General features: G+C 33.9%; 5 protein-coding genes across 6 annotated transcripts; 3 read left to right on the top strand and 2 right to left on the bottom strand.

The window, feature by feature from the left end:
* Positions 1-24,916: 24,916 nt before the first annotated feature.
* LOC128207739 (calmodulin-A-like) lies at positions 24,917-32,353 on the bottom strand. Its single transcript, XM_052910854.1, has 6 exons — positions 32,232-32,353; positions 31,569-31,761; positions 29,478-29,621; positions 28,073-28,216; positions 25,632-25,730; positions 24,917-25,205 (listed from the first exon to the last, which is right to left on the bottom strand). Exons 1-6 carry the CDS (start codon positions 32,235-32,237, stop codon positions 25,078-25,080), a joined length of 714 nt encoding a protein of 237 aa, XP_052766814.1. The 5' UTR covers positions 32,238-32,353; the 3' UTR covers positions 24,917-25,077.
* A 7,980-nt stretch (positions 32,354-40,333) lies between these two features.
* Positions 40,334-53,959, top strand: LOC128209464 (acid-sensing ion channel 4-B-like). 2 transcript variants are annotated; one of them, XM_052913494.1, is made up of 10 exons: positions 40,334-40,447; positions 48,131-48,298; positions 48,855-49,019; positions 49,453-49,568; positions 50,000-50,181; positions 50,451-50,604; positions 50,784-50,840; positions 50,935-52,453; positions 52,735-52,826; positions 53,464-53,959. In XM_052913494.1, exons 1-10 carry the CDS (start codon positions 40,341-40,343, stop codon positions 53,598-53,600), a joined length of 2,697 nt encoding a protein of 898 aa, XP_052769454.1. In that variant the 5' UTR covers positions 40,334-40,340; the 3' UTR covers positions 53,601-53,959. The 2 variants fall into 2 exon arrangements, with proteins under 2 accessions (XP_052769454.1, XP_052769455.1); XM_052913495.1 differs by lacking the exon at positions 40,334-40,447 and adding an exon at positions 44,832-44,985.
* A 7,475-nt stretch (positions 53,960-61,434) lies between these two features.
* LOC128209670 (uncharacterized) lies at positions 61,435-64,812 on the top strand. The gene is made up of 4 exons (XM_052913808.1): positions 61,435-61,561; positions 61,713-61,871; positions 62,200-62,310; positions 63,277-64,812. Exons 1-4 carry the CDS (start codon positions 61,515-61,517, stop codon positions 63,476-63,478), a joined length of 519 nt encoding a protein of 172 aa, XP_052769768.1. The 5' UTR covers positions 61,435-61,514; the 3' UTR covers positions 63,479-64,812.
* A 2,228-nt stretch (positions 64,813-67,040) lies between these two features.
* LOC128209313 (3'(2'),5'-bisphosphate nucleotidase 1-like) lies at positions 67,041-76,806 on the bottom strand. The gene is made up of 8 exons (XM_052913297.1): positions 76,679-76,806; positions 76,014-76,118; positions 74,144-74,254; positions 73,598-73,646; positions 72,415-72,558; positions 71,356-71,498; positions 70,684-71,055; positions 67,041-67,889 (listed from the first exon to the last, which is right to left on the bottom strand). The coding sequence occupies exons 1-8, from the start codon at positions 76,802-76,804 to the stop codon at positions 67,812-67,814; spliced, it is 1,128 nt and encodes a 375-aa protein (XP_052769257.1). The 5' UTR covers positions 76,805-76,806; the 3' UTR covers positions 67,041-67,811.
* Positions 76,807-80,271: 3,465 nt separating this feature from the next.
* Positions 80,272-98,924, top strand: LOC128209505 (N-terminal kinase-like protein). The gene is made up of 20 exons (XM_052913552.1): positions 80,272-80,469; positions 82,016-82,075; positions 82,488-82,568; positions 82,922-83,044; positions 84,110-84,336; positions 84,746-84,836; positions 86,012-86,167; positions 87,042-87,200; positions 87,802-87,909; positions 89,419-89,532; positions 89,951-90,043; positions 90,566-90,628; positions 91,021-91,209; positions 92,155-92,230; positions 93,308-93,436; positions 94,091-94,272; positions 94,938-95,072; positions 95,699-96,064; positions 96,635-96,887; positions 97,176-98,924. Exons 1-20 carry the CDS (start codon positions 80,356-80,358, stop codon positions 97,313-97,315), a joined length of 2,859 nt encoding a protein of 952 aa, XP_052769512.1. The 5' UTR covers positions 80,272-80,355; the 3' UTR covers positions 97,316-98,924.
* Positions 98,925-144,179: the final 45,255 nt, after the last annotated feature.

Below are 144,179 nucleotides of genomic sequence, written 5' to 3'. Positions count from 1 at the left end.
TTGATAACCTTGACTCCGAAAATTCTACATGTAGTAAATTGCCTAAAATTCCTTATTAAAGACCTTTTTGAAACTTTTTTGGTCAATGAACAAGTTGTTTTTCCTTCTAATTAACTGTTCCTATCTGTCTTTCATATACATCCGTTTCTGAGAGATGAAGTAGACAAGTGCAATTTATTATGTCAACGATTTCGACATCTTGGCTCTAAATGTGAGCACGCTGGATTAGTAGCCGTTGAGGTTTGCGATTTCCAAAACCTAATAATTGTCACAATATGGAGATAGAGTTCTTCGAACCCGTGTTTTAACTGTCTCGTCATACACGCTTTTTGTCTCAGTGTGTTGTTGCAGAAGAGGAAAGATCTAGGCATTTTATTCAAAAAACGTTCGAGAAAGATAACAGCTCATCATTGCTATCTGAAACAGTAATAAAATAGTGTGGTGGGTATAAGTATTATCTTATGTATGTCATAGTGCGGTCATTAAGTGTTGTTTATGGCGAAATATAGATAAGCTTACCCACAAATTAACTTTCCTGTGTACTGATAAAGTTACGTTAGATTAGTCTCGACTAGTTTTTTCACATACAAGCAATGTGATTGGTCAACGTTAACCATTGAATACATCTTGACCAAGCAATAACGAATTCGGCTAATTTTAACCAAACTAAAGAAATGACCAATTGTATACAAACGATCGCAGGTGGCTCCGTTTACCAATACAAGATACAAGATACAAGAATCTTTATTTAAAGTCGTTTATACGATAGCAAGAAACATTACCTCAATGAGCTATTTTACGACATGGTGAAATGCTAAATGTTGATGCCTATAGAGCCCATATCATATACAATCATTTGAAATGACATAACTTGCTAATTAATAACATGTGAGGTAAACGACTGAAAATACATAATAGATACAGTTATTGGAGTTGATATTTTGTTCTTTATTCTAAGTGAACCGACCTTATTTGCAGTATTTAATGTGCTACTTTCTACAGCCGCCACATAACATTTTTTGATAACCTTGACTCCGAAAATTCTACATGTAGTGGATTGCCTAAAGTTCCTTATTAAAGACCTTTTTGAAACTTTTTTGGTCAATGAACAAGTTGTGTTTCCTTCTAATTAACTGTTCCTATCTGTCTTTCATATACATCCGTTTCTGAGAGATGAAGTAGACAAGTGCAATTTATTATGTCAACGGTTTCGACATCTTGGCTCTAAATGTGAGCACGCTGGATTAGTAGCCGTTGAGGTTTGCGATTTCCAAAACCTAATAATTGTCACAATATGGAGATAGAGTTCTTCGAACCCGTGTTTTAACTGTCTCGTCACACACGCTTTTTGTGTCAGTGTGTTGTTGCAGAAGAGGAAAGATCTAGGCATTTTATTCAAAAAACGTTCGAGAAAGATAACAGCTCATCATTGCTATCTGAAACAGTAATAAAATAGTGTGGTGGGTATAAGTATTATCTTATGTATGTCATAGTGCGGTCATTAAGTGTTGTTTATGGCGAAATATAGATAAGCTTACCCACAAATTAACTTTCCTGTGTACTGATAAAGTTACGTTAGATTAGTCTCGACTAGTTTTTTCACATACAAGCAATGTGATTGGTCAACAATAACCATTGAATACATCTTGACCAAGCAATAACGAATTCGGCTAATTTTAACCAAACTAAAGAAATGACCAATTGTATACAAACGATCGCAGGTGGCTCCGTTTACCAATACAAGATACAAGATACAAGAATCTTTATTGAAAGTCGTTTATACGATAGCAAGAAACATTACCTCAATGAGCTATTTTACGACATGGTGAAATGCTAAATGTTGATGCCTATAGAGCCCATATCATATACAATCATTTGAAATGACATAACTTGCTAATTAATAACATGTGAGGTAAACGACTGAAAATACATAATAGATACAGTTATTGGAGTTGATATTTTGTTCTTTATTCTAAGTGAACCGACCTTATTTGCAGTATTTAATGTGCTACTTTCTACAGCCGCCACATAACATTTTTTGATAACCTTGACTCCGAAAATTCTACATGTAGTGGATTGCCTAAAGTTCCTTATTAAAGACCTTTTTGAAACTTGTTTGGTCAATGAACAAGTTGTGCTTCCTTCTAATTAACTGTTCCTATCTGTTTTTCATATACATCCGTTTCTGAGATATGAAGTAGACAAGTGCAATTTATTATGTCAACGGTTTCGACATCTTGGCTCTAAATGTGAGCACGCTGGATTAGTAGCCGTTGAGGTTTGCGATTTCCAAAACCTAATAATTGTCACAATATGGAGATAGAGTTCTTCGAACCCGTGTTTTAACTGTCTCGTCACACACGCTTTTTGTGTCAGTGTGTTGTTGCAGAAGAGGAAAGATCTAGGCATTTTATTCAAAAAACGTTCGAGAAAGATAACAGCTCATCATTGCTATCTGAAACAGTAATAAAATAGTGTGGTGGGTATAAGTATTATCTTATGTATGTCATAGTGCGGTCATTAAGTGTTGTTTATGGCGAAATATAGATAAGCTTACCCACAAATTAACTTTCCTGTGTACTGATAAAGTTACGTTAGATTAGTCTCGGCTAGTTTTTTCACATACAAGCAATGTGATTGGTCAACAATAACCATTGAATACATATTGACCAATCAATAACGAATTCGGCTAATTTTAACCAAACTAAAGAAATGACCAAGTGTATACAAACGATCGCAGGTGGCTCCGTTAACCAATACAAGATACAAGATACAAGAATCTTTATTTAAAGTCGTTTATACGACAGCAAGAAACATTACTTCAATGAGCTATTTTACGACATGGTAAAATGCTAAATGTTGATGCATATAGAGCCCATATCATATACAATCATTTGAAATGACATAACTTGCTAATTAATAACATGTGAAGTAAACGACTGAAAATACATAATAGATACAGTTATTGGAGTTGATATTTTGTTCTTTATTCTAAGTGAACCGACCTTATTTGCAGTATTTAAAGGCACGATTAAAATACTTGTTAAGGTATAAATTTCGGAATTACTTTTGCAAATTCCTTTTCTGCAAGAAAACATCTTTTTAATTGATATATAAATAGTATGACAAAACAGGGGAAGCCAGTCATAAATAATGACATATTAGAGACTCTATTGGCATAACCTTGATTATATAAAGAAGTTGCAAATGCCAGAAGTAATTGCCCTTTTAAGATAATAATAGAGACGTTCTATCTATTATACACACAATTGATAAACTTACTTAGAACTAGAACTTATGTTTGTTTTGCAGAATTTTACCTTTAAGTCTTATGCATCGGATGCTAATATTGTAAATTATAAAAATGCATTTTCTCTACCTCAGATAAGTAGATCCAAACATTCGGTCATGCTGGAAATCCTTATCTTGCCCACAGGAAGAGATGAAAAAGTACCCGTATGTGAAAAAATAAATTAAAACACATTTTGTTGTCTGAGGTGAGAAAAAAACATCGACCATGCTCACTCGTGTAAGATAGATTCATCTCAACCCTAGCGCGTTGTGTTTTGCGGAAACTTGGTAAAATTCGTTTAAACTCAACGCACCGTACACCCCCAAAAATATATCTTCAAAACTATTCCACATCATATGCCGATCGACTATAATTTTATTCTCAGCATAATATTACTAAGAAATCAAGAAACGTTGCTAGTAATCAAGCCATTGAGAAGCATTAGTTTTTCTTAATAAAATTCAAAATATAGTTTTTAAGTAGAAAAAATGTTGATTTCCTTTCCAAAAATAGCATGTACTTTTATCCCACTTGCGTGCTAGATATATCCGAACTTGGGTACCATAATTTTAATGGTTTGATTTTTTTATCATTTGAATATTACCCATATGTGTATGCTTTTATCATTTTCTGCCCATTCCCCTCATGTGTTGATTAAATGGAAAATGCATTTTGGTGTCCATCTATGAGATGCAAATGATTATCAAAGTGCTGATAACACTTCGGCAACAGGGCTAACAGCTACCATTTGAGGTCAAGGGCGTGGCTATACACCTTACAAAAACATGCGATGGAGCTGGGGCCGCAGGTCGCGGTCCCAATATTCTGGCTACCAACGGCAATGGGTTCTCGAACACTTTTTACCGTGTTCTTTTGTATTTGTAAACAAACTACGCATTTTACTCCATTTATACTTCAATGCAAAATATAGGGACAACTCAAGTAGTCAAATATTAGAGAATAAACACTGTTTATAGGCACTAGGCAAGGGCACAAACGACAATAAACTGAAGACACTAACACCGCAAACAGACCACACATGCCCAAACGACAATGAACTGAAGACACTAACACCGCAAACAGACCACACATGCCCAAACGACAATGAACTGAAGACACTAACGCAACAAACAGACCACACATGCCCAAACGACAATGAACTAAAGACACGCCACAAACAGACCACACATTCATTCCCAAACGACAATGAACTGATGACACTAACACCACAAACAGCCCACACATGCCCCGACGACAATGAACTGAAGACACTAACACCACAAACAGCCCACACATGCCCAAACGACAATGAACTGAAGACACTAACACCACAAACAGCCCACACATGCCCAAACGACAATGAACTAAAGACACTAACACCACAAACAGACCACACATGCCCAAACGACAATGAACTGAAGACGCTAACGCAACAAACAGACCACACATGCCCAAACGACAATGAACTGAAGACACTAACGCAACAAACAGACCACACATGCCCAAATGATAATGAACTGAAGACACTAACACCACAAACAGACCACACATGCCCAAACGACAATGAACTGAAGACGCTAACGCAACAAACAGACCACACATGCCCAAACGACAATGAACTGAAGACACTAACGCAACAAACAGACCACACATGCCCAAATGATAATGAACTGAAGACACTTACACCACAAACAGACCACACATGCCCAAACGACAATGAACTGAAGACACTAACACCACAAACAGACCACACATGCCCAAACGACAATGAACTCAAGACACTAGCACCACATACAGCCCACATATGCCCAAACGACAATGAACTGAAGACACTTACATCACAAACAGCTCACACATGCCCAAACGACAATGAACTGAAGACACTTACACCACAAACAGACCACACATGCCCAAACGACAATGAACTGAAGACACTTACACCACAAACAGACCACACATGCCCAAACGACAATGAACTGAAGACACTAACACCACAAACAGACCACACATGCCCAAACGACAATGAACTGAAGACACTAACACCACAAACAGACCACACATGCCCAAACGACAATGAACTCAAGACACTAGCACCACATACAGCCCACATATGCCCAAACGACAATGAACTGAAGACACTTACATCACAAACAGCTCACACATGCCCAAACGACAATGAACTGAAGACACTTACACCACAAACAGACCACACATGCCCAAACGACAATGAACTGAAGAAACTAACACCACAAACAGACCACACATGCCCAAACGACAATGAATTGAAGACACTAACACCACAAACAGACCACAAATGTCCAAACGACAATGAACTAAAGAAACTAACACCACAAACAGACCACACATGCCTAAACGACAATGAACTCAAGACACTAGCACCACAAACAGACCACACATGCCCAAACGACAATGAACTCAAGACACTTATATCACAAACAGCCCACACATGCCCAAAAGACAATGAACTGAAGACACTAACACCACAAATAGACCACACGTGCCCAGACGACAATGAACTGAATACACTAACACCACTAACAGACCACACATGCCCAAACGACAATGAACTGAAGACACTAACACCACAAACAGACCATACATGCCCAAACGACAATGAACTGAAGACACTAACACCACAAACAGACCACACATGCATTCAAATAGCTTCACTGAGTGTGCAATGGAACTGGGATCCACTCGAGACTTAAAGTAGTTTGTATGACCATAACATAAAATATGTCCCAACAGTTAACAATAATCACAAAATTAAAAACATAAGCTTTATCAAAGCCATCCTCTATAAATAAGGTAAATATAAAATATTAACTGATGGAGTCATTTCTAGTACTCAAAGACTGGATACAAACATCACATGCAAACAAATGAATCGAGCCAGAGCAACAGTGTTAGATCTTTAAAGGTCGCATACCGATGGCACTGTGTCATAATCAACAACAGACAACACTGGTTTCCTTTCATCGAGCTTTGGCCAGCATTCGCGTGAACATTAATGTTGATTATTAACAAAATGTTGTAAATATATTTTGAAGATTCTTTATTATTTTAAGGCTAAATGATTCGAAGCACTGTACGAATGGTTTACTCGCTATCAATAGTGAATATTGCACGCATGTCTTCATGAAAGGTAATACTAGTCGATTATTGTTGAAAAAAACATATTGAAATGAGTTTCCCAAACTATCCTTGATATTTCAAGTTTTCTCACACCGAACCAAGAGCATTCAACGCACTCTACTGGGACAAGATAAATTGCAGAGCACAACAACAATATCAGACGGATGTTATGAGCGGAATAAAATGCACACCGCATTTTTGTGCTAATATACCCACAGTGCTCGGCTTGGGACTGGAACGTCTTTTTAGCATTGGCAGTGAAAGGGTTAACGTTTCATGGTCATTGAAATAATAAATACACCAAAATATAAGACTTCACCGACGTCAAACGGCGGGGCGCGATAATCCTGTGCGTTCCGTTTGGAGCTTAACATCATCCACGTTATTATCCTTTCCTTCCTTTCCACTACAAGATTCACAAATATAGGTCCCGGTTATTAATGTTTCGAAATAAAAAGGTCCGTATATTTGCGTTTTTATTTCATGCATCCATAAACGCCCAATTTGGTTAAGTTTGATCAAAGATTAAGTGATTCAACAAACACTGACCGTCAAATATTTCTTTATGTTTCTTTTATCGCGTTTTTAAGTGTAAATCAAGAATTATCTTTCCAGCGCAGTTATCCGCCCGAACTTGTTAAATTTTAGTAAAGAAAAGTTCGTAGCGACAAAATTGCGACCGGCGCTAAACAGGGATTTCCGTGCTGTTAAGAACATTTTAATTTGTTTAAAACGGATTGATTAGTATGCATTCGGAAGCATGCTGGTTTTTATTTTAGGGTCATTAAGGGATTTTTATCATTTAGGGTATAAAACTCACGAGCAATACGTGCACTTCTTTGAATACTTCACAAGTGTTAATTATGATAATCTATGCTTTTTAAGTATTATTAAGAAAATATCGATATAAGATTGCACTTTACGAAAATACATGAAAACTCTATTTTTATTTTACGGTACCAAACTTTTGAATGAGTACACAATTGTAAACAGCCCTTCTCGAAGAATGTTATCCAAGTATTTGTTCCCTTAGACATAAACAATCTTCGGAGTTGTACTTAAAAACAATTGTGCATCTACCCAGATATACATTTCTCCTATGTATCTAATAACACCTACAAGCACAAAAACATGTGAAAGTCACCCATATCAAATTATAAAATGACCAATGAATAACTCAACTGATATTAAATAACTTACTTGCGTAAAATCACCGTTGACCCTGCGATATATCTACAACCGTGAAGTGTGGTCTTTAACATGAACTCTTTGCAGACCTCGCGAACTCTCTTCCACGTCCCGTGCATTGTGTCAATGTTCACATGCACGTCGGGTTTATCCAACGCGATAATCTTTCCAAGCTCAATATGCTCACGGTCGTCTGTAAATGCCGAGACAACACTATGATAGTGATAGCTGTTGTCAATAGCTCGTGACATTTTGATAGAATGGTCACCTTGCTTTTCTCGTTCACCGTATTATCCGTTTTTATAATCGATTTTCAGTGATGTTTCAAATCACATGCATATTGATTAACCATAGGTTAACAAGACGTCAGATGCATGAAGGCAGAAGTTTTGAGAATGTAAGTAGATATTGCTTTTCGTAACCAGTTGTTTACACTAATGGAGTTTATTTCATCAATTTATTTTAACACAAAACCATCGACATTGAATATTTAAATATAAAGGTTCTTTTGTTTTGTTGTCAAATCATCTCAAAGCCGTTTATTCAACAGCTTTCCCCTGATAGCCATGCTTTTTACTTAACTTTCGAACTATTGCTTAGCCATTACCGCACTTTCTATAGCAGTACAACTTAATATAAAAAAGCTATTTTCCTGAACCAAATGTAATTTAGATACGGTATCAAAGCTTTTCTGCAAGAGCTAAATGGTTTTATGAAAGATAAAATGATTGTAGTGTTTTAAGAACAAATCTGTGAATGATGTTCAAGACTAATGTCTGAATATTTGTATTACGGATAATAGACAAATATAACATAGCTTATGTAGTACCCATAGAAACATGCAATAAATAACATAATGTTAATATTAATCGTTTTTGTTTTATTATTTAAATTTTATAAAGCTATTTGTTTTATTTAATGTTATTGTGTATTGTTAAGCCGGAGAAATCAGTTTCATTAGTTTAAGTACCCTCAATGATTGTGTTTCATTTAACAATACTAGTGTCCGTTAATAGCATTCTATTAGGAATTCTGTAATTACATCCCATTCATAAACAAAGTGCTTTTCAATGCTAGTTTGTGCTGACAACGATACTTTTCATTATATTTGTAACTTTACCTCCTGCGTCAAAAGGATGACTAAACTTAATTAATTTATATTTTACTTGCACGAACTTTAATGTTGGTATGTATTTGAATAGTGCTTACAGTTAGGTTTGTTAAAAGTTACTTTAAAAACTACGTCTTGCATTTTTTTCATCTTTTGCATCCATGTCCGGGAGAGTCCCACAACTGAAGAATGTCCAAATGGACAATTGGCATGTTTAAGTAAATAATTAGGGCCAGACAGGGGCGTTGCGTGGCCAAATTACCATTACTCGCTTGGGGATGGTGCTCAAGTGAGTGTCCTCCTCATGTAACACTAGGACACGAGTGTCCATCCCCGAGATAATTAATTATAAAAACGGACAGCAACCAACATCTTCTAGAGAATTTCAATATTAATTTTTAACGAATTGTTGGAGGTTTATTTCTAGTTGTAATTAACAAAACTTTGAGCAACAAGAGCATGATTCAATAGTTCATAATTAACTTACAATTGAGCGAAACAACCGAGAAAATATCGAGCGAAAAAATGTATCTAGCAAAGAATGAGAAAACAAAACAACATACCAATAAGTTCTACTCATATAAGGAATTCAGGGAATATGTCAGATCTGCATGCATGTGCGCAGGGATTTCTCAATATAAACATGCATGTGCAATAAATGTTTGGACGGGCTTGGGGGAGTGTGTAGGGACCATATTAATGTTTTAAAACTGTAACTGGTGTGTTCAAACACTTTCTAAATCTATCAAAATGGATTTTTTTTAAAAGACACTTTGTTTCATTATGTTTTCCTGTTAAAAATATATTCGCAAAACTCTTATACCTAATTTTGTTAGTCAAAAACGTGTCATAACCTGTAATTTCTGATGAGCTTGAAAACATTGGTAATTTAGCGTTTCAACTGAATTGACATGAGCAGTAGTCCAAACCTGCCAAAAACTTTAAACCATTTTAAAGCAAATCAATTAGGGCCCGAAACATGCATTGCTGATCATATAGAATTGTGTTAATTGTCTAATGGCAATAAACACGTGTTAAGAATGCGTTATTCCAAATGTAACGATTCTTTAAAATCCTGAACTGTTTCGAATTTCGAAGGAGGTATATCTGCATTTTTTTAAAGGTACACTTAAATATGTATACTATAAAATCGATATGTTAGTTATCTGAACATTTAAATGGTAATTACTGTAACAAGTTATATTTCCATGATTAAGTAGAACTATTCAAAATGTATTTTGATAACTACAATCAAGAGACATAATAAGTCATCTCCTTTAACATGGCTAATGGAGTTACGTCACTCGGCGCTGATTTTTGCTTCAATACTCTGAAAGATTTCATTTTATCCTCATTATATTCGATACCTTTGTATAGTTGATGTCACACAGAACTGTAATGCAATCAATGTCGTTGATCAAGTCCTCGGCATCTCCCGTGAATCACGCGTGGATCAATAGATACACCAAATGTTTTGCTCGTTATGTAGTTATACACCGATTGTTCTCTGTGGTGTAATTTTGAATAAGTTGGGCCTTATAAACTAGAGCTTTTTCAACCAAATAAGTGAAATTATGATCATACAAATGCCACAAATCGTGAGTTAATAATGCGATCTGACTTTTTTTTAACTTGATCAAGTCCAATTACAAAACCGTTATTAATAAAACTGGGTAAATCTGGACAAACACAGCTAACTTTCGACACAGAGAACAATGGCAATTAAGTCAGCCTTGGCAATATTTCTATATGTTTCTCATGCACAACGTCTCGACGACGTTCAAACAGGTGTTATGCATTTACAATAAGATTGTTCACAAAAGTTGTCCAATATGTCTGCATCATTATATGCATGTACTTTTGAAAGTTTGTGTGACTAGTGAAATATTGTTTCGTTTTGCATTCCGTTCAAATGTCTGTCGGAATTTTTGTCCGTCTATCGATTAGTTGACCATACGTAAATTTTCTTCACCTCTACACACTGGATTACTATTTCTGTATGTTGCACAGGTGTATAAACAAGAGAAGGCCAAATTGCTTCTAAGAAATCAAGAAACGTTGCTAGTAATCAAGCCATTGAGAAGCACTAGTTTTTCTTAATAAAATTCAAATTATAGTTTTTAAGTAGAAAAAAAATGCTGATTTCCTTTCCAATAATAGCATGTACTTTTATTCCACTTGCGTGCTAGATATATCCGAACTTGGGTACCATAATTATTTCTTCGGCAACAGGGCTTACAGCTACTATTTGAGGTCAATGGCGTGGCTATACACCTTACAAAAACATGCGCAGGAGCTTGGGCCGCAGGTCGCGGTCCCAATATTCTGGCTACCAACGGCAATGGGTTCTCGAACACTTTTTACCGTGTTCTTTTGTTTTTGTAAACAAACTACACATTTAAGTACATTTATTCTTCAATGAAAAGATAGGGACAACTCAAGTAGTAGTAGTAGTAGAAGACACTAACACCACAAACAGACCACACATGCCCAAACGACAATGAACTGAAGACACTAACGCCACAAACAGACCACACATGCCCAAACGACAATGAACTGAAGAAACTAAAACCACAATCAGACCACACATGCCCAAACGACAATGTAATAAATACACTTACATCACAAACAGACCACATATTCCCAAACGACAATGAACTGAAGACACTAACACCACAAACAGACCACACATGCCCAAACGACAATGAACTGAAGACACTAACACCACAAACAGCCCACACATACCCAGACGACAATGAACTGAAGACACTAACACCACAAACAGCCCACACATGCCCAAACGACAATGAACTGAAGAAACTAACAACACAAACAGACCACACATGGCCAAACGACAATGACCTGGAAACACTAACACCACAAACAGACCACACATGCCCAAACGACAATGAACTGAAGACACTAACACCACAAACAGCCCACACATGCCCAGACGACAATGAACTGAAGACACTAACACCACAAACAGCCCACACATGCCCAAACGACAATGAACTGAAGACACTTAACAACACAAACAGACCACACATGGCCAAACGACAATGAACTGGAAACACTAACACCACAAACAGACCACACATGCCCAAACGCCAATGAACTGAAGAAACTAACACCACAAACAGAACACACATGCCCAAACGACAATGAACTCAAGACACTAACACCACAAACAGACCACACATGCCCAAACGACAATGAACTAAAGAAACAAACACCACAAACAGACCAAACATGCCCAGACGACAATGAACTGAAGACACTAGCACCACAAACAGAACACACATACCCAAACGACAATGAACTGAAGACACTTACACCACAAACAGCCCACATATGCCCAAACGACAATGACCACACGTGCCCAAACGACAATGAACTGATGAAACTAACACCACAATCAGACCACACATGCCCAAACGACAATGAACTGAAGACACTAACACCACAAACTGCCCACACATGCCCAAACGACAATGAACTGAAGACACTAACACCACAAATAAACCACATATGCCCAAACGACAATGAACTGAAGACACTAACACCACAAATAGACCACATATGCCCAAACGACAATGAACTGAGGACACTAACACCACAAATAGACCACACATGCCCAAACGACAATGAACTGAAGACACTAACACCACAAACAGACCACACCTGCTCAAACGTCAATGAACTGAAGATGCTAACACCAAAAATAGACCACACATGCCCAAACGACAATGAACTGAAGACACTAACACCATAAATAGACCACACATGCCAAAACGACAATGAACTGAAGACACTAACACCACAAATAGACCACATATGCCCAAACGACAATGAACTGATGACACTAACACCACAAATAGACCACATATGCCCAAACGACAATGAACTGAAGACACTAACACCACAAACAGCCCACACATTCCCAAAAGACAAAGAACTGAAGACACTAACACCACAAACAGACCACACGTGCTCAAACGACAATGAACTGAAGATACTAACAACACAAACAGACCACACGTGCTCAAACGACAATGAACTGAAGACACTAACACCACAAATAGACCACATATGCCCAAACGAGAATGAACTGAAGACACTAACACCACAAATAGACCACATATGCCCAAACGACAATGAACTGAAGATACTAACACCACAAATAGACCACACATGCCCAAACGACAATGAACTGAAGACACTAACACAACAAACAGACCACAAATGCATTAAAATAGTTATATTGATAGTTCACTGGAACTGGGATCTACTCGGGACTTAAAGCAGTGTGTTTGACCGTAACGTAAAATATGTCCAAACACTTATCAATAATCAAAAAACTAAAAACATAAGCCTTATCAGAGCCATCCTCTATGAATAAGGAAAAGATTACATATTAACTAATGGAATCATTTCCAGTACTCAACGACTGGATACAAACATCACATGCAAACAAATGAATAGAGCCAGAGCAGCAATGTTAGATCTTTAAAAGTCGAATACCAATATGGCACTGTGTCATAATCAACAACAGACAACACTGATTTCCTTTCATCGAGCTTTGCCCAGCATTGGCGTGAACATGCATGTTGATTATTCACAAAATGTCGTAAATATATTTTGAAGGTTCTTTATTATTTTAACGCTAAACGATTCGATTGTATGATTTACTTGCTAAAAATAGAGAATATTACACGCATGTGTTTATCAAATGTAATATTAGTCAATTCTTATAGAAAAAAAAACATATTAAAATGGGTTCCCAAATTATACTGGGAATTTCACATTTTCACACACCGAACCAAGAGCATTCAACGCACTTTACTGTGATACGGTAGTTTTGCAGAACTTTGAGACACAACAACAATATCAGACGGATGTTATGAGCGGAATGAAATGCGCACCGCATTTTCGTGCTTGAAATATTCCCGCAGTGCTCAGCATAACACTGGAACGTCATTTTAGCATTGGCAGTGAAATGGTTAACGTGCCATGGTCATTGAAATAATAAATACACCAAATTCTAGGAATTCACCTTCGTCAACTGGCGTGACGCAATAATCCTAAGCGTTACGTTTAGCGCTTAACATCGTCAACGATAATATCCTTTCTTTCCTTTCCACTACAGGATTCACAAGTTTAGGTTCCCGGTTATTAATGTTTCGAAATGAAAAGGTGCGAACATTTGCTTTTTTGTAATGATGTTTATTTCATGCATCCATAAACGTCCACTAAGTTTGATCAAAGTTAAAGCGATTCAACAAACACTGACCGTCAAATATTTTTTTATAGTTCTTTTATCGCAAAAGTGTTAAACCAGAAATATCTTTCCAGCGCAGTTTACCGCCCGAACTTGTTGAATTTTAGTAAAGAAAAGTTCGTAGAGACAAAATTGCGGCTGGCGCTTAACAGGGATGTCCGTGATGTTAAGAACATTTAATTTGTTTAAAACGGATTTTGAATAGTATGCATTCGGAAGCATGCTGGTTTTTATTTTAGGATCATTAAGGGATTTTTATTATTAGGGGTTTACGTTGTGAGAAAGGATAAGAAAATCCACGTGCACTTTTACTTTACTATCTACAGAAGTTACAGGGTGACATTACTTCATAAATAAACAGTATACAATTCAAATATTATAAAGAGGTCATATGGACGACTCAGTCACAAAGAATTCTATCAAAATCATGACATAATGGAATTTGCACAAATTACATTTGTTTTTGTTTCAAATTACGCCATAATACTCACGAGCAATACGTGCACTCCTTTGAATACCACACATGTGTCAATAATGCTCATCTATGCTTTTTAAGTATTATTAAGAAAATATCGAGATAAAATTGCACTTTTACGAAAATACATGAAACTCTATTTTTCCTGTACCAAAATTAATGAGTACACTATTGTAAACAGCACTTCCCGAAGAATTTTATCCAAGTATTTGTTTCCTTAGATATTAAACAATGTTTGAAATTGTACTTAAAATCAACTGTGCATGAACCCAGATATACATATTGAGGCATCAATGAGCAGTAGTGTGACCAATTAAATTCACGTCTTAGTTTATGTATGCGAGTGCTTTTCTGAATATGAAATACTTGCACCCTGTACTTTCAGGTTTTCATTTTGTTCTCACATTATGACATGAGTTATGGCCCTTGACTAGTTAAAATATTTTCTGAAAAATCATGTATTTTTTATATATTATTTTAAAAAGCAAGTGTGCTTATTATATGTCTTATATCGCTAGCTATGTCGAGCACACCCTGCTCCAGATGAGCAGGCACACGTGTATTTGTTATGTTATCCCTCATTCCAATGATGTTATCTACCCTTTAAAACAATAGATAATGACTTCAAATGTATATAGCGATTTAATGCTTCCAGAAATAGCAAAAGAAACTTCTGAAACAATGCCAGCCGCGAAAACCCTAATATTGCCTTGTGAAGTGACAAAAGAGTAACAATAGAACAAAATGGGCAATGGGACGACATTTGCAATCCATATGGACACAAGTAGTGAGATTCCGCCTCGGAGAGGTCAGTGGAACTAAATACGAACGTGTGGGTCTTAATGTTAAGTCCTCGGCGTCATTATACAGTCGGAACTGCTAAAACACCCCCGCTCGTAATGATCGTGATGATTTCATCTAACCTAAATCAAATTGAGGCATCAATGAGCAGTAGTGTGACCAATTAAATTCACGTCTTAGTTTATGTATGCGAGTGTTTTTCTGAATATGAAATACTTGCACCCTGTACTTTCAGGTTTTCATTTTGTTCTCACATTATGACATGAGTTATGGCCCTTGACTAGTTAAAATATTTTCTGAAAAATCATGTATTTTTTATATATTATTTTAAAAAGCAAGTGTGCTTATTATATGTCTTATATCGCTAGCTATGTCGAGCACACCCTGCCCCAGATGAGCAGGCACACGTGTATTTGTTATGTTATCCCTCATTCCAATGATGTTATCTACCCTTTAAATTAATAGATAATGACTTCAAATGTATATAGCGATTTAATGCTTCCAGAAATAGCAAAAGAAACTTCTGAAACAATGCCAGCCGCGAAAACCCTAATATTGCCTTGTGAAGTGACAAAAGAGTAACAATAGAACAAAATGGGCAATGGGACGACATTTGCAATCCATATGGACACAAGTAGTGAGATTCCGCCTCGGAGAGGTCAGTGGAACTAAATACGAACGTGTGGGTCTTAATGTTAAGTCCTCGGCGTCATTTTACAGTCGGAACTGCTAAAACACCCCCGCTCGTAATGATCGTGATGATTTCATCTAACCTAAATCAAATTGAGGCATCAATGAGCAGTAGTGTGACCAATTAAATTCACGTCTTAGTTTATGTATGCGAGTGCTTTTCTGAATATGAAATACTTGCACCCTGTACTTTCAGGTTTTCATTTTGTTCTCACATTATGACATGAGTTATGGCCCTTGACTAGTTAAAATATTTTCTGAAAAATCATGTATTTTTTATATATTATTTCAAAAAGCAAGTGTGCTTATTATATGTCTTATATCGCTAGCTATGTCGAGCACACCCTGCTCCAGATGAGCAGGCACACGTGTATTTGTTATGTTATCCCTCATTCCAATGATGTTATCTACCCTTTAAAACAATAGATAATGACTTCAAATGTATATAGCGATTTAATGCTTCCAGAAATAGCAAAAGAAACTTCTGAAACAATGCCAGCCGCGAAAACCCTAATATTGCCTTGTGAAGTGACAAAAGAGTAACAATAGAACAAAATGGGCAATGGGACGACATTTGCAATCCATATGGACACAAGTAGTGCGATTCCGCCTCGGAGAGGTCAGTGGAACTAAATACGAATGTGTGGGTCTTAATGTTAAGTCCTCGGCGTCATTATACAGTCGGAACTGCTAAAACACCCCCGCTCGTAATGATCGTGATGATTTCATCTAACCTAAATCAAATGAAACAACATCTACAAACACAGAAACATGTGAAAAGTCACCCATATACCAAATTATAGGATGACCTATAAATATCTCAACTGATATTAAATACCTTACTTGCGAAATATTAACGTCGACCGTGCGATATATCAACAGCCATGAAGTGTGGTCGTTAACATGAACTCCTTGCAGACCTCGCGAACTCTCTTCCACACCCCGTACATTGTGTCAATGTTCACAGGCACCTCGTGTTTATCCACCGCAATACTCCTTCCAACCTGAATATGCTCTCGATCGTATGTAAACGCGGAGACAGCGCTATGATAGTGATAGCTGTCGTCAGTAGCTCGTGACATTTTGAAAGAATGGTCACCTTGCCTTTCCCGTTCAGCGTTTTATCCGTTTAATAATTAATTTTCAGTGGTTTCTCAAAACGCATGCATATTGATTAACCATAGTTTAACAAGACGTCACATGAATGATGACAGACGTTTTGAGAATGTAGAGAATTTTGAAGAGATTAATTTGCTTAACCAGTTGTTTACACTAATGGAGTTTCATCATTAAATTTTTAAGTATAAAGGTTCTTTTGTTTGTGTTGTTAATTCATCTCAAGTCGTTTATTATACAGATATCCCCTGATAGCCAGGTTTTTTTCCTCAACTTTCGAACTTTTGCTCAGCCATTACCACACTTTCTATAGCAATACAGCTTAATATAAAAATGCTATTTTCCTGAATCAAATGTAATTTAGATAAAATGATTGTAGTGTTTCAAGAAGAAATCTGTGAATACTATTCAAGACCAATGTCTGAAAATTTGTATTACGGAAAATAGACAATTGTAATATAGTTTATGTAGTACCCAAGAAACATGCAATAAATAACATGATGTTATTATTAATCGTAATTAAAAACTAGTGATATATTCAATGTATTTATTGTTTTAATATCTAAATTTTATAGACCTATTTGTTTTTTTATTAAATGTTTATTGTTAAGCCGGAGAAACCATTTTCATTAGTTTAAGTAACCTCAATGATTGTGTTTCCTTTTACAATACTTTTTACGTTTATATCATTCTATTAGTAATTCTGTATTCACCTCTCATTCATGAACAGAGTACTTTTCGATGCTAGTTTGTGCTGACAACGATACTTTTCATCATATTTGTAATTTTACCTCCTTCGTCGAAAGGATGACATGACGAAACTAAGTTCTGTACAGAACAAATGTTCGACCATTCACCTTCAAAAATACGTTTGACGAACAAGATAACCAATATATTAAAAGTTATATCTATTTCCAGCAAATATCTTAATTTAAAGCCTAATACTTTTTTTATATTGTGTTTTGTTCAAAAGTAAGGAATATAGTTTTAAACAAGGAGTGGTAACTTCAATTGATATTAAATGTATGTTTTAAAGTTGATATTTTCACTCCTTAGTTTGAAGTAAAACTATCAAATATTTGAACTGTTATAATTTCACTGATAAAATTACATTTTTCATCTAAAAGCTTGGCTGAAATTAATTGATATATAAATTGATATATAAATTATTGATATTTTAATTTCTTTATTTGTACAAATATGAACTATGTACATTATTATCAAGAAGTGAAATGATAGCATTGATTTGAATATTGACCTATGCCTTGAAATATTCTAATAGTATATGTGTATTGATATGATAAATAACAAAGGACAAAGGTATACAAACAATCATACATTTTAAAATTTAAATGACTTAAATATTATATATAGGAATCCTTTGTTTAAAAGTCAATATTAAAATAAATATTAAACGTATTCAATTATGGTAACCTTTGATATGGGTAGAGAAAAACATTCGTGTGACCAGAGGCAGACCCTAATCAGTTGACTTAAGCCTTTCGGTTATCTGACCAACTCGACCCGTATTTATTTATATTTTACTTGCATTTATCACACTATGAATACTTTAATATTGGCTTGTATTTTAATAGTGCATACAGTTTTGTTTGTTGAAAGCTACTAAGGCTATTGAGAGTTCGATTTTGGCGGAAATAAATTCATTTATTGTTATCTATCAACAAACTTATGAGGAATTACTGAAATTACTAATACACTACGTCTTACAATATTTCATACTTTGTACTCATGTCCGGGAGAGTCGCACAACGGAAGCATTTCCAAACGGACAATAATTATTGGCCTGTTTAAGTAAACAAACATTAGGGCCAGAAAGGCGTTGCGTGACCATTACTCGCTTGGGAATGGTGCGCAAGCGAGTGTCCTCCTCATGTTACACTAGGATCGGTTGTCCTGTCCCGAGATAATTCATTATAAAAATATACAGCAATCAGCATCTTCTAGAGAATTGCAGTATTTATGCAAAAAGCTACAGAAACAAGCTCAGTTGCAAAAAGTTTAAACATAAACCCGGTTTAGTGGCACTGGGCAAACGCCAAAGACATAGAACACAAAATCACAAACAAGAAACACAGAAGAACAGCACAAAACTCCACAAACAGCACAGTGCATACATACTATATATAAAAATTATAGGTATGTTTATCAAGAATTGTTAGGTACCGCCTTGGAACGGTCAGTAAAATGTAAATTTACTGGGGGGTTAAACCAGTTTATGTGCACTAGCCTCACTCTTATCCAAACAATCCTTAATAAAGATAAAACGCAAAAGGTAAATCTTATCAAAGTATGCATTAACTTGAGAAAACTTATCAATAAAACAAATAATAATAAACGTACACCCCAAGTACTTCTATGATTAGAGATCCCAACTCTATCTGCAGACGGAGGGAAACAATTCAGATCACCTAATGCAAAAACGTTTCAAAGATACGATGCAGTCATCGTTAGAAACATTTTTTAACGAATTGTTTAAGGTGTATTTCAAGTTGTAATTAACAAAACTTTGAGCACGTTTCAATAGTTCATAATTAACTTACAATTGAGCGAAACGAACGAGAACATATCGAGCGAAAAAATGTATCTAGCAATGATTTAGAAAGCAAAACAACATACCAGTAAGTTCTGCTCATATAAGGAATTCAGGGAATATGTCAGATCTGCATTCATATAAAAAGGGCTTTCTCAATATGAACATGCATGTGCAATTAATGTTATAATGTAACCTGTCTGATGTTCTTGAAAACATTTGTAATTTAGCGTGTGGACTTAATTGATTATTTCTTAGACATGAGCACTAGTCCCAACCTGCCGAAATTTTTTAACAACTTTAAAGCAAGAAAAAAGTATCAACTGTCTCATTGAATTTCGTAGGATGTATATCTGCCTTTTAAATGGACATAAATATATAGACTTTATAATCAATATGTCAGTTATCTGAACATTGAAATGGAAAGTAATGTAACGAATTGTATTACTATAAATAAGTAAAACAATTTAAAATGTATATTGATTACTACAATCATGGGACATAATAAGTCCCCTCCTTTAACATAGCTAATAGAGTTGCATCACTCTGGGCTGATTTTAAATCATTTTAAAATTATTGTAACGCAAAGAATTTGCCTCAATATTCTGAAAGATTTCATTTTCTCCTCATTACATCCGATACCTGTGTATAATTGATGCCACAGAGAGCTGTTATACAATCTATGTCGTTGATCAAGTCTGCAGCTCGTATGTGAATTACACGTGGACCAATAGAATCCTCAAATATGTAGTGTGCCGGCCATGTAGTTGTTTTCCAATTGTTCTCTGTGGTGTAATTTTGAATAAGCTGTGCCTTAAAAACTAGAGTTTTGTCAACCAATTAAGTGAAAGTTCGATCATACAAATGCCATTTATCCTGAGTTAATAATTTGATCTGACTATTTATTGATCTTGATAAAGTTAAATTCTAAAAACATTGTTACCAAAACTGATTTAAACAGGACAAAACAGCTTACGATTGAGAGGGAACAATATCAACAATATTCAGTCTTGGCAATGCAATCAACCTCAGGGCAAACGATGTGATCTGACTAGTCATCAACAAAACAGGTAAACTTTTGATAAAAAGTTCTTAAATTGGTCTTCGTAAAAAACGTGAGTAACAACAGACGACGACACGGACGACGTCGTTGGACAACACAATTCATTTATGTTTGACACGAATCGCAGCTACACCCGAAACATAATATATTGCGCGCAAGTAATTCAAAATTTATTATACTTATTGGATTAACAATATGTTTTTCATGCACAATGCCTCGACGACGGTCAAACAGAGGGGGAAGCATTCACTGGCACACTTTTCAAGATAGTTCTTCTGTATGTCCGATTCATTTTATGCATGTATACTGTTCCGTTGTGTTAGTGTTCGACTGTCCGAAATAATTTTGTCTGTCTGGCGGTTACATGGCAATACGTTAAATCTCTTTTGACTTATACATTTTGGAAAACCAACCATTGTTGAATGTAAACCCCAAGTAGACGGTTCAATGACTTACTAGAGAAGCCTTTTTTCGCGCAATGTTTCATGAATGTTCATTTAAATAGTATGTTTAACATCCATGCCATTATATTCGATATTCAAAGGTCAAATTTATACTTAAGAGATTACATTTTCGGCTTGCCTATCTTAATTTCGTTTATTTATAAATTATTTGACTAATATCAAAATCAGGAAACTGATCAAAATTCAAAATGTTTTCGGAATTGAGATCACAGAATTGTGGTTTACACGGCAGGTCTGAAACAAACGCCTCATTTTTCTGTTTACATACTTGAACCATCATGATTCGTAAATGCAACTTGCCTGATTCCACTCAACTAAGAACTCTTAAATAATTTCAAAGATATCTGAAGATAAATGAGTTATACATGTATTTTATGGTAACATGACTGGCTAAGTAGATAGAAAAATGACCTAGTTTTGATAACGATCAGTTAAAAAATATATATGGCATCTTTGGATAAAACATTTTGGCAGCTTAATGCCCTTTGATCAATAGTCAATTGTCCCAGTACACACGGTCACACATACTTTTACATTCACAAGGAATGTAATATACAGCAATAAGGTAGAATGGTAATCGTCGTTAAAGATGGGATAATATGATACATTAGAGCAAATTAGTATATAACCTTGCTTCACTTGTGACAGTAGGCGATATGTACATGTAGGATGTAAAACTGCGATGCCATTATAATACATATTCAAAACCCTATGCCAATAGTATTTGCGTCTTAATTTTACTAAAACCTTTTCAAGAATGGTGCTGTCCGGAAACGTGAATAATTATTTTAGGATTGAAATTTTGGTGGCATTCATGCCAATCTGGAATAACAATATGGCAATACATCCAAAAAGCGCTAGTGCGCCTCATGGGTATTGTTTGTCAAGAGCATTTCAGATCGCATAAATGTCCCCAAAATAAACATCAGTCTCGTTTATTTGCATACTCTTTGTCGATTATACTTTCTTTCAATCAATTTAGTAAAGAAGTTGTTATATAAAGAAGTATTTTGGCGCTTTTACTTTTTTCCACCTTTTTAAAAGAATGGTCGATCTTTTAAAGCTGCACTCTCACAGATTGAACGTTTTGGCAACTTTTTTATTGTTTGTCTTAGAAGGAGCAAATTTTTGCATAAAAATCTTCAACCCAAAAATCAGATCTCAGTTTTTCATATTTCCTTTCGAAAATTAATGTTTTATGGCTTAAACCGTTAATAACGGTTTAAGAGAAATGCATAAAACATCAGCGATCTTATTTTTTTGTAAGCAGTCTTATATAACTGGTTTCCATGGATTTTCGCAAAAATTGGCTCGTTCCAAGACAAAAAATAAAAAAAGTTGTCAAAACGTTCAATCTATGAGAGTGCAGCTTTAAAAAACGTTTCAGAGTGAGCAAATGATGTCGAGCTTGACCAATTAGAGTGTTCAAATCCGTAGAACACAGAAACAGATCGGTGTGGCCTTAATAGAAATGTATTGCATTGTTGTTTCTACGTATTCTCAACTAAATAACATTGTCATTATAAAAAAGGTATTCATTAAGGATATGATTACATATTTTATTCTATTAAAAAAGGTAATAGTGATAAATAATGTACTATAACAATAGAAACTGTATACTGTCTCCATGGTGTTGTCCTTAAATTCATTCAATACAAACTATCTCAAAAGCAATCCAACTAATTTATACTGCTTAACATGAACTTAAACAACACGAAGTCCATATACACTGACCATCGATGATTTCAGAGCACGCTTTCTAAAACACCAAAATCATTTAACATAATTATATTTATTATAGAAATAGTTTAGATAGGAGTCGTATTTCGTATTTAAATGCGCCTTTTCCTTGGAGAAGTAGAGTTATGTTTCGTTGATAAAGATCCTGACAGAAAAGTACAAGCACAGAAAATCACTTCGAGGCTATGCTGGGCACTAATCGTTGCATGCACCTACATCCGGACCCAAGCCCGTGGCAGAGCATTCCTTGTGCGCTGCACTTCTGGATGCGACAACATCTCCTTGAGGCTCTAGAGGGTTCACATGTCGATATCAGAGCGGAAACCATGAGCAATAGGATTATCATTTGTGCTGTTCGTCCTTCAGCCATCTGAAACGTTAGTAAACGTTGTTGTTATTTTAATTTGAAAGCGATTGTACAATAATGTGACTTTTATATAAGTAATTAAAAAACTGAATCAAACATTCAAGTATTTGAATATACTTACAATATGCATTTATTAAGTTTCAAAGTATTTACCTTAAATCCCAACAATGAAGTAATATTCTATTAAAGATGTGTTGATTTTCTTTTCCAGGTATATTGACGAAGTGTTTTTTTTAACTTCTTCTACCGACTTGACTTTTCTTCTATTTATATGATTATTACACTGCTGCTGTATCTACCGAGAGCGATATAATGACGCTGATGTGATATTTTTAGCTTACTTACCACGATTTGCAAAACGGATATCCCGCTCTATTAATTACTTTTATGCATGAAAATACAGTTAGCTTATCATTATCGTGTTTTGAGGTTATGAACATCCTGTACCTTTGCCAAAGCATGTTGTTGAATCATAAACGGTAGGTTATTTTAACCAACTTTGATCGACCATCAGCCTTAAGTAAGCGTTATTCAGGATTATCCTGAACAAGCGAGTGATACGCCTAACGCAAAAAATCGGAATTTAGCATTATTTGTAGCTCATGATTTGGGTAGAAAATTAAGGAGTATACAGAACGCCTGGGGAAGGGATGGGGTTCCTCCCTCTATAGCATTGTATTCGACTGACAACTGGCATATATATATATATATATATATATATATATATATATATATATGCATATATCATAGACAGGAATCATTTAGATTTTAAATAAAATGCTTTGTTTCCAAGCAATTTCCTAGTTTGTTGGTACGGATTGCAGCCCAAGTGGATTATATGCAATTGTTGCTGTATCTTAAACATATCTTGAGATCGATATATATAAATATTAAGACTTAACAGCCTTAATATTATGAATTAAGTTTTTTCTTAATATGTAGATGCGCTTTTTTAATATTTTAATATTTTTTGTGTCATTGGACTAGTGATATGTGGATATAATGCCATCTTCACGGAAGTAGGGAGATGGGGTCTCCATCCTCTATAATATTGTATTCGACTCTATATAATATATATAAAAATATACTCCTATCATTTAGATTAAAAATGTTTTTTCCAAGCCTTTTCCTTTTTATTGGTACAGTTTGTAGCACAAGTACGTCATATTACATTATTGCTGTATCTAAGCTATACCATGAGAGGTGCGTTAATTTGTATGCAGATTTCATCATCTAATAATGGTAAAATTATTATTATGAAAACCAATAACAGTTTAACACTAAACGGTCTTGATCTGATCAATTTATGTTTTCTGATGTTAATAATTGCCAAGGCGGTACCTAGCAATCCTTGATAACATTATCTAGTTTTTTTATATAGTGTATATGCACTGTGCTGTTTGTGGAGTTTTGTGCTGTTGTTCCATGTTTCTTGTTTGAGATTTTTTTAGTTTTTGTGTTCAATGTCCTTGGCGTTTACCCTGTGCCCTTAAACGGGGTTTATGTTTAATCTTTTGGCTACTGAGCTTGTTTCTGTAGCTTTTCACATAAGTATTTATTTTATTACATTTTTGCAACATTGTACTAGTAATTTGTTGATATAATGCCATCTTTACAAAATACAAACCAGACAGTGTAATGTTTGATTGTAAGATAAGAAGAAGCTGTAAAGCCTTAGACAGGACATAAAATTGAGCTTACAAGGTGTGACAAGACAAGATATAATGAAAGCTTTTACACAGACAAGACAATAGTCATTGTAAAAGTAAAATGTTCATGATTTTAATGCAAACTAGGCCGGGTTGTCTCCCTTGGAAGAACACCACCCGTTTCTTCGGTAGTCGATGTTCCAGACGCTTGCCTTCTTTCAGATTCCGGCTTTTCATCTCCCATCCAAATATGGACGAACTCTACAAAAATAAATAATAAATGTTATAATCTATATCTGACAGTGGCATGAAGAATAATTTTGTAGGTTAATGGGATTTTTTGGTCAAAGGCTTAAAAAGCTCTCAATGGTAAAGAATATCAATGCTTATACAGTTAAGGCTAATTAAAACGTTATGAATATTAATGTCATGTAATTACACTGATATACTATGAAAAGGCAATACAAATACTTCGCAAGCTAGTTTTGAGAAGCGAAAAAAGATCGTTGCCCAGTAAATTACGTTTTGATAAAATTTTATAAAAACCTTGTGAGTTAAGGAATTCCCTTGGTTGTACTCGCTTTTTGTTGTTTTCTAAAGTAAATTTACTGCGTTTTTAAGTCACTCAGAGTATATTACTTTTCCTAGATTGATCTTAATCATGAGAACCACTGATCCTTCACTCACCTTCATAATCTAAATACCCGTCGTTGTTTTCATCAACTTCCCGCAGCATATTTTCCAATTCTGCGTTAGTCATTTTTCCACCAAGGGATTCAACAACAACTGTAATGAATTAGTAATACTATTTAAAGGAATGAACGGCATAAAGTATTACAAGAAAGCAATAGCGATTATGCTCAAGATAAAAGAACTAACGGACAATATGAAATACAATTAAAACAAATAACTAAAATAATCGAAACATAGAAAGATGTTAATTCGTTCCAACATCTCTAAAGAAAACATCACATTTACATCGATTCTGAAAAGAGCGGCCTAATGAGTCAACATTTCGGGGGGGGGGGGGTCAAACCCTCAGGGCGGCCGCAAGGATACAGTGGCTATCCTGCTTGCCTTTAAGTGTTCTTTTCCGCCGATGAATTGAAAAACAATGACTTATTATGCAGTAATGCGCAAAAAGTTGCTTCCATTATCTATTTATAAGCAAAAGAAAACATCGGTCGGAATAGCTTGTTTGGTTTATGATAAAAACATATGTTATGCGTTATTACTCTTACTCTCTATGCATGTGAAACGTTGTTCCAGGTGATGAATAATATTGGGAAAGGCATATCGCGATGGATCACGAAATTTCATAAGCGTATCACAATATAACGTTTAAACAAATAAAAATAGATAATGCGTGACAATAAATCTAGTGTTCATGTGTGTATAATCGCTTTTGATAACCTGTTGTAGCACCCTCACTATCAAACCGCGTCTTATTCACTAAGCCGTTCTATCGTATAGTTACAAAGTCAAAACAACCACGTCCGATGATACAAGTTTTATTGTTAGCAATTATTTGTTTCTTAGTTCCAATTAATTTGATCTATTAAAGAAGAGCAAAGCTGACTCTGAGATCTTAAGCTGGCAGACTGCCTGATCTCGGTCCGTAGACCTTAAACCCAGTTACATTCTCGACTATCCTAACGAGAAGCAGACTCCAAAAGTCCAAAACGATATCTCTTAAGCTCTGGATAAGTGTTTTTATATTTCGCAATTGACCCAAATTGCAGTTGACCATTCAGAAGTGTTTCCTAATTTTTCTTAATAGTTTAATGATATCAGGTGATACATTTGACCTCACGTGACCACTCTCAAAGTATCTTACTGGCTATCGCCACAAAAAGGAGCTTGTCAATCAATATATCTAGTTATGTCAAAATGGACTAGACCAAACCCCTTTGATAGGATTTTAGTAAACAAGGTAATTAAGCTCATCTCTGGACAGTAATTAAATTAGCCATTAGCGGTTGACCTTGGCCGTTGCTGATAGATCTTCGACGGCACCAAGTAATATATGAGTTTATCAGAAAGCAGATCATTTGATAATTATCGATACGTACAATTTCTGTTCCGTATCGCAGTATTTCGTTTTATCGAAAATATCGCACATTCCTATATGTTATCACGTATATTCTAGCGAAGAATGATCCAACTAATGTTGAAATGACACTTGAAAATCAATTCTACAATTATTGCTTTTAAAACAGTCTACAGTCTACGGTTGGAGGAAACATGCACGTTTGCGCATGCGTGAAAGAACTAAAGGAAATTCCTTTCACCATTGTCTGTTAACAGGGAATGCAAATCCTATACATAGGGTAAATTTCTTTACTTTCATTTAATGTGTGTAATAATAAGTGTTATCTCATCACAGTACTTTGTTTTCTATTTGCTTCCGTCCATATTTAAGAAATACAACACACCACTGAGGGCCATATGTCACTATAAGGACCGGCCAGTCAGCCAACGAAGGTGTATATAGATCTAGACGTAAGCCGAAGTCCATTCACATTCACCCGACAGCTATAATGTCATATGGCCCGAAGTCGTGTGTTATATTCCTTATATTATACCGATCATTTCATATTACTATTCAATATTTTGAAAGCGCTATTGATGTATTTCATTAAACAAAGCGATAAATGTCCACTTGTGACAAATGTTCGTCGTTGTGAAAATCGCAATTCGTACTCACCATTTTATGACGTAAGCGGTCCATATTATATGACGTCAACGGTCCATATTATTTTTGGAGAGGTCAGGACCGGCCAAAAATATGATATTGACCGCTGCCGTCATAAAACTGGGTTTTTCATTAAAATACACTGATATATGGACCGATCGACTTTATATGTACACATAAAGGACACATTTATGTAAGGTATAATATTGTATTATATGACTTGCTTACAGTGTGTATATGATGTGTACACGTTGTTTCTCCAGTACAATGTCGTTTGGGCCCTTGCCTTGTGTCTCTTAATCGGGTCTATGTTACTGGACTTGTCTCTGCATTTTCTTTGTACTTTTGCTATGTATGTGTTAAAATGTGTCTTATTGATCTTATTCAGCATAAATGTTGATTATCTTGATACTGAGCTAATTTTTTTCTGTACCTCTAATTTCCTCCGAACTGACTTTTCCGTCACCGTTTTTGTCGAAAACTGCAAAGGCCTCTTTCAGTTCCGTCTCTGGATCACCTGCTTGTAGTTTTTCGGCTACCATTCGAGAAAACTCGTAGAATTCCACTGTACCATTGCCTTAAACATAAAAATACTCAATTTTATAGCTTTTGTTATTATTTTTGAAATTGTAAATAATCTTGGTCAAGAGTGTTATTAATATCATTTTCTAATTATTCTTGTTACAAAAAAGAATCGCATCGACTTGTCGTATTGTTAAGTAGTACATCTCTATGCAATAATGCCGAAAGTATTCTAAATCAGTAGTTTGGCTATTATCGTTACGTTAGTTCAGCTTTAAAACTAAACGGTCGAAGCAAGAAACTGAAATCTAATTTATTTACAAAAATGATGGCAGCTTAAAGCTATTGTCTCAGGAGGCAAAGTTATGCGCTATCTGATTATCCACGCCTGAAGTCTTGGTTATAGTCTATGAGTTATGTTACTGTTTGTTAGTTCCATCACTGACATTTATATCGAATATAAATTAAAGGACACAAAGGTTTCATTTCTTAAAACATGAATCTGCATGATGTATTTCAATGTTATTAAAATATTTGCTGATTACATCTTTCCGAAAAGAAATAATAATGGTAAACTATTTTTGTAATGTCACAATCTTTTCGGAATGCTCTATATTTTTAAATGATTAACCTAAAAGCAATTATTAATCACTCTCGTTGGCTCAATGATAGACGAGAGTGTGTCCAGATTGCAACACAATTTTCGGGGCAAAATATTGAAATAAGTGTGCTGATTCATCAGTTATTAAATAATTATGCATGTACATAATACCACATTAAAACAATCTGTGATACAAGTTATCGCAATATGATATATAGCACTCCCCTTGCCTTGATGGTAAGCGAGAGTGCAACACAAATATTTGATTTGTACAGAGAATACGTTAATTGTATTATGTCCTCATTGCATACAATATTGGATAACATTATCACCACATTTGACATTTTTACAAATACATTCGCCTTTAGAATATCAGTAAAATCAGAGAGACCTTTTATTAATGAGGGTTAAGGCACATTGTCGATGAACTATTGCTTTTCATGCCGTGCTTCGTACCACACTCATCTCCCTAAAGCTCACACCTGCCACACTCGTATTGGTTTAACTTGTTGTACTCTGCAGGGTCAAAGCTAAAGCTAAGCTAAGCTTAAACAAACTCGAATGTACTTTTTTACATAATCAGATCAAATGTGTGTGGCTCGCTTTGTCATTTACAACCCTTGTTATCAAGCATTTTATTCGTAAGCGATTTAAAGCGGATAAACTTAAAGTCCACGCATGCGTAGAAAACTAGTATATCCATGAATATACGAACCGTCCTTGTCGATTTGTGTGATGAGTTCTACAATTTCACTATGGGTGCACTCTACTCCCATCTGTCGCATTGCCGTCTCCAGCTCCCCAACGTCAAGAGAACCACTTTTGTCCTGGTCCAGCACCGTAAACACATCCCGGATAGCTGATGTTAACATAACAAGTCAAAGTTAGCATGGAATCATAAATATATATTTTTATTTGACAATTGGAACCACATTGGCATTATGGGTCCGGTTCTTTATCCACAGTGTAAGGTTTATTATCGTTTAAGGGATTATTGAATTTTTCTTTAAGGATTAAACAGTCTTAATCAAACCGAGGCTGCTAATTTTATTTAATGGAGGTATTTTGTGCTTCCAATGTATCTTTCTTCACGAATATATTTTCTTTATGACACAAAGAACAAACACCACCAATGTACAAACACACACGAATAACACAAGACAACCCATGAAGTTAACCACAGTAAACACACAGCTGAAATCACTGAGGGTTGAAACCGGCATTTGACAGCTAAGCTTGCACGTGTCACCACATTTTCGACAAAACATTCAAACACAGCAATCACAAACGAGAAGGGATCAAAATTATCACAATTATTACCCTACGGAATATTGTTCTACATATCAAATGTAGCAACTTATCAACTTATCGTTTGATCTTTCGGTTGGTATTACTCAAGTTTCTTGAGTTTTGCCAATATTGCTAAAGTGCGATGTATCTTGACTTGTTATTATGCGCCAGATCAACCAATTAACCTACAATTTCTTTTATTTCATTTCTATAAACAAAGTTAGATACAAAATAACAATTGTTTTCTTCCAAAAGTTTTTGAATTCGACATTCGTTTTGTTTAGTATTGAGGAAGCATATTCGATGCAATTCGACAAAACCGACCGAACGAGGTTTTCAATCCAAATAACTTGTGGCGTTGTCTTTAAAAGATGCACTCTTACTAATAAATAATATTTACAAAAATTATTGATATTGTTTTAATATTTCAAAAAAGATGAATAAATGTCAAAAACAATTGTTCTAATGAAGGATACCGAGTTTAATTTGAAAAAAATGAGCATATAACACGGTATTTCTTCCTTATGGGACTAAAGTAGACTACAGTAAATCTTTTAGCATTCACCAATCATTTAATATGTTTGCGCTTTTTGCTATTAAATACACCGTTACAATCTTGTTATCAGTAATATATATTTTCCATAAATGTATTATGCAGTGAGTTGTTGAAAGATTATCAGTCAAAATTGATGTTTGTTCTACATCGTTATGTATTGTTTTGAATAAGAGTGTCACTTTAACCATCTGGCCCAAATTTCTCGAAGATTCTTAAGCATAACGCACTCAAGAATCCATTCAGCAAAATAACTTACTTAAATATGATTTTACAAAACAAAAAGTAGTTTATCTTATATATCTCACATAGTATTTCCTTTAAAAGTCTCAAAACAAAAAAAAAGAGAATATTACACAATAAATACAAAATAAAATATAACGTGTTGAGCTTGATCTTGTTATAAAGCACTTTAGATTGTTTAAGAAAATGGTACCAGAAACCCCGCTCTGCACGGGTAGTACCGGTAGATAACACAGAAGAAGTGAAAAAAATCTCGAAGAAAGATACCGGCACAGAAAACAATTAAACAGCAGTCTCGTGTTGAAAGTTACTGTTCATTGACTGCATGATTGGTGTGCAACACCGTAACAATATCTCGTGATGGCTAAAACGGTGTTTGATTTCGAATCGCTAATTGATTCAACTGATTAGGTGATCCCGAAGGACCAACATACAAATAACTTTTATCCTTTTCGCTGTTAAGGCCAGTCGAACACTGTGCCGTTTCGACATGACTGTAATTATGGACGCCATAAACAAGAAAATTTTCCGTGCCAATAAACAAAACGTTTCATGTGTTATAATTAATTCATTTACATCGTTTAAAAACGAACATTGAATCAATATTCAAATACAATATGTCTGCTAGAAAAGATGCATTATGATCACGTGATCGTCTATTAGATTTACGGATGAAATTTATTACGGATTGTGTTGTTTTATCAAACAAGTAAGGTTAACCTTTAACTGTGTCCTCATTTAGATCCAATTCTGTTCTCTGTGTTTCAGTGAGGCAATAGTGTGGATCCAAGTCTTCTTCTCCATCGTCGTTTTCAACGTTGGTTTCCTTATCTACTATTTCGTCTATTTCATCAGATGGTACACAGAGTCTGTCTTTGGTTTCATCGGTTTTATTCTCTGCCTGTCCCAGAGGCTACCAAAAATAATTTAAGGTTTAATCCTTAATATAACATTAACATAACAAAAGTTTACAGTTGTCATTATATTCAAAGTGATTTTTTTGATTTTTTATGACTATGATTATTATTATTATTATTATTATTATTATTATTATTATTATTATTATCATCATTTTTATTATTATTATTATTATTATTATTATTATTATTATTTTTATTATTATTATTATCATCATCATCATCATCATCATCATCATCATCATCATCATCATCATTATTATTATTATTATTATTATTATTATTATTATTATTATTATTATTATTATTATTATTATCATTATTATTATTGTTTTTATTATTATTATTATTATTATTATTATTATTATTATTATTATTATTATTATTATTATTATTATTATCATTATTATTATTATTATTGCATATATGTAAATCCAGATATAGTATAGAATATTTCAAAACATACCTCCATATTCAAATTAATCCTTTCAAAGCTTGATTATTTTTTACATGGGAACAGATTCCCATAAATAAACAAAATGTGATTTCAATGTATATAAATGTTAATGACATGAAAACAAATGACCTATATGCTTAAATATCTAAAAACAAATACCCATTGGATTTCTTACAAATTTTGTTTAGTCATCATATTAAAGAAGGAGGTAAAATTACAAATATGGTAGTACAGTACCATTGTTTGTTAAAACTGGCATCGATAAGCTTTTGGTGTAGAAATGAGATAGAGTTACAGAATTCGTGATGGAATTATATTAACGTGAACTAGTATTGTTAAAGGAAACACAATCATTGAGGGTACTTTAACTAGTGTTATTGATTTCTACGACTTAACAATCAAAACAGTGTTTCATTCATTTTGCAAGATATTGATCTCGTTTTTTAAATAATTAAATTGTATCAATTAAGCAGTCATTGATTTATTGCTGAAACGCATTGGCCCAGTAAGTATTTGAAAACAGTCGCATCAATTTATCAAATAAATAAACAAATAGTAAAACATGAATAAATATATAAATATAAAAAATAAAAAATAAAATAATGGAACGCATAAATAAATGAACAACGAACAAACGACGAACGATTTAACGAACGAACGAACGTATAAATGATTGACAGAATGAATGAACGAACGAATGGAACGAACGGATGGAACGGACGGGCAATCAAATTTTTTTTTATCAAATATGCACAAGAGATATATAAAATATAAATAATATTAAAAACATTGCACATGAAAAACTTTTTAATTCTGACTATTGAATACATTTGGTTACGTATTGCGTGTCACTAGACGTAGTAAATGAGATATAATAGATCTATCCATTGTCCGCAAAACAAGTTATCAGACATTGCTTTTGTAAAGCATTAACAAAATGATTCATCCTTGTATGTGTCATTAACCATGCAGCAATTGCAAAAGAACTTTGATACCGTACATTAATTCATTTCAAGAAAATTGCGTTATTATAATAAGGTGTTTTGAAATAGAAATTAATGGCCTAGAAATAGTTCCCGATACAGTAATAAAACAAAAGCATGGGTATCAGGGGAGATATATATCTTGAATGGCTTTGTGATAAATTGAAACAAAACACACACAAAGGAACCTTTCTAATACCTCAATGGCAATGGTTTTGTGTAAAAATAAAGTGCTTAAAATCCTTTAGAATAAAAAGCCGATAACTAAAAGCAGCCTCTATTTACATTGTCACACTGTCTGCAGTCATGCATATGTCGTCTTAATAATAATGGGTAATCGATATGCACGTATTTTTAGGCATTACTGAAATTAGATATTTCAAAACGGATTAAAACGGTGAACGAGATAGAGAAAGGCAAGGGCAACGTGACCATTCTATCAAAATGTCACGAACTACTGACAACAGCTTTAACTATCATAGCGTTGTAACAGCATTTACAGACGATTATGAACATATTGAGCTTAGCGAGATGGTTGCGGTGGATGAACACGAGTTTCATGAGAACATTGACACTTTGCACGGGGTGTGGAAGAGAGTTCGTGAGGTCGGCAAGGAGTTCATGTTAACGACCACACTTCACGGCTGTAGATATATTGCAGGATCAACGCTAATAATTCGCAAGTATGTTATTAAATATCAGTTGAGTTAATTTATGTTATTTTATAATTTGATATATGAGTGAGATGTCAAAGATTTGATATGAGTTTGTGTTTCTGTGTTTGTATCTGCAATTTTATTAAATCAGATTAATACACTATATGCATTTAAAATGGATTTTCTTGAATGTGAGTATAATACATCAAATGCATTGTAGCTGCGATGGCCATGTAGACTATTTAAAACATTATATGCATTATTGCTGGGTCGACGACGTAGTTTTGTTTAATACATAACATGCATTCTAGCTTTGTTGTCCATGTAAACTAGTTTAATACCTAACATACATTTAAGCTGGATAGTCCAAGTAGGTTAGTCTTCTACATCACATACATTTAAGCTGGATTGAACATGTATGCTTTTCTAAAACATCACATGCATTTTAGCTGGATTTTCCGTGTAGGTCAGTTGAATTCATTTAATGTAGTCTCGCTATTTTAGTTCCTCCAGATTATTTTGTTACATTACATGCATTCTAGCTATTTCTGTTCCTCTAGACTATTATTTAAAATTATTATGTTACATTAAATGCATTAGAACGGGGTTTATTCATGCCATTTCCACTGCATATTGAACGCCACGAACCGAAGACTGAGACTCAATGTTTCATGTGTTCCTTGACATACTGACCCTTCTAAGCAAAATCCTCAAATCCTATTGATTAATATCAACATCTATTTCGATTGCTTTTGTGCCCTGTGTTGTGCTTGTTAGTTTGTATGTATGACCGCTTGTCATTTGACATTTGAACTCTGTGTCAATGTCTTAATAGGGGTTGTGGCATTAAGTGTGTCCCTGTAGTTCCTATTAGCTTGTCAGAAAATCACTATGATGCTAATTACGTTTTAGTTGTTTACTGTTTTTCTTAATTAAAAATGAATTTTACAGACACTTTTCTAATAATCAGTTAATTTACATATTATCTATCAGCAGGAAATACCCTTTTTAATGATTGCATTATTATGTGAGCTCAACAGGCATCAAAATTTAGCATCATTGTTAATGGATCCATCAGAAAGTAAGACTCCTAAAATTTTATACAGAACACTTATTTGGTTTTTAAGAAGATAAGAACTCTAAACATATCCTCCAGACTAGTTATATAACTGTCCAAATTTAATATATTTTAAACGTTATCAATGAAATGCCCGGGATGAGTTCTTCGTCTGCAACCACAACAGTCAAAAAAAGTATGCTGTTTAAAGAGTCCGTCTTCGATTTATTACCGAAGTTTAATAAGGTGATTAGTTCAATCAAATACTTCTACAAACCTGTTTCCAGAGTAATGTTTTGACAGTGCTTCGTCAGACGGCCGTATTGTGAAAAGGTTTGTCGAAGTGTTTTAAAAAAACTAAACTCTCAATCAAACTCTGGTAAAAGACCGAAGGCGGGATCCCGTGAGCGGCGTAGACTGTGCTTTGTTTCGTTTAAAATGGTGAAGAAATAGTTAAGTTATCTTGTTTAAAGTCTTCTTTCGAAGTTCGAAGCAAAATAGTGCCTTCCGACGGAGCATTTATGACTAAATGTATCACGTGGTATACAAACACACTGTATTTTGTGACATTTATCAGTTTGGACAAATCGTGAATCTCGACGGCTGCTTATCAAATTTTCTCAAAAATGATAAATGTGCTCCAAACCCTTAACGTAAACAAATATTTTTGCTTACTTCATCAATCAGAAACGGCTGCTCATCATTGGAACAATAAAATATAACATTGATGAACTTGCTCTGTTAGCAAAATATGTTTGCATAGGTTTATTCGTTTATGTGGAACTTAAAGCAGCCGACTGCATTTAACGTCAACGTAGAGTTGTTCAAATAGTTTTGTGTTGCGGTTGCAAAAATTCGCACCCTTCTTTGTTCACGTACTAAAGAGCGCTTGAAGTGATACAAAACATATTCTTAATTTATATTGACATACTTATTTTTAATTTAGTTCAATACTCAAAATTCAGAATTAACGAGATAACGAGGCTCTTTTTGTAGGACTTTTTATTTAAATAGCTTGTTTGCATTTTTTTGATGCCTCCAACCAAAATCTGCTTCTGGTTCATTGCTTTAAGGGATTTCATTGTAAAAAGCAATTGAAACATCTTAAAGAAATCGCTAAAGTGTAAGTTTTCTATGACTTGCCAAATGCAATTTATTGCAATGCAATGCCTGGTACAACTCCTATTCCTGATAATTACCAGTCGGAGATTCTGCTTCACTGCAGAAAATTAACGAGCAAATAATTATCGATGTTGAACAATGGCCATCGAAATGATTAGCTTACCCAGTGGAAAAGGATATTCGCCTACTTTTGTCTGAATTTTTTTACTTAATAATAAATGATTTGGAAAATAATGTTACAGAACATCAAGCAATCAATGAAAAGTATTCCAATTATTAAAAGTTTCGTAAGCATATATAAATAAGTCAGCAATATGGACGAAGTCGATTATTCCTTTTGTCACGAAAATATGAAAAAAATGCTGGTAAGTAATGAATATCATGAACTGTCAACCTGCAATGAAATATAGCGAAAATGCTTACAAACTTTATATTGTCATTAACTCTTTAAACAACCGAGTGTTCTTCCTCTGAACACTAAATATATTGGACGGGAAAGCGATCGAATCTGTACACATCTTATTTGTCTGCTGAAAAAATCAAACACCATTGCTAGTTTCACACGAGAAATGCTTAAGTATTATTTCATTACATCAATGTTCTAACCGATCTTTGTTTTAGGAAATCACATCCAAATAATACATTGGTAACATTCTTTCGTAGCTGTACTTTTCCCATTGAAATCGGTTGAAACTGCCAATTATGAGTATTTATCTTTTTTAAAGCGTCGTTTACTGCAACCCCAAAATCACAATTTCAAGCATTACACATAATTACTTGCGCATATTAAGGGTTAAAGCATGTTTATATATCTATCAGTATGTTAATACTTACATATGTGTTGTATATTTGACATCAAAATAAAGGTGTTGCATAACATTTACCAGATTCTTTTATGATAACAAATTATAGCCACAGACGTCAGTGCTCAGCATTTTGGTAGAGGTAAGTGCTTAAATATGTTTGTGATATAAAAAAAAATGAATCAAACACATCATCCGTCTTAATCTTATTAGATTATTCACATTTTAAACGGGAAGGTTTTTCCCTACAGGCAAGAATCACAGTTAATGATATAAACAATTAGACGATGCATATGCTGCAATATCTACATCGCAGATGTTAGAAATACGTTCGAAATTGAATTTGGAAGTATATTCTTGAAACATGTTTGAGCGCTCGAACAAACTACCACCACTGAACATTTGTGTAATCGCTTGAATCAATCACTCGAATTCAAACCGGTCATATTCGCATAATTTTGTTTGAACGCTCGAATAATTTTGCCTGTTCAGACCCATTATATAAGATAGTCTTTCTGTGTCAGGGTTTTCAATGTTCGAGCGCTCAAACAAGTACAAATTTCTAAATCGCGCAGAAATGGAAATTTAAAGATAATTCTTTATGTGATTAGTTGAATTTAAGGCCTATAATACGATACTAAGGCACTAGAAAGACATATCCCATTTAACGATATATTCATTTCAATATGGAAATGCCTTCTTTATCTAATCTATCCTATATGATACTTGATTCAGGCATAAATTGTTTCGCAAAATTAACGATTCTATGAAATATCAATTGTAATTAAAAATAAATTAATAAAATTTGCGTGCAAATGATGGATCAATAACAAAATGGCCTAACGACTTTGTCTTGCCTTATGCCTCTTTAAAATATTTTTTTGAATTTTAGACTTCTGGGCTTGTCCTTGTTGTTTCCATTGTATAATTGACGATTTGATTATTAATTTTAATTCAACATAGTGAAATGCTTAACAAAAATAGCCATGTTCAATTCACGATGAAATGCTCTTAAATGGGCTCAAACGCTGTAATATTACCTGTAAGATATCTCCATACCTATCACGGAAATAATACGCGTGTATCTTCACCTCTACTTCACCTGTTTGATAAGTTAACGTTGTCAGTCATGTTTAATTGTACAATGAACAAGATTAAACTTGGTTGGAAATCTTCAAACTGTTTATATTTATATTTTGCACCGACAACTACAATACTAGAATCCCTTGTATGGTTATCAAAGCAACATAATTCAAGCCATGTGTTCAATATTATTGAAGCCAGACAATATTGTGAACCAATACATAGAGCAAGTATCCTTTCGCAGAAACTTATAAGTCAAATATTTATGACATAAATATATTTAAAGCTTCATGGACAAGCCGGGCAGTCATATCTCCATACTATTCAATATGATGCCAGATACATACAATGATACAATGATAACTACAGGGACAAGCCCATTAATACAAACACCACAGATAGACTAAAATACAAACACCACAGATAGACCACACACTCATGTCATGTATTTTTATATTCCTTCCAGAATTTAATTATATACTTGGTTATTACGAAGAGATGTTTTTTGGTCAGCCATATACTCTTTGCTCTGAATATATGTCATAGTATGAAAAAGCTATTCATCCTCAAAGCGTACAATATAGGTTGCTGCAAACCAAAAAAAGAATGTTAATACATTATCGTTGTAAATTGCAATAAAAGCCAAACAATGCATATAATAAAGGTACAGATAAAAGATAATAGCGATTAATTAGCTGGTGCATTTGATGTCACGTAGCTATTATTAAAAAATATAACGGCTAATATTTCTTTGTACCTAATTAATGTTGTTGTTGTTGTTGTTGTTGTTGTTGTTGTTGTTGTTGTTGTTGTTTTTATTTTATTTATTTTTATTAAAGTTAAATAGTTAAACATGATAATGCTTAAAAATAATAAAAAAATCATGTTCTGCATCAACCTTTAATGTGCGCCTAACAGGTGTAAACTAAATCAATATAACAGTGTACTTCTTTCGCTGTAGCGTATCTTTCTCATGTGTGTATCTCGTACGAATATCTTAAAAATGATAAACGGTTATTTAATTATCGTTTCGATGGAATATTTATCGCAACCAGTTATCATAGTAAGCAGAATCCGCCGAAAGCAACAAAATATGACGAGCAAGAAGCATTAAATCGCATAAAATAAAAACACTGCCTTCTGTCTAAGTGTAAACCCGTTACAGATAAAACACTGAGAGGTTATACGTATTTTACCAGTCTGTTTTGAAAAGCACTCCATATGTCAATAACCTTCTTTGAATTTGCCTGGTGCTATCATATTCTCAGTAATATTTTTAACGATTTATTAAGTAACATCCTATGGGAAATAAAAAAACTGTGATTATTTGTAAAGATTTATAATTAACATTCAGTCTATAATTCGTATTCGAGATGAATAACAGCTTAAGGGATCATGTTTTTGTAATGCGAGGTTATTTAAACCGAATTCTCTGACATAAATTCAGTAGCTAAGATTTAATGATGCTTGACTTAATTCCACCAGATCCGTATGACCATTAACTAAACCATCCACAGCATCTATGTTTGACCGACCTATGCCCGTTGTCCATTCGGCATCCCTTAGTGTAACACACAACCCGATGACTGTAGATGAAAAAGTAACTCGAAACATATCGATTTGGGTGTAGAAAGGATATTAAAGATAAAACTACTTGCTGGGCTCAGATATTTTGCTGAATTATATTTCTTGGATTCTGAACCTTAAATTGTTGCAAAACAAGTTCACACTTTGAACTCACTTGCAATCAAAATAATTGTATGTCTTAATACAAAAATATCAACTGGCAAATAATTATTTGAACCTATTTTAGTTTAAATTTAGCCTTAAAAACTTTACAATAACGTAACTAGCGCTATTTGGCAAAAAAAGATACTATTTTTTTGGTCATATTTATTAATAATTATTACCAATAACAGCTAATATTTGAGGGTCGGATTTTCCTTCTCGTGCCGGAATCACGTAATTAATACTTTTAACGCTGTAACAAGCATACACAAGATATTTCTAAACAATCTGAATTTATGTTTGTGTTGCTTAGAAAATCAGTTTTAACCTCTCAATCCTCGAAATGTATTAGTTCAGACGTGTTCCAATGTTAAGATAGAGATTCAGGTGAAAAGTTCATAATACAAACGATTTGCGTTATTGAGAAAGCTATATCAAACACTCCCTTCTCCTTGATATCACATTTTGCTCGTTATAATTCACAAATTACCACGAAAGATCCGGTTTTCTTCCTAAGAATCGGCGATAGTGATCATAAGTTAGTAGAAAGTGAACAACTTAAGCAATAAAACGTTGAGAACAGTGGAATTTAAATTTCGATTAATTTATCTTTTGGATAATTGCAAAGTGGAAAATGTGCACTAAAGGGGGTTCATCCACAAAATGTAATCATGGATGATAAACCAATGTTACCAAACGGCGTTCGAGCAACTTTTGAGGATTTTTCTCAAAACACGTCATTCCATGGCTTACGTTATCTTTCTCCGTCAACGTCACGTTCAAATACACGGAGGTATGTCACCTGAATCTTTTTTTAAACGCGTTTGTATTTTTCATAGAATTTGATGCCCTTTGATACAGAGTGGTGTAACAAGAAATTTACCTTAAAAAGATAGCTATACAACTATTTTAATAGTGACACAATCTGTCTCTGTTGTATTTTGTCACCGTGTGTCTGAGGCAAAAACATTACAACTTTTGACAGTTTGAGAGTTAAATTAACTTGATTAGGCAAACGTTGTAGCACATGTTAATTTTCGTAAGATATTACTTGTGTCTCCAAACAGTACCATCGTTAACTTTTTGGCTACTCGGCATTTCCCTGTAGTTTTGATTGTATTATTAGTTACTTAAATATACACTTTACATTATGATAATGAAGCTTTTTTATTCTACTTTAGTTCTCATTTCCAGAAAGTAATTACCTTTCACTATAACAGGCGCAAATAACTGCATGACGCCTCGTACGTTGTCTATAGTTTAGTTATTTATTTTCTAATATTTCGGGATTAATGTTCTGAACGAATGGATTATGATAAAAAATAAATCGGTAATTATGCAGTGAAAAAAAACCAGAAACTATTTCAAAAATAATGTTAATAGCAAAGGCGAACATGAATCTGGTGAAAGTCTGTGTAATATGAAAAACACACACTGAGAACAGTGAACAATTGTGGTTTAAGGGATTATGTTTATATTAAATTAGAAAGATTAACTTTGGTGATAGTAATACGATGCCAACTACAAATCCCCAGTAGCTATAATTTAAGGATGACCATGTCTTGAATATTAAATAACTATTCATATAGCCTGTGCTGTTCCCATCCAATATTTAGGGGAATATGTGTGCACATATTATTAATATTCAATGTCATTAGCTCAACGGCAATAAAAACAGATTTCCAGTAAATATTGAATATGCTTCTATTGAATATCGTGCCGTCAATCAGTATCATCAACATCGTTGACCTTTTGGCTACTTGACTTGTCATTGTAGTTTCGATTGTATAATTAGTTACTTAAAAGGACAATTAACATTATGATAGCAACACTTTTATTCTATTTTTGATTATCTCTTTCAGAAAGTATTTATTTTCATTACAACTGGCTCTAATGGCTGTTACACTAACTAACTAAGTGCGACGTCAGGGCGAAATATATGTACAACTCAGCAACGTAGCCTTATAAAACAACTGTAGTTAACAAATGCCTCTGAGTGACTTGCTTATAGCCATGAACTTATAGTGTTTGTGATTCTTAGAAATAGATTACCAATTCAGCCAGGTTGCTGAAGGCTTTGGCAGTGTTGCACTTTCCATGAGTAAAAAATACCAGTTACATCGATATCAATACAGTGTTGTTTTCATACAATATGGGTGATTCTGTGCCTCCAACAGATTTCTCTTCCACAGTTAATTTGATCCATTTAATGTGAATTATGAATTGTGACAGTAAGAGCTCGGAAACATTATTTTAAACAACCGCTTTAGTGCTATGTTTTCTTACCAAAGTATGCAGATATGGAATTTCATGTATATAACTATGCTTGCTCCTGATAATTATATTAATGATAGTTTAATGCACACGAGTAATGAGCAATTTAATAATACTTCCTGTAAAACCGATGCCTAGGGCACTGACTGACTTCATTCAAAAGGTTACGCTCATCTATGGCACGAATATTTTGAATAAATGTAATTGATTTCCATTGATATTTATGCAAAAAGCTACAGAAACAAGCTCAGTTGCAAAAAGTTTAAGCATAAACCCGATTTAATGGCACTGGGTAAACGCCAAAGACATATAACATAAAATCACAAACAAGAAACAAAGAAAAACAGCACAAAACTCCACAAGCAGGACAGTGCATACATACTAAATATAAACAAACTAGGTATGTTTATCAAGGATTATTAGGATCCGCCTTGGAATGGTCAGTAAACTTTAAATTTACTGGGGGTTTGAACCAGTTTAAGTGCACAAACCTCACTCTTATCCCAACAATCCTAAATAAAGATAAAACGCAAAAGGTAAATCTTATCAAAGTATGCATTAACTTGAGGAAACTTAATAATAAAACAAATATTAATAAACTTATAGGTAAGTACTTCTATAATTAGAGATCCCAACTCTATCTGCAGACGGAGGAATACAATTCAGAGCACCTAATGCAAAAACTTTTCAAAGATACGATGCAGTCATTGTTTGAAACTATGAACATCACACACAGTCTGCCTTATAAAATAAAAGGCTTAAAACTGTGTGATCATAGAGTTTCATAATAAAAGCATTATTGTACAAAAACTGGGAACAAATAAAGAAAACATTATTAAAAATAAAAGCGACATGCATTTACTAATCTTTTCTTCCAAATGATTTGAAAATGTAAAATATTTTAAGAAAATGAAGTCACATGCCAAAACACTCCGAGTCAGCCAAAAATGTTTCAGCAAAAAAACATGAATCATTAACAAATTTTGAGAAAGTTTTCCTTAATTTATAATATATAAAAACCCTGTTTTAGAAGTTTTTCCATCATAAGTTAACTGTGAGAGCTGATTTTTTTTACATCTATACATATTCTAGCAAATCTTTTCAACTGTGCAATAAAAACAGCATATGATGGTGAACTAGGAACATCTCCATCTAAAGAAGGGTAATTAATTATTTTAAAATTAAAATCATCGCGTTTATCATAAAGATTGATACTCAATATATCTTCCTTTACTTCGAGTTGCCGATCTAAATAGGATGCTTTAAAAACGGATGTATTAGATTTATTAAGTTGCAATTGTGAAGGGTATATCGATTGAATATTATCTGTAAACACAGGATTATCTAAACTTAGAATATCATCAATATATCTAAAAGTGTTATTGAATTTATCAACAAGAGCGAGATTTTCAGACTTAGATAATTTCAACATATATTCACTTTCATAGCAGTATAAAAAGAGATCAGCAAGTAAAGGTGCATAATTGGCACCCATTGGAATTACAATTGTTTGCTTATATAAACATTTACCGAATTTTAGAAAAGAATTATTGAGTACAAAATTTAAAACTTCAATGACATCTGTGCATGTCCAATAGATACCAGATGGACTTTATGTCGGAATCATTAACTAAATGGTATATCTTGATATAAAAAGATGGCTATTCAATGCGAATAGCTATTCATTACAAATCTCCGATAGGCTTTACGGTAAAACCGAAGCCATCGTTCTACCAATGTATATTTTTCTTGCATTCTGGATAAGTGTTTCCGGTCATGTGACCAGTACTTGGAAAAAATCAACACGCTCTAAAGATGTGTCAATCGGAACTGAGCCCAAATTAAAACAATTTAATATATTACTTTATGTCATTAAATATTGACCAATCAAAGATGCATAATCAAATAAATAAATATTTAAACACAAATTTGATTGCAAAATCCAAACTCTTCAAAAATCAAATTACTGCGTGTCCTTATATCAGAATACTTGCGCGCGCTCGTTTCGGTAAAATATACAAAATCAGGGCATTTAATGTCAAAATAAAATAGCAATGGAAGTAACAGTATCAATCATGTGTTTCCTGTACAGTAGCCTCAAGAACGCTATGTTGCCGGTACTGGAAAAGCATCTTTACCGCCTTTCGCACGGATGTTCCCATCCGCAACGGAAACACGTTCAACAGATAACAACAACAAGTATATTGCATAAGATATGTGTTCCCCGTTGGTTTTATTGCATATCAATACTAAAAACCTGATGGTAGCCATGAAGCTGACAATTGAACTTTACAATATGTTAAACATGATTGAAGAGAGAGCAATACTTACTACAAGAGAGATCCTTGGAATGCATACTGTAAGAGATATTCGGAAGCCCAACATAATATTATATTCAAAACAAGAAGAAAGCAACCTCTGTTTGATTTAGAATTGAGAGGCTTCTCCGCCTGATTTGTTACGAGTAAGAACGACAGAGCTCCCAAACTCCGGCGTATATGGTAGTCTACTTTCAAGAATCAACACATTCATTTGATTGATTCCCAAAGGATCAGAAAAGTACACGATGGAGGAAGTAGTTATAAAGTCGTTGTCTAGTTAACCGTGGGTCAGTGCTTTCTTATTGCCATGAAGGATAGTTTTTTAGCTACATTATATGAGGATATTTAGAAACGAGTCAATACAGACCCAGGATGATAAAATTATTTTTAAATATTTAATGATTACAATTAACCAACGTAAATATAAGTTTGTTTGTCCTGAATTTCCTCAGTGGTTTTCTTTAAAGAGTAAATACGGAGTGAGCACCTTTATCGGAAAACAGAGAATTGGAATTCAGTACAGGATATTGATAGGGTACGTTTGCCAATAGGATACTACCACAAGAGCGATGACTGTGATGGAGTTCTCACGTAAGGATTCGAATGCGCTTGGCTTTACTGTGAATAAATCTCCTTCCACAATTAACTATTTTATGACTTCAATGAAAGAATGGTCAAATAACACGACGTTTCATGGCATAAGATACATTTCCAGCTCAACAGCGTGGTGTCGAAGGTATGTCGAACGATTTAACAAAGACGAAGTATTAACAATTGGGAAATTGAAATTTCTTTTTTATACTACTTAATGTGCGGAAAATGTTAATGGTAAAATCTCATTAAGCATAAAACGTTGTTACTTGTTTTGTGTTGAAATAGATCTATATCGTAAAATTTAATGCATGTAGTTGTTTTAATCTGAGATTGTTTTATCATATTTTACAAACAATATACCGTTGACGACACATTTGGGAATATGAGATATAAAGGCTAATGGGGTGAAAAAAATAACAGAAAACATTTATTTCAAAACTGTTTTAATTGTTTATATACCATTAGGAATTTGCTTTACGTTTAAACTTTTAGCTACTGAGCTTGTTTCTTTCATATAAATATTACTATTTCCATCTCATTTAAACATAAATTGAAAGCGCTTTGAAAGGATTTAAATTTCAAAATTAATAAGCGATGCGACAACGATGTAACAGTCGTGAAAATATAGTCTGATCTTACGGTCGTATATTCAATGAGAATTATACTTAGAATAAGTGTTAAATAAATTGAAATGGCAAAACATTCTCTGAGAAGTGTATTTACATCATGTAAAAAAGATATATTTATGTTTGCCTCAAATACTACTTGTCATGGCGTTAAAAATATTGCAATGGCTGACTCCGTTTACAGAAGGTAAGGAGAACTATAGAACCTTTTTTTTTTAAATAACAAACTCTTAGCTCTTCACTTTGATAACGTTATGTTACGTTTGCTTAGTATGAATATACATGAACAGCTGTATTAAATATGTTGTTATTTGCTTGATATCCTTTCTAGCAGCGCCTCATGTATATTAGCCAATGTTGGTTCATTAATTATGTTACGTCATACCTTATCAGGAGCGGATCCAGGAATCAACGTTAGAGGGGGCGTAGCTTAGGGGCGCAACCTTTTGACATGCACCCCTCCCTCTGAACCGAAAGTGTATGGCATAAACTGTTTGCATATGGATTGGGGGTTAAGCAATCAAGAAAAATTAACAATTTGTAGTTGGAAATGATGCATTATGGGCGTATTTTATTATTTTTTATCTCCTAAATTGACATAAAAAGTAAACTTTGACGATTTTAGAGGGGGCGCGCGCCGGATGCGCCCCCCTCTAAATCCGCTTGTGCTTATGATGAGTTTATCTGAGTTTCAACGTTTAAATTAAGTTGGTAACATTAGCTTTAGTAAACAAAATCCGGTACCTTCTAAGAAAAATGACAACTAAACACGCTGGTGAAAATAACTGGTAAAACTAATACGGTTGGTATGTTACCAAGGTTTTGGGGATATCAATTGTGTTTATTCTATACATTAGCTGAAATGTGTCAAACGTGATCTTCCTTCATGCTTAAAAGACAGTTTGGGTTAAGTGCATAGGTTTTAAACAATTTTCTTGATAGGCGTTTTCCATCCATCTATCTTGAAGTTTAAAAATATTAAAACAGAAATATATATTTTTAATTTATCAAACTTTTGGACACTCAGAATAATTGCAGTTTTATTGCAAATATTGCTTCTTCTTTCGAATCTGCTTTTGGTCTTCTTCTTCTTCGCGGGCTGTTTTTGCCTCAAAATCATGATTTATCTTGCAATATGCGAAAACATTGAAAACAAATATTTCAAAATCTTTCAGTGTCAGTTTTGTGTATCACAAAATACATATTTACGTTTAGATAAACATTGACATTGTTTATATGTAAGACACATATTTTCTCAACGCCAGCATCGACATCGTGTTATAACCAACCGCGTCATACCAAAATACTTAAAGTTCGTACCAGTAGTTGCCTTGCCTGGCACTCGTCATGTATGCACCAGTCAATTGTAACCACGCCCACCCCCCACCCCCTGGTCTGGGGAATAGCGGGAACAAACAGATGGTCCCGCACCCAGGGACCCTAAGTAAGACCCATTTTTCGCTATATTTTGTGCGAAAATAAAACCACCGCATTCACCCGGCACTGCGGGGCCACATGAAAGGTAAAAACACGACCCATTTCCCCGGCTATCCCCGGTATACCCCCGGACCTGGGGGCCGTGGTTACAATTGACTGGTGCATTAGAGGGTAGTATTGGTGGAATTTATTGTATTACTAGTAAAACTCGTGTTTCATTGACCGGTCCAATATTTTGATGAGACTGTATTGATGCGTGTGTTGTCGGTTTGAGCGTTTTGTGTTCTTCAATCAGTGTCTTTTTTGCCTTACCCTTGTGTCTTTTAAGAGGGTTAATACGTGAGTTTTTACGATAAGGTTTGTATTTCTTATAGCTTTCATTGTAGTATTGATAGGATATTCTTCTTTTACAATATTTTGGATATTTTAATTAAATCGTGTAAAAGCTATCCTTCAAAAGCGCATTACATCAAAAATATGAAAATTACTTATCAACGTCTGTAAAGGTAAGTGTGCGCATCGAATTAAGCACTTATATTTAAAATGGGGTTCAATAACCCCGAAAGGCGACATGATGATAAAGAACTAGACAGTGGTGATGAACTAGAGTTAAGGAAATATACTTTTGTATTTAAAGTATATAGTATTTTTTCTCGTACAAAAGGGCGCTTTTATCTCTCGTTTTAATCTAACAGAAATTATTTTAGAAAGACGTTAACTATGCACTTATTAAACAAGAAGTGTTCCAAACATTATATTGGTGACATCTGGCCAGTTGTCGAAGGTTCAGTAATTATGATCCAATTTCCTCCATAATGTACAGTCCTGATATTAGATTATACATGAATCAGATGCAAATTTAGCCAGAATTGTGGCATAGTTATCGCAAAAGCTAAATGACCGCATATAACATATTCCCCACAGATTGTGTATCCTTGTAAACATGATGTTCGACATGTGGTTCATTAAGTGGGAATAATTTTAATTGTTCATTAGTTAATTTGTGACCTATTATATAATTATTTAGCGTCAATCGTAGTTGCTGTGTCCTATATCATTGCCGTTTATTACAAAATGATGCTATCATTTGCACTCATCGTTAATGATCGACCTTATTCATCATTGATGAACATATCCCATATTTTGCTCCATTGTTATTGAACGTCCTCTTGAAAAAGAGTTCATTTAATCACATCCAAGGCTAAATCTCCATATCTATTTCAGGATTATGTGGCTACTGTTTGTACTTGGATGTCTGACGGCTGTTATTTTGCAAATAATTGACCGCGTGAATTATTTCTACTCTTGGCCATTGAACGTGAACGTCAAAATAAATTACAATCAGACCCTTGAGTTCCCAGCAGTGACGATATGCAACCAAAACGCCTTCAGGTAAGCTTATCGTTAAAATATAAGAGTATTTTTATCAACAGCTTAATGAACGAGCATGCCACAATTAATTTATTACTATTTTATCGTGCCTAATTGCACATAAAACTGCATTTAAATGTTTGCGTAAGGGTATCATTGAAACTCAAGCAATGAAATATAATTAAGAAAAAACGATTCCAATTATAATATTTGAATGGCAAACAACGGTAAATACAGGGTGATTCTCAATCCGTTGGTCTTGTATTGATCGATTAGTTTAAAACACAGCTTGTTAATTTAATTTCCAATAGGTGATTAAACCTAGTGAAAAGCTTGCAAAATATATCTAAATTGGCTGAAAGATTGAGTTTTACAGTAGAACCTTCTAGCACTATTTTATGTATACGTTTTGTTACTTTGGTGTCCGATGGTTGTTAATTTTGCAAATAACCACCATAATTGGATTAATAAAATACGAAGATCGCTATTTGTTCTCGTTGACGCAAGCTACTTATGCATAATTCAGTTCCGTTCATGACGTCACAGACTTGTTATAATTTATCACATTATTTTCTAGAGGTACTGAGGCAGCAAGGACAGGTCGCTATCAGTTGGTTGAACAAATGTTTTCTGGAACAGACCTACTGTCTATAGAAGAATTGGCTCTTCACAATGCTACAGATCTGAGTTTGGACGATTTGTATGTCGACTTAGCTCATACCAAGAAAGATATGATCGTAAGGTACAAACACAAAACATTTAATGAAGTTATTTTTAATCAGTCGAAGAGATTGCCCCGATTGACAATAAATCACTGAAAACTGTATTTAATATCTTCACCTTGCCAAAAGTGCTATTACAATGGAAGCGATAGCGGCGAAAATGTTACCATATAAGGAAATATTTGAGTTATTGTAAAATATAAACTTATTTGTTTTCAACGGATGGCTTGGTCAGAATTACTTTTTAATACTGTATGGCAAAAGTGAAATATCGTTGTTTAGGCGCAAAATACTTTCATCAAGGTACTCCTCTTCCCCACAATATGTATCGCCGTAGTTAGCTAAAATGATGATATATACGTATGAAGATATAGTACGAAGTGACCTTCCAATTATGCTTTCTCTGTGACACATTTTACATCATTGGTGATGCCTCTATTTTGAATACTTTAGCTGTGCCTGGAAGAACAATGCTTGTGGTGCAGAAGACTTCAAAACAGTATTGACAGATCACGGAGTGTGCTTCACTTTCGTTCGGGACGCGTCTGATATGACTATCACGTCATCAGGTAAACTCTATCAAAATAAAAGTAAGAAATTAGAATGACGTACGAGGCACTCGAACGCTGAATATTTAATCAAATCTTATTTTATTGCATAAAGATGAATTCATATACTACTATAAAAAACAGAAAAAAAGTTAATTGTATCATCATTAAAGTTCATATAAAAGTGGCATGCAACGGACCGTTAGTTTTTTCAACAATAGTTAATGGTCCTTTCGCAATAAGGATGAAAAGTGAGTGGTATTTTAAGACGCTTACTTTACACGTTATAAGCAAATCATCAAGTATATGTAGTCAGAACATTAAGTATCAAGTAATAAGCAATTTGATAATTGTGTCATCAGAGTATACAAAAGTATGGAACTTATTCTTGCTACTTCGTTGGCCGCTTTGGTTCCAGATAAAGAAACTGTTACTTAGCATGATATTTACAGGCGTGGATTCGGGGTTGCGATTGACTCTAAATGTAGAACAGTATGAATACATGGCGGGACCACACGACGCTGCAGGATTAAAGATTCTCCTCCACGACCCAATGGAAATGCCGTTCGTACACGAACTAGGGCAAGCTGTACCAACTGGGACGCATGCTTTTTTTGGAGTAAAGTTTATGTCGGTAGTATATTTATTTATTTCTCTCTTTTCGCCTTTTTCTGTTTTTAGGACATCGGTCAAATTCTAAATCATACTCTCCTCTTTTATAAGTCGGCTTTGGACCAAAGAGTAAATTTATATGATACTTTGCAGAAATTGAAATACTAACGAGTGTCAAAGTTTCAATCATCGGGATAATTTGCAATGTTTTTGCATTAATGTACAAGTGTTGCTTTAAATACAACATAAATGCTCGCCTCTCATACGATATCAAAGAAAATTGTTTGACAGATTGACAACCTGCCTTCTCCTCATGGCGACTGTGCCACAAAGGAACTACGTCATACGACTTACTACACAACGGAAGAGTGCTACCTGGACTGTCTTATCAATTATGCACAAATAAAGTGTCGCTGCAGGGATACTTACTGGCCTTATTTTAATGGTATGCTTTTAATAGCAGTTCTTTAACCTTAAACTATTCACTATGTGTGTTTATTCGGGCATATAAAATTGATATGAAGTAATACATTGTTTTTAAAACTGAGATTTCTAATGATCATTTTATTTCGAGAATGCAAAAAGTTTTGAAAAATACTGCATGACTCCTTATATTTCTTATAGATTCACCGCCTGTGTGTACCTTAGGTCAACAAGTTTCCTGTCTGGAGGGATTTTATGGTAACATTTCATTGTTATTGTTAATTGTTATACAATTTCTCTTGTCATATGATTGAAAGTTATGGCAAGATGAAAATGGCTTCTTATGTTTCAGATGAGTTCGACAGATCTATTCGAGAAAAGTGTGGATGCCCAATTCCTTGTCACTTTTCGATTTATGATCCTTCCGTTTCATATTCATCGATATCAAATCATCTTGTTAGTAAGCTTTTGTCATCAAATGAAACAAAACAACTAAAAGAAAATTTACTACATTCATATGAAACAACAGCGAAAATGGATCATGAGAAGTTTTCACATTTTCAAGACCTTGTGAACACGTTCGGAGCAAATATGAAAGTAATTGAAGCTGTCATTAAGAAAATAGGAAGTTTTCTTCAAATGCAGGAAAACAAAACAACTCAAATGTTCATGGAAATGCAAGATATATACCTAACAAAGGAGAAAATATATAGATACCAAGAATATGCAATTGAAAAGAACTTCCTTCGAGGAAGAGAGGCAATGGAAGAACGAACACTTGCAAATGTGGCAAATGCATATGCTGAATTTGCAATGGTGAACGCAAGACGTATTCGGCGTCTCGCCAATAGCACAGCTGATGACGAGATCAGAAAAGACTTGTATGAGTCTATAATGGATTCCTTAAAGGTGCGTCAGGAAATCGCACAATTGGCAAAAGATAACATATCATTGTTGATCAAGTCGTACATTGATGGTACACCAATTTTTAACTACAAATTTGAGAACGTATCGAGAGATCACAATCCATACATTGTGCCAAAACCATTGATGAATGAGAGCATGCATCATAACTCTTACACGGAAAAATACGTTCCAAAGTTAGAGAAGAGCGATATGCAGTTGATGTTTAATGTGCTTGAAATGTTCATGAACCAAACAAAGCTGGCTTATGAAGAACGTAGTATCAATGAAACTGAATTAAACTACGTATTTGAGCGTTTTCAGTTTGCTTGCCGTACTTACTTATACAGTAAAAGCGTTGTGTATACTAACGGTATAGACCGTCCCTTGGCAATTATTAAAGATCGACACGATCAGTTTGACAGATTGTGGGTAACGTTTAACAGTGAAATTAAGGAACTGAATCAGAATATCAAATCTTTAACAGAGCTAATCACTGGAATCAACTCTGCAATACTTCCTACATTTAAATCTCTCCAAAGCAAGCTATATAACTATACTGAAAACGGATCTTTAGGTCTAATGGACCTTGCTACCTTATTTACTTCGAATCATACAGATGGATTCACAACAAATGTCAGTATCTTCTTTCAAGAAGTGCAAACCCGCGGACAATCTATTTCAGATCTCCTTAGTTTGATTGAAAATCCAATTGACGCAATATGGACCCAAATAATAAATGATGAAGATTCTTGGGATTATTACAATTACACAAATAACCATTTGTTTCTAAGAAACCTTTCCGAAGTGATCATCGAATGGAATTCCAAACTTGAAGACATTAAGACATTTGATATACGACGTCATGTAGAGCATAGTGCCGAAGACTTTTACTCGTCCTTTGAAAATGTTGTTTCACATTTAAAGAGGTTTGAAAGTTCAATAGTTGTCGACAGCACATTTATGAAGTACGTATGATAAGTCATTACTAATATTGCTAAGAAATTTGATACCGATCTCAATATAAAAATGTTTACAATTTACAATAAAACAAATTTTTAGTATGACTATTGTAACTCGTTTTATCATCACGAATTATTATTTACTGAATTATAATTAGATATCCTTAATCAGTTTACATTCTGTATACCGTAATTATTTCGCCATTCGGCATTTGGAACAATTTATTTTCTTTTAAAAATATTTGAAAAAGATTCATTCGTTGACGACTTTTTTCGCATTTCTTCAGAGAAAACTTTCTACAAATCGACATATTCTACCGACAATTAAGCTATGAATATATAAACCAACAAAAGGCGTACGACTTCTTTGCCCTTATAAGTAAGTACATACTTGTGATTATGCTGTATATTTAAGTGATTATGAAAATACGAAATTTATCTGAAAATTATTAGCAGGTATAGTATATATTGTACCATGTTGAAAAAAGTTTTCTTTGTTTTTGTCTATTTGTTAACTCGATATTTACTTATACGCATGCTACATATTGAACGCTGTTCTTGCCAATATGGTACGAAGCAGAAACTACACCAAAGCCCCTCTTGCATATTTACTATAACTCGGGTAAAGGTGCAATAACTACTATAGTTCAACTAGGGCATTGGAATCTAATTAAATCGTTTCCTAAAGTGGTTGAAAATGTTAATAATCACTGATCATCTATAACATATAACTCGAATTAAATAGTCAAAATAGTATGTGGATATTTATAAACGATTGCTAATTGCAATAACGATGCATTTAATGTCTATCAATAAGCAATATTTTACAAATATTTGGAATATAATTTATTACATTTAGCATGGACTACATTTTGATAATACGTATTTAATATGTGTTATCTTGTTTCGTTGTTTCTCTTGTTTGGCGTGTGTTTGGCTATGATCCATGTCCCTTTAACTCATAGGTTTCATTCTACAGGGCTTGCTTTATCAAATGTTTTGTTTCTTTGTTTAAGGTGACGTTGGGGGAGCTATGGGCCTGTTCATCGGTGCAAGCCTGTTGACCATCCTCGAAATAATCGACCTGTTCCTCATCCAGCTTCCAATATTCAAACATAAAAAGGAAATCAAACAGAATTCGATCATGCATTGATATATGAAATAGAAAATCCCCGGTGATATTCTTTGAATGAATAATTATGGAAGCATATCAATCACTAGTAATAGTATTAATTTTGCTTCATTGATAAGCTGTCCAATCCCGTCTCTATATAAAACTTTGTTTATACCAATGTATTATAGCTCGATTTTAAAAACAGCTGAAACTGATATGTATCATTCCCGTGTCCATTTCCTGGCCAGAAACCAGAAATGTGTCTATTCTGAGAGGCAATGAGAAAGGACCCATGGTAGAGTTTGAACCCTAGACATCATGTGTGAAGCGGACACCTTTACCACTTAATCAATCTCCACCGGAATGAAATGAAACGACGGGTATAATATAAAAAAAAATATATGCTCCAGTTATTTGTAAAGATTTATCAGTTAAATAAAGTGATATTTCAAACAGTGAAATACCAATTTGAACTTGTTCATTCTTTTCAAAGTTTAGGCCGCTCTCATGACAAGCCCAGAAGACCATTATAATGTCCAAAGGCACACGATAAAGGCCAAAACAAACAAACACAATCCTGAAAGTTCTTTTCAAATTAGATTCCATTTCAATATATTTATTAAAGCGCATAATGTCGCATTAGAAAGTCATTTATTATCTGTGAAAAGAATTGTATTACTTCAAACGATTACCTTTGAGAGTGACTAAAGCTGCACCAGTGGGCGATATATTGATAGTGCGCGGATGAATCAAATGACAATACCAATTAACTAAGTAATGGTAATCTCACTGTCAATATCAATATTATATTAACTTAACATGCACCGGAACGCCTTAAGATAAATATTAATATTAGCTGAACCAATAACATCCAGGAAAACTCATGCAATAGTTTGTTTATACATCCTTTGGGAGCTGTGTCACGCTAAAGATCGTTTATACCAAGCATAAACTACACGCTAGTAAGATTGGGTTAAATACATTAACTCGTGTGTAAATTGCGAAGCAGATTTTCGTGATAGACCATTTCTGAATGATGACACTAAACGATTTTGCAGATAGGAAAAACACTTTAACAATGATTAGGGAGTGGGTTACCGTCCTGACCATAGCTTTATGCAATTGGGTAAAGATTATACGACGTTTCACGGAATACAGTTCATTTATAATTCGAGAACTCCTTTCAGAAGGTAGGCTGCGCTACAATGTAACAGGTCAAGAAAACAAGTGATTCACAACAATAAGGCTTAACTATGATATTCATTTACAAAATCTTAAACCTCTGTATAAAAACCTGTAACGGTCGTGAAGTTTTCAAAGCTAAAATGTATTCTTGTGACACCATCCAATGTACATTTTAGCTGAAACTGACTTCAACGCTACCTTTGCATTTCATGTAATTTGCTCTGAGCAATCAAAGCAGTGAAGTAGCAGTACTTAAGTGGCTAGCAGGGACCGACCTGAAGGATTTTGAAAAGTACGTCAGTATACTTGAGCTTGCCGCGGATACGTGAGGGTGTTTCATCGGTTGATTTCAAATTGTCATATGGGTTAGGAGCTTTAGGAAAGCGTTATCCGTGGTCTAGTGGTAACACACTTGACTGTCAATCCAGGAGTTGCAGGTTCGATTCCCTGCCGCACCATTAAATGTACTATTCGTCTTCCGGGAGGGGCGTAAATGGAATCCCGTGTGACAGTGCTATACAATGTTGCACGGTAAAGAACCAGGTTAGCTCCAACCAGGGTTGTATTCTGTCTGTGCACTATACTCCAAAAACCTAAAATGACTAACAATTTTAATGTAGCACTCGCCGAATAGGCAAGGCTCGAGTGAGTATAAATAAGCTTACACAGCACCGGAAAGCGTTATTAACACCAACAGGAAAATTACAATAAGCTGTTAGCCATTGCATGTATAGTATGTAATATATACTCCTCATACATCGATTTATTACTGGCTTCGCTTACGAATCATTGACCACTGTAAGTGGAACCCAAATCGATGTGTACGCCAGGGTGTACTCGAGTATGCCTGAATACCCACCATGTGTTTTGAAATTTTTCATCGACAGCGAATGTTATTTCAACTGCGGCACATTATAACGATATTCTAAATATTATACATGAAAACACTATCTCACACGTTTAGATGATATTGTTGAAATGTAACGTTTTCATTATTGCTTTGAACGAGAACAAACTTATACATCCTTTACTTACACTGCTTTTAAATCCCTTGATCTATTCTTATAATTATCTGACTACTGAGTACACTATTCTATAATTGATTATTACAACTATGGCTAAACAAACCAAGGTCTAAGCATCAGTTTCATTTCACAAAACGTTTACCACTACTTGTTTTCATCACCATGCACAGTGATTAGATTTTGCAGGTTTTTTTTTTATTTGGTTTTGCTAGAACGTCAGCATTTATAATACCGGAATAACAACAGGTGTATTACCAACATGTATTTGTTTCAGATTGATGCTACAATAATTTATGGCCTATTTACCGGTTATACTGCTTAGAGGAAACATAGTCGCTCAATCATACAGTACAAATATGCACTTTGTTGACCTTGTATCAATTTAAATAACCTTGTATACAAGCGTTTGGTTACCAATTAGTTCAAGGTAATTAGACTAACGTTGTATTTGAGCACGACTGTAAACAAAACGACAAAGTATGATCAAGTTGCGTTTGTTGATATTGCTGGTCAATATTGTTAGAACATCAATCGCGATTTTCTAAAACCACTTTTATTTTGGAATACCAAACGAAAATATATTAAATATCTATTAATATGTCAAAAAATAGATTGAAACGCTAAATACATTTTCTTAAATACTATAGTTTCTGCACGAGTGATACTTGTTATCATATCGTCATTGAACTAAAGATGACAAGCAAACAAACCAAATAAAACATAACGATAAAAACGTTATACAACCACGTGCTTATTTCAAAACAAGAAGATGTTGCTGACCACCGCAGACTGCAGAAATATATGGAATCATATTTCAAAAGCTACTCTGTATGATATGCTTTCCTGTGATTTATAGAAATTTACCGGTAAAATCAAAACGATCATTCACTGTTTTAAACAGTAAAAATAACATTGATCTTTTCTACTGTTTTTTTTTTTTAAATTTAAGCCCGCTCTCACTTCCAAATCAACGCACACAGGGCTGGAACAACGACGTCATTGCCAAAATAACGTTAGTTTTAGCATACAATTAGGCGCGCTTTTCTTTTAAACTCTACAATTAAATGTCACTTTATATCCTTTTATGCATATAATAAAAATAAAAATTGTTGGTTTCATTGTAAGATCGCAATATATTTCACCTCGTTATCGTCATTTATTTTTTATTTCACTCGTGGCTACGTCACTGTCGAAATACAGCTTTTGATTCTCACTCTGTGAAATATATTACGTTCGTACACTGATACAAGCAATTATTCTCTATACATACTTTTAGTTGCAAAAGCTCCTCACGTAGTATGAATTGTTATGGTCAGTGAAAATCACGACACAAGCACACATTCAGTTGTCGTAAGTAAGGCTTGACCTGCAATTTTATTTTGGGCTTCTACTAAATAAAGACCCACTGGCAAGGAGGTGGGAATTTTCCCATTTTTCAACAATTCCTACTACAGTTAAACTGCAGTCGTTCGAATTGGATTAAAAAGGGCTGGTGCATTTACACCAGCCAATATTTATTGTATGATTATTACATAGTTGAGATTATGAGTGAAATAATAAAAATACAAGTGCCATAAGGTTGGGCGTACAAAAGTCCTTTCTGACTGTACAATATTAACACAAAAATACAAAGTTTTACTTATATGAATTGGAGACAATATGAGTAACGTTGAACAGGCAGAAAGGAGGTGGGGTGGGTTGGTGGAAAAATATTTGACAGCGAAGATGCTTGTTGAACATCTGCGTGGACTTGGAAAGTGCAATGACGTACTGCACAACTTCCGCCACGCTTCAAGTGTAAACAGGTTATGTTACACTAATTGAAATAAGAACAACCAGACACCACGCTGACCAACTCCCGACTGCCTGCCGTTGAGCATTTAAATGTATAAGTGCTTAATATGAATCAATTTATAATTCCTTTGTCTTATAAATTATATTTTTATATTTGCGCTTTCACACCCGGAGTTCATTTATGGGACAAGAACAACTAACAGCTATTGGATTGAAAAGGGCTGGTGCATTTACATGCACCAGCCAATATTTATTGTATGATTATTATATAATTGAGATTATGAGTGAAATAATAAGTACAAGCGTTCGTTCGGGAACCGGCGGTCCCTCGAGATCGGAGCTTAGTCCCGAACATTTTTGTAGTCCGAAATGGGTGATTTCCAGCTCCGATGTTGACATAAAACAGTTATCTTGGGCGAGTATGGGGAGGAGGGCGCTGTATGCGCACAAATACGGTCGGACATGTTTGTCAAATTTCATCGATCTCAGATCACAGATGCCCGAACGAGAATAAACTGTTATCAGCCGTACATTATGTGGTTAAACCAACAAGTTTAATGTGCACAGCATTTTTTACCAGATTTGAGGAATGTTAAAGGAGAAAACAAAAAATATGTATTTTGAGCTAGAACGACCTTTAAAATATCAAATTCTTGCGTTCCACATTTGTAAACATCAGACTTGTCGATTTTTTTTTTACTCCGTTACTTAATACAAGCTTTGAATAAAACGCCAAGAGCAACATGGAGTGTGAAGAGCCGAGTGCGGGTCATGTTGTTTGGAAATGCATACTTTATACTTCTTACTAGGCGTATAAAGGTTCCGAAATATTTGTTTGTGATATTCTTTTCGGGCATTTAATTTATAACTTTCCCATATATGAAATTGATTTCTTTTAAGCTGAGCTACATAATAAATGATTCAGACAGGAAACGCTTCGAAGCATTAAACATCCTATGATATATCACTTGATTTAGACTGGAATAGCGCTTTTTCCTTTTACAACGAACGCGGTGTTTGCACTGTGACAGAACGTGGAGATCCCATTTGGTTGAGCTCACAACTCTCTTGATTTACGTATTTTGGCTACTTTCGGCGGAATCTGCCCACTTTGATAAATGATTGAGATAAAAACTCCATTGGAGCGTTCCTTAAACAACCGGTTATTAATCTAATGATAGTCGTGCCAGAGACAGAAATGAGAAAGAAATGTTAAAGAGCAGTAGAAAATATTGCTTTGTTAATTCCGTTGAAACATTTCGGACATGATTAATGGCATATTAGTAAAACATGGCTTTTTTATGCGATGAAATATATAACCTAAACAAAGATTTGATAGCTGACTAAAATATAGTACGACTTTCCATAATAACCGAATCTATGAGTGATAATTATCAATGTGCTCACGTTTTGTTTCTGCAATTAAACATTTTTTTTTGTATTTTTGTTACCACGAAAACTAAATTGGCAACTTTAAAAAGGAGATTAATGTCTCTACAAGTACAAACATATTCGTATTATCACTTTACAGATATTTTGAAGTATACTTCAAGAGGGCCGTTCAAGTTCCTGTTCAAAGGTTATTGACAAAAGCGGCATTTAAATGCATATTGCCATTTCAAACACAGTTATGGCTACATACATGACATAAGCATACAACAAAAACACAAGAGTTAAGTGTCATATTATAAAGGTAAACAATAAATAAATAGTATTCACGAAAAAGTTAAATTTCAAGAGAAGAGTTGCTTTCGTTTTTCATTGAAGCTTTGATATATCTGGCTACATATTTATCATTTTTTTCTTTGATGATGATACTAGGAAATACTTTAACATAAATATAGCAGGCCATCGTGTATTATCTAGATAGGTATATCTTAGTCCGTTGTAAAGTGTACAACAACAAAATAAAGTGACACTCATTTTTCTATTGTATTTGAAGAACAACATTTACATTTCTGCCGACCCTCGGAATACCCGTATACCTGCCTGTTTCAACTTCTTATTCAAGTGTAGAGAATCTTAAAGGTATCATAAATTTATTTTCTTAAACTGTCGTCTTTGGTCTACACTAAATAAATTTCAAAAGAAATTATATAAGTTTAGAATACAATATCAATTTATGCATATCATTATTCGAAGCATTCTAGTCTTTTATCAGCTTTTCAAGAATTCTAATTTATACCATAGAAAGATTATTCATATTTGCATAAAAGATTATTATTATATTCATTTAAAACCAATATGATCAATAGTAGAGTTTATTATTGCTGCCAAACATGAGCTATTCGCATGCACACGTAGATCATTGTATAAAATGATAATTGAGAAATTATCTTTTTTTCTTGTGTTTAACCGATATTTGTCAGACATTTTCTTGCATACCAAAGAGAGATGAAAACCGCATAGTTCTCCATACACACCACAGATTGTGGTTTGTTCCTTCTACTTCTACAGCATATTTAAGGAACCCAAAAGGAATATAAAAACAGTATAGATATCAATGCTGAAAATGTTTCAAGTCATATTGTGATGAAATAAAGCAAAATCAATGCTAAGTTTTATAAAATGAGCTTACATATTATATGCATGTAAGGTCAGCAGTGTCGATATGGTTGGTGTATTAAAATTAACATTATAACACATATTTTTACATATCATTGGTTGATCAATTATTGAAATGTGCATTCCGTTTCCCAGTATTCCGTAACCTCAAAGGTGCATTCTTTTTACATATGTGGTTTGAGGTTGTCTTCAGTGTTGTTGTAACAGAAGTGTGCTTCTTAAAAGTTGCAACCAATCGTATAATGTGTCAAGCATTTTAGATACGTTTGTCCGTACCGTCAATTAATACAGTAATTTGTCTAAGTCTCTGCCTAAAAGGCCCTGGCATAGCTGAAAATTAAAAAATATCATACTGCCCTGCTTGGTCAGCCGTAAGTAAAGAAAAAATATAAAATCAGACAGTATAATTCAAAGATTGTCATAGGGTTTGTTTAGTTTATAGTTTAAAAACATCGAGCCTTCTGGTTTTTTAATGTGTTACAAACGCAAATGAAATTCCTTGACCTGTAAGACAGATCAATATTAATATAATTTTATAATGTGGTAAGCTTCCTTTCAGAACCACAGGGGCAGGTTGCGTTGTTTTGACACACCACGCCCCCGTCCGTTTTTGTTTTTTTCATCATTTTTTTTTATCAAATTTTAGTAAGAATATGATGTGGTAACTATAACTTGCGAAAATTGGCAAAAAAATGTTGTTTTTTTACATTTTTTATTTTATTATCTTTAAAAATAAAAAATAAAATAAAAAAAATTGCCAATTTTAACAAGTTACAGTTGAGTGTAAATGTGCTATGCCTGACATGGACTGATACAGCAATGTGATGGGGTCAATGTCAAATTTCGTCTTGGCCTCAACATATGTGGTTAGTGTCTCAAGACACAGTTCGAGAGCAATGTATCGGAACTGGCTGTCCGCCTTCTTCAAACAACACACCAAACAACAATGTAAAAAATAATAAACATCAGGCATATTCTTACTAAAATTTGATAAAAAAAAAATGATAAAAAAGCGGACGGGGGCGTGGTGTGTCAAAACAACGCAACCAGCCCCTGTGTTCAGAACTAACAAATTTTGTACTGATAAAATATTTGAATTTGAATAAAGTTGTTAATTGGAACAATATAATTTTTCCGCAGGCACAGTCGGAAACGGTCTTTTCATCTATATAAATTTCACCGTTTTCTCTTATCAAGGGAGATCACTGCGTTTGAATAGTTCACACCTGTACGTGGCAATAGCCAATAACTGCGGTCTTCCCATGCGTAAACAAGTTCACCAATTAAAACGAAGGCGTGGGTCACGTGATACCACGAGCGGTAAACATCGAAAACAGGAAAAACTCTTTTTCGGACACAAATCAGAAATAAACATTACGTAGCGATGAAAACCTCAGAATTGGAATCTTTTCAGCAATCCTATGAGCAAAGGTTATTGTTTTACATGCTTCAGGTGGTTTTGCATGTATAGAACGTTGCACAATAGTATACATTTCTATTGTAAATTGAAGTGGGTGGGGTAGCATTTTTTATTGTTTGACAATCACAATGACATAATTTTCTGGATATTCGTGTTTTTTAGGTTCGGGTGCTGTATATGCCTTGGACCAAGGCTACAGATGGTCTCTGGACAGTGCCAGCACCGTATCTGCGTCGACTGCCTGTACGTGGACGAAGAACGGAGGCCCTGCATGGAGGTCTGCCCTGTGTGTTCTCAGTCGGATTCCTTTCCGAGAAAAAGGTTTGCTAATGAATTCTTAATGCCATAGTACCAAAATAAAAAGCCTGTTGAATGCAATTAACTGATATGTTGATTCCCAAACTTAAGTTTGGAGCCATAATGGAAGTTCCTGTGTTAGGTTCAGGGCAACCCGACCATATCTGGCAAAACATTTCCAACCAAGAGGTTTTTATTCGACCCAAGAATAAAATCTTATCTTTTGATTTGAATTTGATCATAATTTGTGTTGATCATATAAATATTAACATTGTTTAACACTGTATCACTCATTTTCAGCCTTAATTTTGAGAAATATTGTGTTTGAAATGCCTACTATTTTTGTTTTCAGACCTATCTTACCGAGCCAGGTATTAGAAGTTCAGAAATGCCTTGGAGTGCAACTCTGTCAGAGTGGTTGTGGGGCAGAAATGTGGTACTGGGAGGTTGAAGAACATAACAGGTAAAGCACATTAGCATTTTAAGCAGTCTTTGTTGTAACTGGGTTGCCTGAAGACCGAGACAAGTAAGTACTGTTTCAGGCAAGTCAAAATACCCAGGTTCTTACCCGAATGGGCAAGTGCGTTTTTTTTCTAAATTTAGATCCCTCTGTTTTCATTTCTTATGCAACAATTCACAAATCCTGATTGAACGTTATTATTATATTGAAATATTGTCTTTCGTATATCTACGCATGAATTGGTTATTTTGGGCAAGTAAAACTGATTTTCTGCAAGAAGTTTTCTTCAATGACATGGCGAAAGGATAAGCGCTGAATATTTTTTTAGGCAAAGACTATTAGTTATTTAGCTATTTAGATATATTATCTTGAACAAATGTTATTTTATCACCCACAAATCCGATGTAAGACTTGCCTGCTTAGGATAATTTGGATCTTTTTGATTTATTGAATTCTGAAGTATTACTAAGATTCTAGATGTTAAATGGTTTAAAAATAATATGTTACCTTGCAAAAAAATAATAAGTGATTCCGATTTTCCCTTGTACAAAATGGAGATTCTGATTAGATTTAATGCTTGTTCAAAAATTGCAATTTTATTTTTACTTCAGTCAGGCCTCTTAAATATGATTTGCATAAAAACTATATGCGATAGTTTAAACATCCCTAGGCAATTTGTCAGCCTTTGGAAAAGGGTGCCTGTTTCCCTCGATACAAGATGGTGCGATTTTCACTTTGTTCTCCCTAAAGAAGTTTTGTTGGGGGAAGGCTCTAGAAATTCAAATAGCATACCACATAATATCAATTCTTATGCATATTGTCAGATAAGAAATGTCTTTATATAAGTTAACCCTGGTATAGTTAAACAATTTTTTTTATTTCTTGCAGTATATTTGTTTGAAAAGGCAATTTATTTTTCTAGATAAGATTGATTGGTTCATTGCTAATCACATGCTTCTTTCACCTTAGGTGTTGTCCAAAATCTAAAGAAGCTGAGATTGAAAGCAAAACACCTGTGAAGAAAAGACGACGTAGCCGTATTAATGACATTGGCCCAGTGAGTACAACCAGACACACACCTTCATCCACGACACAGCTGCGTAAGCGAGCTACAAGGTCACAAAGCCTGCGTATAACTAGATCTACATCAGACCAGACAGGGTTGACCTAGGGCCGGCATCTATGTGAAACATAGGGTTTGCATCTTTGTGAGATATGGAGTCTGCATCTATGTGAAACATAGGGTTTGCATCTTTGTTTGATATGGAGTCTGCATCTATGTGAAACATAGGGTCTGCATCTTTGTGAGATATGGAGTCTGCATCTATGTGAAACATAGGGTCTGCATTTTTGTGAGATATAGTCTGCAATTAAGTGGGATATATGGTCTGCATATTTGTGAGACATACACCACGATATTTCAGCATCTTTGAGAGACATGTGGTCAGTTAAAAGTGATCTGAAAAATACCGTTCCTGTGTCAAGGTTGTGTCTGAGGGTATTCATCACTGTCTTATGTGATAGCTCTAATTTTACATGTCTTGCATTTAGCATGTTTGTGTCTTTGTTCACTCTGTTTTGTTACATGCTGCATAGAATTTAACAACTTTGTGATGACTTTGTACCCTGGGCGGACTTTATAATCTGTTCGGACATAGTTTTCAATATTTGTGCTAAAGTTCTGTGTATTAAACTGCTCGCTTTATTGTTTACATTTTGACGTGCAATAGGTTTGAAAGATGTTCACAACTTTGAACTTCAAAATTTATGTTTCTAATGGTTATTTTACGGCTTTTACTTTTGTCACATTACCAGAGTATGATATTTGACACTGTCAGTGAAAATTATTCCAGTTGAAGGAAAGGCATTTTTTTTTTGATGAAAAATTCAGAGTCTGTTAAGCAGACAATCAAAAGCCCATTTGAAATACTTTTGCAAACAGTCTCTGATGTAAGTTATTTTAAGATTTTTTTTAAATTGTAGCATTAACACATGATTGAATTTCGAAGTGAATACCTCAACAGAGCTCAATTTTTTTCAAAAAAAACACTATTCATTTGAAGTTTTTTTGTTGTTTTTTTGATTGGTCTAAAAAGTGATGGCCACAAGCAAAACTTTTTTTTATGAAAAATGTATACAATTAAGTTCGACTTTTCTTACAAGTTTATAATAGATCCTCTGTCAATAAAATAATGTGTGTTTATCATAAAGTCTGTCTTATTTACATACTCAAAATTAAATCATCATAATCAAACTACAAAAGTTTGTTTGGTAAAATCAAGTTTTGTTTAATATTTTGACTTTAAAATAACATCCTTAAGCATGATTTGCTTAAGTTATTTTTTTTAAATATTTTGGCTATGTGTAGCTTTTCTATTTATAATCTTTGTAACATTTTGAACAAATCTTTATTAATTTATTTTTATTGTTAAAAATATGTATATGATATACATGTAAAAAATGTAAATATTGCCACAGTTGTTGTTAATAAAAACGTTACTTCTTCTCAGTGTTATTGATTATGTTAAGAAGCACATGCATGAAAGAATCTCGTCAGAAGAAGCACCTGTGAGCTGCACAATTCGTCATAAAAGTAGACCACGAAGCAAGTTTAAACAAAACTGTATCGTGATAGCGCAGCTTTCTATTTTTATGAAAAATGCTGAATCACGCATTCTTAACTTCAGAAAGGAGTCCTGTTAGTGAATCGGTATGAAAACTATTGAACATGATAGTAGTGCAGGAATGAACCATTTGATTGTTTGAAAAAAATAACATTATTCTGTTGATGCAGTCTACCTTATTTACACATCACATTGAAGAGGTCCATAAAATGTGTTAATACAAGTTCATGGAGCAGACAAGAAAACGGGGTAAAGCAGACAATGTGCTACCAAAGCATCCGCTATGCTTCATGTGAAAATGGTACGGTGAACTTAAGCCTCACCTACAATAAGTTGTTGATATCGGATTAAATGCATACATTATGCATGTCACTTTATTAGTTTCAGGAGACATTTTCTGCCGAGTAAAATCAGGATCAGAGAATCAAATAAGTTTAAAACAAGACATTAAAGTCATTGCCTTTTGCGCAATGAAGATTTTTTTTCTTTTCCCCATTTTGATGACCGACTAATTTTGGCTTTTTAAAAATTTGCTTTAATTTCAATAGTCTCCCTTGATCAGAAACTAGATAATACAACTGCTATATATATTATAATATATATATATATATAAAACCTGGCATATAATTGTTATTGTATAAGCAGAGAAAGCTATCCGATATGTGTATTTCACTTTAAAGGTATTACTAATGGACATAATTTGATTTTTAACTGTGCTTTTATTCCAACAGTTAACCTTGGTATTAATGGATAAAATATAAATATAACCAAGCATATTATTTTTTATTGTAAAAGAAGAGAAAGCTTTTTGATATATGCATGACACTTTTAAAGCTGCACTCTCTCAGATTGACTGTTTTGACAACTTTTTTATTTTTTGTCTTGGAATAAGCCAATTTTTTTGCGTAACTGTCTAGTAACCAGTGATACAAGATTGCTGACAAAAGATCAGATCGCAGTATTTCATAATTACGTTCGACTATATATGTTCTATGGCTGAAAGCGTTACAAACGATTGAGATCTGTTCTTTTGTGAGTTATATTATATGAATGAATTAAAGGCATTGATACCAAAATCAGCTGATTCTAAGACAAAAACTGAAAAACTGTTAATCTGTAATAGTGCAGCTTTAAAGATGCACTCTTACTCCCAAATAACATTTACCACAATTAATAATATTGTTTCAATATTCCAAAAAGAATGAATGAATGTCAAGAACGATGGTTCTTATAAAGGATACTGAGTAAAATTTGAGAGAAATTAGCATGAACCACAGTTAACTTTATAGCATTCACCAATAAAAAAAAAAAATTGCGCTTTCTGATATTAAATACACGGTTATAATCTTTTAATCAGTAATTAATATTTTCCATAAATGCATTATTTAGTAAGTAGTTAAAGGTTTATCAGTCAAAATTTATGTTTGCTATACATGTGTATGTATTGATATTGAATAAGAGTGTCACTTTAAGATAATGGACACAATGGAGATTCAGCATTAAACTGTCCCACTTGTTATCATAATGATGACATGTTAAAAAAAACTGTTTAAGCAAATGTCATCTTTTATGTACTGAATAAAGCTCCAGATCATGTTATCATCTGTCACAAATAATGGCCTATATCATGATATCAATTAATGCCTATCGCTTTGCTCCTATTAAATTTTCCTCTGAACAAATAATTAAACGCAATGATTCTTTTTCCCTATGATAAGATGCTGTTTTCATATATATTGATGTAGTAACACATGCATGTCATTGTTTTCTTTGTACCAATAAGCACACACAGTAACACAGTGTTTGATCTCCATCAGGGATAATTTTTCATGGCCACTCGAAAAGGACACTGTACTGGTTTCTGCCAAGGAAACAGACTCTAGAGTCACGCTTTCCGCTGGCGACAAAGTGGGGACAATTTTTCAAATCTGATCCTATAAGCTATCAGCTTTCTTCACAATCAAGCTAAAATAAATAAATATATACATGTACTAGTATCACACAGTGTTCCATATTTGAGTGTTTTCTTTGTTTTTGTTTATACACCATTTTCATATGAGAATGGTAACCAGTAGGTATAAAAAAACAATGTAATTCAAAACAAGACCACAAAGTTTAATTTTATTAAGCTATTAGAGACTTTGGTTATGTTGATACATAATGTACGGTAAGAAAATGCAATATATTTATCAATCGAAATAACAAAACCTAGACATGTATGTATACAACAGCTATTTTAATGAAATTACAAAAAATATGCGAAATCTTAAAGCGCACTAGACATATTACAAAAAATAGCATGGTAACAAAATAACATAGTAACTTGCAGAACAAAGAGACTTCTATACAGTAGTTATTGTTCTGTATAGAGCAAGGAAATGATCACATCGTACATAAGAACTCTATACAGTAGTTATTGTTTTGTATAGAGCAAAGAAATGATAAAATCTTACACAAAAACTCTATACAGAAGTAATTGTTTTAAATAGAGCACACCTTCCACAAGAACTCTATACAGTTGTTATTGTATTGTTCACAGAGCTATTTAGTTATAGTTACTGGTCACAGACCACCAATGACGAATAGAATTAGATAAGATAAAAAGATATGTTTTTTAAGTGTATGAGGTAACATACAAGGAGGGTGAAGATACCAGTAGTTTATGCACATGCACAATTAAATACTTAAGGTAACATTTTTAAACAATTTTCCCCAAAGGGTTCGCAAAGAAATGTTAGTCAGGATGGGTCTCATGCATGGAGACATTAGCACTTACATGAAAAATCTAGAGAGTGTTAGTATAGGAATAAAAGAAAATATAAGTAAGTGAAGGACATCATGGAAAGTTAAAAAAATCAAAAACCAAACACCACTTAGATTTTAAAGCTTGGAGTCGGAATCCTCAAAGGGGCGTTTGCGGGACATTCTCAATTCTTCAGAGGAAGCGCTACCACTAGCCTAAATGAAAATAAAAATAAAGAGTTATCTGAAAGCTGAGAGCACTAAGATATTCTAATATTAGTAAGAAAAATTATTGCTAAGAGGCTACTTGGTTACCAGTATATATGGAGGATTGTCAGGGTATATTCTATACTTTGCTTTTTAATTAATATACCGTCACTTAGTTCTGTGGCTATGTCTTATCAATGAGTGTATTATACAATGGTCTCTTTTCTCCATTACATTTCTAGGTAGTGCTTTTTATTTCAAAACAATTTGAGCAGTTAAATAATTTAAATAAAGTTTAAAAGTTTTAAATAAGGTAAACATTTTTGATACAGCAACAAATTACAATAGGGATGATACATCAATGTTTAAATACACTTATTGATAAGAGCTCCCCTAAATAGTTATGTAAGTAACGATTGGCCGCTTGTTCAGAAATTTGTTAAAGTTAACATCAGTGTTAACATCATTGTTGTTTACCTTCTTTGGAAGTTTAATGGATACTCTTGTGATCTGCTTTATTTCTGACTTGAAACTACTGTATCAGCTGTACTTATATATTTAAATATGTAACATCAAATAGTTTGTGGTTGAAATTTAATTACGATGTCGTGTATTATGTTGTTAACTTAACAAACTTCTAAACAATCGACCCAATTAAGCTTATATTAATGTTTGAAAATGAACTTAGCATTAATTTAGAGGTTTTGGAGCATTTTGATGATCATGGTTCTGCTCAGCCCGAATACACTAAGTGAATTACAAATTGAGTGCTACATCTACAGCCTGTTTATTGACTTCACACATCAAACAAAGCCGATTGCAACCTTCAGTGATTGAGGGTATTGTTCCATGTATGAAGGCAGAACTTGCTACTAAAAGACGGGGTCTTATACTCTCAACAGATCCATACTTTACAGTTTGCATTGGTTTCAACCAGCAAATTCAATCAAGGCCATAAATTACATATTGAAGTGCTGAAATTAATACTGGTAGTTCAAAGTCACTTTTGGGGCGGTTCAAATTTATTGTCTCTTCATTGCAAATATGCAGTATTATCATGCTGTTAGTAGCTGTCAGAGTATGCTTTGCTAAGAAAATTGACTTATTTGCAAACAGTAGTATTTAACACAAGATACTGCCAAAGTGATCATGAGTTATGGATGGGACTATCTCAATGATGGGTAAAATTAATAATTCCCTGAATGGTGGTCAAGTTGAGCAAAATGAAGGAAAAAAAGTCTTTAAAATACATTCCTGTAACTGATATATGTATGCAAATGAACAAAACATCTAACACATATAACAGTTGTACATAATTTTACATACACAGCAAATTTCTCTATTAAGGTTGGACAGGCCATTAATTTTAAGACAAAAAGAAACCTATATATTTTTGGCACAAAAAAGTATTGCTTTCTGTAGCTGTGGCACTTACTAAAATTTGAAATGACAAAAAATGGACAGGTTTTGCAAGTACAAGGTTATTTACCAATAACAAGACTGGCACAGACTGGCGAAGAAATTGATGTGACAATATATAAATTATGATGGATCTATGAACAATCTTCCTATTAACAAATGGTGGAAAAATTCTATTTTTTTACATTCGTTTCTAAATCAAATTATAAAAGTACAAAAAGATGTATAGACGATGACAACAAAAGCAAGCTCCTCCCTACATTTGTTGATGAAATATCTGTTTCAGCTCAACTAATTTGAATATTTCTACAAAATTATGCATTTATGTGTTATTGTTTCCATTCTGCAAAATTTTTAGTTTTTTTTATTATGCAAGAATGTGAGTTTTTCAGTACAAATAAAATAATAAGTGTTAAAATATAAACACATAAAATATCAACAATTAAACTTCTAACCATTTGTATAAACAAAAAACACTGGACTGCACCATTAATGCAAATCTAACACAATAGTGACAAATGATATATACATTGATGTTTTGGAATCGGCGCATAAAAGGTAATTTGTGAACTAATTGTTATGTAGAAAGTGATCTCTTTTTTCCTTGTTGAGAGTTTATTTTACTCTAACTTGACAAAATATCACATACAGTTCACTATAAAGGATGTGTTTATTTCATGTGCATGAAAGTTGGCAAAAAAATAAGATTTTTTTAAGATATTTTACATAAAGTATTTAATATGTAATTTTATAGTATTAATAAATTTGTAAAATTAATGCCATAACAACATTATACAACAAATCTAATATAAACTCTGTTAATAAACTGAAAAATTAATAAAAAAAGAAACAACATTACCCTATATGAAATATATCTTGTATAAATAGAAATTTATCTGTTTAATTCTTGATAGACTATCAGTGATTCATTTTCAATTCTGCCTAAGTGCATCTGTCAGAACTAACAAACATCACAACCATCATTACTGAGCAAATATCTATGAGTCCCAAGTATGACTTTGTGCACACATTACTTAAAAACAGTGCGTTCCCAGTATAAGACTCAAAATACCCAGCAAAATGAATCACTGGACTATTGCACTACAACTACAATACATGTACATTAAAACATTGAGATAAAACTAAACTGCTATACCGGTAGTCCACACCTTTACCTTTCTCCTACATTGCAATTCAATGACATAATGTGACCTTCACATCTTAACCTGTATGATAATGTTCTCCTTTTGCATTGAGATGTTTATGGAAGCTTTAAAGTTTAAAATTGAGAACACCACTAGTGTTAGACTGAGGTTAAAATGCAATCCCATACAAGTTTATCTTTGGTTCTCTACAGATGGGTGTCTTCGCTGGTCTCATTTACCTTGCCGTTAGTTGAATCTCCGGCAGGGGTGGCATTGCTAGCATTGCTGCCAATATTCAAGGTCTTCTGTGACAGCTGAGATTCCAAGGTAGGAGGTGCTAACTTGACAGTCTCAAACTTTGACAGAGTCTCTGCATCGACCTTGTCTCTGATTTGATTCACATACCAATCATGGTTCTCAACGGTGGCAAGAACGCCACCCGTATTTTTGTGGACGACGTTTGCATGGTAGGGAATGGGTTTTCCGTGTATATCAGTCAAATTGCCACCCAGTGAGTGCAGAATGGCCTCTGGAGCGCAAGTGTCCCACTTCTTACACCCGATACTTGCAAACACATAAGCATGGGCTTTCTTCTCAATCAGCAGCAACACCTGACCAAAAGATAAATCCACCATTTATTTTATTCATATATCCAAAATTGAATAAAAAACAGACATTGATATGTAGTTATAATCAGGCTTAAGAAAGGCTTACATTGATTGAACATCCCAAAGAAATGATAAAGCCAAAATTAATCGTACACGAAAATTTTCGGAATGACTACTTTATCATATGTTAACATCCCTAAACATATCAATCTTGGTTTGAGTGTCATCATTCAGCCAGATTCTAAATTATTGTTGAAAGCCTGATTAAAATCTTCAAGAGTTGTCCAATATTGACTAGATTACCTTATGGCCAGCTCCACCCACTCGCAGAACCTCTGTGGGCTCACAAGCCTGCACTGTCTTCGTGATGGTGTAATCAGAGTGAGATCGTGTCGTTGTTATGATGTTTCCCTCCAGGTGAGTATTGCGCTCAAACCCAAAGGACCCTGTAGAGTGACAGAAATATAAACATGAGTGTCAAGGAATGAAAAACAGTGCTGGTTATTTATTTTTTTAGATTAAAAGGGGCATATTTGAACAATTATTTTTCAAGCCAGAGTTATGGGCCTTGATATACATGTGCATATGTATCTGGCAACATGAATATTTCGGGTAAGTATTCAAGTATTTTGAATTTTTTTGAGTTTATAATATGGACAGGGTGAAAGTTTTTAACCAACAGTGTAGGTAAGTCTGCACAAGCTTTGACAATTCATCAACATTTTTTCTTCAGAACACACCCAGGACAATAAAAACAGTTTACATAGTAGTTAAATAATGTATATAATTACACAACTATCAGCTGGATAAAAAGGAAACAGTTAGATAAATACAATAAATAGATTGTTAATATCAACAATAAATTTATGACTTTGTTAAAAATCATAGTTTGATAATAATTTGATACATTTTATAAACTGGAACCCAAAGCAGACATTTGAAGACAAGATCTCTATTTCATATTTAATAACTGACACCAAAGTGTCAGTGTTTTTTCCTACATTTGTGAATGGGGCCAGAGTCCTGAGAATTATGAAAAGAGAAACAAAAAAACTAAAATTGTGAATTTACCATAGTATTTCTCTAACAAAGCAAATCCCCCTTTAAGATCTTGGATTTGAAAGGTTTTAGGAGAATAAATTATGATTGCGATTAAACATAAATAAGTTTAACTTGTTAAGTATGAAAAATATAATTGTTTTTTATGAGTGTGAATTTTCAGTCCAATCCCGGTATTAGTGAAAAAAGTATTATTTTTAGCAGTGTGAAAGGAGCTTCACATCCGCATATTTTCGGTCAAAATTGAAAAAAAACTGAAAGAGCATACAGTACTAAATAAGTCCTCATTACTGAGCAACCTACCAAGCCCCAGCACGCCCCAGATGCATCTGGATTCCCCATATTTTGGTTTTGCCTCGTAGTTACAGAAAGGTTGGTTGATAATGCCTGCTGTTGCAACTCCTCTCACTGCGATCCCTATCAACACTGTCACATGGTCCAGGAAACCTATAAGTAAAGAAAAAATGCATATTGTATATATTACATATTATACATATATGTGGAACATATATATATATATATATATATATATATATATATATATATATATATATATATATATATATATATATATGACTGTGAATGTGTATATATGCCTTATTTTCCTAAAAATATAAATTTTAAAGGAACTCATGCACAATACTTTATGTTGCCAATAATTATGCAACTGGCAGATAGTTAGACAAAAATTTGTAATACAAGCCTAGTATTATAATTCAATATCAAATTGCCTTATTAACACCTTTTTGATAAATAGAACATTTTCTATCACACTGTTTATATTAAATTCAACAGAGCAATACTTTTGAACTTTTGCCATTGTAAGAAGCATTGTCTGACCCTATATAAAGGTGGAAGAGTCCCTTTAAGAAGGCTTGTGAAAGAATATGTATGGATTCTCATCCCACACAATTCAATAATTTTAATTTGTATACAAAATGAGCAAATTGTTTATATGCAATTCTTTAAACCTACACCAGGTAATCGTTACCAAGTCATGGATATTTTTGAAATGAGATACAAGTAACTTTTTACTTTAAGTGTATTGTATGTCCTTACGTAATTTTGTAAAGTGAAGTGTACACCTTGGTAATATTCAATATTAAAAGTCAAGTGTAACAGCGATTGTTAAAGTCTAATAGCACAATGAAACTCAAATACACTTGTATACACAAGGCCTGATCCAAAACTTAATCGATTTAAAACACCAGACAGTACTAACTTCCCTTCACATAATAAAAAACACAATGCTATTGAATGAAAATCACTCTGTAGTTCAAGTGATTATACACTGGTTTAGTGACATCTTTAATTTGGTCAAAACTACTGTTCCTAAAAGCGCCTTAAATTGATCTGTTAACAGTACTCCCTTATATAATTTTGTATTTATAATGAAATATTGTAATTGGTGAATTAAAGAGTGTACTCAAACCAATAATGACGTGTATATGTAGCTCTCATCATTAACTCATCGTTCGCGTCTTACCTTCTGTGAACTCTTTGGTTCCATCCAAGGGGTCTACCCAAATAACAATCTGGAAAAAAGATGTCTGTGAAGTAAACATTGCAAACAGTTAAACACTCAAGACATTCATTTCTAAGAGAAATATTATTAAAGAGAACCTTTTGAGATTTTATTTATAATGCTTGTAAAATGGTATCAATTTATATGATTAAAGATTATTTGGACTTGTTACAACAAGACCAAATGATTATTCATCTGATCAACAAAATCATTTTAAGGATCAACAGAAATTTATTTAACTATAAAATCCAGAAAGGTAAACAACAGAGCCACAGAGCAAATCCCAATGCTTTTCTTGAATAAAGGGGTATAACTTGACAATCATTAAAGCCAGAGTTATAGGCCTTGCTATGTATGTATTGTCTTTTGTACCAAGTTTCATTCAGATCAGGTAATGGCCAAGGTTAAAGTTTATGCACTTTGCTGACAACACTTTGGCTTTTTATTCAGAAAACAGAAGAGCTGAAAGAACAATGCTCTGAGGCTTACTAAAATGTTATACGATACCTCCTCATTTTTTATGTCTTTCAAATTATCTGGACACTTGTGTCTCAGAACTTCCTCATCCAACTTTAGCTCAATAAATTCATCTGGAATCTTTGTCGTTGGGGCAAGCTCCTGAAACAAAAATATGCAACCTGTAGAATCATGTTCATGATAACTTAATCATGCAACCCAAAGTGTTTCTCTCACCATTTTGGGAATGGGGCCATTGTGTAAATGAGTCGTTTTCACGAACATTGGGAATTTGCCAAATTAGTCTAGAAATTGATAAAAAAGATGAAATGATGTAATAAAGATATGAACCTTGAGATTGTCAAACATTATGCCCCCTGAGCTTCATGTTGTCAGTATTAGTTGGACAATGGAATGAAATAAGCATGGACCAAACTGACAGCTGATTTGTCATTGACATTGGATGCCTTTGAGGCAGATTTAAGATTATGATCATTCAAAGTGTGAGGAAAGCATGTACAGTTTTTAATCATGTTCAGATGATGACTGATATTTGCAGATAAAATTGTATCCTCTTAGCAGAAGCGAATAAGTAAATTTTAAAGATGAATATGAGTTATGACCATGACCTTTGACTATGACCTCAAAATCCATGAGTTATCAACCAGTCACCCAAAATCTAAATGTCAAGTTTGAGGGCCATGCATGCAGGCATTGTCAAGTTATCACACAGACAAGCTTTTTGCATTCAAGGTCACAGTGACCTTTGACCTGATCAGGTTCATCTACTGGTCAGGCCCAACTTCCATGTCAAGTTTGATGATCATAAGTCCAGGCATTGTTGAGATATCACTGGGAGAAGCTTTGTTAACTTTTTCCATTAAAGGTCACTGTCACCTTGACCTATGGCCCGATGACCCCTAATATCAATAGGGGTCATCAATTGGTCAGGCCCGATCTTCATGTCAAGTTCGACGAAAATCGGTCCGGGAATTGTCAAGTTTACTGTCAAGGTCACTGTGACCTTGACCATTGACCCCTAAAATCATTGGGGGTTATCTACTGGTCAAGCCCAACATTCAAGTCAAGTTTGAGGGACATGAGTGCAGGCATTGCGGAGATATCACACGGACAACCTTTTATTATTCAGGGTCACTGTGACCTTTGACCCGATGACCCCTCAAATCAATAAGGGTCATCTACTGGTTAGACCCAGCCTTCATGTCAAGTCTGATGAACATAGGTCTAGGCATTGTTGAGTTATCACTTGAACAAGCTTTAAAATCCTTTTACCATTAAAGGTCACTGTGACCTTGACCTTTAACCCAATGACCCCTAAAATCAATAAGGGTCGTCTACTGCTCAGGCCCATCCTTCATATCATGTTTGATGACCATATGTCAAGGAATTGTTGAGTTATCACTCAAACCAGATTTGGTCTACGAATGACCAATCTACCGACAAGCACATGTGCAAAGCAATATACCCTTCTTCTTCGAAGGGGGTCATAATAATCAATTAAAATAAAAATATAAATTATAATTTCATTTGGAAAAAAGTTTATGTAAAAAAATCAGCTTTGAGAATGTGGCCGACTAATGGAGTTAAATAAGTGTTGAAACTGGACAAACATGTTTAATACAGAAAAGCACCTTGTCATAAACATTTACACATACATATATATTTCACCTGGCACTAATAACAAATCCTACTCTGAGATTTTACAGGAAAATAATTATTAGAACTGATTATTACAGAAAAGTCATCAGTGATCCTCAAAAAATATTTGTAACTTGATCACAATGCTCAGGTGCATGCTGATGTAGTATATATATTTTAAGCTATAATTTATAAACAATCAAGTTTTTATAACAGCAAGCTAACACATAAGTTTTCAACATTTCTTTAGCAATTTACCCACCTCTTCGCCAAATATGGGGATATTAGGGAACTGTTTGTGGAGAGAAGCCACAATGCATCGCTGGACTGACCTGTCAGCCTGAGTCTGGAGATCATTTTTGCCACTCTGTCAAAAACATTCTATAAATTATATTACACATTACACAATTCATTGAAACAGATTTATTAACAGAATAACAGATAACAACTTATCAGTTCTTCTTTACCTGGGACCAATAATACATGTAATCTTACTCCCAGTCTTTACTTAGTTGCTATTTTTTTATAATAAATAGAACATTATATGGTATGGCATTTTCAACCAAATCATTATGCTCTTTTTTTAATGACCGGTTATCTAGTCTTGAGTTTTTGTGTACATGCATGTCAGTCCTTATTTATGACCTCAATGTGTTGGGCACAAATTGACAATATGTTAAAAGGTAGAACTTGTTATTTCTCAAAAGCTTATTATTGAAATCTTATTATTGAAATCTTATTAAAAACATGACAGTTTTGTCCAATATACAAATTTAAGGCTTAATTTCACAAAAAAATATGAAACCCAAATTCTAGAGATACATGTCAAATCTTGACACTGCTCTTATTATTTATATTGCCTTATTTCCCAAACTATGTTTCTGGCATAATATGACCTAAACACATAAGAAATACGGTAAAAAATACCTTTTCGACTATTCCAAGATCACCCGAAATGAGAACGTCTCTTGCTATCTTTGCGGCACGGTAGGAGACTGATACAGAGGCAGAAACAAGCCTCATTAACAGTGGTACGCCCTCAGCGACGGCCATGTTTGTTTATGTTAGCAAGCACTATCGGAACACCTCGGACAGTTTTAGATCGATGTTCCGAATGTTGCCAAAAATTACGTTTGTCGTAAAATAAACCATCGCAAAATTAAGTAATACATGAAACAAAAGAGTCACATTATAAGATAATACATAAATATCACTCAATATATTTTTATTGAGATATCATTTGGACCTGTCGTAAAATCCTTTGGCTATTAGTACAACTCTCCCCGCAACATCGGTAAAACTCCTGGCAGCGATTACCCCCCTTTCCTTATTGTGTACATACAACTTTTGGTCGTCTATACTTGAATATTTCCCCCACATAGATTAAAATTTTCCATTTATCATCTTTTGTGCAGAGGAGTTTCTAGAGCATGATAAAGAACTTTACCGTGCTTCCATACCAGTAGTCGGTCAATAGCTATTAGCTATTCATAACTAATGTTTTCTCTGTTATGTCAAACCGACTGAAAATAAAATTTGATTTGATTTGATTTGAGTAAAACTCCTTTAAAGCAATGTTTCGCCAGACAAAATTTTAAAATGGAAATTGAAAAAAAAAATGATACGCGCCGATGTCTTTATTAACCAAACTGAAAAGATCATTGTCTGAAACGACATGTAGTGTGATTTTTTGTTGTTGTTTTTTGGCAAGGGCGAATATCCAGATTCATTGTATTAAAATAAATGGTGTAAATCTGGAAGTAGGAGTAGTTCCGGTAAACACAAATTTAAGTACTCAATCATTTTAATATACACTTCAGTTAGACTAATGTTATTATGATGTTTCTGGATGCGCTTTTAGGGTTAATGTATATGTGTGTCAACTTAAAGTCTATCTAAATTCCAATCGGCATTCCATGGGCACGTTTCATTTCAAAAGAAGGCCGAAAAGGACTAGGCGGAATTGTATCAGGCCGAAAATGTAATTGGGCCGAGTTGGACTGACACCGTCGCTCTGACGCTTGATGATGGGACAAACGTGTCGGTATGAAATGCATACAACAAAGAAATCAAGTAACGCATACAACAAAGGCAAAGAAGGGTTTTCACATTTCGAGGGGTGAAAGCGAAAAGGTTCTATCTTCTTCTTTATTTTATGTCACTAAGAACCTTTTCGCATTCACCCTTCGATTTGCATACAGCATACACAAAGAAGGATGTTGAGAAACGTATACAATATAGAATAAGAACAAAAATATTGACATTGAAGTTTTATTGTTTAAATCAATAAATTATTATGTTTATGAGTTTAGTCAAGCGAAAAATAGTTTATTCACTTTATTTTTGAATCTTGCTTTTAAAATTAAAACATAATTGATTGTTTATCTCAAACATTTGTTTTGTTTGAATAGGGAAAAGAACCAAATCAAATCAAATCAAATCATTAAAATTGGTTTAATAGCTTGAAGGAAACAAAATAGTATGTTTATGAACACTTTGCAATTGGATGAAATAAAGAACAATAAAATAGAACTTTGAAGATTGTATTCATTGTGCATATATGCATTGAATATAAATACATTTATGAAATAGAAACATATCATGTCACACTGATTACAATATATATCAGATACTTTTAAAATAAATAGATATAAATAATTTCCCATACGTATAGTTAGCACCACGTACATAATAATAGACATACATGTATTTTCAAGAATTATTGTACATTAAGTTATAAATTGTATCCGAAAGGAACAACATACATATGATTATATAAAAATGATGTATTACAACAAAGAAGCATGCGTGTTATAAAGAGTTTACACAGAATGAATGTACATTTATTCGTGTACTATACTGAGTAGTTTTTTTATTTAAATATTGCATGAAAAACACAGAAATTCCTCAGTGGTTGTTGAAATGTCTGAATGTGCGTTCATATAACACAACATTAATGAAACCAATAGAAGCTTTTGTCATATTGCACCATATTATCAATATAAGATGGCATGTTGCAAATACAGTAATTTTCAAATTCTAAAACTTTCATTTGTTTATTCCTTCTTAATCCTGTTGTTTTACCTGTTGTCGGAAATGCTGTAAGTTTTCCGTTTTCAAAGCATTGAAATCAATGTTCTCTTAATTCAGTAGTATCAAATATAAAATTACGACAAAATGTTTTATTCAAACAGAAGGAAGTTGCAAATGCAATGGCAAAGAGGCCACGATCAGTGCTATATGTCTGTTTCACGACACTAGGCACTGTTATTTTAATTAATATTATTTTTTCTCACAAATTTGTGATTAATTTTAATCCGTCTGGTATCTTTTTTATCTGGTCCTAAACTAGATTTTTTTTTAAATTCCACCGTTCTTCATCCTCAACGAAAAATTCCACACGTTCAATTATTTAGAGACCTGATATAGTATAACACACTTGTCAATATTTACTGCTTCCATATGATTTGAAGAAAGCTTTTTGTTAAAGCCTTCTATAAATACCCCCCCCCCAAAAAAAAAAAAAAAAAAAAAAAAAAAAAAAACTGTGTACAGTACATACTACACAACCTCTGTTTATTGATCTTAATCTAATCTACTTGACTTGATCCCTCTTATTACATCTCCGATCTAAGTATCCTGCTGTGCAGTTTTGGAAGTTTTTTAATAGAAATGGACCCTAAATGGCCCTGAGCCAATAAACGAATACACAGGAAATTTGCCCCTACTGTGACACCAGTGCAATTAGCAGGAGATGCACAGCAGGGCATTATTATGCCAAACATTCTTAAAACTAGGCCTTTAAAGCTGCACTCTCACAGATTAAACGTTTTGACAACTTTTTTTATTTTGTCTTGGAACGAGCCAATCTTTGCGAAAATAAATGGAAACCAGCTATATAAGACTGCTGACAAAAAAATAGATCGCAGATTTTTATATTGAAGTTCAAAAAATAATGTGTTATGCATTTTTCTTAGACCGTTAGTATCGGTTTAAGCCATAAAACATTAATTTTCGAACGGAAATATGCTAATCTGCGATCTGATCTTAATTCTGTCAGCAATCTTTTATCATTGGTTTGCAGATATTTATGCAAAAATTTGTTGTTTCCAAGACAAAAAAGTTGTAAAAATGATATATCTGTGGATTAAAACCTTTGTGTGCCTTTGAGTAAAACTTCAACTGTCACACAGGGATCTTACCACGGCGGCGATCTAAGGTGGAGATCGGTAACCAATATCGTTTGCTCCAATGTCAAGAACAACAACCTATTTAAACAACTCGGCGATAGATTAATGTTATATTTCTTTAATACTCAATAAATGTACAGTACGGTAATTTTAATAAAGCTTCTTTAAAATGAAATGTAAAAAAACAGAGTATTATTTTTCTCATAGACATTTAATGGTAAAGCTTTAACAGAAAAAAATGAGTTTAATAGTGGTATGCAACCATAAAATTTCGTAGCGATAGAAAACATTACCGTAAAGCAATCTTTTTCTTATTTCCGTTTTGTCACTTCCGTGTTATTTGGTTTGACACGCAAGTTTTTCCAGTTTTATAATGTTTGTGCCGAAATCACATGGTAATAGCCATTGACAATTATGTGGTCGATTTTCTCCAGAGATCCAGCGAAGGATTTTGCCTATATTTTAGGTGAAAAGATAACTGGTCTCGAAGATAAGTCGGTTTGGACTCTTCATCAAGGCAAGAAAAAGGTAAATATTCTATGAATCCATGCAGCTTTGCCCCTAGATAGATGGTACCCATTGCAAATTATCCCACTATTTGGTCAGTGGTCCCCAACAGAGAGGATGATTGAATGGATGAATGTATCAGACTGTGGATAATTTCTTAAATGTCCACCGAGTTCAATGCTGACTAGCGAATATTAATTTTATTAGTGTGGACGTTAGAGGAAAATTTTACATGGAGTGAGGCTCTAACCCCCGACTGCTGAAACACTAGCAGGGTACTCAAACCAACTTGGCTAACCTGGTGACTGGTTCTAAAACACAAAACACTGCATTGTGATGTAGCTACAATATTAAGCGATCAGGGATACTTTTTTATTATTTTGACATTTGTTATGTATCCCTGTGACACTACATCTCTCTACCTCTTAACACAGGGCGTAAGAATATATAGTTATAATATGCATCGTTGTTGAATAATAATGACAAAATTGTTCAATATATACCGGACAGTGATCTATACTGGATTTAATTTGTCATGAGAGTTGTTATTATCACATTCATATATTCTGGGTCACATTATACATGTACACAACCAGTTAGATCTGTCCCAGATTTACAGATATCGGGATACTTGATTTACAATCGACACATGTAAGTGTTTTATGATAATTGAACATAAATAAATATGTGTTTAATAGTAGGCAATAATATTTTTGTAAAAATTTGAATTTATAACGGAGATGATTTTTAAATTGTGGCCTCGAGGATTCTCTGTGCAAGGACCGTTTGCTACTTTTTGCTGGGATGGTGGACATTAAGAGTCTGCCATATAAAAAAAAATCGTCAAAAGACTCGTTGAGGTGGACTACATTGTGATGATGATGATGATGTCCTGCTGAATGGACCTCAGACACCAGAATGTATAATACAGAACCACATTTTATGGCTGTTTATCACGTCATGGGGGACATACTACTAGTTAAGCTTAATTTTATCTATGATTAAGGAAAAATGGGAATCATTACACTTTAAGGAAAATGTCCATGCCCGATTCAAACTTGAATTCACTCGATCTTAATGCAAATGATATGCTTATGCCTCTTTCAGTGCAAAGCCTATTCAGAATTACATTTAACTAACATAAAAATCTTACCAGTTAGTCCAAACAGTTGCTATTATTCTTCAAAGCACACACACACAACTTTAAACACAACTCCACACAATTTTTTCTTTTCATAACTTGATATGTTTTTAACAAAAGAACCATTCATTTAGAGAAATTATTTTAATTTTACTAATTCACACTTTCTATGTTAGCACTAGCCCAATTGTCTATGTTTGAACTTTTGTTAAATTACATTAATTAGTTAATAAACATTAAACATTCACACCTGGCTCAAATGAATAATAGAAAAAATAGAATTTAAAATGATATGAAAAAAAATATCACAAGATTTTTACTTTCAGGCTTGTGTGAACTAAGAACACTCATTGGTAGTGACCCAACAAAACCTCAAGTTCTGTTACCATGATTTACATTAATGATTGTGTTTTATTCACTTTGAAGGCCACTGGAGAACCTGTATCCATCTTTGCATTTGATGTCAAAGGAAACAGTGAAACACAGGTAAATTAGTTTTCAAATAAAAAAAGAAATATTTTTGCATTTTCTTCAACAATTCATTATTTCTTTATTATCAGGTATTTTCATCATTGTGAAAATATTCCAATATCTTGGAAATATTTATAATCATAACTGTAGTTCAATGTTTATTTAGTCATAAAAGGTAAGATTATATTAATAATAAATGTATAAAGTACAGAAAAAAATGTATTGAAAAAATAAACACTGCAGCTAGGGAATGAAACCATGTGGCTGAAATCTTGTGATTACCCCTTCTCCACTATGACGTGTCATCATTTTCACTGCTTAAATGGACTATATACTTGTGGCTAAGCTAATATGCTTTATTATTATTATTATTATTATTATTCAAACAAATAGATAAGCATTGTACCATTTTTCATTTTCATTGCAGGCAGCTCTTGCTCGGTCATCATTCAAAAGAATAAAAACTTTGAGACATCCAAATATTTTGACATTTTTGGATGGGATAGAGGTATGTAATAAATCTTATCATAGCATGTGACAATTTTATTTCATGAACAAAGAGTGTAATTGATTATACACAATGGATAAAGGAACAAAGATAGCTGACTTCAGGAGAAATCTTGAATGGCATATATTTCTATATGTCATAATTATAATAATTTCAGATAGGTTAAATTTCTTCTTTTTTTCATGTGCACGCATGTATAACCTTGCATGTACCCCGGTATACAATCAAGCAATCGTTTGAAAACAAAAAAAAATCCCAACCTCCCTTGGTGTTATTTGGATAAAAACAATATCTGGTATATATTTTATAACATATATGCTTAAACATAATCATATATTTTGTCAAACTTGCAGACAGACAAGGTGATATACATAGCTACAGAGCCTGTGACTCCACTAGAGGTTTATCTACAAAACAATACAGCAGAACAAACTCAAAACCAGCTCTCTATATCCTGGGGAATACATAAAGTCACGGTAAACATATAGCCTCAGCCCTTAGATTATAAACTATATTGCTAGCCAATGAGATCGCCTTCGATAAGTATCACACTTAATCTGTTAGAATTCTGTACATATTTTGTACAATCTTAAAGATTCACTTGCTTCGCTCTCTCATCCCTTCTTAATACAGCTTTTACATAATATTCTCTTACTATTACTCGTCCGATGTACACATGAACCACAAAAAGATGGGGTCGTATTCATAAAGTAACCTACAATGAGTTTTTCACTTATTTGAAACTTGCCTTTTTTCTAAGCTGAATTTAAAAAAAGACTAAACATGTTTATACAGCAAAAAATGGCATGAAAATGGCCTAAATTATTAATTCATATGATAACATTTGATGAAAAGTAGAGGGGATTTAAAATAAACGTCAACAATTACAAAATGTTCACTAAGTTTAAAACATAAATATTGACTTATTTCTGTAACAAAATCATACCTAATATTGTAAAACAAAAAAACACAAATTTGATCGCCTGAAAAGTTGACCATTCAGATCACTGTCGAACGTAGAACTAATCGCCACCAATAATATCCTGCCTGAACTGCCAATCAATAGCCATTGGTCACCTGATTTATACACCTGATTTAACCATGCTGTAATATTTGCGCGCCAAAACGTTAAGACAAAAGTTCTGCGCTATACTACCGGTACGTAATGCACAGAATTAGTAAATATCAATAGTGTGACTTGTTTTGAAGGTCATGAGTACTTTCAGGGTATTTTTATTTATTTTCATCAAAAACATATGAAGCATGATGCCAAAAATGGACAAATTCCAGAAATTTATAATTAGCCTTATTTCTTCTTGTTCAATTGTAGATCTTGTCACTTCCGATATTGAAATTTGGTTCTAAGTTACCTTATACATTACAGACTTGATGTCACTTTATTTTGGATGATGTTTCTTAAGCTAAAAGCAGTATATTTTCAATATGTAACTGATGTTAAAATATAAGTTATCAAAGATTTAGGTTTTAGGATTAAATGATTTCTCATAACTGACATCATTATACAACTACATGTATTTCAGAAAGGGCTAGCTTTTTTGGTGAATGACTGTGGACTGATTCACAACAATGTGTGTATGTCCTCCATCTACGTTGACCAAGCGGGAGAGTGGAAACTGGGAGGTGTGGACTACATGTATCCCGCAACGGGAGCGGAAAATATCCCGCCCGTGAAAATTCTGCCATACCTTGAGAGATATGATCCTCCAGAAAAGTCAGAGCTCCGGCGGGGAATTCGGGGAGATAAATGGTAAAGGCACCATGTAACCTATCTCATTTGTCATATGTTTACTTACTTAAGACATGTTTTTTCATTTTAAATTAAAGATTTTTCGAATAATATTGGAGCAATTTAATCAATACATGTCTTAAATAATCTCTTTTTCAAATCAATATTTCTAGGTAGTTATAACATTTAGTTGGAAACTGAAAACCTTTTTTTGGTCAGTTGAGGCAACGTTTATTTATTTTTTTCAAGTAAAAATTTCTATTCATTTTTTGACATTCAAATAGTGCTCAATTGAAATCATACAATATTTGATGTCAAATGCACATTGATGACGTGGCCTCATGTTCCACTAATTGAAAAATGATAACAAACGACCTGACGAGAAAAAAATACATGATTGCTAGTTTTGACAGTTTGTTTCATTTTACAGGTCATCTGACATGTGGGGTCTGGGATGTCTGATCTGGGAAGTGTTCAATGGACCTCTTCCTAGAGCCAATGCCTTAAAAGCATTTGGGAAGGTTAGTTAAGTTTTTATTTTTATGATCGTTGCCTTTATCTAATACATATCTAATAAATGTATGTATGTTAAGATATTATAACCCTTAAAACATGATTATGTACATTTTAACTGTATAAAGTTTCATCATTTCTTGAGCAGAATTGCAGATATTGTAAAAGATCCATGCCAGGTACGGTTTGGTCATAATTAAATAACAGTGGTCAAGCATGATTAGTAGTGTTTGAAAATCGGAGTCCATTTGCTATCGATAATCGAATCAAATCGGACCAGGCATTTCGATTTACTATCGGACAATAATCGAAAGCGCATTATTTCAGTAAGCAATACATTCTTTTTACATATTATCATCATGATCATTTAAATGGTTCAACCTGGAATCAGTACGTGTGATTTGCAACAGTAAGTAAATTTCAATAACCTTTTCTGTCTTTAATAACTTAACGAAAAAACATATCAACACAACACATGCTTAATAATTGCACATTAATTGCAAAATGATGCACACCGCATCAAGTCAGTTATCTTAGCATGTTAACCATGTAAAAACATATTAAATATTTGTGAACCAGCTTAACATTCAGTTAACTGTTACATGAACATTTCATTAGAAAATCTTAATTCCATAAACTTTTCACAAAAAAGTAAATTAGTTGATTACAAACGATACCAAAAAAGGTTTTAAAGTAGAATGCATCGAGTGTTACCGGAAGTAACATTAGCGACATCGATTTTGGACAACCACTATCGATTTTTGCCGACAAAGCATTGTCAGCGACGATTTATCAATTGTACTCGATTATCGTTTCATCACTAATGATTAGTTCCTTTTCTTTGCTGAAGAAGTGTAGTCATTTTTCAGTTGGCAGCGTTATTTCCAGGGTAGAATTGCAATGATTTCCGGTAGCAGATCCATGTTCTGTCGGTTTTCCAGTTCACCACAGTGGCCAAGCAGATTCTGAGCTGTGTCAGAGTGGCAATGGCCAAAGTTACTAAATCTAAAACCATAGATCCAAGAACATATTTATCATCTATAAGGCTAATTAATTCAATCATTTCAGAAGACATCTAGACATGAGATGGACATATTTTATATATTGTCTACTATGCACATGAACGTTAAGTTCATTACCTTGCAGCTTATTAAATAAAGGAAACATTGTATTTTACTTTCAGATTCCCAAGAACTTTGTACCAAACTATTGTGAGCTGGTCAGTGCTAATCCAAACTCGCGCCCTAATCCTGCCAAGTTTATTGAAGACTGCTCAAGGAAGGGAGGCTTCCTCAATAATCCCTTTGTTAAAACCATGTTGTTCCTGGAAGAAATACAGGTAAAAGTCTATCTTGTAAAAGTTTCAAACATTTGTAGTGGCCAAAATTAGGACAAGCTGAAAACATTTGCACTGGTAAAATGCTTTCCAAGCTAGCTCAAATTCTGGATTTTATATACCTGGTAGCAAGGCTTGCTTAAGATTTTGATTACAACATGCATAAAAAAGGTTATCACGGATTAAAAGGTGAAAATTAGATTAGTTCCATGATCATCTTGAGTTCTATTAACCATTTACTTTAAAGATAATAAGAAAAGTTTGTGTATCTCTTAAAGAAGTATTGTTAAACAAATAATTTATAAACGGTTTGATTTGATTCCTTATTGTTGTTAACTTTCAATATTCTGATCAATTTTACACAATGGGCCATTTTATCAACAAGTGATACCAGTAAAACTATTGTTATATATTAGTCGTAGTGTAAGCGAATGGGCTGTTGGGAAAAGTAAACAATAGTTTGTTTCTTTAAACTCAGACTTCCAAGGTTTATTACAGAGATATGATTTGTCTTTTCCCTTACATATGTTAATAAGATGGCTCTGATACCGGTAGGTGTTGATTTTTGTCATAAGATTAAGTCCCACGTTACAGTATGATTTAATCAATTTTGGGTCGACTTTTCACCATAGCATTCATGAAAATTCATACAAGGGCTCTCTCCCTTCCCATCTAACTGATCAAGTCAGATTATTATTTTGCCTGCAATGCAAATGATATCATTTTTTTTTTTCAACAGGAATTCTGGTTAAATGTAGAGAGCTAGTCAAACATTTGACAGCTGTTGTTTCTTTATCACTTAATTCCTTATCACTAGTCTGACATGCAGATGTACTGATGCTTGAAAATACATGTAGTTATTATGATTTCCTTGTAGATCAAAGACCAGGGGGAGAAGTCCAAGTTTTTCAGCAAGCTAACAGATGCCCTGGACTCTTTCCCCAAACAGCTGAGTCGTCACAAGGTGTTGCCCCAGCTGCTACATGCATATGAGTTTGGGAACTGTGGATCCATGGTGCTCGCTCCGCTGTTTAAGGTACAAATGCTTTAAAATCCTTCATGTCAAAGAATTTAAAATAACCTGGGGGCATTTTCACCAGGATAACATTTTTATACCCCGACAAAGTTTGAGGGGGTATATTGGAGTCACCCTGCTGTTGGTTGGTCGGTCAGTATATTACAATTTTTGTTGTCGAGACCATAACTTGAAAACTACTGGATGGAATTAAATTGAATTTCATAGTTCATTCAATGGTAAAGCACAATGAGAGGAAATGCAGTGTAAAAGAACCATAACTCTATTCCAGTTAATTACAGAGTATATTTTGAAAACATCTGGATGAGTTTTAATTAAACTTCATACAATGGTAAAGCACAAGAGGAAGAGGAAGTCAAGTGTACAAGAACCGTATTTATATTTGAGCTAATTACAGAGTTACTGCCCTTTGTTACATTTTTCTGCTCGGTGCATACCTTCAGACCAACTTGATTGAATTAAATTAAACTTCAGATGTGCCAGTATAGACCAGAAAACAGAAAAAATAGTAAAAACAAAAATTCTTCTCTGAAACAAGGCTTCCATTCAACATCATGCTATATCTCACATTATGTAAGCATTTCTGATGTGTTGTTTACAGGTTGGACAACTGCTGGACAATGATGAGTACCAAGCCAAGATTGTACCATGTGTGGTGAAACTGTTTACCTCATCAGACAGAAACACTCGTGTCAGACTCTTACAGCAGGTCTGTTTCTTTTATATGTTTGAAAAAACATTATAGGTCAAAGTCAATGTAATGTTCAAGGCTGAGAACCGGTTACCGTAATTTGAAGGGTGGTGTATATGGATATGTTGATATGACCTTGTGTGGTCAAGTATCAAAAAAGAAAGAGAAAAACACTATTTTTTTTTCTTTTCTGTGTCATTTATTTGTATTGAAACAAAGTAACTAATACCTGATACATCGTATGATATTTTCAAGTGAATTATTAATGAATGAATATAAAGTAGTATTTATGTGCATCTGTCGTCTTTCTAAAAAATTTATTTCAATCCTCAGTATCACTCAATCAATTCATGCCGAAGTAAAAGTCCATATATTTATAATTGGACACAACATGAAGCTTGAGGCTTACAAATTGTCTTCAGTCTATAAAACTTGACATGCAGTAGGCATGCTTGACTTTTGTTCATTTGTGTCTATGGTATGTTACTAAAATCAATATATTTTTTATGGCAATCATTTTTCTCTGCATTTTATTAAATCAATTTTGTACTTTCTTTCATTAAAGTCATAATAAAAACAAGATTTCTACTCTCATAAGTAGTCTTATTGCACAAACAGGTCATGTTAAAAAAAGATTTTTACTATAATTAAAGTGAATTATGTTATTTAGATCTTCAATTTTAAATGTTATCACCCACTGATATGTGTAGTCAATTTTGGGATTGCACTAGACTTTTGTTTGGTTTCATCCACATGTTACAGATGTTTTTTTTCAGAATTAACGAATGAAAAGTAAATTATTAATGTGATAGAGTGAAAGGTCGGAAAAGGAGTGAACGTTTAATGTCAACAAAACAACAGATGGTCAAAGAAACTGCTGATTTGTCTTGATATATTCATTCCTTAATGATCAAATTTATGTGTGAAAAATATCTTAAAATATATAAGGTATCTGTCATTTAGTATTCATACAAATAGCATACCCATCATTTCATTCGATATTCAGCTCTACTTGATGTTCAACTAAAACTTTTTGAAAAAAAGATAAGATTTTAAAGAGACACCTTTTTATTTTGTTAAAACATCAACTTAAAAGTATACATGTACATGTATTTCCAACTTGCTTTGAATGCCAGATATAAGCAAGTTTTTGAGCTTACAGTAAAAATTAAAAATTGATCATTGTTATGCCAACTGCTTTCTCCAAATATCAGTGCATTTTCAGAATATTAGTTAATCAAATAATGTTTTTAAATTTTGATTGGTTAAGATAAGAAATGTGTCACATTGAAGTAAAAAAACTGGTCAAAAAAAGACTTATTCACATAATTTTACAGTTCTTTTACATCTCTTCTGAGTTCATTTTTTCGTTGCGGCATCGAACTTAAGGCCAAAATGGGAAAGAAATATACATTGTACGAAGGTCATTAAAGATATAGCCATATATTCCCATATGACCCCGGAATGCATGTATTTCAGCTGTCACTGGCAAACATCACCATGTAACAGCAATGGTGTTTATTTCAGATTGAACTGTTTGTGGAGCACCTTCAGGCCCAGACAGTGAATGACAAGATCTTCCCGAACATCGTCAGTGGCTTCATGGACACAAACCCTGTCGTGAGGGAAAGCACAATCAAGGTATAGCTCTCATAGTTTTCAAAGAATAAGGTATTGTCATAGCCTTGATGTCAAAGTTGGTAGAAGTGTTGAGCAAAATGTTAAACATTATCCATTTTACTAAAACTGTTTCAAATGAAACTCTGTACACATATTGCATGAGAAAATTCCCACATGTATAGCATGGCATTAATGCTTGTCAAGTTATGCCCAATTATTGATTTGAAAAGAAAAGTGTTGGCTTACAATGCTGTTGTTAGAGTTATATGCTTATATTTTTTTTCAGAAATTAATTCTGAAATTATATGAATTGGCTCTTTCATTAATGGTGCCATTCAAAATTCCCTTTGCCAACATGATACAATAATCTTATTATTTTGGCTTTTGAGGGAATGGTTAAAATATTTAATTTTTACTGTGAACATTATGCTTCCTTCAGGCCATGATGCACCTGGCACCCAAGCTGAACTACAAAAACTTGAATGAGGAACTGATGAAACACTTTGCCCGCCTTCAGGCCAAGGACGATCAGGTACATGTAACTGTTTGTATGTGCTATGTTTCTTTACCTTCTATGGCATTCTGGTGGATAGGGCATTGATTTCCCTGAAGCAGAAAACCACAGTCCTGATGAAATTTTCTGGAAAGTGACGCCCAATTTTCAACTTTAATACTGTGCATCCCTATGACCCTCTAAATAAAGTATTATTGAGTATACTAGTTAATAGTTATATCAGGACCCCCAGGAATTACCAGATACCTCCGATTGGTCAACCATGAGGTTCATCTCCTATGAGCTCTTTCATTTTTCATGAGTTTTGGTACATTCAATGCATGGAATATGATTCAATTCAACATGATACTTGTCGAAAGGTTTTTGAATGCTTGTCCCTCTTAGTCGAAGGAATCCATTGGATCATTCAACCATGTGCTATTGTTTATTTCGGAATATTACCTTTTTATTGGTCCATTGAATGGTTGAATGACATTAAGTGTTGTGTTAATTTTATGATTATTGGCTTAATACAAGAAAAAAAACAATTGTTTCTTTCAGGGTGGAATAAGAACCAACACCACAGTTTGTCTGGGAAAGATAGCCTCATACCTCAATCCACAGGTATGGGACACATTGACACATAGACTAGATAATAAAAACATATACAGTCAGTAAGTTATACTAAGTTATAATCCATTTAAATCCGAGGAAGGCATAAAGAAGGTTCTTGTTCGTTAACAACAATTTTACATTAAATGAACTTCTTAAGGGGGACGTTTAATTTGAAAGTGCCCTCTTGAGATGGATTGTTGGTTTTCATGAAAAAGCACTAAGCTATTACCGGATACTTTATACATGGAAAAAAGCAGAGATGTTGTTTCAGAAAGCATGATAATAAGATATTTAAAATTGAATATCAAAGAACTTTTTGTTGAAAGTTTTGTTGCCAGTTATTGCATAAATATCTGAATTCTTTATAATATCATTTAAAATCTAAATGCTTCCAACTACAGATGCGACAGCGTATTTTGTGTTCAGCTTTCCTGCGGGGCATAAAGGACCCTTTCCCACCAGCACGACAGGCGGGTGTCATCGGAATAGGCGCCACCCAACATTTGTTCACAATGGCTGATGTTGCCCAGAAACTCATGCCTCCACTATGTCACATGACCATGGACCCTGAGAAAATGGTCCGAGACACGGTGAGTGAACAGATTTGAGGCCTTTTTCTGCCCATCTCTCAGCTCAGATTATCTGCCCCATTCCCAATGCCAAATATGTATATTTTTTCCCTATTTTAAAAAAAATCCCAAATAGTATTAAACACTGTGCCCCTTATTGCAGGCGCATAAAATTAGCACTGGAACAGTTCATTAGAAAATTCTGCTCATTTACAATTATAAATGCATTTATCAGCACTTTAGGGTGACTTTTATGGTTAAATATACTAATTTAATGGGAAAATAATGCCCAAAATGATGATTTTGATGATTTTGTTGCTAATTACTCCCTTATATCAGCAATTGTTACATGACGTGAACAATCTAAATTTGTGTAGGTACTTTATTCCAAACATCACAAAAAAAGCCTGATACTTCATCCCCTATCAGTACATTTTATGAAAACATATTTTCCCAATTTGTCATGGGTCTATTTGGCAAAATGGACAGAAAAAAACCTGGATTTTTCTCTTGCAGACTTTGCTTTTCAGTTATTTTGTTTCCAGAACAATCATGATATTGTCATACCTTTGGCTTTGTTGTTAATAAAGGCATGCAAAAACTTTATTGTGGACTATATATTAAAAAGCCTTTTAAAATTTAACTTGAAACTTAGTAGATATGTTCATTATGACTATACCCACATGTGTGTCAAGTCCCATAACTCAGATCGATGGACTGAGAAAAATGGCCTGGGTTTGGACTCAGTTTGCAATTCTCTGAAATAATTTAAATTATAATACCATTCACCGTTTATATATTACAAATATTATTTTTTTTTAAATGTTAAAATATGTTTTGGAGACCAATAACCATGATTGTAGTGGCTGAGAGCTTTTGAATTTAGGACTTAACGAGTGGCACCTTTATGACATATGTTTCTTACTGTATACAAGTAGTATCATTCAGTATGTGTACTTTTTCTAGGCATTCAAGACACTGAAAAGTTTCCTGGACAGACTAGAGAAGTTGTCAGAAGATCCGGATATGTTACCAGAATTAGGTACGCCTCCTAAAATTAGATATATATTTATCTTTCTTCTCTGTTAAGACATGTAACAATTCTATTTATTTATATTCAGAAATACTAAATGTCGGTAGTGTGTGTACTTCATGTAAACATGTAGCCGGAAAACAACCCAAAGAAGTACAAAATATAATAGGCACTAGAATTAAATCTGAATTAACTTATTTTTTATCCAAAGCAATGTTCAGCCGAAACCTGTCGGCTCGATATCGCTTGGCTCGATTTCCTCGATGGCTCAAACTTGATGTAAAGGATTTATTTTCACTTTATCTAAGCCTTTCTGCTTAGCTCAATATTCGTGAGGCTAAAAGTACCTTGGCCCACCCTAGGATATCATGCCAACAGGTTTGACTGTACAACTATGATACTGTTTGGCAGTTATAAGTGTTCCAGAAAAATATTGTATGTACCTGTACATGCAGTTATCCATAATACACTATACATAGTATGTAAGAATATAAATAGAAAGTTAAAAATCAAACAAGGATTTTAGGTGGCTGTTTTTCAGAGAGAAAATGACGGTATTTCCTTAGCCTTGGTTGTTGACCGCAACAGCTTTTGTTGTGAAAATTTTTAAACCATGGCCATAACTTGCAGCATATGAGATATTTGCTTGAAAAATGTTACCAGTGACATTATACTTAAAGTGAAGCGGAGATATATTTACCGTTTTTGTCCGGATTTTAAAATTATTGGACAGATGTGACTACCATAGTATGAGGATATGTCGCCATTAAGACCAATGTTTTTACCTTAAAGGTCAAGATCGCAGTAACTTTCTGAACTTAATATTGTTTTTCAATATAAGCTTTATTGATGATAGTTCATGTCCAGTCCATATCTTTCTCATACATGTTCAGGATTTTAAACTACCTCATCAGTAAGTTTGTCTTTAGCAATAGGAGTGGTGTTAATTTTATGTCACCCATCTATATTTTAGAGAAGGCTGATATGTCTGGAGGTATGCCCAACAACTTCGCTGCTTGGTGGGCGTGCTGGGCAATGGGAGGCATGTCCAATCTATGTCATCACTAGTGCCCATTCATATTTCAGAGAAGGATGTTATGTCTGGAGGGGTGCCAAACAACTCAGCTGCTGGTTGGGCGGGCTGGGCAATAGGAGGCGTGTCTACTCTTACATCCAAAGTTTACAGCAAGGCTACCAAGAAACCTACTAATGCTGGTCTGTATAGGATCATTTAACTAAACTAAAAACAATTACATTGAATAATGAATCTGCACACTGTTTTTTGTTGTTATATTTTGAGTTCATAAATTCTACAATTTCTAAGTTCTGTAATATTAGATTCATTGTTAATAAGATTTATAAGTTGTTTAGTTGATATGTACATACTTGGTTTATGTTTATAAGCTCATCTTGGAAGAGAAAAGGTCAAGGTATTGTCAAAGCCTGAGTGTTGTTGTCAGTATTGATCAAAAACTTAAACTTTTGCCATAGGTCATAAACTTTTCAAATGGTACACATGTTTCTGAGACAATACACACATGTGTAGCAAGGCCGTAGGTCATCCAACTTTTCAAATGGTACTCATGTTTCTAGAGACAATACACGCATGGGTAGCCAGGCCGTAGGTCATCCAACTTTTCAAATGGTACTCATGTTTCTAGAGACAATACACACATGCGTAGCAAGGCCGTAGGTCATCCAACTTTTCAAATGGTATTCATGTTTCTAGAGACAAACTCAAAACTTGGTATTTGCTAGGCAGTGCTCTTGTTTATTCATTAAGCAATATCAATCATGTACACATATACAATTACTAGTCTTATAGGTGTATGTCAAATGTCTTAATTGGTTTGCGTTTACCTGTTCCAGGTCCTACCCTAAAAGGCAAGGCAAGCCCAGATGCGCCAGGGGTACCCTCCCCTACCTCGCAGACCCCTACTTCCACATCCCCGAGCCAGCCCGAGGTACAGGATTCAGAGGAGAATGAGGGGGAGGGGCAGCAGGCTGATGCAGGCTGGGATGATGATGATGGTGACTGGGGAGATATTGATGTAAGCAGAACTTATCTTGATATTTTGCTAGTAATTTACTTTAGATATTGTATGCACAGTATTTTCAATGAGTGGGTATCAGTCAATGGTCCGGGTGTGTTTTCATTTTACCCTAATCATTCTTTATTACATGTAGTAGGCAATGTCTTCACTTTGCCTAAAAATATATCTGATTCATACTTGTGTCTCACTTTCGATGAAGGGAGACAAACTGTTACCAACTTTTTCCAGGCTATTGCTCGAAAATGATTCGAAGAAAGTAAATTAAACTTTGAACATTTATAGATGACAATGAGAACTTGTGAACAGTTTCCCCTTGTACTTTTCTTAAATAAAGAAATGTTTGTAAAAATCATAACTTGGAAACTACTGAATGAAATTGAATAAAACTCTGAACATTGATGGAATATGTTGTGTTTTTGTTCACAACACATGATTTTTAACTCTTTTGCACTTTTGTGCAAAGTTTTCCTCCCTTTTTACTTAATTTTCTTATTTGACATACTTTTGCAGTCTTCTTGTCAAAATATACTGAAAACCCTGTCAGAAAAAGTTTTTTTAACTATTTATTTCTATATATGTTTTTAAAAAAAAATAGCTTATGATATCTAGAAATTACATAGAAAGCTTTCACCTTTATCATTGTTTTTTTTGTACACATTCAGACTCCAGCCACAAGTGCCCCTACAGTCAAGAGGTCCGAGCCAAGTCACCAGCAGGCCCCACCCCCTGATGATGGCTGGGGGGCAGATGATGATGATGATGATTGGGGTGACATTGATGTCACGCCCGCTGAAGTGGTGAGGCTAACTGGTTTTTATGTACAAGAAAACAGAATTGTTAATTTTGAAAGCCTAAACTTAGTAACAGTTCGGAAAAACATATATAAGTTGTCATATTAGTTGTTACTTAATTCAAAGAAACAAAGAACTAACCTTATTAAAGGAATTAAAACACCTGATGATACCATTGCAAGGGAAAATGAAAATTGTCAAAAACTTAACATTGTTATGTAAAACTCATTAAATCTTACTTATTGATGTATCACTGTGTAACAACTCGTGTATATCTCAAAGTTTGTGCATATTTATCCAATGCGAAATTTGAAACTAGTATCGGTATATTAATCTGAACTAATCACAGGACCTTCACATGCTAAATATGCACACTATTAACTGTGAAACCATTATGCGCTATTTTTAAACGGGTAAAATCAGAATGACAGCGATAACATTTTCTTTTAATAATGTAAAATTAGGTATTATCACCCTCATACTAGCATTAATTTGACAATTCTAGAATTGATTTGAGGAAATACTGTATTCTGCGATTTTGGGACCATCTGATGTTTAGTCCCCATAATAGCATAAACACAAATTGTATAAATTGTTGGACAAAATTCAAATGTTAAATCTTACTTTTTCAGCCAAGGAAAAGTGATAAAACTTACAATAATACAAACCCTGATTCACATGGAATATCTAAGTCAAACTCTAGTGTAAGTGATTCATCGGCAAGAACTAAACAGAGTAACCAAAGTGACTGGGGCTGGGGTGACACTGATATGTCAGAGTTTGAGAGTGCCTCTAAAGTTCCGAGCAAGCCAGTAAAAGGAGCCCTAAAGCTAGGCAGCCAGAAAAAGCAGGCCCCGGCTCAGGACTTTGGATGGATTGAGGAGGAGTTCGCTCCCATAGAGGACAAGTCAGTCAAGCCAGCTAGCTCGTATAACTGGGGTGAGACAGAAACTTTAGGCGGTTCTGATTTCTTCACCATGAAGGACTCTGGCTCTAAGGTATGTGCATGATATTTATTTGAAAAAAAACATTTAAGAATGGTTATGAAATGTTTTTTGGCAAAACCATTTTGAAAATGTTAAGAAACGTCTTAGAACAGAATGTTGTATTTATAGTATTTTGTTCAGTTAAGTATGGTTAAACCTTTTACTGGAAATGAAAAATGTAGTATATTCTTATTGAATCTTTTTTTATCTGCCATAATATGTATGTGAATACATGTATTGCTCATCCTCAGCACTCCAGCGTTTTCATGACATGAATGAAACCCTAAACAGATGGGTTAACAAAACTTTGTAAAGCTTGAATATTCATAAGCATTTTCCAACCAATGAAATAACAGTGTGATAACAAAAAAGAATTTCCTATGTGAAGGGCTATCAGCAACTTTGACAAAATATTTGATGGCCCGCTTAAAGCGATTTGAAAGCCTCTCATTTATTATTCATAAGCACTGGATTTTTACAGCCAATTTGCCCAGGGTATTATATATGTATGCTGGAGTACCGATGATGGTATTGTTTAAATGTGGCCAATACTGTTACTTACATTAAACTCCAATTTCACAGAACAAACAAAAGAAATCCTCTTCTACAACATCATCAGGCAGCAATTCATTACGGTCTTCGAAAGAAAACACACCTGTTGTAGACCAGTCTATACCGGCTGCAAATAAACAGTCCGAAATGAAAAACCAAAACCAGTCTGTGTTTGGAAACCAATCTGGAATGGGAAACCAGTCTGAATTGGGGAACACAGAGGGTGATTCTGGCTGGGGATCCACAGGGGGATGGGAGGATGACAGCTGGGGGGCTCTCACAGGTGAGCAGTGATTTATTACATTATAGTGAACTTTAATTTTCTTATGAACTCTTGTTGAGGTTGTGAGTGAAGATAAATAAGCAGACTTTTAGAGATTACCTGAATGGGTTTTTGAAATATTTGATAGAGCATGCATAACATTATTATGTAGTTGGAAGTGACACCATTTAATTTCAGTGAAACAAACTGAGCTTGTTGAAGTTTATATTGTAACATTTTGTAAATATATCAGTATTGAACAAAAAAAATCTAAGATTTGAATTAGATTCCAAAGTTACTTTATTTCAGAGTCTAAAGAATCGGAGGCGGATAGAAAGAAGCGTGAGAGAGAAGAGAAGCGACAACAGCGGCAACGAGAGCTCGCAGAGAAAAGACAGGCCAAAAAGGCTGGTGCAATGAAACTAGGGTCTAAACTGACCAATGACTGATAACAGCCTGTGATATATAATTGAAATTATCTCCTTACTGTTGGCGTATTATATTGACGATATTTGTCAAGCTTTATTTGGTATGATAGATACAGGTACTGAATGTTTCAGTTGACATGGCTGGATTCATATGCGTACTAGCCAACCAGTGTATAGCCTTATATGATAGGTCAGTGTTTTTCATTCGATTGGCAATCAACCAATAGATAACTGGTTTGCAGTTACCATAGGAATTGTTACATAACCCGCTAGCCTGTCTGTACAAACATGTATTGTGTTTTGTGCTAGATTTTGCTGTGCAATATTTAGTATAATGAATACTGTATTTTGTGCTAGATTTTGACATGCAATTTTGGTATGATGTGATCTGTGTTTTATGCTTTATGATTATGGTTATAGAAAAGGACTAATGAGTTTGGTTTTTAATGGCATTTATTATGCCATGATTAGTGCTCTACAATAGAAATGCAATTCACATACTGTGTTTTTGTTTTGATCAAATAAATATCCACATGTACGGTCAGCCATGGACAAAAATTAATATGTGTTCATTAAAGGCAAATTTGTATTCATTGCATTTTGAAATACACAATTTTTTGGTTCAGGTTCATTCTTCACTCACATGAAGATATGTTATACATAATAAGTGATAAGTGATGTATGTTGAGTTCATTTAACCATAAGGACATTGTTAATTATGGCTATGGTTCTAGCTGATAAAATATTTTTTATGAAATGTCAGTATCATTCTAGCTAATAAAACATTTTTATATGAAAAATCACTTTCAATCCATTTGATAAAAGATGATTTATATGGAAAAAAACAACAACCTGGTATGATGGGTAGTTGTAATGAAAGTTGTAATACATCTTGCTGAGTCATTGAAGGAAATATGAATTCATTGATAAATGGCAAGCAAGCATATTATATATTACATGTAATTGTGCTTAAAGAAATGTGCAGGCAGGACAAAATGTATTATTATGTGCAAGGTTTATGCTTTTGTGCTGGAAATCACTGGAAGCCTTCCCTTTACATTCTCATTCATCAGAGGTTTGATAGTGATAAATCTAGTGGTGCGCATAGCATCATGGCTCTGGTGAGTGGGAATGTTCCTTTAAAGAGAAATCATTTTTTAACTGTATGAAAATATTATTGGTTTAGGTCAATAAGATTGTATCGTTTTTGAAATTATTTGCAAATATTTTGATCAGCTAGAGTACTAAAGAATGCTATAGATACCATTGTTACTGCTGAAAGGTTTCAATTTGATTTTAACAAAAATAAGTGCTAGTCAGTTTTTACTCATTTTGGTGTTAAAGGGACTCGGGTCATGTTTTATAGGGTCAGACCTTTAATAAAATTGTTTGAAATGTGAAAAATGCTTCTTCCAATGTTTAAACATAAAAAGTTCAAATAAAAATTATTGTTAATATGACAAAATATGCTCCATTTCTCATCTTGGTGATGATAATGAAATTGAATTATTTTAGGTTTGAATTTATTTTTATGATCTTTACTGGATTTTAACTACAGGGATATGAACTTATTTTGATGATATTTGAGATTAACAAGGTTGTAAGAGGAAATAAAGTATTGTGAAACAGCCTACTATTCTTGTGTTTTGTCCAATATTTCAATTATGAACTAAAGAAGTACTGTTTTAGTCTGAATGTATATGTGAAGTATCTTCTTAACAGTTTTTATGTCCGCGAGGTGGGCATATTAAAATCACACCGTCTGTCCGTCCGTCCATCCGTCCGGCTCTGAAACTTTCCCTTGTATGGACAGATTTTAAAATAACTTGCCACATGTGTTCCACATACCAAGACGATGTGTCGCGTGCAAGACCCGTGTCCCTACCTCAAAGGTCAAGGTCACACTTAGTGTTTATTCACAGTGGAGTCCTGCATATAAGGACATAGAGTATAGGTTGTCGTGTCCGGGCGGTAACTTTCCCTTGTATGGACAGATTTTAAAATAACTTGCCACATGTGTTCCACATACCAAGACGGCGTGTCACGTGCAAGACCCGTGTCCCTACCTCAAAGGTCAAGGTCACACTTAGTGTTTATTCACAATGGAGTGCTGCATATAAGGACATAGAGTATAGGTTGTCATGTCCGTGCTGTAACTTTCTCTCGTATGGACATATTTTAAAATAACTTGCCACATGTGTTCCACATACCAAGATGATGTGTCGCGTGCAAGACCCGTGTCCCTATCTCAAAGGTCAAGGTCACACTTAGTGTTTATTCACAATGGAGTGCTGCATATAAGGACATAGAGTATAGGTTGTCTTGTCCGGGCTGTAACTTTCTCTTGTATGGACAGATTTCAAAATAACTTGCCACATGTGTTCCACATACCAAGAGGACGTGTCGCGTGCAAGACCTGTGTCCCTACATCAAAGGTCAAGGTCACACTTAGTGTTTATTTACAATGGAGTGCTGCATATAAGGACATAGGGTATAGATTGTCTTGTCCGGGCTGTAACTTTCCCTTGTACGGACAGATTTTAAAATAATTTGCCACATGTGTTCCACATACCAAGCCGACGTGTCGCGTGCAAGACCTGTGTCCCTACCTCAAAGGTCAAGGTCACACTTAGTGTTCATTCACAATGGAGTGCTGCATATAAGGACATAGAGTATGGTTGTCGTGTCCGGGCTGTAACTTTCCCTTGTATGGACAGATTTTAAAATAATTTGCCACATGTGTTCCACATACCAAGCCGACGTGTCGCGTGCAAGACCTGTGTCCCTACCTCAAAGGTCAAGGTCACACTTAGTGTTCATTCACAATGGAGTGCTGCATATAAGGACATAGAGTATAGGTTGTCGTGTCTGGGCTGTAACTTTCTCTTGTATGGACAGATTTTAAAATAACTTGCCACATGTGTTCCACATACCAAGACGACGTGTCGCGAGCAAGACCCGTGTCCCTGCCTCAAAGGTCAAGGTCACACTTAGTGTTTATTCACAATGGAGTGCTGCATATAAGGACATAGAGTATAGGTTGTCGTGTCCGGGCTGTAACTTTCCCTTGTATGGACAGATTTTAAAATAACTTGCCACATGTGTTCCATATACCAAGACGACGTGTCGTGTGCAAGACCCGTATCCCTACCTCAAAGGTCAAGGTCACACTTAGTGTTTATTCACAATGAAGTTCTGCATATAAGGACATAGAGTATAGGTTGTCGTGTCTGGGCTGTTACTTTCCCTTGTATGGACAGATTTTAAAATAACTTGCCACATGTGTTCCACATACCAAGACGACGTGTCGTGTGCAAGACCCATGTCCCTACCTCTAAGGTGAAAGATACACTAAGTGTTTATTCACAAGGGAATTCTGAATATAAGGACATAACAGTGTAGGTTGTCAAGTATGGGTGGTATTTTTTATGTTCAGAGGCAATTTAAAATAACTTGCCAACTGTATTTGACACGTAAAGGCAAGATCAACTTTTCATGTACTGACCTTGTTCATAGGTCAATGTCACATTCGGGGGCATTTGTCACATACTGTGACAGCTCTTGTTTTTATTATTTTAAGTCAGGATTAATCATGAAAGAGAGATTGGAAGCTCTTTACTGCATTCTATTGCAATGTTTTGCTGGGGCATTTGCGCAAAACACAGTAGGAAGTACGCTTAAAAGATAAAAAATGACACTAAAAAAATATCAAAGGTAGTTAACCCTTTAAAATAGCTTTGAGCATGTCTTCCTCATACTAAACAGACCACCGGCTATTTTCAAGATTGACAATTATCAGCTATAAGAACACCACTCATTCAGTTGGCTTAATTTAATATTGATCACAATCAACATAGTAACAATACATACGTTCTGTGTTTAACAACAGCTGTATGAGAGAGTGACTAGATCACCAACATATGTTTAAAAGTATCTGTGATTAATCCAAGGACCACTCGAGTTCAGGTTGATCTATCGCTGACCTCGAGCTCACTACTGTTACATAATCATCACGAACAAGTTGAAGATTGCGATGGCACATAAACATTGAAGATCAAGTCCCAATATCATAGTTGTTTTATTCATGTCACAATCTCTACTGATTTTACTAGGTAAGACCATGGTGAGGTTCAAAAAAATTTCTCTTTTAGAAAATCCATTTTCTCTATTTGTTGATTCAAACCTTTTATCTATACATGTGTGTATTCCAAAAGAAAAACATACAGCAAAAACTGTAATGGTGTGATTCAAAACCTTTTTTTCTCTTTTTAAAAAGCTTGTATTCTCTTTGTGTTGATTCAAACCTTTTCTATATACATGTGTGCATTACAAAAGAAAACCATACTGCACAAACTTTTATTGAGTTAACTGCTCCAAAATCAGTTTTACTAAATAACACCTCTTTTCTAAGTCTTGATTTTATGGACTTTTGACCAAATAAAAAGGGTAACCATATATATGAGTTGGAATCACTTTTTAATAATATATGGTAAAATGAGTTGTTTTTTTGAGATTGAGAAATTATTTTTGTGATATGGGGGCCAGTATGTAGTGTGGCTACGACCAATGATTAAAAATAAAGTAAAAAAACGTTTGCCTTCGATTTCAAAACCACACAAGTCGCAGTCTTATGCAACCGTTGATCTGGTTTGACTCGACTTAGTTACACCAGAATGTAGTTGATACAGGTGTATCTAAGTTTTCGAGAGTGCAAACATTTTTCCCCTCCAAAATTTATATGAAAAACTTCAGAAATAAGCTCAAAAGTTTAAACACAAACTCCGTTTAATGGCACAGGGTAAACGCCAAAGACAAAGAACACAAAAACAAACAAGAAACATGAAACAACAGCACAAAACTCCACCGTAACAACACAGTGCATATATACTATATAAAAAACTAGGTGTGTTTTTCAAGGATTGTTAGGAACCGCCTTGGAACGGTCAACAAGTATCCACGTTTCAAGTTAGAACAAATATAATATAAGATGATTTTCAGAGACGTTTTCCTTGAGTAATCAGTTAAACGTCTATTATGTATGGAAGAGGTAATATGTGGGCTATTTCGAAGAAAAGAACAGCAAATACATTTTCCAGAATTGCAAGAAGAAATTTTTAGGAAACAAACCCCGCCGCAATGTTGGTAATTTAAAAAGTTTTCGAGAGTAGAAATATGTTACCTCTCCAACCCTGATTTTAAAACAATCACCTACCTTAGTTTCATTAGTGATGTAAATCTATTTCTAACTTAAAATATCGATTTTTCTAAATTTTGAAGTCGATCGAAGCGATATTTAGTATGTGAGTGTGATTGGGGGTGTTGTAGTTTGTTCAGATTAAAGTTCAAGTTTATAAAAATAGTATTAACATCAGATTACATTGTATGACAGTGAGCTACCTCAAAATGAAAACGAATTACGTAGATGTTTCATAAATACGTACCCTGTGCTTCGTGCATCATTCTGTTATCTTTTGCCGTCCTCTATTTGTTCAATTAGTAATGATATAAATACAGAACAGTAATATTGGATTGGACTGAGTTTTGAGTTCACATCTCAAGGGATGAATTTTATACAATGTTGTTAATGATCATCGTCAGATAATTTAAAAAATGAATGGTTCATTGATTGACATACTTAGTTGTCCTCATTAAAAATATTGAATCAGTGAAGCAAAACAAATAACAAACATTGGACGAATATTCAAAGTCGTGAAACACAGTGAACAATGTTAAAGGCATCGGATGAGATAAGTGCAGTTCGTTATTTATATCCCCAACAGTTATACATGGGTATTCTATTCTTTTGTAAATGCTGAACATTCCAAGAAGGCATATCATCAACTTAATTATTATTCTGATGGATACAAACGAAGTTATGAAATCCCCTTGTAAAATGGAGGCCTTTGAAGAAGACATGAGTGAAAATAAGACCAGAATGAGCTATATCCTGCGCCCACTGTTCATCGCTCAAGCACTGTGTGGCTGCTACAACTTCAGCGACCTCACTCGTTATAGCAGATCTCCAAAAATCACAGTCGGAAAGGCGTTCTCAAAACTTTACAGGATTTGCTACGGAGTACCTCTGTGTCTGATGCTAGCCAAATTCATAGCAGCGTTTTCGTTCTTGGAACCACATCATTATTATTTTAATGGAATTTGTGTGGCTTGGTTGTCTCACATTATTGTTATACTGTTGCTTAGCCTAAAATCAACATGTTCAAAGAGAGGTCATCTTAAGTCTGCAATGAAAATTTGGGATGAAGCTGTGGATCCTTTACTAAGCGAACTTGGTGTTGAATATCCAGTAAAACAAGTTAGGACAAAAATGGTTGTGATCTTGGTCATCACGAGTATTTTTATTGTCGTAAATTCAGTGTTTAGCGGAGTCCTGTTTGTGATGAACGTCAGTGATTTTTACATGGCGGGACTTCCTGACAACAGTACTATTTTGGTTGTTCTCATGGTAGTGGGGAATTTCATCGCTTCGGTCATTTGGCTTGTCCATAGTGCAAGCCTGGTCATCATATGTATGGTAGTTTCCGCGGGATTTAAAGCCATCAACTCTTTTGTCAAACACGCCCAGTGCCAAAAAGAGCCACGGACGTCTATGAGACTGCAATCCTGCGAAAAACTGCGACTTCTTCATCTGAGGATGTGCGAGTTTACGGCCGAGCTAGATGGCGACCTCTGCTGGTTTTTTGGTATTTTATACGTGATCTACCTTGGGATGGGTGTATTTATTCTATACCAGCTGATAAATATTGACATGGTGCTGATCGAAAAACTCCTTTTCCTGTTCTGGTTCCTAGCTTTTATCGCCATATTATCCATCGTGTCTTCCTTTGCCGCTTACGTCTACGAAAATGTAAGTAAATTGTACCACTCAAGTTATTAATATAATTTCAATACTTGTAACCAGCATTGGTGATGAAATGTTAAACGATAGAATAGACAGAAACTCGCTAGAAAAATTCTAAAAGTTAGAGATAGTGATAGCCATTATTTTGGCTATTGATGTACGCTTATAATTTCAAAGAATAATTCTGAATCTTTTAATAATATTTTACTATTAATAAGTGTCCGTCTTTGTTGGACTTTTTTGTGTTGAAGAAAATACAAGTGTAAATAGTGCGTTACTTGTGCAACATATTGAAGCTTGTCGAAATAAGAGTTTTTATCTCTCAATCTCAACGTTCACTGCAGGCTCATGGACTTTTGGACAACATATACTACCTGGACATCCAGGACATGGATGTGCATAAACTTGCTCAAGTAAGTTTTATTTTGCATTTTGTTTTATAAAAGTAGTATTTGACATTTGCTATTGGAGGTATTGCCATCTTTATATAATTCATGCATTCATTGGAAAATCAAATTTGGTTATCACATTAAATATTGATAAAATACCATGGTATATACTATAAATATATAATATTATTCATGTTTTATGAGCTATCACCTCTTCTGTTTCAGCTGAACCTGTTCCTGTCCAAACTGACCGGGACGCAGATCGGATTCACCACGAGCGGTCTTCTCACGATCACTAAGGAGTTCATTCTTACGGTAACATTCTAAACCAATGATTTGATATGACTTGTCCTTTTCGACCAGAACAAATCCTTATAAGGGGGAGAGTGATCTGCTTGTATAGTGTCCACCCAAGGTGCTGTAGGATTGATCCCCACTAGTGGAACTTTCGTAAGACCTCTCAAAAAGTACACTTGTTCTGGTTTTCAGAAACCCAGGGAACAGACTCGAGAGTAATTCACACTAACTTTCAAGTGTCTTCACAATCGAGCTAAATTAAATTAGTATAAACTAAATAGTCATGCAAATACTACAATTTATAGAATACCATCAACACGGTTACTTCAATTTTCATTATATTTGTCTCCTTAATCAAAGCTCCCTTAAAATTATTCTGAGGGATCCGTTTACCAAAACCTTTTGCTAATACATATTTATTTCACATGATTCAATGGAGTTGTAGCAGGATGGTAACAGTTCATTTCCGTAAACAATTAGGCTCTTTAATATGGGTTTCCCTGTTTTATATTCGGTCTGTTTTAACAGTTACAATTTTAACTTGATTACTTGATTTAGTTTAAATATTTTATGCTTTACAACAATTGTACACAATTTATGATTGCTTAAACTAAGTCACTCTCGTTGGCACGATGCTGCGCGAGAATGTGGTCTTGTGTTATGGGGGAAACCGAAATACCCGGAGAACACCCACTTGTCTGGTTTGGTGATCACTAACCAAACTCACATGTGCCCAGGCCGGAAATCGAACTTTGGTCGCCTTGCTGAGAAGCGAGTGCTTGATTTGATGACTATATAGAAGACAAATACTGGTATCGTTTATTTGGTTTAAACAATTTATTTGATTTCACGAAAAGGTTCAAATGACAACGTATATTTCAATACAAATATTTAAGAATTTCACTTAATGTAATAATACACTGTATTTTGAATTGAGACATTGTCTATTAATCTGTATAATTCTTTATCTAGTTAACAAATTGTTATCACCATTATTCTTTTTTCAGATTGCTGGGGTGTTCCTGACATATTTTGCAGTTCTATACACTTTGTAATTTTTACTCTCCTTTTTGCATTGACATTATTTCTTACGAGTTAAACTTATCTAGTATTCATTCCAAGCCCTGTAAATTCATTTTTTACCTCTCATCCATGTTCTATTGTTAAAAATACTGAAATCTAATTTGCATTTGTCTTGTTTTCTATCATAGAATGTGAACACATCATTCCAAAACATTTGAGCACATATAATGTCGGGACATTTTACGCTTGTCGAAAATGCCACAAGTACATTAACTGCGCAGATGTACCTGGTCTTGCTAAAGGTAGTCAACTGCAGCCAGTTAATTCGTTGGTTTAGTTAAAGTTGGTCGATATGTTTATTGATTGGTCAATATTTAACCAATAATGACTGTTGACCAATTAAATTGCTTGCATGTGCAAACTAATCAGAAGAACATGCGGATAACTTATCCAGTTTTAAAAAAATTGGCCTCTGATATTTTGTAGTAAATCGTTGGTCATTTTTTATCAATGTTTTTTTTTCCAGGAATTTCTACAGTGCAAAAGTTAGTTTAAAGGATCAAAACACAAACTCTTTAGAAAGTCAAATCTATGAGACAGTGTATGTTTCAGGTCCAATGTTTAGCAAACTTTATACGAGGGCCCTTCGAAAACATTTTACATGCTAATTTTATTTAGTGGCACTTAAACAACACACATATACTATGATATTTTTCAGGTATTTTGCTTTTCATATATGCAAGATTTGCTTGTGGTTCATCGACCTTCCATTAAATTATTAGTTTTTCAGTAGTGAAAAATAAATTCATATACTGTGTTTTTGTTCGATAAAATCAATGTACACATCTGGTCAGCTTTGGACAAAACATTATATGTGTTCATTAAAGACAGAAATTTATTTATTGATGGCATTTTAAAATACACGAGTTAGTGGCCCGAAGGGTCGTATTATGTTATGGCCTCCATCGTCTGTCCGTCTGTCTGTCCGTCTGTCCGTCCGTTAGCAACTCCGTGTCCGGGCCATAACTTGGTAACTAATGAAGCGATTTTCAAATAACTTTATACAAATCATCACTACATTAAAAGGATGTGTCGCGCGCAATTTCCAGGTCCATACCTCAAAGACTAGAATCATCATGGGGGTGCGTTAGCAAATCCGTGTCCGGGCCACAACTTGGTCACTAATAAAGTCATTTTCAAATTACTTTATACAAAGCATCATTACATTAAAAGGATGTGTCGCGCGCAATATTCAGGTCCATACCTCAAACACTAGAATCACCATGGGGGGACGTTAGCAATTCCATGTTCAGGCCATAACTCGGTTACTACTGAAGCAATTTTCAAATAACTTTATACAAATCATTTCTACATTAAAAGGATTTGTCAAGCATGCTTTCCAGGTCCGTACCTCAAAGGCTAATTTCACTGGGGGGCGTTAGCAATTCCGTGTCCGGGCCATAACTTGGTAACTAATAAAGCGATTTTCAAATAACTTTATACAAATCATCACTACATTAAAAGGATGTGTCGCGCGCAATTTCCAGGTCCATACCTCAAAGACTAGAATCACCATGGGGGTGCGTTAGCAAATCCGTGTCCGGGCCACAACTTGGTCACTAATAAAGTCATTTTCAAATAACTTTATACAAAGCATCATTACATTAAAAGGATGTGTCGCGCGCAATTTTCAAGTCCATACCTCAAACACTAGAATCACCATGGGGGGACGTTAGCAATTCCATGTCCAGGCCATAACTGGGTTACTACTAAAGCAATTTTCAAATAACTTTATACAAATCATCTCTACATTAAAAGGATTTGTCAAGCATGCTTTCCAGGTCCGTACCTCAAAGGCTAATTTCACTGGGGGGCGTTAGCAATTCCGTTAGCAATTCCGTGTCCAGGCCACAACTTTGTGTTACTACTAATAAAGGAATTTTTAGAAAACGTGTCCTAGCCACAACTTTGTAACCAATAAAGCAATTTTTAGATAACTTTATACAATTTATTGCTACATTAAAAGGATGTGTTGTGAGCACTTTCCAAGTCCTGCTACTTTTAAACTTGTATTCTCAGATTTTCTAAGGAAGATTCAGATATTCTATTTTTTTTTATAAAAATATTTCATTTCATAAAATCTGATTCCATATTAGTACATCCTTCATTGCACTACTTACCAGTATGTATGTCGTTTTACAATTATTCTATGTTGTAAAAAATACTGTTGAACAAAGGTTTTATTAGCACTGCTAACTTAAGTATCATTAAAGTTTCAACATTGGAAGTTTAAGCCTTTGTTGTAAACACTTCACACCTAGTAAGCAGTATACTAGCATAACCTAAATGTTTATTAAAGACCTCAAGCCGAATCTTCTAACGCTCCGTTTCGCGGTGCTCTTGTTATATATATTATGGCTATCGTTCTAGCTGACAAAACATGTTTTAATAAAATGTTAATATCATTCTAGTTGATAAAACATGATTGATATGAAAAAAATAAACATGGAATGATGGGAAGTTGTAATAAATCCATCTTGCTTCGTCATTGAAAGAAGTACTTGTTCATCGGATTACAACACAACAATCGATATATATGTACATGTGCTTATAGAAATGTGTGGACAGGCCAGAATGTATTATAATGTGTACTGTTTGCTATTGTGTTGAAAATCACTGGCAGCCTTATTCCTTATAGAGAGATTATCATTTTTCAACGGCATGCAAATCTTGTTGATTTAGGTCATATTAAATTGTGCCGTTTTAAATATTTGAAATGTTTTGTGCAGCTACACTACTAAAGAATACTTTAGATACCAGTGTTACTGCAAAAAGGATTCGGTTGATTTTGATGTATCATTTTACAAAAAAGCTTAAAATTAGCTTATAATACTATTGAAAATTGAATGATTACAAAATTGGGAAATTAAAAATATTATCCATTGAGTATTTGCCAGTTGGTGTTTGGTGTTTGTTAATAAAAGTAAATTAAATATTCAATTTCAGCAAAATAAACAAAAACATGTTACCACCATAAAATCGGTGAATGAGTCCCTAATCATATATATAACACGATATTCACAATGTGTCCATACATTTATGTGGTATTTAGTTTACACGCTAAATTTGTTAATCCTAGCAATGACCTTGTTAGCTTTAACTATTATATTTATCATTACTATATGATCGTAATTGTATTTTTATTACAGGGATATGAATTTTTCTTCAATGATATTTGCGATGAATGAGGTTGTAAGAGAAAATAAAGTATTGTTATATAGCAATCCATTTCCAATTATGAAATGAAGGAGTTCTGTTTAAGTCTATGCATACCTTTACTATCAAAGCTTATTCAAAGGGGTTCTAAAGTCAGCATTAATCCTGAAATAGGGTTTAATAGCTTTTTAACTTCAGTCTGTTGCAGTTGTAAAGATTGTTGTTTGCTTAGACATTTGCTTAGTACCTTAAAATGATATAATGACGTTTTTTCGCAATTTTAGAAGGGCTGTAAGCCCCTTCATCCTGCTTTGGTGTTGTATCCCTCATACTTACAGACCACAGGCTAGTTTTCAGGATTGACAATTATCAGCTGTTAGAACCCCTTTTATTCAGTTGTCATCACTAAATATTGAATACAATTTAAATGGTTTGAAACATTTTCTTTGAACTCTGCATGTTCTGTGTATAATAACAATGTTACTGAAAAGTTAATATATTTTAAACTTATAAAAGATTAAAACCTTAATGTAGGTGACATCTACGGTTTCGAGAGTAGAACTATTTCTCCTCACTATAGCTTCATAACTGATGTAAAACCATTGAGTAATATCAACCCCACATACTCAAAGATGCATGCATAAGAAACCGTTTCTGTACTGGTTTCTTGGTTGTGATGGTTACAAATTTACACTAAGGCTGGTTTCTTAATTAACTTATGTGCATTTTTCATCTGTTTAAAAGTAAAACTAAGAGATATGAGTTTGTTTTTTTGTGTTTGTTTTTCCAAATCAAAATTTACGTTTATAAAAATAGTATTTATTAAAATTGAGAAATAACATCAAATTACTTTTCATGACTGGCATGTTTTATGAATACGTTCCCTTGAATTCATTCGCCATTAACTTTTATGTTTCACCGTCCTAGAATTGTTCAATTAGTAATTCTATAAATACAGAACAGCATTATTGGAAAGACGATTGAACTGGGTTGTGATTTCACATCTCAAGGGATGAATTTGATATTAATGTTTTTAATGATCTTTTCAGAATAACCGTCATATAATTAAAAAATCGAATCGTTCATTGATTGGCAAGCTTAATCGTCCTCATTAAATATTATTGAACCACCAAAGCAAAACAGACAACACACATTGAACCAATATTCAAAGTCGTAAAACAAAGTAAACAATGCTGTTGGCTCCAGATGAGATGCTGTGTTAGTGCAGTTCGTTAATTCTATCCGCAAAAGTTTAATGTACGGGTAATCTATTCTATTTGTACATTCCGTACATTCGAAGAAGGGATATCATCAACTTAATTATTATAAAAAAAAAATATAATTATGGATACCAACAAAGCTGAGAAATCCGCCCGTAAAACAGAGGCCTGGGAAGAAGACATGAGTGAAAATAAGACCCGAATGAGCTATATCCTGCGGCCACTGTTCATCGCCCAGTCACTGTGTGGCTGCTACAACTTCAGCGACCTCACTCGTTATAGCAGATCTCCAAAAGTCACAGTCGGAAAGGCGTTCTCAAAACTTTACAGGATTTGCCACGGAGTACCGCTGGGTCTAATGCTAGTCAAATTCATAGCAGCGTTTTCATTCTTGGAACCACATCATTATTATTTCAATGGAATTTGTGTGGCTTGGTTGTCTCACATGATTGTTGTGTTGTTGCTAAGCTTGAAGTCAACATGTTCTAAGAGAGGTCATATTAAATCTGCAATGAAAATTTGGGACGATACTGTAGAACCTTTACTTAGCGAACTCGGTGTTGAATATCCAGTAAAACAAGTTAGGACAAAAATGGTTGTAATTTTGGTCATCATGAGTGTGTTTATTGTCATAAATTCAGTGTTTAGCGGAGTCCTGTTTGTGATGAACGTCGGTGATTTTTACATGGCAGGTCTTCCTGACAACAGCCCTTATTTGGTTGCACTTATGATAATAGGAAATTTCATCGCTTCGGTCATCTGGCTTGTCCATATTGGAAGCCTGATCATCATATGCATGGTAGTGTCCGCGGGATTTGGAGCCATCAACTCTTTTGTTCAACAAGATAAGTGTCAGAACGAGCCAGGGACGTCTTTGAGACTGCAATCCTGTGAAAAACTGCGACTTCTTCATCTGAGGATGTGCGAGTTTACGGCCGAGCTAGATGGCGACCTTTGTTGGTGTTTGGGTATTCTATACGTGGTCAACCTTGGTATGGGTGCATTCATTTTATACCAGCTAATAAATAGTGACATAGTGCTGATTGAAAAACTCCTTTTCCTGTTCTGGTTCCTAGCCTTTGTCGCCATATTATTCATCGTGTCATCCTTTGCAGCCTGTGTTCACGAAAATGCAAGTACATTGTCTTTTTATTTTGATAACCTTTGTTGTAACCAGCATTCGTGATAAAATGTTAAATTAAAGAATATGTAGAAATACCCAAGCTATTGTTTTTTGCTATTTGAGTACGCTTATTATTTTGTAGGAGTATTTTGAAAAGTTGAATCAACATTAATAGTTGTTATTATTTTCTTTAAGATATCTTTAAGATACAAATATAAACAGTACTTTACTTGTACAAATTATTGAAGGTTTTTGAAATTGGAGTTTTTCTCTGTCAATGTCTGTTTTTACTGCAGGCTCATGGACTTTTGGACAAAGTATACTTTCTTGACATCCAGGATATGAATGTGCATAAACTAGCACAAGTAAGTACCGTTCTGAGATCATTAGTAAAATGAGTTTAATTATATTGCGAATTAAGACATTTTTTTTAAATGTGGTGTTCATTTAAAATATAATTTTGATATCACATTAAATAATGATACGGTATCATGGTATATAATATAGATAATTTATTGCATTAATGTAGTTAGCAAGTGAAATGGTCATGTTTGTACAATATTATTACTAATTATTTGAAAGGTTCACTAATTATACGGTCAATTCAACTATTCATGTTTTATGAGCTATCACTTGTTCTGTTTCAGCTGAACCTGTTTCTGTCCAAGCTAACTGGGACGCAGATTGGATTCACCACGAGCGGTCTGCTCACGATAACTAAGGAATTCATTCTTACGGTAACAGTCGAAACAGATTTCTATGTGAATGTGTCCACATCTAACGCAAGGGGTTGTAGTCTGGGTCCCCACTAGGGGTACTTTCGCATAACGCCTCAAAAGGAATTCAAGTACTGGTTTCTAGATACCTAGGACACATACTAGAGAATAGTTCATATTAACTTTCAGGTCTGTACAATCAAGCTAAAATAGATTAAAATAAACTAAAAATATTGCAGACAATTACACGCTGCAATAAATTTAATACAACCATTATGATCACCTCAATAGGAACTTATTTTAAAGTCTGCACTTGATAATATAATTGTTTCACATTATGTATTCAATTTTCAGGCTCTTTTTTATGTTGTTTGATGTTCGTTTCCAATTCGTTTCACTTGATTAAATGACTGTATAGTTCACAAAAACTGATATTGTTTACAATTTTATTTTAAACATGCTTTAGTTCATGAAATGTTAAAATGACAACATATGTTTCAGAATAAATATCAAATCATTTAGTTACAAGCTAAAATCTTATAAAATTACCTTTTTATACTTAACTTATTATAACTAATTTCAATCGAGAGATTGTGTAGCATTAATAGGTATGACTCTACCTACCAAAATGTTATTGTCATTACTGTTTTCAGATTGCTGGAGTGTTCCTGACATATTTTGCAGTGTTATACACGTTGTAATTTGTATTCATACGCCGTTTTGCATTGACATTATTTCTTAAGAGCTATCTGTATTCTAAGGCACTGTCAGTTTATTTGATTTAAATCATCCATGTTTCATTTTGAATAAATACTGATTTTTCTTTTTTCTTTGTTGTCTATCAGTTCATGTGTACACCTCTTTCCTCTATCAACGAGAACTTATCAAGTCGGGAAATTACACGCTTTTCCAAAATTTCAAAACAATATTAGCTGTATAGATGTTACATACTTGGATAAAAGGTAGTCGTCAGATATTCGAAAGTAAATCGTTGGTCATTTTTCATTCCTTTTCTTTTTCAGGAAATTCTAAAGTGCAAAAGTGAGTCTATAGGACCAAAATACATAATTTTACATAGTCAATGCATTTATGATCAAATATTTAGCAAACTTTATACGAGTGTTGTTCAAGAAGTTCGTAGACATTTGTTTACTTATATAAGTAGGTTGAATTTAAACAAAGTACATCTTAAATCATGATATATGTCAGGTATTCCGATTTTCATATGCAAGATTTCCTTCGGTTCATCGACCTTCCAAAGAATCATTAGTTTATAAGTAGCTAGGGGGCAAGTAAGGTGACACACCCCAGATGACGTCATTCGATATATGCTTTGATTATATGTATCATATATTATATGATTATATTGATCATATGTGACATAGTCAGTAAAAAGGTAGATCGCATTATCAGACCAAGAGCTTCATTGTTTTTGAAAAATCCATTAACATTGATTATGTTTGAGGAGTTCAATGGATACAAAATTGTTTGAGCAAGTGCTAATGGGTCCTGGTCGTACATCATGGGTTACAATGAAAACAGTAATTAGGTTTACATTTCAGATAGTTCAAAGGACGATGAGGATCACTAATTAAAAGTGCATAACAAGCGTTCTAGAACATGTCCTGATAAACCCACCTCCAAGTTTCTATCCCATGGTACCTATAATGACGTTGTAGCCAATATAATGTTTTATCAACTGTTAATCAAAATATCTCTTCCAATCAACCAGACATATTGATGACACTTTGATGAATGAAGCCCAATGGGATAACGAACACATACGAAAAACAAAACATAATTTTAAATATTTAGTGCATCCTTTAAAGCTCAGGATTCATCATGTATTAAATACTGCAAATCACTTAGGCCACTACTTTTATATAAATTGGTTTACAAAACCGGCGGGTCTAATTTTCCGAAAAGTACAAAAAAAATAAAAAATGAATTTCACTATTTTTTCAAAATTATTTTCCCGACCGTATTGATTTTGGTGCGAAAGGAAAGAAAAACGCACAGATAAGAGTACGAATGCAGTAGATCTGGACTGGTTTGTTGTTCCGTGGCCGTATTTGCCAATTTATAGTGATAGCATGTGAGCCAGTCAACTGTTATGGCAGCGCCGATGACAATGGCGGAATTGACGATAGCAGTCATTCTTTGTATGAAATAATTAATTAAAATATGCAGGAGTTGTTAAAATAACAATAGCAATGAACATTGGCAAATTTAACAGCCGACACAAACAATAACTGTCACGTGATTGTTGTTATTCCCCGCCAATTTAGGTCATGAAAATATTGTTGTTAATAGATAAAAAATAAAATTGTCAGCGGCTGCCATCGAATTAGTAGACACAAATATCTGTAAATTATGTGTGAGAAAAACATTTTATAACATTTTATGGTTAAATATCAAATAACAGTGCACTAAGTGTGAGTGGTGAAATCGAAAGTAAAATTTCTAAGTTGATACCGATGACCTAATTTCACAAGTTCGGTCGATGGTGTTTATGGATTTGAAATCACAAAATGGTTTGGAAATACTTGTTATTGAGTCATGTAAAGCTTGTGTTTATTCTAGATTACATGTTTATTCATGTTTGGGTTAATAGTAGAGTAAAAACAATGAAAGAGTTGAACACATGTCTCGATGACATTTTAATACTAATGCCATGAGTTGTGTGCAAAACATTTAGATAAAACTACACGGAAAACTATTTTGAATAAGTCCATTTCAATTTGTAATGAACTTGATATTTCACTATAAATGAGATTTCTTGTTGTAACCAAGGAATACTCTTTAAAATGAAAAATAAACAAGCATGAAGTATAGATGCCCTGTGAACTCGTGTATTCACAAAATGGCGGAGTTGGGAGAAGATGAAAATATCCGATACATAATTATGGATTTCTCTGTTACTATCATTGGTACATAAAATTAAGTCACATGCTAGATTTATTATTTTGTTATGTGATTTTTATGTACTGATGTGGTAATTTGATGCAAGATTTGAATTTGAAATGGATTTGGTGAACATCCCATGGTAAATATCCCGGTCCGAAAATATCCGAACTTAGCATGGATCGGGTTACACACAACTAGGACCCACCATGGTAAAGGTTATTAAAACTCAAATCTAGGTCTAGTTTGGTTTTTAGTTTTTCAGGAATTGCTTTCACAATGTTAAAGCTCAAATGTCTTCATAAAATGTTACTTCCTTATTTACAAAATTGGTAATTATTTCACTTTATTGACATTTTCCAATATTGAAATAACTGAAACAATGTTTAGAAAATATTATGTATTGTTTTAATACAGTGCATTTTTTTTGTATTTTAATGCGTAAAATTGCCTTCTCTTTTTTTCTAATTAATATTGTTCAGTTTAGTGTTCTGCATTCACTTTTGCTTTAACATACCCTTGAAACTTAACAAATGTCTTGCTGAGTGATATTCAATGTATCTTTGATAAAAAGTGTAGTTTATACATGTAAACATGTTTTATAGTCAATTTCATTGATGTTTTATATGCACAGTATGTAAGATTTAAACTGTATGTTTAATTAGAAATTTGAAACTTTGAGTGTATTAAAACATGCATTAATAGCAGTTTAAAAATTTAAAATGTCATGTAAATGATATAAATTTTCAATGTTTTTATGTTGTTCTCTGATTTTTACCCTTTAAGAGTATGTTTTGTGACTTTTAACCTTTTTTTTTTTTTTTTTTTTTTTCGACCGCCCGGTGGACATTTTTCCCAAAAATTCTTGTAAACCAAAAAATCAAAAAGGAGTGGCCTTACAATGAAGATGTACGTATTTCCCCATTTTAAAACAGTCATGACTTTAATGCTACTTCTGTACATCTTAGACTTAAAATGGTGTGCAACAGATGTCAGTAAGAAAAGTGTGTACAATAAGCTTTAAAACACAGAAAAGTAAGGATAACAAAACGTTCGTATGAGATGTCACTTTAAGTGCTTGTTATAAAAGGATTTTCTCTTGTGGCGAATTCTGGAAAAAAATGTGTAATGACACTCGTGACCTAACGCTAAAATCAACAATCAATATCCTTAATATCAAAAACAATGACAATGAAAATTTTCCGTTCTAGTTTCGTCATCTTTGCTTTTACTTTATGTAAGATTCTGTCTTACTTTCGTACATGCAACTCATTCGTTATAAATATATGGATTTGACTAAATTAATATGATTTCCAAAAAAAAGTAAGTTAATCTATTCAATATTTTAGCATTGTGCAATAAAGCAAACTAAGTTTAAAAAGCTGAATTTCCATATATCAATTAAATTAGTGTTTGATATTATAACTATTAGTTACTTCAATAAAACTATATAACTTAATCCAGGGGCTTATTAGCATTTCCAAATAGATACACAGTTAATATTACTACAATTGCGGAGTAGCAGTTGAATAGTTGAAAATACGAATTCAAGCAATCAACAAATATCGATGATGTAAGTGTGTTTTTCCATTAAGTATTAGCAAATGTAAAAAGCTTGGAGAAAACTGTGCAATGAAGAAACATATTTACCGGAATTAAGACCTGTTATAAGCTTCCATTAATTTCACTGGCAAACGGAGTTAGCCAATAGTTGAGTTGGGTCCCATTTTTTTTATTTAACATTAGTTTAGAGGAAGAACAAGAGCAAAATGGAGAGGAAAACAAACATTCAGGGAATTGACATAAAGGATAAAAACACACAGACAGCTTGTGGTGACATTGATGAAAATAATATGTACAAACTGATTACGCAAATAATAATGTAGGATGATCACAAGTCACCTGTTAGTTCTTTCATCTAATCTGCCATGATTCAGTGAACGTGAGAGCAGTCACAGTATCACAGAATAAAACCATCGTAGGCGGTCACTAACAATCGTCTGTATTGTTGCTTCACTTGATCAAAGGAAACATTGCTCGAGCTAAAGTATTTGGCTTGTTCGACATGCCATTCTTTTGCACATTGCCAATATGAACATGTGTATTAAGTTTCATATAAATATTTTTCAGAACGTTCAATATTTTAATGTTTCTACTTAAAAATCATGTCCAACAATTAAGATTCCGGATGCCTCAACTGCCAAAACAATGCTGCAATAAGGAAAGAAGCTGACACCCAGGCTATTTAAATTTTAAGAAACAAAACATTGACATTGGGTGTGATACAGAAACAAACGACAAGATAACACCTATAAGGTGGTTTTGGACAACACTTAATGGGTTCGTCCAGAGATTATTCAAATATTGCATCTTTACTTTCATCATCTAAATTTCGTTACGGCAACTGTTGTATGACATGATGTGTATTAGAACAATATGAGCACTTAATATATTAATTAACATATGATTATTAAACGAAACATGTTCTCCCAGAAGCAAGAGTTATGTGATGGTGAATTATTTTGCCAGTAAAAAACCTGACATTTTTCACAGTATATTCATTGTCATTTACCAGGAGTACAGGTCATATTTTTGAAAAGAGAAGCTTCAAAAAGTTCGAACAAGATTTTCAACAAGAAGGAATATCACAAAACACAGGTAAATGCTCCAGGTAACATGCACACGGTTACCATTCACAAGGGAATACACGCGTAATGACCTGGGGTAAAATGTATATCACTCCTAAGCAGAACATTTTCCCGTCGCCAATTCCTTGATTATAGTGACAATACCACATATTACATAAGACACAGCTTTCCCATCATAATATGAAACGAAATCAATACGATTCAGGACAGAAATATCTTTGTTGAATTCAAATGACAATTAGACAGGGTCATTAAAGTGATGGAACATTTTAAAATAATCAATCTTTTGGGTTTGATCTAGAAGATACGAGTCAGTGATCAGAGCAGAATATTGACATAGATGTTACATGATTAGATTGTTTAGGAAGATTGATGAAGACGCATTAAAAAGTCGCCTTTTCCGTAGGATATCATAAAGAACTCAAATGAAAATGGTAATATAGCGGAAAATCACAAAACAACAAAGCATTTCTATTTGAAATAAATCTTCACCAGTCTGAGAATAGGTGGTCTTTATAGCTTTAAGAGAACAAATCAATTAGTAAATCATAACAAGAAGGGGTTAATAATATATAGTCTACACAGTTATTTGTTTTCCTTGTTATGTACCTTATGCACAGAATTGTCGCCTTCTTTTACAGTGGCAATTTGACTATATACAAACTATTTACAAACGTGACGTAATATCTACATGGGTGTTAAGTGTTTTCATTAACTTCTTACTGTGTCAAAAATCTGGTAGTTTAGCCTATAAACATCAAAATCAAGTTTTAGAATTATTCAATGACGGTTTCATGCTCAACATGAAACAAATAAGGTTCCACTCAGAAGAAAAAAATGTCTCGTGCCGGGAAACACAGATTTCCAAGTGTGTGTAGGTACTGGTATTTTGAACAGAGCCTGAAACATTCGAGACAACTCCATTCCATCGAACATGGTTGCTAAAATCGTAGCCGTAGCGAGTTCTACGTAACAGTAGATTACATAAGTTCACTGTTCATTATAACAATATCGTTGCTGATTAAAAAAAATGCGCAATATCTTCATTGTTAAGTTCCATGTTAGTCAATCATTCCAGTTGTCCAGTTTTGCACAGGACATACCATCATAAGACTGCTATATATCAAAACCACAAAAACATCACTGATTTGTATAAAGATTTCAGTTATCTAAACAGACCCATTCTTTACTGGAGTATTTGACTGAGGCTGTGTTTTTTGTCTATAATCTTCAAAGGTATTACAGCTTTAACTGGACCATTTGAAGTCGTCATTAATACTTATTGACTTTTGATGACCTTTTGGGGATCATTTGTTTTTCTGACATCAATATCAGAGATTAAGGGTATGGTAAATAGTATGGTAAGAAGCGATTTTCGATCTAAAGCTCAGGATTCATCATGTATTAAATACTGCAAATCACTTATTATGCATGTCAATCAAAAAGACATTCAAATTATACATTCATCTTAATTTTAAATATAAATAACAACTAAAACGTCATGTTAAGTTCAAAACTATGATATTAAAATTAAAAAGATGTACATATCCATGATACCTTAAGGATTTTGAAGATTTATTTTCAAAATAATAACAGTTATAGGAACGTGACAAATTCCCCTAATTATGCCTTGTCGGAGTTTATCGATTGGACCTTGGACCTTTGAGACGAGAGTCATGATAGTCACGGACGAACGGACGGACAGTGCAACTTCTTTGTAACAAACACTTTGCCGAACTACAAGATAGCAATGTTTTACATGCAATCCAAATATCTCGTCTTGAATATGTTCAAGCTCACGCCCAGTTGGTCACAATCTACTATATCGACGCACAGAACATCACGGTCGAACCCCCCCCCCCCCCCACTACCAGATATGTTTATCATTTATCACACTCAACACATTAAAACGTGTATGAAATATATGAAAATTTTCTAATTTAATTATTTTATGTTATTCTATTGTTGATTCCTATAAAGAGACATTAAATGAACATTTTTATTAATACAAAGTCCATTTATCCTGCTTTACCTTTTTTTAGAAATTAGAATGCAGATGTAAATGAGTGTCTTTGTATTTTACATGTCTTGATATATCGGTTTGTTTTTAACTTTAATCGTAGATCAACTGAAATTCAAATTAGCGATTTAGACTATCAAGGTCAGTAATACATTGTGAACCAACAAATTGACTCATATGTAATGCATGAACTCCAAAAAAACTTTTAGCTGAATCTGTTTCTTTTTAAGCTGACGGGGACCCAGGTAGGACTGCTTTCAAGTGAGCATGACCATATCGGAATTTCGATAGATCGGCCCGATAACGGTCCGATGTTTACGTAATTATCTCCGTAATTGTACACGGAACACAGTAGCTATATTGTACATACTATTTTGAATAACTAGGATACTCTTAATATATATATATTGAATACTGTGTGAGTGATTTTGAGCCGATCAGAAAATATATCCGTCCAACACCCAAGATACTGTCTTAAAGAACGTTAAACCGATGACGGACCAATGACGGACAGATGAATTAAATAATATAGGCCCGATATCAGCCCGATAGGTTGCCGACAGCATATCGGTCCGACTTGTATCCGATGGGCAAAGCGAAATCGGATGGATATTGTTTACGAGATCTATCCGATATATGAAGTATATCGGTCAGATATCTATTCGATATGGGATTGCTAGCTGGGATCACAGAGGAATTTATTTTTCTTCCGGAAAGATATAAACCGTTAGAACCGAGTTTTATTAGCATATCATTTGATCGAAATGATAGAAACGAGTCGATAAGTCTCAGTAAAATTGATATTTATTTGAACACAAAATGTTTATTGAGTGCAGTAAGCAAGGTTTAGATAATGATATTTCAAGTCAAATATCATGACGATCAGGATTTATGTTTCACCAAACAACTGCTAAATAAAGTAAGTTACTGTAACATTGTGACGTCAGATTGCTGACATGTTCCTGACCTACTTTACTGTTCTCTAAACATTTTAGCAGGAAACATTGGAGCCTTAATGGAAATATTACATACATTACATTTCTCTCTAAAAATGCTCCAACGTGTTTTCGATAGATGAAAACCTGGAAATGTTATAACTGAACGTGTGACATCTTAAATGGTTACGACTTTGTAATGATTATTTTCGTTGGCCGTATAAAAAAAAACAAGTTCACAATTAGTTTGAAGGTAAAACTGTATGTAAATAAGATTCATGTTGAAAATTGTATTTCGTTCTTGGTGTTATGTTTTGTTTTTGGTATAATGTATAATTTAGTGTTTTAATTGCATTCCATGTTAAACTTCAAATTATTGCACATCTTTCAGTTACATGGACAATATCCTATCCAGTGAAATGGCTTAAAGTACAGTGAATTTATCTACCGCCACGTACGAAATACAGCTGTATTTCAGCGACTGTTTTATAGACAAATTTATCTTAATTTATCTCATTTCCGTATTGTTGTCTTTAAGTCACTAATTTATAATAAAAAATATTGTTCAAAGTCGAAATATATTTCAATATCTTGAACGCGGTCATGTGGGTGATTTTGTTTATCATCCATGTCCTTTTGCATGACAGAACTGAGCTCTTTGTTGTTAAGGGAAGTAACCACTGCGTTACAGTTTTGTCCTTTTTTGCAACTTGCAAATTCGCATGTACGTTAGAGAAAAGTGTATTATCCACATCGCAATCCTTAACATATTCTGTGTTGAAGTCTGTGCCGGCTTTATATCCATTAAAAACATAATTAATTAATAATCATCATATTGACGTCATTAATATTGACGAGATGATCGAACGACTTTTCCTGGGTTACAGCAAAATAAAACAGTCATTCATACTATAGAGCTTTTGGACCTTTTGTAATAAACAAAGAATTGAAATCACTTCCCACTAAATTGTACATGACAGTGTCACTGTCTTGCTGTGGAATAGTTCTTTCTGATGGCGATATACCTAGATACGTGTACTTCAAACATAGAGTCACAGTCTTGCGGTTCAGTTGGTCTTTCCAAGGATGGTTTACTGAGATAGATGTAATAAGCAATGTAAAACCCGCTTGTTTACATGTTGATATAAGGACTGCATACATTCCTTCATAATGCATGTGCGCCATCATCAAAGGTATTTGAAACAATGTTTCATGATTTCAGAATTGTTCATTGCTGACGATAACAATACTACCTTGGATAAACAAATTGATCCAATTACCTTTGAGAGTTGCGAAACCACAATGCTATGTAGCTGATTGCATCTATATTATACGTGTAAGGAACAATTTACATCATGCTATAATAAGATTATTTCCACTCGATATGATAATCATTTTTAAAATAATCTGATGCAATCGAAGTCTGCAAGCATTTGTCTCAGATTTAACTTGGTCTAAAGGTAATTGATTTTCAAATGAGGACATATGGGGACATATAAATTAACTTTTGTAACACAGAAAGGAGAATTCAACACCAATTCTCGGACAAATATACAACCGTCACTTGCATTTGTTTTGCAAAATAGCGTAAAACCAAAGAACTCCTGTTTTACTGACCGTTCCAAATCCAAACATATATAGAGAAAGAATCATACGTGGTCTGTATGTCATGTATAAGCATTTAGCCTTTAAACAGGGCCTTCTGTGACCACTGGGCAGCATGTCACTGTAGTTTATATATATATATATATATATATATATATATTTTACAACTCTTTGCAATTTGAAGATGTCACTTCAAAAATCGATTCAAGTGTACTGCGCAGTACTGATAATGTAAAAACAAAATTTTAAACAACAATCAAAGCATATCAAAGTGCTTGAATGTGCTTACATTTATGTTAACCAGTTTTCTTTCAAAACCTTGCCTGACCATCAGCATAAAGTGGACACTAGGTGTGACCACCTGACGCTAATGATTCTAAATCATATTTACTTCGGTAAGATACAAGATAAACATTTAAAATTAAAAACAAGTTAAAACAATAATTATTACATTACTGAACATGTACTGGTTATTACTGGTCGATGATGTTATTTAAGAAAAGCCATCTTCAGCATCATAAGCACCGTCCGGACACATGAAAAGAACGGAACCAGGTTGAGTATGTTTTAATCATTTTATTCAGACAACTTGGTATTGAGAGATACTTTAAACCCTACACAATACACTGCTGCCATTTAAATTGCTGATGAACCAAGCATATCATGTGATGGTTTTTACAATTCTCTATTCTCGCCATTAGTTATATATTATTCATCTGCACATGTTTGGCAATTTTAGCAATGAACGGAAAATACCAATTCCACAACCATCATAACAATCTTGAAACATGATAATCACAAACTGGGTGCTTAGAGTAAAAAGGGTGTAACTCCTTCTATTGCAAAAAAATGTGTTATGCCTGTCTTACACTGAGTCAACACTTTATTATAGTTTTGCACGACAACAGGGATGCCAAAAGTTTTGTCAATACATATGACAGCGACGTCAATATTTTTCGTGAATAAACCTAATCAGAATTATAATTGTTTTTTTTATCACGCTGTATAAGTGTTGATATTAATAGAGGTTTAAGCAGTTTAGTCTTGAATTATCAAAGAAAAGTTAAACATAAGCAGGACGGATACATGAAGGTAAGAGAATGTCTATGAATAAAACAGATGTTGCTGAATGTAAACAGTATAATTGAACGGTACTTCAATTGAATATGGATCCACATGGTCAACATTGCAATCATTAAATGCAACAATCAATTCATAAATTATTCACAAAAACTTACAAATGATGACCTTGAAATGAAGAAGTCCTTAACAAACTAATAATACTTCAAATTCTTAAACCTGTATGACTTTAAACAAAGCGAAAAATATTCATTTGAAATATGCTTATATCGGCTGCGTTTTCAATAGTCAACCTGCTCAAGTAAAAACCATTGTCCGTTTAATATGTAAGCCAGAATATTTGTTTTGGGGAGGGAAATTTAATACTTCGATGCTTTGATGGCTTGTTACAAAACACCATTGTATATTCGAGCATTTTTTTTTGTTTTCTGAGAGTGATAGATGTGCGGTGGTGGAAAAGTTTTCAAAAAGGCCACGCAACTCACTGCCTCCAACGCTCACTATCTACGATTAGGCTGAACTCTCTCTCTCTCTCTCTCTCTCTCTCTCTCTCTCTCTCTCTCTCTCTCTCTCTCTCTCTTACTTCTATAGGGTTTTGAAACTTGAAAGGACATTTTATTTATTATCTTTACGATAAAAGATTTTAATTTTGAAGATACGTACAATATCAAGCACTCTCATTTATATGTCCTTGGAATCTATACCGTAAAAGTATGCAGAGGTAATTAGAGTGCATGCATGGCAAGGATCATAACTTGAACCTAACAGGTGAAAGGTTAACACCTATATGAATGACAAATCTAGTTGTACAGGCTAAACTCCAATTTTATTAATTGAATAAAATTCAATTAAAAAGAGTATAAATCTAGTCTGTATTCCTTGCAAAATTGTTTAAGATTATTTTTTGAGTCCTAAGTACCGCAAAAGCACAAAATCAAAACAATGTTGCTTGCCATAAATAGTTCAGATTTAAGACAACGCGGATCATCAACGTTCAAAATATAATGGTATAATCAGATATATTTAAAAAAAATGCATCGGGGGCTTTATTGTTGTTGATAAATCCGTTACCATTGATTTTCTTTTCAATATTTGTTTAAAAGGATACGAAACTGTTTGTCAAAGTGCTATTTAGTCACGTCTCAGACAGTGATAGTGTTATGGTTTAAAAAAAATGTAAACAGTAATTAAGTTCGTTTATAGTTAGTTCCGAGTACAATGAGCATCACTAATAAAAAGTTTCGAAAAGCTTTCTATAACATGTCCTGAAAAAGAAATCTCCAAGGTCCACTTCTTTGAAATGGTGACAATCGTAGATACCGTGACGTTATAATCTGTTTACCGCTGTAAGCGACTGTTAATCGAAATATCTCTTTCAATCAAAGAACAACGTGATGGGTCTATGATGAAAGAACGAAGATATTTTATTGATTAATAGAACGAAATATGAAGTTGTACTGAATGTTTCCATTTTAACACAGTCACATAAAAATATACCCTAGTATATCCTAGACTTGAAGAAAGGTTTGTTTGCAAATGCCAGTCAGGTAAGTGTGTGTGTGAAAAGATTCTGGACAAGGCTCTAAATCCAATAGTATAACTGTCTTGGTACTTGTCATCGAATAAAAACAATTTTCTCGTGTGGCGCTATCTGATAGTGTGTTTTTTCTTTGATCAATCATAAAATCAAATACGATTTTTTGCTAAAATCAACATATCTTCCTTTATTTCATAAACAATTACAATTTATTTGGTTAAGTTCTGAATTTCATAAGCTTCAATTATAGTGTATAGTTCGTCTTTATTATTTAAGCTGGAAGAGTACTTTTAATGAATTTTATTTTATTTTAATCTCATTGGTTATAATTAAGACGAATAATTTACCCAATATTTTAGCACTGTTCAATTCAATAAAACAGAACTATCTCAAAAAGCTGAAATACAGCGCAGCAATTGAATGAGTGTTCGATATTATGACTATCAATTTCTAAAACATTGATATAGAACTAATACATCGGGGTTAATAGCTCTCCCCCAAACAGAGAGACGTTGTTTAGGACTTTGTGAGTAGAAGACCAATAACAAATACTTAATGTGATATTGGTGTAACAATTAAGCATCTTTTTCCATCACGTATTGGCAAATGAAAAACATTTCTGGATACAGTGCGATAGTGAAAACTATTTACCGGATTTTACACCTGTTAAATGATTCCAACAAAGTGTTACCGGCTATTGGGATACATATATAAAAACGATACCTCTCTTCTGATACTCAGTAGTTGAGCTACAAAAAGTTGGCTTTCACTATATTTTTGGTTGGATAAATGAAAAGCAAAAACATAATGAGTGTGAAAACAAACATACAGAAAATTGACCTAAAGGAAGAAAACACACAGACAGCTTGGGGTGATATTGATGAAAAGAAGAAGTCCTGTTTGAAGCAAATTCTGCGACCTATACTTTTGGCCATGGCCATCGCAGGCTGCTACAATTTTAGCGATCTTATTTACATCCAGAACTCGGAAAAAGATAAAACAAGTGTCAAGTGGGTGTTATCTTTGGTGTACCGGCTGGTTGTCCTGCTTTTAACATTAACAGTCGCTGCTAGGTTTGCTTGTTTATTGTTCTATCTGCCATCTGACTACAGGAACATGGCTACGATGTGTCTCATATGGACATTACATCTAGTTTTACAACTGTTGCTGAGTTTCAAGATAACAAGTAGAAAGTATGGACATTATGAAAAAGCTTTCCATCACTGGGAAAGCGTAATTATTCCTGAAAGTCGGCAGCTTGAACTAACATGCCCTGTGACCCGGATAAAAAGGCACACTATTATAGCAGTCATTATAGGAATGATTATAGTAATTCTTAATGTTGTTTCAATAGGCATTCAACTTGAAATCAGTACTGATCTAGTGTTCTACATATTTCCTTTGTCTGAAACACGTTGGTCAAAACTGTTGTATATCTTTCTTATGAGTGTGTGTTCTCTTGTTTGGATCATCCCACAAGCAAATGCTGTTATACTTTCTAAAACACTGACCACAGTTTTCAACGTATACAATGAGTCATTTGAAAAACAGATAATTGACAACAGAAATAATCTCCCAGCAAATTTTCAGAGAATGCGACAGCTTCATTTTAACATCTGCAAACTAGTTGAGGAGCTGGACAATGATATGGGATGGTTCTACGCCACTGACCTAGGGGTCATGATATTTTTGAGCGTGTTTACACTCTACCAGATCGTAAAGACAAGCATGGACACGTTCAGTCTCGTCATGTACATCTTCTGGTTCTTCTCCGGGATCGCCATTGTGGGATTATTAACCTCCTTTGCAGCCTTCACTCATGAATCGGTACGTTTATATAAAAAGGTAACTTTTAAAAAAAGGACACATTATGACAGAAAAATCTAAAAACAAATCTTAAAATCTAAAAGGAATTCGTAATGCACACATTTACCGTTATACTCTGACCTATTTGCCGAGTGGATAGCATATTAGACATTTGATCAACCATATTGGTCTTGATACATGATCGGAGCATTTTAACATGTTCTGAAATCTCGCTCAATTTGTCTCATTTTAGACCGTACATATTAGGGATGGGTATTTTATTAAAACTTGTCGCGATGCATCGCCATTGTCCGAAACGTAATCACGATACACATAGCGACATATTGTTAAACACTGATTAAGAGAAATCAAATAAATAATTTATTTTGTTTATCAATTACTACAAACCACCAATAAGTTCTTTGACATATGTGCGTTTATTTTCGCATGAACAGCGCCGGTTACGTTTGCGGAAAAATTTGTACAAAATTAGCATTATTCTGAAATAAAACATGGAATATTCCAATTTGTAGTCTTTTATTGTTAACATTGTTTTTCAAGAATAATGCATGTAGGTGCCAATGTAATTGGGATTCCCTTGGACAAACGATTAAGCAATATACCAGATTTATATTTCAATGAAAATAGGAATGGATTTGATAATTATTATAACAAAGTTTGCTATCATATTTCTTAATTCACCTTGTACTAAATTCACAGTAAGTATAAAATAAACAGAGATCATATTGTTTAATAGGTTCAAAATTGAATTTGATTAACCCGTTTAGTAATTGTTTCCATCGTATAATCAGATATTTTCACCATCCAAACCCTATCGCATCAGCCTTTATGTATACTGACCTTAGAATTTTCTAGTAAATGTTTTAAGAAATTTTTTCAGGAAGGTATTACTTAACTGTCTGTGCTGTTAGACAACCTCTTGTATATGGCACAGGTGCTTGAACTAAAAACTGCTATGAGACTGACAGAACAGTTGGTTGGATGATTTAGTTCATGAACAGTTTCTAACAATACAGAAGCCTCGGCTTTAGAAATATGAAACACAAGCAGCACATAACTAGAAGACTTGATTGTATGCAAACAATGATAGTCCATTCTGATGCAGTGGTTATTTCAAAGTGCATGATCAGGCTTTTCATCGTATTAAATGATAACTTAGTAGCAAATAATATCACCCCACAATTCAAAAGAAGGATGAATCCACATTTCTGCCTGTTTAAGTTCGAAGAAGTCCATGACAAAGACATGGTATTTAAACGCTAACATCGAGAATAAAGGTGTTATGGCTTATCTAGTATTTGCAACTTTATAAAGACGACCGAGGACAATCCATCCCTCATCGTAACACTGTTATTTTTTCCAGTCTTGCGTTCGATGATATTGATTCTACTTTGTTGGATTCACAGATAATTACCGAACAAATATTCAACATTCACTTGTATGTCAGCCATGGACGATGCTCGTTTGTTCAGTCCTTTATTGAATTTATATCTATTTTCAATATTTGACCTACAAAAACAACTATAGATATTTAATTACAAATAACATAGACTAATGTTTTGCTAATTGAGTAAAATAAAAATGGTTAATATTAATTAACGGTATTTCAAACATTAAACGCATCTAAAACTAATGAATACACAATCATTTTAATGAAAGATATTTCTGGACATTCAGTGCAGCTGCTTGTTAATTAATTAATCAAAACGACTCAATACAAAATCGAATCCTTCGGTTGCTGTTATACTGCCAGCACTCTTTGGCAGTAATTAAAATAAATGACGAGCATCAAAGCATTGTGGTAGATTTTAAGAACTAAACCAATCTGGAAACCCGCATCATAGAACAAGAAAGAATCCATTTATAATGCGGTTACCCTCACCTGACATCAGTGATGAGCCATAGTTTAGACAGTTACCCTCACTATAGACCACGAAAGGGAACAATAATAAGGCGGTTACCTTCACCTTACAACAGAAAAAGATCAATTAATAAGGCGGTTACCCTTACCATAGAACAAGAACGGAGCGCAAAATAAGGCTGTTATTCTTAGCTTACAACAGGAAAGAAGCCATTAATAAGGCGATAACCCTCAAAATAGAACATTAAAGCAACTATTAATAAAGCGGTTACCCTCACCATAGACCAGGAAAGGAGCCATTAATAAGGCGTTACTCTCGCCATAGAACACAAAAGGAGCCATAAATATGACGGTTACCATCACCCTAGAACAGAAAATGAGCACTATATAAGGCGGCTATCCTCTTTATAGCAACGGAAACGAGCCATTAATAAGGCGGTTATCCTCACTTTAGAAGTTGAAAGGATTCATAAATATGATAGTTACCCTCACCATAGAACAGGTAATGAGCAATTGAAAAGGCGGTTACCCTCACCATAGAACAGGGAAATGGCCATTAATAAATCCATTCTGAACAAATAATACGAAACATTAAAACCTTTTCACTAGTTCCAAAATAGAATAAATTAGGTCAAAGCATAGCAGGCAAAGCACTTATTTACAAAGCCATACGTACGAAGCAATTACCCGTTATCAAAAAGCATTTATTTAGCATAAAGAAAAAAGTAACACAACATAAGATTGCTCTATACAAATATCTGCGAAGCCATCAGTGACTAGGACAAAGACTTCAGTTATCTGAATGTATTCATATAATTCTGGAATATTGGACAGGGGCTTTTTATTCTGCATGTTATCTTGAAAGGCACCACAGCTTTAACTGGATTATTTGAAGTCATCATCTATTCAAATTGGTCATTGATGACCGTTAGTTCTCTTGAAGCAATGTCAGAGATTGAAGGTATGATCAATTATATGGTAAGATATCAACTTCTCAAATCTCATGATGCAGGATGATTAGTAATACAATGAAAAAAACAGGGGGAAACCCAGTAGACTAAATGTAAATTTTATATCTGTTTGGAGGCACAGGGTGACCTTAAATTATTTATTTAAATATTATTAAAGATACAATGCTTCCACAAAAGAATACAATCTTAACTTTTATAGTGTAAGCATTTTAAGATTGCATGTACAAGGCAGCTCTTGAATATTAATATCTAAATGTACAATGCCGTCCAAAGGAACGTTACAAATATGCCCGATTTGATCTTGTCGGATTTATAGAAAATTGACTCGTTAGCGTGACCTTGACTTTTTAGGCGAGAGCACAAATGATATTCGTGTCACATTTTCTCTATAGCTGTTATCAAGAATTGACTCTTTTTTCAGTTCACCGTCATCGCAAAGTCGTTTTGGAATTATGTATACAATGATGCATTTATAGTATAGTTTTCTAAGAACACAAAACCTATGAATCGTGATAATCTACCAAAAATTTACAACACGATTTTATGTTGATTAAATGATTGTTTCACCAGTTCTATCACTTCCAAGGAAATAAACTTTTAACTTAGAGTAAACGTTAAAGAAAATGTTTGTAGAGTGGGGGATTGTTCTGACACACATACACACTTCATGCTGTATTTTTTATTTTATTGATAAATTGCTCTCAAAGTAATGTGGATCCAGCGTGAGTCATTTGATTTGTGAGTCAAGTATCCCAGCTATTCTACATCCTAATATAACAATTAAAATACTTTTTTCATGTCCCCTATCGTAGCAAAATTGCTCCTTGCAAATATTCTATGTAAATTTGTGTGTCTGTTTCAGATGTCATTTTGATAATTGTAAAGTCTTGTACAGCCTATAAAATTACTTATTTGTAATCACATTCCTGTGTACACATGTATGTCATAGGACAGGACCAAAGCCTATGAAAACACATATCGTGTGTAGCTTCGTTTCACCTGTTGATATCATAAATGGAAGAAAATATTTGAATCCCATGGTCACTGTGAATAGTCCATTAAAATTTGTCACATCAGTTGAATTGCATTTTTTATATTTCATTTCATATAATTTTGTTCACATTTCAACAGAACATGACACAAGTAGACAACCAGAAGATGCCAAAAGAAAAACAAATGGAATATGATTGTTTGTGCTGATGAATATAGTGCTGGTTGTAGTGCTGTATAGAATGAGTATGTCTTCAGGACTGGTGGTTGAACCACTGGTGGTGTGGTGAGTGCAGCTAACGGCATCAACTCTGTCTATAACTTCGTTATTTATCTCCCCCTTGGTTGTTACTAGGGCTTAGCAGCAGCGTTGTGTAGAAGAAAATCTCCTGGTCTTGAATAATTATGTCAAATTCAAATAAATTTATGTAAGCTACAGCTTTGAAATGAAATAACGGACGGTCACACTGATGGACGGACGAACGGACAGACAGACAGACGGATGGATAGTACAACAGCTTTGTGACAAACACGTTGCAGAGGTTCAATAAGACTGTGTTAACAAAAAGTCAATTAATCTCGTTTGAATATTTCCAGGCCCATGCCCCATTGGACACAATTTACTATATCAACGTTCAGGATATCACGGTGGAAAAATTAGCACAGGTAGGTCAACTGTTTGTGCCTGGTTCGATAACAAATGAACATGTGTAAAACGTGTATCCATGTGTGATTTCGCTAATTTGATTACTTTCTCTGGTTTTGTTGGAAGATGATTATATTGCGGTCACATTATATGGGTAATATGGATCAATACACAGTTCATTCATACTGCTTTATCGGTATTGTAAATGATTATAAGATAGAAAGGAGTGCCTTATACATGTCTAATATAATTATTGTCAACCTTATCTGTAGACCGGCTTTTATCTTTATTAGCGATTTGAACCTATCAGAGTCAGAACTGTAAACCAACAGTTCTGTTTTTCATGTAAATAACATTAACCCCAGAAACATTTCAGCTGAACCTGTTTCTGTCCAAGCTGACGGGGACTCAGGTAGGGTTCACCACATGTGGACTGCTGACGATCACAAAGGAGTTCATTCTGACAGTAAGATATAAGTATTAAAAATCAAGTTATATCAATACAAGTATCATTTGGTCTTAGTATTAGAAGCAAATTGATAGTTTTTGTAACATTGGTATTTATTTCAACAAATTGTTGTATTGAGTTTAGTAAGTAATATTCAGACAACGGAATTTTAAGTCAAATATCTAAATTACAATCCAAAATAATGCTTAGTAAATTTAATTGCCGTAACATTTTGACTTCAGATTGCTGGGGTGTTCCTGACCTACTTTGCTGTTCTCTACACACTTTAGAATGGGACACGAAAACGTAGAATGTATATACTGCATACACGCATTAAAAACCATGTTTTGAAAATGAATTAGAACATTGAAATGTCAAACTTTACGAGTGAAAACTTAAATTATTAGACTTTATAGAAGTAATAATTGTTGCCCAAATGATAAGGAAAATCGCAATGGGTGTTTCGGTACCAAGTAATAAAGAAATAGTATTTCGTTATAAGTGTTGTGTGCCTTTTAAGCCTGTGGGAATTGGTGTTTTTATTGCATACCATGTTGAATTTTGCATTCTTGAAAATTATTCAGTTGAATGTTATTGGGCACTTTTATACCAAGTGATATCCTTGAAGAGCAGAGAAGTCACTACCTACAAAACACCTGCGTTTCACAATTACCTTTAAAAGAAATTGATTTGATTGTATGTCATCACTTAGTTGCTGTCTATAAATCATTTAAATGTTAAATATTTTATATCTCAATACCAAATATATTTGAGAAGTATAAGAAGATTTTGAACACAGGCTCGTGATTACGATAATAATTCGTGTCATATGGCGAGACTGCAGTGATGTACTGTAAAGGGAAGTAACCGCTGCGTTGAGTTTATTATATAATTGTGCCCCTATTTTCCTCTTGTGCATTAACTTATTACTAAACTGAGTTTGTTTGTTCTACCAACATGGAAATCGCTGACAAATCTGCACACAAGCAATAAAGACTTGTTTCTAAGAGAGAAGTTTATTGTCCGCATTGAAAGCCTTACCGTAGTCTGTGTAGTAATCTCCGCTAGGTTTGGATTCATTGTCCGTTGCTGTAAAGAAGGCGATACTAATGTCATAAACGAACCAGAGACGTCAGTTACGCTCCTGCGACCTGGACACCTGTGTCTGAGAACGGGCGAGTTTCCGACCGAAGGAGATGGCAATATCTGATTCTTTTGGGGTATCTTATAAATGGATTACCTGGGAAGTAGTACATTCACATACAAATTGACATGATGATCGAACAATATTCATCGTTCTGTTCTAGTACCTAGCCAAATAGAAAAATACGTTCGGGATTCTTTCTCAGGCTGATGAAGGTAATCTAAGATACATGCAATAAGCAATGTAGATAAATATGAATTCCCGCTAAAATGTGCATGACTGTGTAGCAGTCTTACTTCCTGACTTGACATTGAAATATACATGCATGAAGGAGTGGCCAAAATGGAATAGAAATATGCACGCGTGTATGTCAGATTTGTAAAACAACTGTTTTTTTTTTCTTATCTTATTTGCCCTTTTCACCAACAAATTACAAAGCGTTAGTAGAGACAACCACCCAGTGTGTTTACATTTGAACAGTTGCAGAAAAGAAATCTGAAATATTATTGTGTTATGCAGTGATATATTTTGTTTAAGGTTTATTCCACTATTTCCAGTATGTTACTATTTACCATGTTTTGAACTTTGATTTGAATTTTGAAACAAATACTATTTAAAGTTTTTATTTATGATGTTTTACATCCTTTACCTTGTGAAATGTTTGCCATATGTCCCAGTTAAAATATGCTAATTTGGGACAGTTTCGCGGCAAAATATGAAAAAAACACACACAAATATTTGACAGTAAAACTGTTCCAATTAATTTCTTTTTATAGATTGATGAATATCTCGTATAATCTAACATTCATAACTAATAAATGGCATGATTATGTACAGTTTAAAGATACTTGTCACACAGGATTCTTTTGCACTAAAAGTTATACCAAAAGGCTTACTGCGAAACTGTACCATATGCCTCAGGATACATTATTCAATATATAATTCTTTTTAAGGTAGGTGAGAGTGGTATTGGTGTAGTATAACATGGCTCTCGCCCAAATAGGTTGCAGGTTCGATCTCCACCAGGAGTGCCTTCTCAGGGCTTATCAAATGGACACCTGAGGACAGGTTTCTGCCCAGGAAACGGACACGAGCGTGACTCTATAAGATGTCAGCTCTCATTAGAATCAAGTAGAAGAAATTAGTAAAATCAGAATGTGAACCTTTTTATCAACAAATCAATATTGCAATACATTTTGCGACACTCAAATTTAATTTTAACTGGACATAATTGTCACAGTTTCGTATTTGGCTTAAGTCATGAAAAACAATTTGTTCCATTTCGTTTTAAAGTAAACATGTCATTGCCCACCTTTGCTAGATTTTAATCACCTTTTTGTGCTTTCTTGCAAGATCTTTGTTTTTAATGTGTTTCTCATAATCATCTAACTTCTACAGTTGTTTATTACTTGTTGCATTTAAACGAGTTACAGACGTCACATTGATCCTTGTTCGGTTGGTGAAATCCAATTTTGAAATCAGTATTGAAAATTGTCCAGTATACTTTTATCGATACATTTTATTTCTTTTCGCTTTGCATTTCTTGCAATACAGGTTTTACATTTTACCTCTCTAAGTCTAGACCGTAGGTATTGCCTTCTAGATACTTTCCTGTAATAGTGTTGCTTAATATATGGGAATATGGTTATGTGACGTCTAACATCTTCCAAACGTTTTGAAAATGTGGTATTGCTGAAGTCATAAGTTCCTCTTCGGTCCTCCGAAATATCACTAGGTTATCTAATTGAGATTGACCTTGAAAGCGCTGTTTGAACTGTTTAGAAAATTCTAAAAGTATTGAGGAACAAAAAAATACAAACACGCACTGAGCCTAAAGACGTTGACATTTTGTATATCATTTATATCAATTTCGTTTCAGATGAAACGTGTTTTGGTATTTCAGAAAATGCAAATATTCCAAAAAATGTTGAGTATATTTTTGCATTTCATATTCTTTGACATGAGTAAAACATTTGAATTTGCATTTCAAATCACAAGCTGGTTTCATTTTACGCTCGCGCATCTCTTTTTCATGTCTGCCGACTTAGCTCGTTCCTTCATTTAATATTCTTTGATATGAGTAAAACATTTGAATTTGCATTTCAAACCACAAGCTGGTTTAATTTTACGCTCGCGCATCTCTTTTTCATGTCTGCCGACTTAGCTCGTTCCTTCATTTCATATTCTTTGACATGAGTAAAACATCTGAATTTGCATTTCAAACCACAAGCTGGTTTAATTTTACGCTGGAGCATCTCTTTTTCATGTCTGCCGATGCAGCTCTTTCCTTCATAACTTTTTCGTTTTGTCTTATTTCTTTTTCACTCCTCTTATTTCTTGTCTATTAATAACTTACTAATTCACTGGCACATAAATTGTAGTTTATTGTTTTGACTGATAATATATTAATTGATATGTATTAATAACACATGCACTAATTATTATCAATAAAAACTGCATTCTTAAATTTACAAAACATGAACATGAATTTTTACTGGCAGCCAAATGAAGAATGTACATTTATACTGTGCTATTGATATTAGTGCCATATAATAGTTCAGGACAAGAAAACAACTGCACACTGTAATGGCCGCCTGATGATTTACCAGTAACTGCTCAATTCTGGGCCATTGCTTGCCCGCTGATTTACCAGTTATAGGCCAGCAATGGGGCAGTAATGAACCAATAACGGACTATTGTTGGAACTCCTTTTGCCGGTATGTATATAGCAAGATGTGAACATGAGTAATTACTTTAAAATATCGATAAACACCATAAATCAAACTATGAATAAACCAAACTAAAATATATTACTATTTATAAATTACACAGGTTTTAGTAGAGTACTCTCTTGATTAAAACTGAGAATTTTATAGAATTTTGTCTTAACCAAATTTTCAATCAGAACCAAGATGAGCACACTTTTTTTTGTTTAAACAATGATGAAAACATGTTTCTTAAGAGTTTTGAAACTTTAAGAGAAAGTATTATTTAAGATAATTATGATAAATTACAATTGTTTTGTAAAATTGAATATAAGTTAATAACTTGACGAAATTGAAAATGATAATAAGCTTGTTGTGCTTCAGATTTATCTTGAAATTCAGAACAGAAAACTTATCACAAGAACATACTCACCGGTTTTGTGATACATTATTTAATACACTATTGCTCTGTGTTTTGAATTTCTTTTTTTTGCAAAAAGATTGTACAAGATCAAACTGAACATTGAGGTAAACATTGAATGCCTTTCAATCCAAATAAAAAAAATAATTTCGTTTGTTTACAACTACAACATTTTGATTTTGCCTATTTGCAGCTACTGTTCTTGTTTCTGTAGTTTTTCATATAAATATTGAAGACAGGTACGGCATATATCATTCTCAAGTATGTTTCCTTAGTGGAAATAAGAGCTTTAAAAGGTTTGGTTTTGAGATGTTATTAGAAGGTATACATGCCTAGGATCCAACCTTTGTTCTAACAGATGAGAGGTTGATACATATACCAATGGACAGAACAAGATTGATAAGTTTACTTGAACAGGTTTTGATCCAGTTTAAATTAGTGAATAAAACGCAAATTAAAAGATAATAAATCTGGTCTTCCTTTCTAGTAAAAGTGTTTAAGATTGATTTTGGGTTCATTAGCATCACAAAAAATAGGCATTTGAAATTATAAAATCTAAATGAATGGTCAATAAATACTTCAGATTCAAAACAACGCGGCTCATCAGTGTTCATAACAAAATGATATAAACGTAAATCGATTCTTTTTAGAACAAGCGCAACAGGTGCTCCATTAATTTTGAAACAATCCATCTGTAGCCATTGTGGTATGAAATAAACATTGATTTTGATTTCATAACTTGTTTAAATGGATACAACGTTGTTAAGTTCTAATTGATCATGTTCATTTGCATGGTCATTACGTTATGTTTAAACAAGGAGAATAGTAAATAAGTTTAATGTTTATGTAATTCAGATAACAATGAGGGTCACTATTAAAAAGTTACGAAAAGACTTTCCAGAACATGTCCTGAATAAGAAATCTTCAATATCTATTATCATCATGGAAACCGATGATATAATCATCATTACGTTGCAAGTCGACCTTTAATTTAAAAATCTCTTCCAATCAAACATATTGATGCAGTCAAAACATACACATAACGAAGCTATAAACCCAATAATTAAGTTAAACTTCAATAAGTTTTAAAACTTTTCACTGTTTCTTTAATAGGGTTATTAAAGAGCAAAAACAGTATGGATGTGAAGATAAACATACAGGAAATTGAAATGAGGAAAGAAAACACGCAGACAGCTTGGGAAGATATTGACGTGAATAAGAAGTCTTGTTTGAAGCAAATTCAGCGACCAATACTTTATGCTATGGCCATCGCAGGCTGCTACAACTTCAGCGATCTCAGCAGAAACGACAAAGCAAGTGTCAAGTTGGTGTTATCTTTGGTGTACCGGCTGATTTTCCTTCTTGCCACATTAGCAATGGCTGTTAGGTATGTCTGTATATTGTTATATCTGCCGTCCATCTACATGTACAAAGCCATAATGTGTCTCATATGGACATTACATTTGGTTACACAGCTGTTGCTGGGTTTCAAGACAACAAGTAGAAAGTATGGACATTATGAAAAAGCGTTCGAGCACTGGGAAAGCGTAATTGTCCCTGAAAGTCAACAGCTAGGTCTAAGTTTCCCTGTGACCCAGATAAAACGGCAAACTATTAAAGCAGTCATTATAGGAATGGTGATAATAATCCTCAATGTTGTTTTAATACTAATTCAACTGGAAGTTAGTGCTGATCCAGTGTTTTACATATTTCCTCTGTCCGAAACACACTGGTCAAAAATGTTGTATATCTTTCTAATGACCATGTGTTCTCTGGTTTGGATCATACCACACGCAAACGCTATTGTACTCTCAAAAACACTGACCACTGTCTTTAAAGTTTACAATGAGAGATTTAAAGAACAGATCAATGCCAACAAAAACAATCTCCCAGCATTTTTTCCGAGAATGCGAAAACTACATTTTAACATCTGCAAACTGGTTGAGGAGCTTGACAATGATATGGGATGGTTCTATGCCACAGATCTGGGATTTGAGATAATCTTAAGTGTGTTTACTCTCTACCCGATCGTAAAGATAAGCATGGACACGTACAGTCTCGTCATGTGCATCCTTTGGTTTCTCGCCGGCGTCGCCATCGTGGTATTCACAACCTCCTTCGCAGCCTCCATACATGAATCGGTACGTTTATAAATAAATGTTACTTTTAATAATTAAATATAAAACCTTATGAAAGAACATCTAAAAACGCACTAGTAATGCACACATTTTTTATATTCTGCTATTTATTTGCCGAGTGGTAAGCAAAACATATTCTTGATGAGTCGATCCCGGGTGTGATCCACGCCCGGAGCTTTTCACCATTTCATGGAAAACGTTTCGCGATAAATCACGATATTGACAAAGCGTTTCGTGATACAATATATTGTTAAATAATGATAACCTCGTCAGACCATGTATTTTGATTATTAATAACCACTATTGAGTCTTATTTTTACTTAACTGTATGTTAAGGTTAATAGCTGAAACAATCATCAAAAAATGATTAATGTGACACTCTTATTTAAAATCCATACAAACACATGCAAAACAAATATATATTTTGAGAGATACACCCTCAAATACTGACTAAATTATGCACTTATGGAAAATATAAATTACTATTAACAATATTATAACCGTGTATTTAATAGCCACAAACGCAAAAATATTAAATGGTTGGTGAATGCTAAAAGATTTACTGTGGCCAACTATAGACCCATAAGGAAGCAATACCGTGTTTTCTGCTCAATTCTTTCAAATTAATCTCGGTGTCCTCCATAAGTTTTATTGTTTTCGACATGTGTTCATCCTTTTTGGTATATTAAAACAAATGTATTAAATGTGTGTTTAAGTCTTATGTTTGAGTAATAGTGCATCTTTAAATAAAATGCAAGCATATTGCCTCCAATTTGGACATTGGCTCCGGCAAGCCGAGCGTTCCCTGTCAAGTGATTGGGATCTCTTGGCATGGTAAGTTTTAATTTAATTTACATAAAACTCGATATTTCGGCTTTAAGTGTCGATACGTATCGCAACAGCATCAACTCACATGATATTAGTTAATCGATAGTATTCCCCACCCTTTGGAAATGTTTAGCTTTTTAAAAACACTCTTCATACAAACAGCTGATAATACTGGTTCATCAGTGCAATGTTTGACAAATATTACCCTGCCTTCAATTACAACGTCAGCTGAAAGGTGATATAAATCCTAATCAATGCGTTTTAAGGGTAGAAACCATTATTGGTATCCTCTTTGAAATGCCCAAAGTGACGGTGAACCAGGTGGTTGAACTAAATACCTGCCATAAGACTTACGGAACACTTTGATGGAAATTCGAGTATATCAAAAATTCTACCAATAAAATTGAAGATGTTTAGCAGAAGCTTAGGCTTAAAAAAATGAAAAACACTTTTTGATAACACTATAAAAAATGTTTTTCTTTGTCTTACTGCCAAACTCAAACTTTAGACTCTTATCAATATTTTTACAGTTCATTTAAGATGCAGAATGTTTATGCAAGGACCAGAATCAAAATATCGTTCTCCGCGAAGCAGCAAACTTCTAGCCACTGGAGAGTATGAAAGGTTTTCTTTCAACGTATCATTGTATTGTATTCTAAGAGCGCTCGAGAGCTAACAGCTTAAGCAACGCAAGCAATGCGTCGAGGAGTAGATATCGAATTATTTGGACAAATAGATAAACTGAAATGAGGTTTTAATATTTCTTTATTGAACTTCATTAAGTACCTATAGGTCTATGATATATTGCACTTTTTTGCGATTAACGACATCTGCGATTATTCATGGAACTGACATTTACATTTAAAGAAACATAACATTTTCATTGGCACAATATAAAAATAAAACGTAGCTATTCGCTCGTACAAACAAAGGATACAATTCTTTTTAAGATGAAATATCAGATTCCAATATAATTCTGACACCTCTTAAACATTACGTCATAACAATAATACTTGTTTTATTAAATGTTCCTTTTGCTCGAAAAACTGTTTAAATAAAAGGACTACCTCAATGGGAATAAATATTCGACACTTCCTGGTTTCAGACTATTCCATTTATACGACTATGGTCATAAATGTGTGAACAAAATAATTATGCAAACAATAGTCCATGAGAGTGCATTGAAATAAGTCACTTGTTAGTTCTTTCATTAAATCCGCCACGATTCAGTTGATCTAAAGAGCAACATATCAAAATAAAAGCATCGTATTATATGTGGATTCCAACACTGTCTGTGTTTCTCACATGATCAAATGAAAGAAAATGCTTGAGCCAAAGTGATCGACTTGCTACCATCATCCACATTGCCACTGTGAACAAGTGTACCAAGTTGCCTGTAAATATATTCAATTACTTTAAAAATTATTGTAAATATATTAAGCCTAAAGGTTATTAAAATACCATTAATAAAGATACAAGACATTAACATAAGGTTGCATACAGAAGAAGCGACAAGAAAGCGCTTATGTGAGCGTTCTTATACGACACTAAACGGGTTTTTCTAATAATAAATAACTACATGTGTAAACAGATGACACTGTCATTGCAGACAAAAGACAACATTACGGGTATCTAAAACATTACATTTCCATTCAGGACATATTATATGTATTAACTTTTTACTATCAATTTCTAAACCTCGTTATGGCAAGTGATGCATGATCAATATGAACACTTAATTACATCAAAAAGTTCTTCCAGAACAAACAGTTATGTGATGGTGAATTAAACCGCCAGTAAAATTAACTTACATACTTTTAATTGTTATATATACTAAACAATTAGTTAATATTTTTGAAAGTAGAAGTTTTAATAGTTTTGTTATTGTCAACAATTTAAAATGGAACAAAGAGTTATTACAAAATTTCCAACATAAAGGATTACAAAAACACAGGTAAATTCTCTTCTGTATAATGCATTTATAAGCGGATCGATGAGGACAATAAAAAGAACAAGTCTTGTATTTGGATATAATGAAGCCCATTTTTGCAGCATTGGCTATGTATGACTGTGACAAAAAGTGTGCATCAAATGGCAGCAGTGGTAAATGGAATAAGAAACACATCTTGTCAATGATGTACCGAGTTTTTTTTTGTATTTTGGTGACACTCACGCTGATTTCGAAATATATGGAGTCTGATTTTCTACTCCCTTCGGTGTTCAGAGTACTATCAATCAACACTCGCAACAATTGTAATTGCAGTTATGTATGTGTTTTTCAGTGTGGCTCGAATGACCTTTTAATAAACTACAAGCAGCAGAAATACTTTAATTGTCATTAAAAGCCAAGTAGATGACCAGGTTCTTCATTATATTTAGTGAATACATGTTCTTTGAAAATCTGATCTGAACATCTAACAATAATGCCAGAACAATTTAACAGAATGATGGATCTACTTTTTCTGCATTTGTAAGCTTTTTGGAATCCATGTCGCTGAAGATATTTGTTGGTTTCTGTATAAGATGGTATTTTTTCTCAAGTATCATAGAAAAGCATATTTTCACGAGTTGCATAGCCATGACTGAAAATATAGTATTTCCATGTCCACGAGGGCTTTAGACCTTGTAACTCTCTTCTTTACCAAAACACTTTTGGTATCAGATATTTCAAAAACAGTGTGCTGAGACATTTGGCCTTCGCAGTCAGTTACTGCCTTCCTTTACAATGACAAGTCGACTATGTACAAATGTGGAATAATATCTAAATATAGGTTTTATGCGTTGAAATGAACTTTTTACTGTGTCAAAAAGCTGAAATAAAGTTTTACAATTTTTCAAAAAGACAAAAAAAAGTTCCATTCTGAAGTAAAAATTTTAAGAAGCAACATTGTAGTCTGCTGCCTCGTGCTGGGAAGCAAAGGTTTTCAAGTGTGTGTAGTTACTGGTCTGTTTAGACAAGGGTCTGCAATAATCGAGTCAACTCCACTTCCTTCAAACGTGGTTACATAAATCGTAGTTCTACACGACAGTTACCTACATAGCTCCATTTTAACGCATCGAAACAGTATCGTTAACAAATTCTTTGTTAGTCAAACATGCCAGGATTCAAGCAAAATTCCAGAAGACATACACAACAAAAGACAGTGTTGTACAGTTATATGAAAATCCATCACTGACTTGGGCAAAGGTTTCAGTTATCATTTAGATTTTGGAAACATACGTTTCTGGAATATTAAACTGGTGCTATGTATTATATATGTAATATTGAAAGGCACCACAGCTTTAACTGTATCATTTGAAGTCATGATATATGCCTACTGGCTATTGATGACCTTTGGTTTTCTGACAGCAATGTCAGTGATTGATGCAATGGTATGTCAAAAACGAACTTTTTTTCTAAAACTAAAATGCATGAAGATCATTTGATACTACAGATAACTTTTTGTATGCGTTTAAAAATTATTTCTTTATCTCAAAGAATACATTAATCCTAACTTAAATATGGGTAGCAACTGCGATTTTAAGATCATGTTATTTCTGAAATATAACAAATGTATATGTACGATACAATACAATAAAATTTTCTGGTATTGTATTGTATTGTATTGTATTGTATATGTACGTGGCCCTGGTACCTTTAGGACTTTGAAGTTAGTGTTTTCCAACGATAGCTTCCAGAGGAACGTGAAAAATCCTCCGATTAGGACTTAACGGAGTGATAGCCAATTGACCGCTAAGCGTGACCTTTGATTGAAGTTTAATTTAAATTTAAATTAAAATTGAGTAAGAAAAAACTGAGACGTAACAGACACACAGACGTACGGACAGACAGTGCAACTACTTTGTGAGAAATACTTTGCAGAGGTACAAAGCAACAATGCTTGACATAAAATCAAAATATCTCGTCGTTGATTATTTTCAGGCCCATGCCCCATTGGACACACTCTACTACATCAACGCAGAAGACATCACGGTGGAAAAACTAGCACAGGTAGGTCAATCATTTGTACTTTTGATCTATATCAACTAAACACTTTGAAACGTGTATTACGTATCAGGATTATATAATTTAATTATTTTCTGTGTGTTTTTGTTGATTCTAATAAGGTCACAATTTTGATTGATGCAGAGTGCATTTATTTTGCTTTTTCACTGATATGGCCGAGAACGTAGATATAAATGAGTGTCATTGTATTTAGTATGTCTTTTTAACTTCAATCATGGACCATCTTATGCACCAGTTAATTGGAACCACGCCCCCCCCCCCCAGGTCCGGGGAATAGCGGGGACTTTGACTTTCGGTCCAGCCAACCCCGGCTAAAATTCCCGCACTGCGGGGACGAACAGATGGTAAAATCTCCGCCAAATGCCCCCGCACCCCAGGGACCCTAGGTAAGGCCCAATCCCCGCTATATTTAAAGCGAAGACAAAACCACCGCATTCACCCGGCACTGCGGGGCCACCTGAAAGGTAAACACGGCCCATTTCACCGGTATACCCCCGGACCTGGGGGGGGGGGGGGGGGCGGGCGTGGTTACAATTGACTGGTGCATTAATTCCATAGAAACTATCTTAACCGATCATGGTCAGTATTTAAAAGCAAAAAAAAATGACTCAAATAAAAGTATCCCTAAAACCCTTTAACTTTTCAGTTGAACCTATTTCTGTCCAAACTGACGGGGACCCAAGTAGGATTCACGACCTGTGGACTGCTTACGGTCACAAAGGAGCTCATTCTTACGGTAAGATATGAACATTTAGAACCAAGTTTTATTAATGAAAGTATCATATGGTCGAAGCGAATTCTTAGTGAAAATAATGTTTATTTCAACACAAATTGTTATATGAAGTGTTAAGTAATCAAAGTTCAGATAATCATATTTCAAGTCAAATTTCATGGCAATCAGAAAGTATGTTTCCCAAAGCAACTACTTAGTAAAGTATGAAACCGTAACATTATGACTTCAGATTGCTGGTGTGTTCCTGACCTACTTCGCTGTCCTCTACACACTTTAAATAAAAGGAAACAATGGAGCTTAAGGTGGAGATAGTTCAAACATTACAGACCATTTCTCTCTTCAAAAACTCCAACGTGTTTTTGAGAGTTAGTGAAAACCTTGGAATGTCAAAACTGAGTGAATCTTAAATTGTTACGACTTTATAAAAGTCATAAGCGTTGACCAAATAAAAACAAGCTCACAATTCGTTTGAAAGTACAGAATAAGGTTCATGTTGAAAATTGTATTTCGCTATTGTGTTGTTATGTTTTATACCTGAATAATTTAGTGTTGTAAGTGTGTACCCATTCGGAACTCATCGGCCATTTTTATCGAA

The sequence above is a fragment of the Mya arenaria genome, chromosome 11, assembly GCF_026914265.1.
Source record: "Mya arenaria isolate MELC-2E11 chromosome 11, ASM2691426v1".
Lineage (NCBI taxonomy): Eukaryota > Metazoa > Mollusca > Bivalvia > Myida > Myidae > Mya > Mya arenaria.
Note: the sequence above shows the minus strand (reverse complement) of the source record. Positions and strands in the feature narration are given on the sequence as shown.

Excerpts from the sequence above, each read along its gene's own strand:
- LOC128209464 (XM_052913494.1), top strand. The coding sequence starts at position 40,341 with ATGTTACCAAACGGCGTTCGAGCAACTTTTGAGGATTTTTCTCAAAAC. Across the intron at positions 52,454-52,734 it reads GTCGACAGCACATTTATGAA|AGAAAACTTTCTACAAATCG; the intron begins GTACGTATGATA and ends GCATTTCTTCAG. Across the intron at positions 52,827-53,463 it reads CGACTTCTTTGCCCTTATAA|GTGACGTTGGGGGAGCTATG; the intron begins GTAAGTACATAC and ends TCTTTGTTTAAG.
- LOC128207739 (XM_052910854.1), bottom strand. Across the intron at positions 28,217-29,477 it reads CACACAAATCGACAAGGACG|GCAATGGTACAGTGGAATTC; the intron begins GTTCGTATATTC and ends TTTATGTTTAAG. Across the intron at positions 25,731-28,072 it reads CAGTTCGGAGGAAATTAGAG|TTGTTGTTGAATCCCTTGGT; the intron begins GTACAGAAAAAA and ends AATTCATTACAG.
- LOC128209313 (XM_052913297.1), bottom strand. The coding sequence starts at position 76,804 with ATGGCCGTCGCTGAGGGCGTACCACTGTTAATGAGGCTTGTTTCTGCC. Across the intron at positions 71,499-72,414 it reads CTGGGGCGTGCTGGGGCTTG|GGTCCTTTGGGTTTGAGCGC; the intron begins GTAGGTTGCTCA and ends GTCACTCTACAG. Across the intron at positions 71,056-71,355 it reads TGGGTGGAGCTGGCCATAAG|GTGTTGCTGCTGATTGAGAA; the intron begins GTAATCTAGTCA and ends TCTTTTGGTCAG.
- LOC128209505 (XM_052913552.1), top strand. The coding sequence starts at position 80,356 with ATGTGGTCGATTTTCTCCAGAGATCCAGCGAAGGATTTTGCCTATATT. Across the intron at positions 87,201-87,801 it reads TGCTCGCTCCGCTGTTTAAG|GTTGGACAACTGCTGGACAA; the intron begins GTACAAATGCTT and ends TGTTGTTTACAG. Across the intron at positions 93,437-94,090 it reads CAAGAAACCTACTAATGCTG|GTCCTACCCTAAAAGGCAAG; the intron begins GTCTGTATAGGA and ends TACCTGTTCCAG.
- LOC128209670 (XM_052913808.1), top strand. The coding sequence starts at position 61,515 with ATGAAAACCTCAGAATTGGAATCTTTTCAGCAATCCTATGAGCAAAG. Across the intron at positions 61,872-62,199 it reads GATTCCTTTCCGAGAAAAAG|ACCTATCTTACCGAGCCAGG; the intron begins GTTTGCTAATGA and ends TTTTGTTTTCAG. Across the intron at positions 62,311-63,276 it reads GAGGTTGAAGAACATAACAG|GTGTTGTCCAAAATCTAAAG; the intron begins GTAAAGCACATT and ends CTTTCACCTTAG.